The sequence below is a fragment of the Colossoma macropomum genome, unplaced genomic scaffold (genome assembly GCF_904425465.1).
Source record: "Colossoma macropomum unplaced genomic scaffold, Colossoma_macropomum, whole genome shotgun sequence".
Taxonomy (NCBI): Eukaryota; Metazoa; Chordata; class Actinopteri; order Characiformes; family Serrasalmidae; genus Colossoma; species Colossoma macropomum.
In genome coordinates, this window is record NW_023494805.1 from 43,098,870 (window position 1) to 43,243,048 (window position 144,179).

The window sequence follows — 144,179 nt, forward strand, 5'->3', positions numbered from 1 at the left end:
GTTCATGCTGGCCTTCTTCTCTGGAAGTCACTTCAAGGTTTTCATCCAGTGACAAGGCAAAATAAAACCAAAACAAAAAGCAAAGTTTAATCTCGACTTTCTACAACCTTATAAACAACTGAATATTGTACATTTCAGTAGTTATTTATTTAAATAAGCTAACACGATGTGACATAGACCTCTGAAGTTGTGCGTCAGACTGTATTTGGTGTCATGCCCATATTAGGAATTCCAGCTCTAAGCAGGTTTGTTCTATGGGAAAAATGAATTGTGTTTTTGAAAATCGCTGCCATCACATCCTGTAGTGAACAAAAATGCTCCAAAGCTGATAAGTTTTGCTGCACAGACACTTTTCCACTAAATGTCACTGAATCTTCTGAATTACAAGGTCGTTAAGTAGTTAACGTAACGGAGACGAGTTTTGGATCAACCCGGCCGATTTCACCACACTGGAAAAAAGTGATACGTTTCCAACTAAATATAAAATAAATCAACTGAACGTTGTCTTTTACTGACTTTTAGCTATAGTTGTGTTCATGTTAGATATATGAAAATTATCCCAGTTGGCCCACATTCTTGGCCTTGTTCTGGCCCAGGATACGGCTGGGTCCTCAGCCCAGATCCGAGCCACACACTGTAAAGTGAGTACATCTAATGGATGTGGCCCAAATCTGGCCCAACTACACTGCACTCATGCTAGAATTGGCCCACAAATAAAGAAACAAGGCTAAACCATACGAAGCTGTACAGCATCTGGCTCCATTTATGCTACATGTAAGCTGGCCACGTTTACATGCAGCCTGATAATCGGCTATTAATCCGACTAATAGTTCAATAGAAATAGAATACGTCCATGTAGTCACCTCAATAGGTGTAGATTAGCAGTCAGCCCTTCTGTTATGTTGTGGGTCAAATTGACTTGTTTCAGAGTTTAAAAATACAGGAAAATATTTTTGATATTTTTTGGAACATGAAACCATTTCTATTGGACTTATGGGTCATTTACTGTTGACCCGCAAGAGAAGAGAAGTTTTGTTTGTACTAATCAGCATGCCCCATGACAGAAGATGTGAAAATGGTTGAAAAGGTCTAAAAAAAATAAATAAAACAATACATTGAATGTCTATGTACAGAAAAAAAGGCTGAAAATGATTTATTAATGAAAAACAAGTGAATTATTAAAAGTAATCTGCAATGGGTGAAAAATGAAATAACTCTAAATTGTGATTAAATTGATGTTAATTGAGCTAAAGATAATGTTTATGAAGAAAAATATATCATTTATTTACTTTAGCATGCTTAAATATGCATCGAGTCAGTTTGAACCAGGAACATTATTGCTGTTCTTTACAACTGAACATAACAGGAGAGTTAAATAGAAGAATAATATCCGTGTAAACGCCTGTATCTGATTACATTCCCTATCGGAAAGTTTAAGTCCGTTCTGATCATGTTCGTCGCGTCATAGTGAAAGTTTATACCGTTCAACATGGCGGAGAAGAAACTGGTCTGCAGAGGAGACGAAGTTTCTGCTCTGATCTTTAAAAGATGGCGGTGGGACGGACGTCCAGCTTATGTGTCTCAGAACACGACGTCTTCCTCTCGGCCTTCTTTAATAAGGACATGTGAAGGACGTTTTCCTGAGTCTGATATCATTTTAAAGTCATTAAGAACACAAGCACTGCTCACTGCTGCTCATCTCACTCTGACTGGGCTCACGTGATGCTGGTTGTCATGGTAACAGCTACACTAAGCGGTTCTCTACACATGCGTGTAATTTTGGATCTGATTACTTGTAGTGAGCATGTAAACGTAGATTTTCATCAGAGTGTTGAGCAGAGTGAGAATAAACACCTCAGTCTTAATCTGTAATCAGAATGTATTTAATCAGATTGGAAAAAATCTCTGCATGTAAACACAGACAGTGCTGGAGTTTAACCCCGTAAAATCTCAGGCTTATTATTCACTAACCACTGGGACTTCGTTGCAAACTGGTTGAGCTATTCTTAGGCTATAGAATGATGTATTAAAACTTCGGGTCTGTCGGTGGGCCCTGGCCAATTAAGGGGTTTATGGTAGACTTACTTTCATATGACATCATTTCAATGTACTTGCTTGTAGCATATATGCAACATTATTCACATTTGGCTGCTAAACGACCCCATAACTCAGAATCCAGTGACACACTGTTAGAAATAAAGGCTCTGTTCAGGTACATTTTTTGTTCATCAAGGTACAAACAGTGTAAATGTTCCCTCAAAGCTCCAACAGTGGTTTTAAGGTCTGATTGTGAACCTTAAATAGGTTTTTCCAGGTGAAAAGTTCGTATTTGTTCCTTTTCATAACCGAATGTTTTAATCAGAACAGTAAAATAAAAGCCTGGAGACGAGACGGGGTGTGTGGAGTCAGTACAGCTTAGAACATATCATTTCAGTGGATTATGGATTATGATGCTAAAGGTACTGAGATGAACCCTTGAAGGTTTCACCCCAGTGACAAGAGGAGCACTGACCCAGAGACAGTGTAGTACCTTTATTTCTGAGAGTGCAGTGTTGTTAACCACAGGGCAGTGATTTTTTGACCATTTTTGACCGTTCATTTTTCTCATAGAGAAAGTTCCTATAGGATCCTAACATATATAATGTTAGGCTATATTTTGGTGAGCGCCCAACAATGTGGATTTTATTTACCCTTTGCATGCTGCCTTGGTCCTGCAGTCGATATTTTGGATGCGCGCTTTCCAGTGACCCCAACGCTGTCCCTGTGCTGTTCTTTATGTTTTGATTACAGCACTGTTTGAAGTATCTGAGTTTTTCAGCCCCAGAGCCATTCGCTCTCGACCTCCGCGCTCAGTCTTCCTGCCATTAGAGTCCAAAGCTGTGCCCTCAAAGAGCCGAGCCATAAAAGCCAGGCCGTCAGCTTTGATGTAGGAACGTCCAGCGAACGTGTAGAGCACAGGGTTAGCACTGCTGCTGATGAAGGCGAAGGCAGAGGTCACCGGACGGATGGACTTGGAAATTTTTTCCAGCCTACATGGAATGTGAGAAAAGAATAGAGATTAGTTGCTGGCTGTACCAGAGCCAAGCCCCTCAGTGCTGAATTAAAGGGGACCTACTTTGCTCATTTTCAATGTTGATGATGTTGTTTTTGCTCTACTATAATAGATTTACAGCTTCAATGTTCCAAAAACACATTATTTTCCTCATCCTGTTCATCTCTATTCACCCTCTGTCTGAAACGCCCTGTTAGAGCTGCTGTGTCTTTAAGCTCCATCTCCCGATGAGCCCAGTGTGCTCTGACTGGTCAGCTCACCCACACTAGCCAACACTGTTCTGATTGATCAACTGCCAGAGCAGCTCTCCTCCCCACGTTCCGCCCCTGTCCTGCAGTCTGCAGACAGACCCTTCTCTCCTGAGCAGCTGTAAACTCCGCTGCGGCTGTTTCTCCAGCGGCGTCGGTTCAGCCGTATCAGTTTGATCCAGAGTGGATCTTGAAAGTCCGGTCAGCGTCTCTCCACACGCTACAGCACTGAACACACTCTTCCTCCTCCAGTAGCCGCTGTGCGCTGTGTGAGGGTGTGTCGAGCTCGCCTGGCAGCAGGCAGTAAGGACTGTGTTATGAGACTGCGTCATCTCAATGGGCAGGGCTAAACTGCTGTAGCTGAATGGTGGGGCTAAACTGCTGTAGGCTGAATGGGTGGGGCTAAACTGCTGTAGACTGAATGGTGGGGCTAAACTGCTGTAGACTGAATGGGTGGGGCTAAACTGCTGTAGACTGAATGGTGGGGCTAAACTGCTGTAGGCTGAATGGGTGGGGCTAAACTGCTGTAGCTGAATGGTGGAGCTAAACTGCTGTAGACTGAATGGTGGGGCTAAACTGCTGTAGACTGAATGGTGGAGCTAAACTGCTGTAGCTGAATGGTGGAGCTAAACTGCTGTAGACTGAATGGTGGAGCTAAACTGCTGTAGACTGAATGGTGGGGCTAAACTGCTGTAGCTGAATGGTGGAGCTAAACTGCTGTAGGCTAATGGGTGGGGCTAAACTGCTGTAGGCTGAATGGGAGGGGCTAAACTGCTGTAGGCAAATGGGCGGGGCTAAACTGCTGTAGGCTGAATGGGAGGGGCTAAACTGCTGTAGGCTAATGGGCGGGGCTAAACTGCTGTAGGCTAATGGGTGGGGCTAAACTGCTGTAGGCTGAATGGTGGGGCTAAACTACTGTAGGCTGAATGGTGGAGCTAAACTGCTGTAGACTGAATGGTGGAGCTAAACTGCTGTAGCTGAATGGTGGAGCTAAACTGCTGTAGCTGAATGGTGGAGCTAAACTGCTGTAGACTGAATGGTGGGGCTAAACTGCTGTAGACTGAATGGTGGAGCTAAACTGCTGTAGCTGAATGGTGGAGCTAAACTGCTGTAGACTGAATGGTGGGGCTAAACTGCTGTAGACTGAATGGTGGAGCTAAACTGCTGTAGGCTGAATGGTGGGGCTAAACTGCTGTAGGCTGAATGGGAGGGGCTAAACTGCTGTAAGCTAATGGGTGGGGCTAAACTGCTGTAGGCTGAATGGGAGGGGCTAAACTGCTGTAGGCTAATGGGCGGGGCTAAACTGCTGTAGGCTGAATGGGAGGGGCTAAACTACCGTAGGCTAATGGGTGGGGCTAAACTACCGTAGGCTGAATGGTGGAGCTAAACTACTGTAGCTGAATGGTGGAGCTAAACTGCTGTAGCTGAATGGTGGAGCTAAACTGCTGTAGCTGAATGGGAGGGGCTAAACTGCTGTAGGCTGAATGGGAGGGGCTAAACTGCTGTAGACTGAATGGGCGGGGCTAAACACTATCTAATATTTTACTCTTCCACTGTTTTGTGGTAGAAATCATGAGTTCAGTATATGTGTAGAGATTACAGAAAGCCATTACTTACGTGTTCTTGAGCTCAGACTCCTTTGGTGCACACGCAGCCACCACCTAACCAAGACAAACAGAGAAGCGTTATTTTCTTTAAAACTTGAGATTTAGTTATGTAAAAGGTACAGAATGTATTTAAATACATTTGATTTGTCCTGTTTGAGTGAAGCTCCTCACCTGTATAACGTTAACAACGTGGTAGGGCAGCCAGAACACAGCGAAGGTGACCACGATGGCCAGGATCAGTTTCTCACTGCGGACTCTCCTCCTGAACTTGGTCTGTCTGAGGCGTCGGAGGATACAGATGTAGCTGCCCAGAATTACTCCATACGGAAGCAGGAAGCTCATCACCGTCTCGGTGGTAAAGTGGAACACCACCTGCTCAAAACACAGTAAACACAGTCCAGCGTTGATGAAGGTAAAATAGTGGAAAATCGAAAAGAAAGACGTTTTCTTAGAGGACTATTTTGCCTCACAGCGCCCTGCATGTATCCCTCCACCATGAACGAAGCCCATAATCTTCTCAAAACTATCATAAAACAGTGTCTCAGTCATCAGGCAGTGAATTCATAACCATTTCATGTAGGAACTTTCTGTGAGGGAGCTTTTAGAGGTGGACGTCTGGTTCCTATCACCACCACTGAGAACAACTGACTTGGTAAGTTTCTCTAGAACAGAGTGTTTCACACCAAACCACTCTGAACGACATCTTAACCATTTCATTATGCAGAAAATGCCAAAAACAATTGGTATTTTCCTTTAAAAGGAATAGAAACTAAAAGAATTACGTACATATTCGGAAACCGCATGGTTGTAATCACAGACCAAGCGCTGTGTAATGTTATTTTGTTCACTCCTGAAGATTAAAGCCGGCAGAGCCAGAATGAAGACCAGCAGCCACATTGCCGCAAGGACGGCCAGGACGATCCTCCGGCGGGTGAGGGAGTGGACGCGGTGAGGCCACCGCACGGCCACCAACCTGTTCAGGCTCATCAGCATGATCAGCATGATGGAGGCGTACATGTTGGTGTTGCAAAGGTAGAAGAGCAGCTTGCACATCACTTGGCCGAACACCCACGACTGCTGGGCCAGGTAGACCAAGAAGAACACGTTGAGGCACATGATGGTGCCATCAGCGCAGGCCAGGTTCAGGATCAGCAGGGTGGTGACCGAGCGCTTACGGGCGCGGGCCAGGATGCTCCAGATGATGAAGAGGTTCCCCGGGACTCCCAGGAGGAAGACGATGACCAGGATGAAGGTGCCGATGATGAAGGAGATGCTCTGGAGGTTCCCAGAGTTATCAGAGCCGGTGGCATTTCCTGACATTATTGGGAAAGCCTATGAAGAGAAAGAAGCAGAAAAAAGCAGAAATGATCAAAATCCAGCCATCAAGATGAAAGATTGTTCATGTTTATGGGCAACAGTGTGTCAGAAACCACAGAATCAAGTCTATTAGCTTAGAACCTGAAGCCTGCATATTGCAGAACGTTCATAGCTGCCTTTTAGCCTTAATAACTTCAGAATGGTTTAAGCTACAGACATGATACACATATCAGAACACTCAGCAGAACCTGCCCTCACTAGCCTGCATGCTCTGATCAAACATCAGCCAGCAATTCAGCTCCAAAAATCACCCAAAATCCACTCGCTACTGTTATATCAGCTCTCTGCTTTAGCCTTCACATTGTAAAAAGGCTTAAAAGAGTGACATGATTCACACATCAGAACACTCATGACAGTAAACTCAATCTGAAATTTAAAATTAAGCCTGTTTTGCTTTCTATCAGAGTTTTAGTGCTCAGCATGAATCCACGAGGACGGAAAATCAATCAAAAACACGGCAGCCTATGCTAATCACTTATTTTTACTCACTAATAAGCAACAGATTGAGCCAACATTAAAATTCTCGCATTACCAGCTCACACACCTTCTAGACTAACAATTTCCTAGAGCGGGTGGTGTTGTATAATTCGGGAGGTCCTAACTAGTAGGTTGAATTGAATTTGACTAACGTGGGGAGAAAGATTGGGAAAGAAAAAGAAAAATACAGTCAAATTCATAAAGATATCAAATTTCTGTTAGCATTTACATGTCAAATAATGGCATATGTGAGTAGCCCAGGGTCTCCTGGACATAACAACACATGGCATGTGTGACCGTCTCATGTAAATACTTGTAAATGTAATTGACCAAAATTCCAAAACAATCACGCTACATTGTCATCAGCTCCTCAGAGATAGAGACAGAGAAGAACTTGATTTAAAACAGCTGTGACAACATTTGTGGTAACTGTGCAGATCTGATCTTTAGCTAGAGCCATTTCTGAACATCTGGGGCCCCTAAGTGCCCCCGCAAATCCCCAGTCATATTCTTTTGTAAACAAAAATAAAAAAGAATTAGCATTTAATTTTAGCAGGGGCCTGGATACAGTTTTAGGTGGCCAGTTTGTAAGCATTAAAGAGGAAATCCTCTGATTTTTTAAAATTTTCTGCATAACTTAGTGGTTAAGATGTAAACGTAGTGGTTCAGAGTGGTTTGGTGTGAAACGCTCTGTTCTAGAGAAACTTCCTGAGTCAGAACTGTTCTCAGTGGTGGTGATAGGAACCAGACGTCCACCTCTAAAAGCTCCCTCACAGAAAGTTCCTACATGAAATGGTTATGAATTCACTGCCTGATGACTGAGACACTGTTTTATGATAGTTTAGAGAACTTAAACTCCATTCATGGTGGAGGGATACATGCAGGGCGCTGTGAGGCAAAATAGTCCCCAAAGAAAACTTATTATTTCAGATTTTCCACTATTTTCCATCATCAACATTCCATATAAACTCAGAAGACTCGTGTAGGTTCACTGGTGGTTCTGGATAGTAAATAAAATGTCTATATTTGTGTTGTAGTCATGGCGACCCCTGGTTCCTATCACCACCACTGTAAAGACATCTGAACCATTTCACACCAAACCACTCTGAATCACTCTGTTTACATCTCAACCACTGAGTTATGAAATACTGGTGGAATTCTTCTTTACCCCTGTTTTTCTGTGGTGTTTTTCAGTGGAAATATTTGTGAGATACAAAAGCAGAATCTCATATATCTCATATCGCAGTATACCTGCCTCGCCCCAACACCACGAGTACGTCAGTACAGCAAGTGAAAACAAATCTGAGTTTATGGGGAACCTGTATTAGACTAGGTTTCCTGGCCATCTGCCTCCATTACTGAGACAAAACAGTATTTTATATGGGAAAACCGGACGCCTTCGTTTATCTGGAAAAAGGAAAAGAGAAAAGGCTGTAAAATGTTGTTCCTGTTATTTCTCTCTATATTCTTTAATACACAGATTGATCTGAAACAGTCCTGTTTGTCACCCATGTTTTCCTTTACAGCAGTCTTTCTTAATCCGGCTCATGCTGACCCACAGCACTGCTGACCCAACTGTGCAGATCATCTGCTGATTATTGATCCCTTCCTGATCTGGATCAGGAAGCTGTGGGCCTCCACTAGCAGGATTAAGAAACACTGCTTTAACCCTCTGGGGTTCACAAACTCGCCTGTGCATCAAAGTCTCTGTTTCTGAATCTGTAGAGTCGCCCTTTCCATTCCATCTTATCTCGAGATCATACGAGACTCACATCCGGAGTTATGAGCCTATGAAGAGGGGCTGAGATACACGTCATCTGCCTCTCACCGTGTGGAACTGGTGGATTGGTGTGTCCATCTACATTCTGTGTGAAACTGACCAATGGACACTCAGGAAATCACTAAGGACTGACCATCATGCCGGAAACCCTTCATTCTTCATTCAGTCCACATCGGAGACTCATGTGAAACGGCGTGCAGAGAGTTTACAGCTGCTGAAGCTGCTGCAGCGGTTTTGGAAAGTAGTGATGAAGATAACGGAGCATTTAGATATGAAACATATGAGGATCATGATATATGAAGAGCCTTTAAAGGAAAGTTTAAGGAGAGATGAACAGATCCAGAGACCACAGAGGGTTAATGAATGTCTGTTCTTCATGCCATATGAAGTTCTGCAGGTTGTGACAGAGGCGCTGAGATGTTTGTTCTCTTATGCTCTCTTAACATGCTGTACTCTAGACATACAGCATGTTAGAACACGTCAGGTAGAACGTTAGTGTTTTGGGGATTACTCATATCCTCTGATGTAACGGAGCATATCTGCCCATCCTTAAACACACACACTGAGCCTGATAGATGCCTGACCCCAGGCAAGATTATTAAAGCGATAGTTCAGTTACTGCTTAACCGTAGCTGATCAGCCACGTTTTGCCCTGGAGCTCTGAGGCCAGTGTAGCCTACAAGCAGGAACATCCTGATCCGGAAGTGTCAGCTTTTACCGATCTTTGTGTTTTTATAGGTAATACAGAAATACACAGAGCTCAAAAGTAGCACTGGGACACTTTTATCATCTTTTTTTAGAATTAATAGAAGCAATAGGTAACACTATTGTTTTCCGATTTATATTCTTCTTCTTCGTCTTCGTCTTGTTCTTATTTTTCTGCCGGGTTTTTATCCACTAACTCGTCCCACAGTTTTCGAGATATCAACACCATTCCACTTCCGGAATGTTCAGTCAGATCGGGAATGGTGTGCTTGTATACAGCTTTTAGTACAATTATTGAAAAAAAAATTTCCCCATAGGACACGAATGGGAGAACTGTGTGTGCAAAAGTTTGTGCACTCCACTTACTGAATGATAATACACTAGGAACATACAAACGTCTACATGGGATACCATAGTAACTGCCTAGTAACACCCTAGCAACCACCTGGGATATCATAGCAACCACTTATCAACATCTTCGCAACCACCTAAGATACATTAGTAATCATTTGACAACACTGCTAAAGCCACGCTGTCGCTCTGCATTCTCCTCAGGAAGTTCACTCTTCTTGTTTACTTTCTTAATCAGTCCATTTTTGTCGATTTTTTACTTTTTTGCATGATTTAAAACCTCTAGTTACTCTTTGCATCATGTAAAAACTTTACTTTGATAAAAATCTTGTTCCATTGACTTCAATTACAAGTTAATAATGTTTTTTCCTTCTCCTGAAAAGTTACTGTTTTGGAGATACAAGATTTATTCTGACAGCATTGTGTTGTATTATGGAAATATTGCATTACTTTATTCAAAAGTTTTTCATTTCAGCTATTTTACAACTTATACAGCAATGCTTTGGGTCCAACTGCACAACAAGAAGCTAGAAAACTTTCACCTAACACCTAATCTTGTTTCCAAATGCACAACCTGCTACCAACCGGTGCTCCTCTAAAACCACCAACCAAACACACCTGACTTGATTTCATTAACATTCTGGATGATGCTGCTTTAGAAAACTTGAATATAGAGTTGAATTAACTTGTCAAAGAATATTGTCTCTTTGTAAAAACAGGTGTGTGAGAAAAACTTTAAAAATTACATAGAAAATTCTAAAATCAAGTGAAAAATGTGCTGAAGTGGAACCTGCCACACTCCGACCATCCAAAAGGGAACGTCCGACAAGCCAGCTGTGCAAACTGCCCTCCATGCCTAGAAGACTAAAGGGCAGTCATCCAAAAGAAGAGATACGCAACAAAATACTGACCACAGTAAAATACCAGATACTGACCTATATAAAGGACGGGGAATCCAATGTACTTTTACTTCAGTCTTCAATTAATTGCAGGAATCATTTTGATCGTCTCACTTAATAAACCTGATCAGTATTTCTGATTATTATGATAATGTTGATGTTTACAAATGAATAAATTATAGATTTAGTTTGGAAAGTAAAAATAAACAAGACGTAAACTGTATTCAGAGTCCCAAGACTTTGTTTGAGTGCTGTGATGTAGGTTAGCTATCCCTGCTGAAAAAAAAAAACAGCCCAGAACAGCAAGCATTTCATACTGGTCTATGTTGGTCTGTACTGGTTTATGCCAGTCTAGTGCTGGTCTAGTTTAGCTGCTCACCCCAGCATGGTCATGCTGGTTGGCCGGCATACCAGCACTAAAACACAACATATCACTGCTGTCAGAAACAAAACCTTGTATCTCCAACATGGTAACTTTACAGGAGAAACAAAAAACACACTTTACTTTCAATGTAAGTCAATGGAACCAGACGTTTTCCAGGTCATTTTGGTCGTTTCTTTTGGTCCAAACTTCTTCAAGTTTACACACAATGTAAAGAACAACAGGCATTTTCAAATTATGTCAAAAACTCAAAAACGACAAAAATGGAGATAAGAAGTTTTGTTCAGACAGCAGCGATGTGCTGGTTTTGCTGGTGGTAAACCATGCTGGACTTTCTAGCGGGGATGCTAGGCTGCAGATCTATAAAAAAGATAGAGATTTAGTCGCAAAGCTGTTGTAAAACACTCAATATAAGCATTCCTATAATCTGAATTCTGTATTAATGCGCTAACTCACTAAAACCCTGCTAGAAAATCCAGCACTGGCCAGCACAGCTGATCACCAACGTGTTTTGGGTGCTGGTGTGCTGGGTGACCAGCTAAACCAGCACCAGGGCAGCTTGACCAGCTAAGACCATATAAATATGTATTTAATTTGTCCATTTTATCAGCTCCACTTACCACTCCAGCAGCACTGCTGTGTCTGATCCACTCGTATCAGCACAACACACACTAACACACCACTACCACGTCAGTGTTACTGCTTAAGGCTGTATATGACAAAAAGAGAAAAAAGTGCGTGAGTATGCCAGGATTCAGACTTTCAAATAGCGAAAATAGTGAAAATGCTCATCGATGGTAATAAAACTTGCTGCTTGCACAGGTCTCTGTATGTGTCATCTTGAGTGTGTTGTTTCCTCACTTTGCTCTCTTTCGTTTCTCTCTACTGTCTGACCAGCGTGCTCAATCAGCCAAAACTGGGCTGACAAGAAAAGACAAGAGTCAACGGTGCAGGACACGCCGCACACACCGTGGCTGAAACCACTAAAACTTCAGACACCAAACACGTTCTGATTGCCTCAGGACGTTTGGAGTAAGTTTAGGGGGGCCAATCTATCTTTATGCAGGAGAGCAATCAGAGATGCAAACAGAGCATGTGAGGATCAGGAGATGCTGATAAAATCACAGACAGAATAAACATCCAAGAAAACCTGGAGCTCAGTGAGAAAAAAAACAAACTCTCTTGTGTTTCATGACAAATGGGACGATAGATTAAAAAAATATATATGGTTACCTTAACAGATATTAAGAACACTGTTCCTCTTATATAATGTCAAAAGAGGGATAAGTTTGAAGGACTGATGTGGAAGAGTTAGTTTGGAGGATGGATGTGGAAGGTTAGTCTGGATGAAGGGTCAGTTTGGAGGATTGATGTGGAAGGTTAGTCTGGATGAAGGGTCAGTTTGGAGGATTGATGTGGAAGGTTAGTCTGGATGAAGGGTTAGTTTGGGGGATTGATGTGGAAGGGTCAGTTTGGAGGATGGATGTGGAAGGTTAGTCTGGATGAAGGGTCAGTTTGGAGGATGGATGTGGAAGGGTTAGTTTGGAGGATTGATGTGGAAGGGTTAGTCTGGATGAAGGGTCAGTTTGGAGGATGGATATGGAAGGGTTAGTTTGGGGGATTGATGTGGAAGGTTAGTCTGGATGAAGGGTCAGTTTGGAGGATGGATGTGGAAGGGTCAGTTTGGAGGATTGATGTGGAAGGGTCAGTTTGGAGGATTGATGTGGAAGGTTAGTCTGGATGAAGGGTTAGTTTGGAGGATTGATGTGGAAGGGTCAGTTTGGAGGATTGATGTGGAAGGGTCAGTTTGGAGGATTGATGTGGAAGGGTCAGTTTGGAGGATGGATATGGAAGGGTTAGTTTGGGGGATTGATGTGGAAGGTTAGTCTGGATGAAGGGTTAGTTCAGAGGATTGATGTGGAAGGGTCAGTTTGGAGGACTGATGATGAAGGGTCAGTTTGGGGGTTTGATGTGGAAGGGTTAGTTTGGGGGTTTGATGTGGAAGAGTTAGTCTGGAGGATTGATGTGGAAGGTTAGTCTGGATGAAGGGTTAGTTTGGAGGATTGATGTGGAAGGTTAGTCTGGATGAAGGGTTAGTTTAGAGGACTGATGATGAAGGGTCAGTTTGGAGGATTGATGTGGAAGGGTCAGTTTGGAGGATTGATGTGGAAGGGTTAGTTTGGAGGATGGATGTGGAAGGTTAGTCTGGATGAAGGGTTAGTTTAGAGGACTGATGATGAAGGGTTAGTTCAGAGGATTGATGTGGAAGCACAGGAGCAGCAGAAATGAGGGATGGACAGAGAAGTGAAATAAAAGGAATGCTAAAGAACAGTTACTCACCACTGTGATCCAGATGGCCTTCTGAAGGAAATGTGAAGGAAATTAAACCAGGTAAATTCAAAAGGCCACAGCCAGACAGTGTAGGATCTTTTTCTTTTTCTCCTTCTCTCTCTCTTCCTCTGTCTTTGCACACTCTGTCTTCTGTTTCTCCCTCTATCAGTTTCTCCCAACTGTGGCTTTGCCTAAGAGATCACTGTATCTTAGTAAATCAGGTTGCCATTCTCTCCCTCTCTCTCTCTCTCTTTCTCTCTCTCTCTCTCTCTCCCTCCTATAAATAAACTGGTGTTCTCTCTGTCAGTCTGTTCTGTTCCCCTTGGTTTCAGCATAGTGCATGTCCAACTTTGCCCGCTTCTTATAAAGGGAAAATCTTGACTTTACACAGGCTGCGGCTTGCCGAGAGAGAGGGAGAGTGAGCAAGAGAGAGTGAAATGCGTCAGCGTTTTTTCCTCCTCCTCCACTCCTCCTCCACTCCTCCTCCACTCCTCTCCTGTCTTCAACTTTTCTCTAACAACTGACTCCAGACCTCTCCATGTTTACTCATCATATTTATATTTAAGGCTCGTTTGAATGTTGACAAAAATAAAGAAAAAAGATGCAAATATCTTTTTTTTAATTCAGGTGAATTGATCTTTTCACACTCCACCCACAAATGTGCACTTTTTAGCCAGGGGTGGAAAATGCTTGAGTAATTGACCATTTGCAAAATTATGATTGACACTCCTCTTAGCCAATCACAATCGTCTCTAATTCCTTCGTCAAGCCAAAGAAAAACTTCAGCAGAACTCCTGAAAACAAGCCTGCAGTGAGAATGTCAGCGGCAGTAAATTAATATTGAATATATGGAGTAATAAATGATCAAAAGGTGTTATTGAGGAATGTATAATGCCTGACTTATGCTATTCCGATCATCTGGAGGGTGGGTTTGTTTTTATTTCCTTCCTGAAGCTGAAAAGGTTTTGTATTAGAATCTGTAGAAGACGAAACTCAGAGATACCCAGTCTAGATAATGTGGGTTACTGCACTTTAAAATTTTTTAGTTTGCGTTTTTTTAGTTTCTTGTTCACTCAACTTTTGTAAATTCTTAGTTATATGAACAAAATTACAAAAAGAAATATTTAGTTAAGCTAACATGACATTTGTTTTACTAAAAATCATGCTTACACAACAAAAAAAAACTTGCTACAGAATTTCCCTGAATTTTTCTTGCTCACTTAAGTTTTGTAAATTATTATTTATACTGACTGACATTTTTTATGTCAACGCTAAAAGAAATGCTCAGAACATTTATTGTACTAAGATGTACAGCTAGTCTTGAGCAAAGCTCAGCTGAGTTAATAACTTTTAACTTTGTTTAACAAACAAAGAAAGTTTAGTTTATGTAACCATCACATTCTCACTCACCAAACAAAACTTTCTGAAGCTAAAAATATTCATTGGAAATCAGTACCAGGGAACATGGGTTGTGTCATGAAACTTAAAGGACACGGTTAGTGTCCAGCCCTATAGAAAAACTGTGAGTGTGTAAAGAAATAGAAGAGGGGGTACAACACAGGTGATCACAGCTGAGCAGTCAATAATCTGCCACAGGTCTAAGAAAATAATGCAGTACAATAAGCCACTATGTATGTATATGTGCTCACCTGTGTTCACCAGTTTATGGGCATGAACTGATACCAGAAAGCATTTTGAAGCAACTGCTTTAATTGTCTAAACCAGGGTTCGGCAACATGCAGCTCTCTTACTGCCCTGTTGCTCCACAGCTGAATCAGATTAGTAGGTAAAAATAAAATAATCCTCCTTTACAGTAAAATAAAGCTCTGCTGATCGTTCAACACAGTTTAACAATAAATGGTCTTAAACTCTGGAGTTAATGTAGAACTGCTGATTCACCCTTTAACCCTGAAGATCAGCGCAGACTGCTGGTCACCATAGCAACACACACAATAATCTCGCCTAGTTAGTAGCTAACGAAACGGCAAAGAGAGAGATTTAAGACGAACATCGATAATTTGGAGATGAATGGACTGATTAGTGTTTATAATCACTCCAGCTGGATTCCTGATACGTTTAATCTGCAACGAGAAACTGAAACACTAAAAAGTCGTGAAGCTGAAGTCGCTTCTCCTTCAAATTTTCCCGTTCCACCTTACATGATGCCGCAGTTACATTCTGCCACCTCAGGCACCATTTAAGGTGGAACGGGAAAATTCGAACAAGAAGCTGGAGAATGAGAAGCTGAAAGTCAAATGTTGAGAGACATTTTGCAAGAAATTATTCTGCTTTTCCTGCTGGAGATGCAAGAAATGCGACTATAGCTGAGCTGAAGCTTAAAGCAGAGCAACATTTAGTTTCGTTTATATTTTTTAGCCTATACTAGCAATTTAGGACATACTGAGACACATTTACAGCCAAGATGGTAAAATGGACATAAAATGCTGTGGCTCCCAGGGTTTGTGTTTTGTTGAATGGACAAAATGGCCCTTGTTAACGTTTTGGGTTGCAACCCCTGGTCTAGACAACATATACACAACTTACAATTCAGACAAAATGAGTGGAATAACAATCACATAAGTAAAGAAACAGTTACAGTGGTATTTACCTAAAATTACAAACTAAACCAGTGGAGCAGTACACCGCTGTACTCGACCATATGAGTACACTCACTTAATTATGCACAGCTACCTTGTATCTATGCTCATTTTCCATTTAAACAGGTCCATTTAACGTATGCGTGCACTCTGAAGTTGTGCAATTTCAGATTGTAGTTGTAGTAGCATAATCCGTTAACCCTTTCACCTCGTTCATCAATGATCAGGACCCCAACCAGGACCACCACAGAGCAGGTATTATTATTATTTGGTCCTCAGCACTGCAGTGACACGGGCATGGTAGCATGTGTGGTACTGTTTCTAGTGTATCAGATACAGCGATGCTTTACATACCTCAGCATCACTGTTGGAGTGAGAACACCAAAAAAAAAACCAACAGCGTCCTGTGGGCAGCGTCCTGTGACCACCGATGAAGGACTAGAGGATGACCAGCACAAACTGTGCAGCAGCAGATGAGCTATCGTCTCTGACTTTACATCTACAAGGTGGACTGACGAGGTAAGAGTGTCTAATAGAGTGGACAGTGAGTGGACACAGTGCACCACCCAAATAATACCTGCTCTGCGGTGGTCCTGCCAGGGTTCTGACCACTGAAGAACAGGGTGAATGGGGGTTAAAAGGCATGCAGAGAAACAGATAAACTGTAATCTGTAAGTTAGGAGTACCTTAAAATGGCCAGTGATTGTTTACGTATGTGTGTGAGAGAGAGACAGCAAGAGAATGGTCATCTAAAGCCCACCTCACTCGTCCCTTAACAGGTACGGAGGTCTCTGTTCAATTTCTTTGCCACCTGCAGCTTGTGAAGGTGGATTCTTCATGGCTGCATGAAAAATGAAGAAATATTAAGAAAGATCAGTAATAAACACTCACCAGACGAAACACAAAGATGAAGATAATCCAAAAGTAGACAGTCTAAAAAGTAAATATACAAAACAACAATAAGAAAAAGAAAAAGATAAATGCAATAAAACCAAGAAGGAGAACGTTGATGTGAGTAACGATGTATCACAACAGCACACAATCTTGAAGGCTCCTGCTTTCACGCAACAGTTTTGCAAAGTAAAGAAAAATATTCCAACATCCATCCATCCATCATCTAAACCGCTTATCCTTCTGGGTCGCGGTGGGGTGCTGGAGCCTATCCCAGCTGTCATTGGGCGGAAGGCAGGATACACCCTGGACAGGTCGCCAGTCCATCGCAGGGCAGACAGACAGACATACACAGTCACACACACTCACACCTAGGGGCAATTCAGCACGTCCAATCAGCCTGACTGCATGTCTTTGGACTGTAGGAGGAAACCGGAGTACCCGGAGGAAACCCACGCAGACACGGGGAGAACAGGCAAACTCCACACAGAAACGACCCTGGTCACCCAGCCGGGGATCAAACCAAGGCCCTTCTTGCTGTGAGGCGACAGCGCTACCCACTGCGCCACCGTGCCGCCCATATTCCAACATTTAGTGCTAAAAATAAAACATATAATGAAACATGTACTCATAACATTAAGAGCAATACTATAAACAATACTGTAAGTAAAAGCACCTGGGACAAGCTGTAAGTCCTGATCAGTCGAGAACCAGACGGACGGCTGTGGGAAGAGAGAACATTAGGCAAAAGTTTAAAATGATAACTTCAACAACAAAACAGATGCAGGCAGGTTGTTGAAACTTGTACAAGCATTCAAGCCTCTTAAATCCAGTAAAGACGCTGCTTCCATCACTGAAAAATACAAATACTTTTTTGTTCCTGACCTCCTCTGGGCTTAGATGGTCAGCGAGGAGCAGGTGGACAAAGTACACAACCTGTTAACTGTTGTGTAAGACAAGTGTTAAAAGCAGAAATTGACTTGTATTGAGAGACGATGAGTCTCAGGATTAAATCAGCCACAACTTCCTTATTACGCTTTTACTACTTTAATAACTGATCATGCTAATTAGCCGTCCAGACCAGCAGGAGAGTATTCAGTCTGTACCTGGCGTTAAAAACCGAGTTTAGCACGAGAAACACAATCAGACACATCAGCAAATCCATCAACGTGTGAATCACTTCTAATATTAATCCACATGAAAATAAAAAAAACCCCTATTGTTCTGATTCGCCAGCTTCTTCTTCGAGTTTCCCCATTCCACCTTAAATGGTGTTGCAGTCACTTTCCGATGCCTGAAGCTGCACCATTTAAGGTGGAACAGGAAAATTCAACAGACAAAAAGAACAGACTCAGTTTATATCACAATACCTACATTTAGAGTCGGTTATTCATTCAGCCTAATGAGAAACTGTAGAACAGACTCAGTTTATATCACAATACCTACATTTAGAGTCGGTTATTCATTCAGCCTAATGAGAAACTGTAGAACAGACTCAGTTTATATCACAATACCTACATTTAGAGTCGGTTATTCATTCAGCCTAATGAGAAACTGTAGAACAGACTCGGTTTATATCACAATACCTACATTTAGAGTCGGTTATTCATTCAGCCTAATGAGAAACTGTAGAACAGACTCAGTTTATATCACAATACCTACATTTAGAGTCAGTTATTCATTTAATCTAATCATTTAACGCAAAGTTACTTGTTACTCCATAATTCCAGTAAATGGAATTACACAAGAATTCCCCATGCCTTACTGTACGAGTACACGCTTGCAGAGCTGTAACATTGCTCTGGAATGTTGCTTATAGGAAGCAGAGATGGAGTACATAAAAATATAATGGAAAATTCCACAGATTTTTCAAAATTTCTGGATGACTCATGTCACAGAAAACAAAACATTCCTTGCTGTTTTAAAAAAATATATATTTTAATATGATATGTAAACATGGTTAAAGTTTTTAATATATAGTGTTCACATTGTTATGAATATGCTGCCCGATGTCTGAGAGATTGTTTTATGATAGTTTTGAAATAAAAGTATTTATTTTTAATCCATTCATAGTGGAGGGATACATGCAGGGCGATACTTGTTTCAGAGTTATCAATATTTTACCATCATCAATATAAAAACCGTATGCGCAGCTGCTCAAGAGCGTCCCATTCTATTGGTCAGTGCTTTTCTATGGAGATGACAAGGTTGGGGGTGTCTAGATACTTTTGGAGACATTGTGTACATAGATTGCCATGTTAAAGGGCCAACAAACAGCCTAACTGTTTAGCAAAATAACAGTAAAAGCTTTAGACCTGCGTAGGGATAAAGCTGACTGTGATTGGTTGGTTCCTATTTTATTAATAGCAGTTGATCTACTGTGTAAGGCCTTCGGTCCAGCTCCTGAAGTCCTAACCAAAGGGAGAGCAGCTCAGCTGTATCTACTCAGAGCCGTATAGAGAGAGAGTTGCGTCAACTCCGTTCACTCCAAAGGACCATTTTTTTACAGCTATGGCAGATCGTGGAGCCTCTCAATAGTTCCCGGAAGTTAGCAGCAAATACCAGCAGCGCGGCCGAGCTGCAGCAGAACAGCCCGGCTGTGATTCACTTTAAAAGGGTAAAACTATTAAAGAATCAGTTTGTACATAATAAGCACATCTGAATCAAATGAACATGTATATTAAAGTATGTCAGTGGATTATCCGCGACTAAATTAGTAGATTTAAGGAACATTAACAGATAACAGATCAGGCTATATTGAGTAAAGTTAGGAACCCATAATGTGAACCATAAACAGCCTAGTAACTGTAAAATCCCTGCTCTTAATGTCGTTTCATCCACCGTTGTTGAATCTTAAAGGCTTCTAAACGTGATTTTTCACAGGGTGGGTGAGTTAAATATTAGTTAAATCTAACACTGGGGCAGAGCTTGTAGAGTGGAGGAGGTGGAGGAGGTAAAATGAGAATATCGTTATCCATTTTGGAGTTCGAGCTAATTTAAGTTACACAATAAAAAGAAAGCTATTTTCGTGATACGTCACTACTGATATGGATTTAGAGCATATTGGAGACTTCAAAGAGTAAACAAATATAAGACGTATGGGTTGAGTGTTTGCAGGCTTTGTGATTCTGTTGACTGTTATCTGTGCATTATGTTGCAGTTTAGTTGATTTTGGATTGATGGCAAGAACCACGGGAGGATTCAACTCAGCCTAGAGACTCCCTACAGTAAGACAGCGCCCCCACCCTGCACCCTGAGTCTCAACACCCTGGGTTTTGCAGTTCTTTACCTGTTCCTTATTCTTAATAAATAAAACATTAAGCTTCCCAGTGGTGTAGCCTTTGTTTGTGAAGCATATGCAGTGTCACGTTGTTGTTGTAATCTTTAGTGATGGTAAGTAATTTAGTAATCCATCACAGTAAATATGTGCATAGTAAAAAGACGAGATATATAAAATATGTTTATATGTGTACAAACAAATATAAATAGATGTGTTTATTATGCCCTGCCCTGTCTTTTAATGTACGCTTTTTAATACAGATTTTTTTTCATGTGCAAGCCAAACAAATTTCTTTGGCTCCTTTTCCTTCTGTCCTTTCGGAAATTCATAGAGTTTACAGTGGTCATCAAGTCATTAAAATTATCTAGGCCTTGGGATTACTGAAACAACCATTAATTAAAGATGCATTTAAGTTAATTATATTTATGTATGTTGAAAATTAATCTGATCTCAATTTTGAAACATTCCTTCCCTCCCCCTCCCTCTAAATATATCAATAAACATTAGGATATGACTGATCTTAACAACCATACAAGTTTAAGAACATAATATCTGTAATACTGAAAAGTCAAAGCAATGAAACAACGAAAACACACTCTGACACCATGTTCACATTAACCTAACATGTCAGAAAGGCAGGTAATGACAGCTGTTTAATCCTCACATAGAAGCGAATTTGACTTTTATATCAGATTGTTGTAACTACACACACACTCACACACACACACACACACACACACACACACGTTGGTTTTCTATATAAATATTGTAAATAGGAGCATTTACTTGGCTTTAAAGTACCGAAAGACGCAGTTCTATCTCTGAGTGTTTATGGGTTTAAATTGCCCGCAAACAACTTCCTGGAACTATCTGAGGTCTACGTGAATCACGTGACCATCAAGCATTTTGGACTTCCGTTGACGCGACTCTCTCTATACAGCTCTGTATCTACCTAGATACTACAGAGAAAACAATCCTGATTGGATGATTTTCTGTTGGGCAACGAATTAAAAGTATTACTGCAATACTTGCAGAGCTTAAACACAACAAGGATGACAGTTATGTTGAATAAAAATAAACACAAAATTACAAGCACATGTTTTCCCTTCCCAGGAATCATTCGGCCCTTTCTGAGCCCTAGGAGGCCCTGAGGGTCCCCCCTGGTATCTACACATGTTTCTGACGTTTGTGAAGCACTGCTCCGCGTTCAGCTCTGTTGACACTGCAGAGGTTTCTCATCATTAGCATTTCTTCTTTTGTCATTTCCTGTTCGTGCCTGTCCATCAGCGCTAATGACGACGACTCTCCAGCTCCAGCCATTTGGCTCTGATGGGAATTGTCCACTTCCTCACTCCTGACCTTTAGGTCGTCATACATGTGAATTTTTCCCAGGAATAGCATCAACTTCTGGAAATGTTCTCCTTTCACACCGACATTCACAGTTATTACAGAGTAATGGATCATTTAGGTCAAACGTTTGGGGTGTTTTTCATAATTTTTGAGCTCTAAAGCTTGAAATTGGTTTCTCAGACAAATATAAAATCCATACATTTCCAAAGTCAAAAGAAAAAAAAAGACTTTTAATGTTTCGGCTGACCAACCTGACTATATTTTGTGAATACAAAAGAAAAATTTAAATTTGATGCCAACAACACACTGAAAAAAGTTGAGACAGGAGCAAAATAAGAGTGAAAAGTTCCACAATAAGCAGGTAACAGGTGAGGGTATCATGACTGTGTATAAAAGGAGCACCTACCAAAAGCTCAGTCTTTACAGGCACAGATGGGTCCTGGCTCAACACTTTGTGCCAAACTTTGTGAGAGAACTGTCAAACAGTTTTAAAAAAACATTTTTAAACACAAAATTGCAAAGTATTTAGGTCTTTCACCATCTACCGTACATAATAGAGTGTAAAGACTCAGGGAATCTGGGAATCTCAGTCCATGTAGGTCAAGGCTGGAAACCACTGTTGAATGTGTGTGACCTTCGAGTTCTCAGACAGCATTACATGAGAAACTGTCATGCTGCTGTCTTAACTATAGCCACATGGGCTCGGGAGCACTTCAAAAAAAAAGTCACTTAACACAGTTGCTGCATCAAGAAATGCAACATGAAACTCTGTTACACAAGGAAAAAGCCATACATCAATTCTATGCAGAAACGCTGCCGAGTTCTCTGGGCCCAAGCTCATCTCAGGTCTGTAAGAAGTGTGTGCTGTGATCAGATCAGTCCATGGTTCAGCTTGTTTGTGGGGAAAAATGCATGTAGAGTTCTTCATGCTGGCAGGGACCAGCAGACTTTTATTAGTGAGGTTGTAAAAGCCAACATCTGTCATGGTGTGAGGGAGCATTAGTGTCCACTACATGGGTGAGTTGCATATGTGAGAAGCTACCATTGATGCAGAGGTGTATATTAGGATTTTAGAGAGACAAATGCTGCCATAAAGACAACATCTTTTCCCGGGAGGCCCATAGTTATTTCAGCAAAACAATGCCAGGCCTCGTTCTGCACATGCTACGACAGTGTGGTTTCGTAGACACAGAGTGCGTGAGCCTGATTGGCCTGCCTGCAGTCCAGATCTGACTCCTATTGAAAATGTATGGCACGTGAAGTATCATGAAGAGAATGATGACTGTTGAGCAGTTGAGGTCCTCTGTCAAACAAGAATGGGCAAAAATTCCACTTGCAAAACTGCAACAATTAGTATCCTCAGTTCCCCAATGATTAAAAAGTGCATTTATAAGGAAAGGTGATGTAACACAGAGGTAAACATGCCTCTGTCTCAATTTTTTTTGCGTGTGTCGCGGGAATCAGGTTCTAAATTTGTTTATATTTACAAAACACAATTAAGTTAAAACTTTAGAAAACCTTTCCTTGTAATTTTGTCTGTTAAATAAAGATTCAAGAGAATTGCAAATCATAGGTTCTTGTTTCAAAAGTGCCCCAACTTTTCCAGAAAAGGGGTCTGAATATCCAAAAACCCACAAATTTGAAACTGTCTTAATTTAGAGCTTTAGTGAAATTCAAAGTGTGAGAATATTGAGGCCCAACCATTATATCACACTAATGACTATGTGTTCCTCAATAAATGTTAATTAGTGGAATGTGAGTCCTCATTAATGTGTCTGAGCCAGTCAGGTGTGCTGTTGGTGGGGGGGGAGAAGGCCTGTATTTCTGATTGGGTTAAAGGCTCAGTCACACTTTCAGTGTTTGCCAGATCAGTTTTGCAAGCAAAATGACATTTTTACTGTTACTGTTTGTGACATCAGGAGACTCCACAGCTCCGTCTGTCGGCCACACGATGGCAGCATTCAGCCAAAAATTGAGTTTGCCAAAATTCTTTCAGTCAGTCATGATCTCAGAATGAAAACTCTGCCTTACAGACTGTCATCTCTTCTATATATTGCTCCAAAATCAAGACTAATAATGATTAGGGAGCACAGCTATTCCCTCTAATGTTGTTCTTTATAGTGCTCTAATGGAGAGAATAGTGATTAGGGAATCATTTCTGTTCTGTATAATAGTGCTTTGTATAGTGCTCCACTGTAGGGAATAGTGATGTGGTGGTTATAGCACAGTAGTAATGTGGTAGTAAACTGGATTGTGAATAGGGCATAGTTTTGGGCATGGAAGAAAACATAGTGCATTGTGCTCAACATAGTGCTCCAACGTAGAGAATAGTGATTAGGGGACCTTTTCTGTTCTTGATAATAGTGTTCTACATAGTGCTCCAATGTAGGGAATAGTGATTAGGGGACCTTTTCTGTTCTTGATAATAGTGTTCTACATAGTGCTCCAATGTAGGGAATAGTGATTAGAGTAGAAGTGCTCTTCACAGCATTCCAGTGTAGAAAATTGTAATTAGGGGACTATTTCTGTTGCCTATAATAGTGTTCTATGTTGTGCTCCCACAGTAGTGTATAGGGACACATTTCCAGACATAGAACAAAAAATAGTGCACTATATAGTGTATAAGGGAATAGTTTTGGACATAGAAAGAATAGTGTACTTTATTGTGTATAAGACATAAAGCAAAATATAGTGCGCTATGTAGTGTATAAGGGACGGTTTGGGAACGAAACAAAATATAGTGCGCTATGTAGCGTATAAGGGACGGTTTGGGAACAAAACAAAATATAGTGCGCTATGTAGCGTATAAGGGACGGTTTTGGGAACAAAACAAAATATAGTGCGCTATGTAGCGTATAAGGGACGGTTTGGGAACAAAACAAAATATAGTGCGCTATGTAGCGTATAAGGGACGGTTTGGGGAATGAAACAAAATATAGTGCGCTATGTAGCGTATAAGGGACGGTTTGGGAACAAAACAAAATATAGTGCGCTATGTAGTGTATAAGGGACGGTTTTGGGAATGAAACAAAATATAGTGCGCTATGTAGTGTATAAGGGACGGTTTTGGGAATGAAACAAAATATAGTGCGCTATGTAGCGTATAAGGGACGGTTTGGGAACAAAACAAAATATAGTGCGCTATGTAGTGTATAAGGGACGGTTTTGGGAATGAAACAAAATATAGTGCGCTATGTAGCGTATAAGGGACGGTTTTGGGAATGAAACAAAATATAGTGCGCTATGTAGCGTATAAGGGACGGTTTTGGGAATGAAACAAAATATAGTGCGCTATGTAGCGTATAAGGGACGGTTTTGGGAATGAAACAAAATATAGTGCGCTATGTAGCGTATAAGGGACGGTTTGGGAACAAAACAAAATATAGTGCGCTATGTAGCGTATAAGGGACGGTTTGGGAACAAAACAAAATATAGTGCGCTATGTAGCGTATAAGGGACGGTTTGGGAACAAAACAAAATATAGTGCGCTATGTAGCGTATAAGGGACGGTTTGGGAACAAAACAAAATATAGTGCGCTATGTAGCGTATAAGGGACGGTTTGGGAACAAAACAAAATATAGTGCGCTATGTAGCGTATAAGGGACGGTTTGGGAACAAAACAAAATATAGTGCGCTATGTAGCGTATAAGGGACGGTTTGGGAACAAAACAAAATATAGTGCGCTATGTAGCGTATAAGGGACGGTTTGGGAACAAAACAAAATATAGTGCGCTATGTAGTGTATAAGGGACGGTTTGGGAACAAAACAAAATATAGTGCGCTATGTAGCGTATAAGGGACGTTTTTGGGAACGAAACAAAATATAGTGCGCTATGTAGTGTATAAGGTCATAGCTTCGGACATAGTACAAATAATGGTGCGCTATGTAGTGTATAGAGACATAGCCCAAAAATAGGGTTCACTATGTAGTGTATAGGGACATAATTCAAGACATAACCAAAAAATAGAGTTCACTATTTAGTGTATTGGGACATAATTCAAGACATTGCTCAAAAAAGAGTGCACTATGTAGTGTATAGGGACATAATTCAAGACATAACCAAAAAATAGAGTTCACTATTTAGTGTATTGGGACATAATTCAAGACATTGCTCAAAAAAGAGTGCACTATGTAGTGTATAGGGACGTAATTCCAGACATAGCCGAAATAAGAGGACACTATGTAGTGTATAGGGACATAGCCCAAAATAGAGTGCACTATGAAGTGTACAAGTACATAGTTTTGGACATATAATAAAAAATTAGTGCACTATGTAGTGTATAAGGGCATACTTTCAGACACGGAATAAAAAGTGTGCACTATGTGGTGTATAAGGGGATCATTTTGAACACAGCGCATTCTGTTTGTCTGTAATTACGCTTCCTGGCTTGCTAAACAAATGAAGCCCCACGCGGAAGACCACACAAGGCCTTACATCATAATATTCCTCATGTCAGCACCCTCTTCCCTGATAACGGCCTCAAATCGGCCTCTCCGTCCCAGCGGAACTGGGCTCTAAACAACAAACTGAGCCGAAAATGAATACATCGCATAGTTTTGATGCTACAAATCTGTACAGCAGCAGCAGCCAGGGGGGGATCAGCCGCTCGGAGTGTGAGTGAAAAGCCAGTGATAGTTTTAGTAGATGTCGAGGAGACACGCTTGAAGACATAGGCAGTAAGATAACGTGAGAAAGGGGAAGGAGGGAGAGAGAGAGAGAGAGAGAGAGAGGGAGAGAGGGAGAGAGAGAGAGAGAGAGAGAGGGAGAGAGGGAGAGAGATGTTTATTTAAGTTTTTGGTCTCCGTCTCAGACAGAGTGCAGACTACAGAGGATAATGAGAAACAGATCTTTGGGGGTGGGTGGGGGGGAGGAGTGAAGGAGAGGAATGGGGGATAGAAAATGGAGAAAATGGAGGGGGGAGGGGCAGAGAGCGCAAAGTATGGAGGGAAGAGAGAAGATGACAGGAGGGCGGCCTGTCATCGCCATCAGAGTTCAGTCTTGTTCCTGTCAACAGGACGCATCAGAGTGTCCGCAGCGTTTTTATACGACACGCTGTAAACGTTGCCCAGGCTGTGTCCCAAATCAAGCACTCCCATAGTGTACTAGCCAACTACACAGTAGTGGAATATGCATGCTCCTCTTTGTCCACTTTATCAGCTCCGCTGACCGTATAGTTTCACTTTGTAGTTCTACAGTTACAGACTGTAGTCCATCTGTTTCTCTGATACTTTGTTACCCTGTTCTTCAGTGGTCTGGACCCCCATGGACCCCCACAGAGCAGGTACTGTTTGGGTGGTGGATCATTCTCAGCACTGCAGTGACGCTGACGTGGTGGTGGTGTGTTAATGTGTGTTGCGCTGGTCTGAGTGGATCAGACACAGCAGTGCTGCTGGAGTTTTTAAACACCTCAGTGTCGCTGCTGGACTGAGAATAGTTCACCAACCAAAAATATCCAGCCAACAGCGTCCTGTGACCACTGATGAAGGACTAGAGGATGACCAACACAAACTGTGCAGCAGCAGATGAGCTATCGTCTCTGACTTTACATCTACAAGGTGGACTGACAAGGTAGGAGTGTCTAATAGAGTGGACAGTGAGTGGACACAGTGTTTAAAAACTCCAGCAGCACTGCTGTGTCTGATATACAAATGCACATAATATATATATATATATGTGTGTGTGTGTGTGTGTGTGTGTGTGTGTGTGTGTGTGTGTGTGTGTGTGTGTATATATGCCTATAAGTGATCCGTCAACACAAATAAGAAACAAACAGCAGTTGGCGATTGTTTTTATAGACGTTGTTGGCACATGTGAAACAGCTGCCACGTCACAATTTGTCATTTCCGTAGAGCACAAACAAAAAACCCTTTGAGACGGCACTATTTATTGTTGATCTTAGTATTTTTGTTTATTGTTGGATGCCTGGTGACAGAGCCTGTCTACTCTCTACAGTCTGGCTTAATGTTATAACCATTTATGAACATTTTGATATAGACATTGTTATTGATCTGTGCACCACTAACTCAGGGCATACTGTTTCCCAGCTTGCTCAGCTCAGAACGCACTGGCTGGTGATACGTGTGTTACTTGTAAACTTGAGGAACGTGGACCTTGAACGACTCATGAACTGCTCATGAATCCGTGTTTACCATTTCCTTCACATGTTTATGACTTTACGAGGACCGCCTGAGCGCGCCATGCACTACAAAAACCCAGTCACCCGATAGCAATGTGTGTAATGTATAGAATTTAAGAGTTTAGTGTAAGAATATAATGTATAGTACTTAGTGTAAGAATACAGGGTATAGACTAAAAATATAGAGTATAGAGTAATAATATAGTGTATAGTGTTTAGTGTAAGAATATAGTGTATAGTGTTTAGTTTAAGAATATAGTGTATAGTGTTTAGTGTAATAATATTGTGTATAGTATAGTGTAATAATATAGTGTAGTGTTTAATGTAATAATATAGTGTATAGTGTTTAGTGTAAGAATATAGTGTATAGTGTTTAGTATAAGAATATAGTGTATAGTGTTTAGTGTAATAATATTGTGTATAGTATAGTGTAATAATATAGTGTATAGTGTTTAGTGTGAGAATATAGTGTATATTGTTTAGTGTAGCAGTATAGTGTAAAGTGTATAGTATAAGAATATAGTGTATAGTGTTTAGTGTGAGAATATAGTGTATAGTGTTTAGTGTAAGAATATAGTGTATAGTGTTTAGTGTGAGAATATAGTGTATAGTGTTTAGTATAAGAATATAGTGTATAGTGTTTAGTATAAGAATATAGTGTATAGTGTTTAGTGTAGCAGCATAGTGTATAGTGTTTAGTATAAGAATATAGTGTATAGTGTTTAGTATAAGAATATAGTGTATAGTGTTTAGTGTGAGAATATAGTGTATAGTGTTTAGTGTAGCAGCATAGTGTATAGTGTTTAGTATAAGAATATAGTGTATAGTGTTTAGTATAAGAATATAGTGTATAGTGTTTAGTGTGAGAATATAGTGTATAGTGTTTAGTATAAGAATATAGTGTATAGTGTTTAGTGTGAGAATATAGTGTATAGTGTTTAGTATAAGAATATAGTGTATAGTGTTTAGTGTGAGAATATAGTGTATAGTGTTTAGTATAAGAATATAGTGTATAGTGTTTAGTGTGAGAATATAGTGTATAGTGTTTAGTATAAGAATATAGTGTATAGTGTTTAGTGTGAGAATATAGTGTATAGTGTTTAGTGTGAGAATATAGTGTATAGTGTTTAGTGTAGCAGTATAGTGTACAGTGTTTAGTGTAGCAGTATAGTGTAAAGTGTATAGTGTAAGAATATAGTGCAGAATGTATAGTGTTAGACTATTGTGCATAGTGAAAGAATATAGTGTATAGTATATAGTGTAAGAATGTAGTGTGAAAATGTAACGTGTAGCATACGACAACAGTACACAGGGAAAAGTGTAAGAACGTAGTGCGCGGCGGAATCGATACACAGGGCCACGCTCGGGGCGGGACGGGTTACTCTTTCCAGGCCGAAGCTTCTCTCGCTGGTCCCCGTCCAGGGAATTCTCCGTCGGACGGGGGGAGGAACGTGCTTCTGCCTTGATGAATGTACGCTGGAGAGCTTCTCGCGGTTATCATGAAGTTATAACTCACCCACATAAGATGTGGTTTCACTGAAAGCCAATGAAAGCCCTGAGCAGAGTGGGCAAAGGAAACTGGGAAAGGAAGGAGGGGTTGGGGGGATAGGGGTGGAGTTTTTGGGAGTCTGTTGATTGACAGATGAAGTGACCAATAGGGGATGGAGTGAAGGAGCCGAGAGGGAGCTGGAGGAATCCACCCAAAGGCAATTAAGGGTAAAGAACGAGAGGAGGGGGCAGAAAGAAGTTTGATAAAAGTTTTTTTGCAGCCAGTGAGTGTGAGAGTGAGCATGATATTAGTGCAGGAGTGTGCGAGTGAGCGAGTGAGCGAGCGAGTGAGTGAGTGAGGAGTCCCACACTGGAGCTGGAGCTACACGAGCCCTTTTGGAGCGATGGTAGCTCGCGAGGACAAGTTTTGAGAGCGCGAGGAAGGAGAGAAAGACGCTGAACGGATGATAAAGGATGAAGAGATGAGAGTCGTGGGAATGTGAGAGTGGACACACGGAGTCGTGGAGGGAGGAGAAGCTGGACCTTCGCGTGTTTTTTTTTTCTTCCTCCAAAAAGTTTTCTCTCTCTCTCTCTCTCTCTCTCTCTCTCTCGCTCTCTCTCTCTCTGTGCTGAGGATGGGGGCAGCCCCGGGCTCCGGCTGGGAGGAGGGAGAGTTTGAGTTTAAGCTGGTGTTCGAGGAGGATCCGCAGGAGGCCGCGGGCGCAGGTGAGCGGGTGGCCGGGGGTCAGTGCGCTCTGAGCGGCTGAGGACAGCGGGCACAGCCGCGGCGCTGGAGCTCCACAGAACTGATGCTGATAAACTGTGTGTATGAGTTAGCTTAGCTGAATCTTCATGTGCTCTTAGCTGGAAGTGTGTGTGTGTGTGTGTGTGTGAGAGAGAGAGAGAGAGAGAGAGAGAGAGACAGTGTGAGAGAATGCTTGTGTGTGTATTTTAGGTCTTTGTGGGGACCAACTGTTTCCAAGATGTTCATTTTGGGGACATGTGTCAGGTCCCCATGAGGGAAAATGGTCATTTATTTACACATCAGGCTATACATTTACATTTTTCTGATTCCTCACGTGTGTGTGCTGAGTGTGTGTGTGTGTGTGTGGGGCATCAATTTAGGTCAAAATATGTATTTAGCTACTTGTGGGGACCCAGCCCTCCCAGGACGGTTCATTTTGGGGACATCTGACTGATCCCCATTATTCACTTTTTGAATAATTTGTATTTACGAATTACATTATTTTTTGTAGTCATTAGTTTTTTTGCCAGCACCAAATCCAAATGTCCATAAAACTGTACATTTTGGAATGACTGGCGGGTCATTGTGAGGAATGTATTTCACATTTTAATAATCTGAGGCCCAGATTTGACTTAATTTCCAACATTTTATGTTTTATGACCATGTCTTGTTTCTGCGAGCTCTGATTATATTTTACACTGATTGGTGTGGCTCAGAAAAATACAAATTTAATTTAAAAACTAAAGATTGCGAAGCAGCATCCATGAAAGACGGTAAACGGGAGACCCTGGGAGGAGAGTGAGGGACGTATTGGCTGTATACTTTCACGTTTTGCCTACTTTTTTAAACTTTTCACTAATCTTACACATATATAGCTTATTTAAATTGCTACAGCCTTAAAAATATTCAGACAAAAGCAGTTTCTTGAAGGTATATGTGCAAGATTATTCTAATAGAAAGCTACCACTCAACAGCTTCACATAAAAATGTATATTTAAATTAGTGTAAAGAAAGAAGTTTTAATGAAATTAATATCCAGAATATTATTTGAAAAGTGGTGATTAAATCTCAATCCAGAAATTACTATAGATAAACAATCATTACAATGCTTTATTTATCATGTAATAACTTTGTTTAATAGTATAAAAGTGAAATACTATATTATAGTATTAAAATAGGACATCTTTAAATACCTTACAGGTGAATTGGTTATAGTATTTAATATATATATATTAGTATGCTAGTGTAGTACAACTACACTGTTATTAAGCTATAATTGAATAAAAGAACAGAAATTATTAATATGACAAACATTTCCAAACTTTTGAACTGTAGTATGTATATACAGTTCATATACAATTTATATACTGTTTAGTTTATATATTTTAGCTTAGTTTGTATAGTTTATATATAGTTTTGTGGGGGGACAGGACGTGAAGTAAAGCCCGGGAGCTGATCTTTGGGTCGCTGAGGTGAAGGTCAGGGTTTGTGATAGTGCTAGCAGGATGTAGCTACAGTAATACAGTAATGGACGGAAATGCCCCGTAAAGAGAGGAATACACGCTGGTGAGTGTGTGAGAGAGGAGGGTAGAGCACAATGTGGTTTTAATCAGCTGTGCGTGTGAGTAGCGTTAACAGTTGCCATCTGGACTGAACCCTCAGACTCTGTTTACCGAGCATGCACACATACACCTCCCTCCGTTCCCCTCGTTCTCTGCCCTCTTTCCTCTCTGCATGGCACACGCCCATCCTCTCCTCTCCTCTCCTCTCCGCACTGGCACACTCCAGCTTTCCATCCAAACACACTCGGTTACACACAGCATCCCTCCGCCGCATCCCAACACACATACCTCCACCTCACGTCCGAATAGTCTGTTTGCTATAGAGGCGACTGACACAGAATGTCTGGGCAAATAACAAAAAACTGTGAATAATATGTTGTTGTGCTGATTTTTTTTCATTTAAAACAGTGTTTAAAGGTTAAAACAAGTATAGCAGCATATATTGGTCCGCTGGCTTGGTCAGGTGGCACCCCGCTGAGTGTTTGCCACTGCTGGTCCCCCCTCGGACCACCCAGATTACTGTCCTGCACACAAGGACACACAACTAGTTTTTAATCTCCTCAAACAGATTTTAAATGCACACAGAGAAAAAAAAAATTAGAGAAAAAAATAATGACTAGGCCTGATATAATAAAATAAATTTATAGAAAATGTTGCTGACTCTGTGCTGGATTAAAATTATTTACTAAACTAATTTATAAAGTATAACTAAAGAAAAGAAAGAAGGAAAAATCAGTAAATTGGACTGTGAGTGGAAAATGAGCAATTAGAAGTGGAATTTTGTCTAATACTCTGCTTAAACACTGATGGGCCGCCCGGAAAACGCTGAGCAAAAGGCCAGTGGACCAACAGCTTTGCTATCAGCAGGCCAAAAGTGGCCCACTATCCTCTTGCTATCAGGGAATAATGTATATAATAATTATAAGGGGTTGAATTTAGATTTCGGAGGTGGGGTGACTGTATATATATGAAAATATATATATAAATATGTTGTGCTGATTTCTTTTATTTGAAACAGTTTTGAAAGGTTAAAAATAAGTATAAAACACTAATATTTGTATATAATATAATAAGAGGTTAAATTTTGTTCAACAATGTGGGAACAATATTATTCATTTTAATTGGTAAGTGGTATTATATGGAGTATTCAGCTCTGACACCATGAAAAAGTTTCTGTCTTAACGACTGTTTTGGCATCAAGTTTAAACATTATATCTTCTGATTATTTTTTGACAAAGATGAAAGTCAGATTTACTAATGTTTTACTCCATTTTAGCGTTAAAAAGTGGCTGTCCCAATTTACTAAATGGCCACAGTCGTCCTTTAACGCCCGTTATAGGATCAGAGGGGTGGTCACTGCTCTCTCGCTCTTTTGCCTCATCACATATGCGTTATGTCAAACCGCAAAAACACAACAAATCACTAAATAAGTGGAATAAAAGCCCCTCAGCTTGCACCCTGCCACTGCATTCAAAGGGCGTTCTCCGTACAGGATGTGTTAACATGGAATTTGAAAACACTTTTGTACACAACTGACCGTACATGTCACACACCCTTCATTTCTTTTGTCATTTATTTTTTTTATGTACTTATTTATGACTTTAATAAAGATGACCTTCTTTACCGTCCAGCCCCTGACACACACCTGAGCTCCACACACACCAGCCAGATGATAGGTATCTCCTCCCCCTCTCCGTCAGCTGGACAGCGGGCAGGGATGCACTCTCCTCCACCCAGACGGGCGCTGGTGAGGGAGTTCAGCGGGACGTACGAGAGCCTGCCGGCGCGCTCCGTTCAGGTGAGATCAAACATGGTTACCGGTTTGCACCTCATACAGCTCATCAGGTGGTTATTAAACTGGAATTCCACTGGTTTTTCACATTTTTTATGTAATTTCATCTTTGCAGTGTAATCAGAGAGATTCAGAGTGGTTTGGTGTGAGATGGTTCAGATGTCTTTACAGTGGTGCTGATAGGAACCAGGGGTCGCCATGACTACAACACAAATATAGACATTTTATTTACTATCCAGAACCACCAGTGAACCTACACGAGTCTTCTGAGTTTATATGGAATGTTGATGATGGAAAATAGTGGAAAATCTGGAATAATAAGTTTTCTTTGGGGACTATTTTGCCTCACAGCGCCCTGCATGTATCCCTCCACCATGAATGGAGTTTAAGTTCTCCAAACTATCATAAAACAGTGTCTCAGTCATCAGGCAGTGAATTCATAACCATTTCATGTAATAAATTCTTTGAGGGAGCTTTTAGAGGTGGACGTCTGGTTCCTATCACCACCATGGAGAATGTAGCGTTTCACACCAAACCACTCTGAATTTCTCCGTTTACGTCTTATTTAATTATGTGGAACTTTGACAAATTGGTGGAGTTCCCCTTTAAGCTCTTCAGGAGTTTGGTCAGTTGTGTTAGAGCAGTGGTTCATTGTCCTGGAGTCCACCTGTCCTGCATGTTCTAGTGCCTGTTCTGCTCAACCTGATGCAGCTAATCAGCTCATTAAATGAGGAGCCCAGTGAGTCCTTATCATAAATGTAATCAATCAGTCGAGACGTGTTTGATGTCTGACGTTTCACTTCTTTAGTTTTAGCACTGGTGCAATGAGGCTAATAATAATAAGTAATGGAATCTTATACCCCGACAATTAGCATGGTGCTAACTGCATGTGTAAATCATCTGATACTCACCTCAAACCATGAGGAGCTGTTCAGAATCTCTAATAGTCTTGATTATGCAGTTTCTGACACTGTGTGACTCGCTGTTATCTATAAACATGGACTAAAATATGTTGCTTATTATCATAGACAGAACAAAATCAGTTCTGAATGAAGGAGCGTTTCTCTTGGTCCTGTCATCCTGAAATTTTGACACAGATTAAATGACAGCTGGTATTTTCAGATTATGTAAAAAAATTTAAAAATGGCAAAAATGGAGATTCAGCGTTTGGCAATATCTAAAAACAGCAGCAGCCAATTTGAAGCCTGAATTTTGTCTGTACTTTTACCATAACCCTTTAATGTCCTCATCAAGAAAAAAAGCAATGGATATTTTTGTATTTTTTAATTTGTTTGGGGCAATAACAATAAACAATTTTTTTTTCTTTTTTTTTTGACTCCACAGTTTTTAAAATATTCACGTCTACCAAACGGTCGAGATGGCACTTGGTGGCATATATAATGACTCAAAATGGTTAAGCAGAACATTAAAAGATTAAACACATATTTTGTCTAAATTATTATTACATGATAATAAAAGCATGTTATCTGTAATGTACATGCAGACGTTTGTGGTCAAATTCCATGTTGTTGTTGATTTTCTGAGTGTAAATAAGTCACATATCCTTCATAGCAACACACTTCTGCACACTTTAATACACAATCACTGTTTATTTACTGAATTTGACATATTGGGGAAAAATAAAACATAAAACGAGGCCTGTGCAAAAATGTTATTTATCCTAATATGTTTAACTCAGTATGTTCTGTTTATTGAGCAAATAAACAGAAATTGAATTTGCTTATATTTAAACTTAGATTTAACTACACGGTACACTCCTGTGTCTCTAGTCTGTTCTGTATTTATTGTCTATTGTCTGTTTACTGTTCACTTATTTTGTCCGTCATCCTTCCAGTACATGAGCACTAGTATTAGTGTTTATGCACCAGATTAAAATGCCATATTTAGGTGTGTCCCTGTAGAGGATGAGTTAACTTAGTTACACTTACAACTACTAGTACATCGTATTATTCACAGTATTGTGAAAACTCTCAGGCTGTCTGAGAAAAAGAAGCTGTTTATCCATTGTGATTGTTCTGAATGTCTGTTAGAGCTTCTAAATGTCCTGGAGGAAATCCAGTATTTACAGTTACCATCCAATACCTGCTTTATCTAATCAGTCCTTCATTACGTTAAATCAGGAGCTGCTGAGGGAACTGAACAAATCTACGTGAAGGCTGGAGAGCAGCGAGAGTCAGAAACCAAACCTATTCTAACCTAAATATTCATAACATAACTATATGCAACTGCATATACATATATATATATATATGTATATATATATATATATATATATATATATCTCAATATAGGAAGGGACACCAGGACGAAATGTCACTTCACTTCCAGCAGTGGCAAATTTCACATCTAGGTCAGCTCTTTTCCTGTCCTGTTGCTCCACAGCTGAATCAGATTAGTAGGTAAAAATAAAATAATCCTCCTTTACAGTAAAATAAAGCTCTGCTGATCGTTCAACACAGTTTAACAATAAATGGTCTTAAACTCTGGAGTTAATGTAGAACTGCTGATTCACCCTTTAACCCTGAAGATCAGCGCAGACTGCTGGTCACCATAGCAACACAGACAACAATCTCGCCTAGCTAGTAGCTAACGAAACGGCAAAGAGAGAGATTTAAGATGAACATCGATAATTTAGAGACAAATTGACCTAATTGCGTTTATAATCACTCCAGCTGGTTTCCTGATACGTTTAATCTGCAATGAAAAACTGACAAACACTAAAAAGTCGTGAAGCTGAAGTCGCTTCTCATTCGCCAGCTTCTTGTTTGAATCTTCCCGTTCCACCTTAAATGGTGCAGCAGTTACATTCTGGCACCTCAGGCACCATTTAAGGTGGAACGGGAAAATTCAAACAAGAAGCTGGGGAATGAGAAGCGACTTCAGCCTCGTAAAAAGTCGAACATTGAGAGACATTTTACAAGAAACTGATCTACTTTTGTGGAAAAGTTTCCTGCTGGAGATGCGAGAAAAGCAGCTATAGCTGAGCTAAAGATTAAAGCAGAGCAAAGTGAGTCTGAGTTTTCATTTATATTATATTTTTAGTCTATTCTAGTTCATCAGCACACACTGAGACATATTTACAGCCAAGATGGTACAATGGACATAAAATGTTGTGGCTCCCAAAGTGGATTGATGTTTATTTGCTCTTCTTAACATCGACCAGTTCCCACCAAAACCACCACAGTGTACCTCGTATTTCGACTGTATATACATTAAATTATAAGCTAGTGTTATTGATGCTCCAGTCTGCTCTCACTCAGGCTTCTCCCTCTTTCTGTCTCTCTCAGGTGTCCGAGTCTAGAGTACTGGAGTGTCCGAGCATTCAGATCACCACTATTTCCCCGGAGGATGACTCCGGCCCCCCGGGGGGCAGTTATTGGGACACTGGTGGGGGCTGGGACCGTGAGCGTCTCTATCTGCCCCTGCTCGACCCTTTCTGCTATCGGGACGGTGGGATGGGTGCGGGGTCACTCAGCCCAAGCCCCGCCTCTAGCCCCTCCTCCCGTGGCTGGTTGAGCCCTGCATCCAGCTGTGATTCGCTGCTGGTGGAGGAGGAGGAGCTTAATGAAGCCACCGCCCACTTCTGCCTCTCGCCCTCCTCCCGGCCCACCTCCCCCGGGGGCAAAAAGAGGAGGAACTCTCCCCTGGCCTCCCCCAGCACCTCCCGCAGGGGCAGTTACTCAGAGGAAAACCCCACCCTCCTGGAGGTGGGGGAGAACGCCGGTCAGTCTCAGGGTCCGGCCGGCAGCTGTGAGCTCAGCATCCCCCAGAAGGCCAGGAAGACGTCTCTAGAGCAGGTGAGCTGGGGGTGTAATGCATCGATCTAAAGGTTGTAAGAAGTTTTAATCAACTGTGATAGGATTTAATAAAGTACGCCCTCATTTTTGGCCACAGGAAACATTTTGGGCTACTTTTAAGTGAAAAAATCGAATATTCGTATTCCGCTTCTGTATACAGTTTCCAGTTCAGAACTGTCCCAAATCAGATTGATCGATTTCACTAACCCTATAAGGCTGATTCAGGCTATTTCTGTCACTTTTATCTGCGATAATAATTAGGGGTTTGACCTAAACTGCGATAAAAACATCCTTCGTCTCGTGCCAGGATTTCCGAACAGCAGCTTGTTGAGCTCTCATAACACATATAAATCACAAAACTATTACTCTACATAAAGTTAGGCCGAGCTGTAGACCATGATCTTTATTGTTTTTCTCTATAGTGTTTTAAATGGTTGGTGATTCAATAAAACACAGAAAGTTTCCCCCATTTTTTTCTTATTTACCCCCCAAAATAATAACCAAGGTTTGAATCGAACCGTGGATCTGGAGAATCATTACATTTGATATGTACAGAATGTGACGTAACAAAGCTGTGTCACAGAATGTAGTTATGTTATAATTGAAGTTTGGGGGGAGGAGCATGGCTGAAACCCCTCCTTCTTCCAATCTAACGCCCTATAAATTAACATCCTCTCCTTCTGGTCCCGTGACGAAGTGTTCAATCCCCACCGCCACCCCATCTCATCCCTGTTCCTCAGTCCTACATCAGTCCTACTACAGCTATGAGGGGGTCCAGCCTTCTAGCTACAGAAAGAAACCGCCCAGAACTCCAGCCCAAGTTCTCAGAGTTCTCCCCCTCCCTCAATCAGTCTTCCCTCATACTACCACCACCATGTTGAAGCCTTTCTGAACGAGAAAACAAAGGTAACAGACTGGAACCAGGCGCTTTATTGTTAAACCAGGGGTGTCAAACTCAACCACTGAAGGGGCCGTATTGAAAAATCTCGTCAGATCTGTGGCCAGAGAAAAAATGTTTTTATTTCATTTTTAATTAACGTTGTGCTGTAACCCAAACTGGCCGTTGTTTGTTCAAAATGTGCAAAAACTTCAGCAGTAAAATACACTTGACCTTGAAGTATTACATGAATACTTGAAATTCTCAAATTATGTCCCCAGGAGCTCAGTCTGTTAAACCTACCTGCCATCCTTTCTTTGCTGTACGTTCATTAAGACTCGGGCTCAGTTTCTGAGCTGCTGAGCTGACATTGAGTGTTTATGTTGTTTGATCTGCAGCTGAAATGCAGTTAGTAGGTTTCGTGAAAAGACTGGTGTGGAATTGTGTGGAACTGTGTAGAATTGAGGTGTAACCGCTGTCCCAGTTGTTGGGGTAGGAGAAATAGAGCGCACATTACATTGCAGTGCATGCTGGGGACTGTAGTGCAGCGCACTGTGAAACTAAATATTAACAGAAAATTAAAATACTGTTGCGGGCCGGGTGGGGTTGTGTCAGGCCCGCGGGCCTAGTGCTTGACACATGGTCTCTAAACCAAACAGAACTTACTAATTCTATCACTTAAATGTCTGCCGTGTGCGTATTTTATACAGTGATAGGAAACACAGTGGCTCACAAAAAGCTCCGCTTCTTCATGCTGAAATTGCTAAAACGATGTTGCTGCTGCAAACGGGGACATGCATGAAGTTTAAATTCTGGCACCATCTACTGCGTGCTTTTTGCTCTGACACATCTGAAGCAACTAATCAAGTAATCACTGCGGATGTGCCGATACAGAAACTGTGGAATCTGATATTTTTCATCAGATAAATTTTGTGCATCTTTTACCCAGATTTTTGTGGATTCCACCCACTGGCAGGTCTCCTCCTATTATATAATGCTATCAAACTGGGGGGTGAAGACTGTCTCATGCTTCTTATAAGACACATACATCTCTACTATATCTTTTCAAACTGCTGATGACGTAACGTCATTGGAGCTCAACACGCTTGGAGGAGAACTTGAACTGCTAATTCTGTTGCATTGGCTAACAGATGCATCAACATGATGGGGAGAGGGAGGACAATTCCACCCACCCATAGAGAGAAGACAGTTATTGGACTCCCACTTACGGATGGCTAGGGCAACACTGGGCATGGAACACACAATCAGAGCCAACACATAGGCTGCTGAACCGCTAAGGATCCCACATAAACTTTCCTAAACTGTACAAATTGGGAGTTAAGAGAAATATAACTTTCGTAGAGGGTTACAAAGAGTGCAGTGGGGTAAGATAGCCTTATACTCATCTTCATAGCTTTATAGATTAGTAGCTTAATATAACGGTCCATTAAAATAAAAATAGGTTTCTGGGACTGCTGGAAATTCAAATTCTGATTCTTTCCAAGCTAAAACTGTAGAGCCTTTGAAGAGCAAGGATAAAGATGTTACCTATGATGTTGAGCTCTTGTGTGATTGGTCATTTTTGGGCATGTTGATTAGTATAAATGAACTTTCTTATATTGGTGTTGACGCAGGTTTCCTCCAGGGATGTGGATTCGGAGCAGTCTACAGGGCCCCTCTCAGAGCCGGTGCAGCTGAGGCGGGACCCCCCATCTGTGGGCATGGACTACCTGTCGGTACCCCCTGCCCTGGGCTGGGGCAGAACCCGAGCCAGTGCACACAGCCCCATCTTCAGGTCAGAAACACACCGTACATCCTTACTGTCTTATTATTTTACATTTACATGTATTGATTTAGCAGATGCTCTTATTCAGAATGTGGAATTTAAAAGGGGTGTAACGATACAATCAGTCCACGATTCGATTTTATTCCTGATACAGGGTTCATAAATTGGTATTCTCACAGAAAACATGTCACAGTTATTACACAATTGCCAGATGGCAGTTATTTGAGCTGACTGCAGTTATAGAGATGAGCGATATTATGATATTTTATTGTTATCACGATACATTTTATTATCGTCATACACAATAAGTGTTTATGAGCAAAGTGACTGAGTGTGTTGTGTGCTGGACGATACTGCGAAAATGAAATATCATGAAATCTTTAAGAGGTTTTCACTGTACACGACACTATGTCACAATATTTATTTTTTCTGACATCTGATAAGTTGGAACACACAAAGTAGTGCAACATTAAAAGATTCTATCAAAAACTATGAGTTGAACATTTTACATGCAATGCTACACTACATCCAATTAAACACAGCTACTGATGCTCTCTTTTTAATCAAATCAGCAGTTGGGAGGTGTTTTGTACTGACGACATCTATGATACACCCAGAGGAGCATTTTTTCATGTTACGTTTTGTGATGCAATTTATCGCGATAAAGATAAATATCGTCATGTTGCACGGCTCTTCGTGCAAATTTGTTTTTGACCTGCAACTGTCAAGTTGCATGGAAATTTTGTTGCAGGCAGCTCACAACATGCAAGTTGCATGACAGTTTCACTGTGTAAATCCAGCCTGTGTCTTGAACAGGAAGTTGAGCCGTGTCTGACGTAAGGCAGGGCCATGTTTTTAGTGAGGTGATGTAGAAGTCTGCTGGATCTGATGGTGGAAGTGCTGTGATGGGAGAATTTAAGTCAAGGATCACTTTGCTTCAGTGCTTCAAAGCCCTGGAGGACAGACAGACAGCAAGAAGGTCTAAGGCTGGTCCAACACTACACGATTTTTTGCCCAGTTTTAACCTCGATTTGCCCCTCGTGACAAGTTTTCACAATCGGGAGTGATTCTCCAGGTCGGGAGCTCGATCAGAAGCGACTGACGGTGCGGATGATCTGTAGTGTGAGAGGAGAAATGAGTAAATCTTTAGCCCCCCGATCAGATCGAAATCTGGAGGGATCAGAGACCCTCAGATATGATCAAACATGTAATATTTACGACTCAAAACGTTCACGAGTCCTGCAGTGAGAGACGGTCGGAGATGAGCTCATTTAGGGATTCAAACAGCCAATCAGAGAGCTGGAAGAGCGGAGAAACAGTTGAAGAGCCATGCATGAACACTGCCTGAACAGTGGAGCACACGGGCAAATAAAGCTACGTTCACATTACAAGCCTCGTTGCTCAAATCTGATTCTTTGCTCTAATCCGATCTCTCTGACTCGATGGTTCACACTCGTTCAGGTAAGTGATTCAAATCTGTCATTAATGTGATGAACCGGCGTCCTGAAATGACCCTCATGAGCTCATCCTACTCAGTAACGTCACGTGAATGAATCACGTTCATCATCAGCACAAACTAACGAGCAGAACGAGCTTCGCTGAGAAGATCATTAACTCTGATCAGCTCTCAGCTTCATTATTAGAGTGAGACGAAGGAGAAAAAGGTGAGATGAGCTGCTTTTCCACCGTTTACAGGCTTTAACTTCTGTTTGGCGCTGCTGCCATGGTAACGCTGAATGATGGCGCAGCGCAGTGGAGAAAAAGCACATGAATTCTGATCTGAGCGCCACATTAAGGTCGTATGATCACGAATCGGATACGTATCCGATCTAGGACCACATATGAAAGTGGCTCAGGTTGGATTTGAAAAGATCTGATTTGTTTGTCCTCACAGCTCTGAAAACATCAAACCACGTCACGTTAGGTCACGTAAAAGTCACGTAAAAAAATCTTTGTGCCACCTCAGCCTGGTAATGTGAACGTAGCCTAAGAGCCGATATCATGTTTATGATGGTGATCCAGACGTCACGTCTCTCTCTTTATAGCTTAGATCTGGGAGTTTGAGTTCTTATTCGCAGCACAAACTCATTGTGTGTGTTATTCTCTCTCAAGACAAGAAACTCTGTGACAAACTAAGTTTGTGCTGCTCTCCGTTTTAGAAATCTGTTAAGATTTTAAAAGATGTGTAGTGAAGGCTCAGTCCAAGCTGATGGAGAGGTCCAGAGCTGGAGAGTGCGCTACAGGCAGGTAAACTCTGCCCTGTTTCAGGTCACGGTAGCCCTCCGGAAAGAGCAATCAGAGAGGCAGAGCGATGTTTTCTGTAAGATCTGGGACGTGACTGGATGAGTCAAGTACAGCTGGGTGTCATCTGTGCAGCGGTGGAAAGGATACCCACGTAAAGTTTTGTATAAAGGGAGAACAGTATTGGACCAAGAAGTGACCCCTGAGGAACTCCGGTAGCGAGGTTCCGGGGCGCTGAAGAACAGCCTTTCCAGAGCAGAGCTGCAGATGCTCGAGTGTTGAAATAAGCATCTGGTGGTTCGCAGTGTTGAAAGGCATCCGCGGGTCACGGAGGATAAGGACTGTGATCATAGAGTTCTCCCTGTCTTTGTGGAGAGCGTCTCTGACTGACAGGAAGGCGTTCTCTGTTGCGCGTCCAGGCCTGTATCCGGACTGGTTTGCGTCCAGTAGGAGGTTGTTCCCCTCGAGATGAGAAGATAGTTGTGCCAGTGCAGCCTGTGGTTTAGAGCGGAAATCAAAGGAGTGATACAGGCCTGGTCTGTAGTTTGTTGGATCAAAGTTATTCTGATACTGATTTTAGGGGGCTTAAATTTCTGATAGCCCATAATATCGACTAACGTTATATACGGCTGTATATAGTCGTGGTTCCATCTGCACCAAAAATTGTTAAAACACTCTTTAAAAAGATGGCTTTTCAGGGGTTCTTCAGCTTGATGGTTCTATATAGCACCAAAAAGCATTCTTCTGTTGTTAAAATGCGCTTTAAAAAGATGGTTCTTCAGCGGTTCTTTAGATTGATGGTTCTATATAGCACCAAAAAGGGCTACAATGCTCTTTAAAAAGAGGATTCCTTAAGGGTAAAGAAAATAGTTCTACTTAGAACCATGAATACCCAAAGAACCCTTTGCATGATTCAAGGGTTCTTTGCATCCTGAAATGGTTCTTCAGATTGATGGAGAATGTGGCGTAGATGGTTCTATAAAGAACCTTTATAAAAAGGGTTCTATATAGCACCAAAAAGTCTTCCCTTCTTGTCACAAGCCAAAAAACCCTATATAGAACCCTTTTTGCTAAGAGTGAAGCTTGACATCGTAACCCTTTTTGTGCTATAAAGAACCCTTTTCAAAAAGGGTCCATATATGAAACATCCTCCATCAATCTGAAGGACAATTTCACCATGCAGAGAACCACTTAAACATGCAAATGGTTTTGTGAGTGTTCCTGGTTCTGTATAGAACCATTGTCTTTATGAAAGAACTCTTGAACAGCTGTATTTTTTAAGAGTAGTTGTGGTTCTGCTGAAGACTTGTTCTATCAGTTCTTCACAAAATATCTAAACTGAACTAGGGTTAGTTCCTCGTCAGGATCGGTCAGGTGTGCTAGTTGGAGAAGACAACTGTAGGAGGCCAAAATGATCCTGTCTGTGTTTCACCCACTAAGGCTCCATTCACACCTGGTCTCTTCCTGTGTCCACTATCTGGATTGTATCCTGATAAGATTTTAGCCACATGCATACTGTATATATAATACACATAATACACACTGTGCAATATATCATAACTGCTACTGTAATGACTCTCACTGCACACTTTACACTGTAATATTGATGCAACTCAGAGTCAGTTATGTCTATAATCATTGTGCTTTTAGACCTCATACCACTCAGTGCCTGCTGCCATGTAAATACAACAAAGTCTGTCTTATATGTCATGTAAATTTGCAAATAGATATACTTTTATTTTATTTCTCTTGTACTTTAACTTCTGTCTAGATTTATTTCTATTTTCTATTTTTCTGCATAGTTTATGTAAGTTTGTGTGCAATTGTATGTGTTGCTACTAAAACACTGCAATTTCCCTTCGGGATCAATAAAGTTTCTGGTTAGTCAGACTGAAATCCGATTGCTGTGTGGGACAGAATATGCAAATCAGCTCGTTACACAGCAACCAATTACTAATTGTTTATTAAGTCGTCTGCAGTGTGTTTTGTACAGTTGTGTCTGTCCATTTTGATATTAAGCATTTTGTTTTGTCCCCAACCAAGAGTGTCCTTCATGATCATCTTCCTCACAGCCCGGATCACAAGCCCAGTGACGCACTGCATTGGGAGGAGTTTCAGTTGTACTGGGAGGGGTTGTGGTTGTACTGGGAGGGGTTTTGGTTGTACTGAGAGGGGTTTTGGTTGTACTGGGAGGGGTTGTGGTTGTACTGGGAGGGGTTTTGGTTGTACTGAAAGGGGTTTTGGTTGTACTGGGAGGAGTTTTGGTTCTACTGGGAGGAGTTTTGGTTGTGTGGGAAGGACTTTTGGTTGTACTGGGAGTGGTTTTGGTTGTACTGGGAGGGGTTTTGGTTGTATGGGAAGGACTTTTGGTTGTACTGGGAGGGGTTTTGGTTGTATGGGAAGGACTTTTGGTTGTACTGGGAGGGGTTTTGGTTGTACTGGTAGGAGTTTTGGTTGTACTGGCAGGGGTTGTGCTTGTACTAGGAGGAGTTTAGGTTGTACTAGGAGGGGTTTCGGTTGTACTGAGAGGGGTTTAGGTTGTACTGGGAGGGGTTTCGCTTGTACTAGGAAGGGTTTTGGTTGCATTGGGCTCTCGAGTGGCGCAACCATCATTGCTCCTATCCTCAGGTAGACCATGAGTTCAGTCCCCAGTGATGCTATGGTCATCCATGGCCAGGAGTCCAAATAAGCACAAAAATAATAAATTGCAGTTTTTGAAAATTGCGCTCTTTAAATTGTGATTTCAGTGTAAAGATGATCAATTGTTCAGCTCTTATGCAAACATACAAACACAAACAGTATGCAGCTGAAACATGTGTCAGCCATTGTAAGTGGGGCTGTTAACCCCTGCGCTCCTGCGCTCCTGTGTTATTCTGTCTCAGGTCTAATGCGCTGCCACCACTGGACTGGCCCCTGCCGTGCCAGTTTGACCAGTATGAGCTGCGGATCGAGGTGCAGCCACGGCCTCATCACCGCGCCCACTACGAAACGGAGGGAAGTCGAGGGGCCGTGAAGGCATCGCCGGGAGGACATCCTGTAGTGAAGGTCAGACTGCTCAGCTCTATCTTAGATACATAGATGAATAAATGAAAACTGTATTAATCCAGATGGAAACTGTGGAGTTAATAGCAACAATGGAACTGTACAAATCATACACATACAGCTGTATGCAAACGTTTAAGCACACTGACCGGAAAAAAGTAAACACGTTAACACGTTAGGCCTTAATTGACTCGTTATGGCTGGTGAGGCACATCAAAAATTGTCAATAGGAGTAATCAGCTGATGATAATTCCAGAGTCAGAGAATAAATTCTCTGACTCTTCGAATCCCTGTGCCAACACTCAACAACCAGGGGCTCCTCTAAGCAACTGGCTGAGGTTCTTGATGCTAATTTGTACTTACATTATAAGGGAAGGCTGTAAAAAGATATCAGAACAATTTCCATTGTAATTTTCATGTAATTAAGACATGGCAGGTGAGGGGAAGTGTGGAACTGACAGCAAGATCTGGAAATCTTTCAGATAGAGCTGCTCATTTTCTTTCGTTTTCATATCAGTGAGCTAAAACGTTTCGAGCAGGGCTGAGATACAGAACCAAATCTTACTGGTTAGGTTTAACATTTCCATTCTTGCATTTCCATTCTAGCATTTCTATTGGTCCAATCATCATGAAGTTGTCACAAGTTGTGACTTTTATTTTTGGACAGCGACATTATACACACACACACACACACACACCGATCAGGCATAACATTAGTTCTGTTCTTCAGTGGTCAGGACCCCCATGGACCCTCACAGAGCAGGTACTATTTGGGTGGTGGATCATTCTCAGCACTGCAGTAACACTGACGTGGTGGTGGTGTGTTAGTGTGTGTTGTGCTGGTATGAGTGGATCAGACACAGCAGTGCTGCTGGAGGTCCTGCTCTGTGAGGGTCCTGTTAATAGCTGATTCTTGCTGTTTTCTCCTGCAGCTGGTGGGATACACAGAGCGGCAGCCCCTCTCTTTACAGGTGTTTGTGGGAACGGCTGACGACAGATCAATTCGGCCTCATCCGTTCTATCAGATACACAGGTACCACCATCATCTCCTCTCTGAACTCATCTGTTCAAATTCTCAAAATACTGCTTAGTGCAAGATTAATAAAATTATACTTTGTGTGGAAATTTTCTTTTTGTCAGCGTAAGTTTTTATTTATTGGTTGAATTTGAAAGCGAGACAAGTAGAAACAGAAGGAGCTGACTGTCGTCTGAAAGTGTAGAAAAGTGTTCAGAAAGTGTGTCTGTGTTCTTGAGTTTCTTTCACCAATGCGACTCGTACTACAATCAAAATATTATAAGCGATATCAGCAACAACAGACTTGACATAAAAGGATGTTGTAAGTGGGATGATGAGTGATGAACTGCAGTGTGTAATGTGTCCGTTTCTCAGGGTGACGGGGAAGATGGTGGGCACGGCGAGTCAGGAGAGCATGCAGGCCGGCACCAAACTGCTGGACATCCCCTTAAACCCGGAGAACAACATGACTGCACTGTGAGGAACATCCAGACGCTCAATTGAAGACGTTTCTGAAAAAATCACATTTTTCTCTTTATCCCAAACAAGAGGGGATCAACCATTCTGACATACTGTTAGATAGATAGACAGACAGACAGACAGACAGACAGATAGACAGACAGATAGACAGATAGATAGATAGACAAATAGACAGATAGATAGACAAATAGACAGACAGACAGACAGATAGATAGATAGATAGATAGATAGATAGATAAACAGAGACAGACAGACAGATAGGAAGATAGATAGATAGACAGGCAGACAGATAGATAGATAGATAGACAGACAGATTGATAGATAGATAGATAGACAGACAGACAGACAAGCAGGCAGACAGAAAGATAGATAGATAGACAGATAGATAGATAGATAGATAGACAGACAGGCAGGCAGACAGAAAGATAGACAGACAGACAGATTGATAGATAGATAGACAGACAGACAGACAGGCAGGTAGACAGAAAGATAGACAGATAGATAGACAGACAGACAGATTGATAGATAGATAGATAGACAGACAGACAGACAGACAGATTGATAGATAGATAGACAGACAGGCAGGTAGACAGAAAGATAGACAGACAGACAGGCAGATTGATAGATAGATAGATAGATAGACAGACAGGCAGACAGAAAGATAAACAGACAGACAGATTGATAGATAGATAGACAGACAGGCAGGCAGGCAGGCAGACAGAAAGATAGACAGATAGATAGACAGACAGGCAGGTACATAGGACTTGCATTGCAGTGTTACAGTAGCAGTGTTACAGTATTACTCAAGAGCATGTAAACGCGTTGATCAGATTACTGACAAAATCTGATTTTCTGCAGTTATCGGTTATCAGTTATTATTATGGAGGTATGCACACCAGCGCCGACACAGCATGCTAACGCGCAGCGGCGCTCCGCGACTCCGAGCACTGTTCAGTTTCTCAGATAAATACTTTTTCATTTTTACCTTTATTTTCAATGTGTTTGATTTTAAACTGAAGAAAAGCATTAAAAAATGCTGTCCCACGTTTTTATGTCACTACCGAAACAGAGTTTTAGTCTGTAGGCAGGGCCTTATTTTAGCCACGCCCCTGCATTTTAGAGCAGGAAGTGAGGCTGCATCCCTGTCCCTCATGGCCACATGGTGAGCAGTTAGATCCCATTGTTTTGAAGTAAATGAGTCCCAAAGTCTGAAAATCAGTGTGGAACATTAAGAATCGTCTTATTTTCTGCAGTTCAGCACTTTTTAGTGTTTTAATGTAGAATATGATGATTTTCTGTGTGAACAGCTGTTCAAAGCTGTGTTTGCTGAGTTTCTGAGCTCAAAATGAGCTAAAATTGTCACTGAAACAGTCACTACTGACACATTTAGTAAAGTTTGGTAGAGTTATGATTGTTTTGGTAGTGAGAAAATGGAATGTTTAATCATTAGTTTTAATAAAATAAACATAATCAAGGTTTAGAGTCACTCAGAGCAAAAGGGTTTTAGTCTAAAGTCTAAGATCAGTTAAAAGTCCTAAATGTGAACCAGTGATCTGTTTCAGTCACAGCCTCAGTTTTCATGCGGTCGGGAGGCTGAAGTGCAGAGAGTACCGGATGCATGTGGAAGTGTGTGTAATTATCTCCTGTGTGTGTGTGTGTGTGTGTGTGTGTGTGTGTGTGTGTGTGTGTGTGTAATTATCTCTCTCCTCTCAGTATTGACTGTGCAGGGATCCTGAAGCTGAGGAACTCTGACATTGAGCTCAGGAAAGGAGAGACGGACGTCGGGAGGAAGAACACGCGCGTGCGTTTGGTTTTCCGCACGCATCTCCCTCTGGCCCCGCCCATCGCCCCTCCTGGGCGGGTTTTAGCGCTGCAGGTGGCCTCTCTGCCCATAGAGTGCTGTGAGTACAGCCAATCAGCACACTTCACCTTGCTGTAGTTGTACATTCCCTGGCCACTTTATCTGAAACCCATCCACCTTGCTGGTGTACAGTGAGACTTTAGATGTGTTGATGCGAATCCTCTAGTCCAGTGGTTCCCAAACTGTGGTACAATTTGGGGGTACGTCAAAATGACTTTAATCTCCATTTAATTTCATTCAATCAGCTGGACACACAATTATACAGTTAGATATGTACTTCCCTGATACGGCAACACAAGCAGCATCCAGCAGATGGCAGACTCGCTCTGATAGTGTTTTGTTGTTTTATTAAAAAAGGTTGTGTTGGAGAAGAAAGTGTTTCACTCCGGCACATTTGGAGCGTCGCATGATTTAGAAGAAGCTAATAACAGTAACGTTAATTCAGTGTATCATGAATGAAGTCCTTTACTGACCGTTCTTATGTCCTGTATGATCCTTGATAGTCGTGTACTCGAGTTAGTTTTACTGAGTCATTAGTTTGTAGCTGCTGTGGTCAGCGTATATATATAAATGTATATATAAGGAAAAGTTGTGTAAAGTGCCGCCACTGGACTCTGCAGCAGTGGAAACGTGTTCTGTGTAGTGATGAATCAGCTTCTCTATCCGTCAGTCTGATGGACGAGTCTGGGTTTGGCGAATGCCAGGAGAACGTTACCTGCCTGACTGCACTGTGTCAGCTGTAGAGTTTGGTGGAGGAGGGATGATGATATGGGGCTGTTTTTCAGGGGTTGGTCTAGAACCCTTAGTTCCAGTGAAGGGAAATCTTAAAGCTTCAGCACCAAGACATTCTGGACAATTGTAGCTTCCAACTTTGTGTGAACAGTTTGGGGAAGAACCTTTCCTGTTCCAGCATGACTGAGCCCCAGTGACCAAAGCAGCTCCATAAAGGCCTGGCTGGGTGAGTTTGGTCTGGAAGAACTTGACTGACCCTCACAGAGCCCTGACCTCAACCCCATCCAACACCTTTGGGATGAACTAGAATGGAGATTGTGAGTCAGACCCTCTCGTCTAGCATCAGTGTCTGACCTCACAAATGGTCTTCTGGATGAATGGACAGAAATTCCCACAGACTCTCCAACATCTTGTAGAAGCTTCCCAGAAGAGTGGAAGCTGTTAGAGCTGCAAAGGGGGAACAACTCCATATTAATGCCTATGGATTTAGAATGGGAGTCATAAAAGCTCCTGTAGGTGTCCCAATACTTTTATCCATATAGTGTGTGTATATATATATATATATATCTCACTAGATCATATTTGACTCACATCTGGAGTTATGAGCCTATGAAGAGGGGCTGAGATACACGTCATCGTGTGGAACTGGTGGATTGGTGTGTCCGTCTACATTCTGTGTGAAACTGACCAATGGACACTCAGGAAATCACTAAGGACTGACCATCACGCCGGAAACCCTTCATTCTTCATTCAGTCCACATCGGAGACTCATGTGAAACGGCGTGCAGAGAGTTTACAGCTGCTGAAGCTGCTGCAGCGGTTTTGGAAAGTAGTGATGAAGATAACGGAGCATTTAGATATGAAACATATGAGGATCATGATATATGAAGAGACTTTAGTTTAAGCAGAGATGGACAAATGGAGACAGAATGACCTCAAAACACAGGGGTCTGAGGGGGTACAGGACTGTAAAAAGTTTGGGAACCACTGAGTCCTTCATCAGTGGTCAGTTTCTTCTCTATATATATTTATGGAGGTCCACTCTCAACCTAGCAGTGACTTTGACTATGAATCAGAAACACAGCTGTGACTAATACACTCGGACCAGCACCACACACACTACCATCTCAGTGACACTGCTGTGCCGAGAATGGACCACCACCCAAATAACATCTGGACAACAGTGGCCCTGTGGTCAGAAACTGACCAGTGACAAGCAGAGTAGAGGGAGACTGACCTACAGCAACAGATGGGCTACAGAAATTGCTCTCTGTGTGCCAGTGGTATAACCAGAATGTCATTTTAGGAGGGTCTTAGACAAGGTTGGGGGGTAAATCGGCTAAACAATCTGGCGAGTCTGTTCTACAGTTTCTCATTAGGCTGAATGAATAACCGACTCTAAATGTAGGTATTGTGATATAAACTGAGTCTGTTCTACAGTTTCTCATTAGGCTGAATGAATAACCGACTCTAAATGTAGGTATTGTGATATAAACTGAGTCTGTTCTACAGTTTCTCATTAGGCTGAATGAATAACTGACTCTAAATGTAGGTATTGTGATATAAACTGAGTCTGTTCTACAGTTTCTCATTAGGCTGAATGAATAACCGACTCTAAATGTAGGTATTGTGATATAAACTGAGTCTGTTCTACAGTTTCTCATTAGGCTGAATGAATAACTGACTCTAAATGTAGGTATTGTGATATAAACTGTGTCTGTTCTACAGTTTCTCATTAGGCTGAATGAATAACTGACTCTAAATGTAGGTATTGTGATATAAACTGAGTCTGTTCTACAGTTTCTCATTAGGCTGAATGAATAACCGACTCTAAATGTAGGTGTTGTGTTACTGCAGTACTTTAGGCTCAGTTTCAAGTTGGTGAAGTTATTTTTTGTCGTATTGTGTTTTCCCGATGCCCTTCCTACGCCCAGCCCAGCGTTCTGCTCAGGAGCTGCCCGTGGTCGAGTCCATCAGTCTGTCGTCCTGCTCTGTGGAGGGTGGGGAGGAGCTTCTCGTGCGTGGGACCAACTTCCTGCCTGCCTCTAAAGTGGTGTTTATGGAGAGAGGCTCTGGTCAGTGCCATTTACGTGTTTACGGCAGTGTGATGGGTCTCATTAGGTCTCTCTAATGTGCCAATGTCTAATGTGTGTATGTTAATTATGTAAATGAGTGTTTGCTTAAATAATGTGTTTATAAATCATTAGTAAGCTGTGCACAGTATGTCTTTTGTAAAAGTGTTATTTGCAGATAATTGGGAAAATGAAAGTATTATTATTGGTATTACATTGAAATTACAGCTAATAATTACAGGACCGTTTGTAATCACTTCCCATATTAACCAGTTTGTAATATATATAGTATTGACTAACGCAGTGTGGAATTATTGGAATTATTTAATTATTACAAACTATATCTATTTCAGATATTTGTTTTTAGATTTTAGATGCAATTTATTTTAGGTGTATTATTCAATATTTCAACAATTCTGTAAACACTTTATTACATGATTATTAATAGACAGTTATCTATTTGCTAGTATAATGGTTGTTACTGACGGTTCTGGCTGGTCAGAGTCCAGATTTAAACCCTGTAGAGAATATTTGGTCTCACATTAAACTCAAACTAGCTCAGCAGTGTTTTCAGCTGTGTGTGCGTGTGTGTGTGTGTGCGTGTGTGTGTGTGTGTGTGTGTGTGTGTGTGTGTGTGTGTGTGAAGAAATCTTGATATTGGTTTAATTGTAATTAGCTTTCACAGTCGTTTTAGACTCTTCTACAGATCATCACTCATCACTCTGAACCCATCTAACACATTTTTATTTACAGCTACTGATTATTTTAAAGGGTTGACTTATAGAATTTATTTCATACGTTTATCTGAAAACAAATTTTCTAAAACTCGTTCACTGCTCTGATGAAGCTGCTTTGTTGTGTAGATGGTAAACTGCAGTGGGAGGAAGAGGCTCACGTGGACCGAGACAAAAGCACTGAGGTACACAAACCACACTTACGCAGTGTGGGTTTCTCATGCGTTTGCCTGTCTGTCTGTGTGTGTGTGGTCTGTCTGTGTGTACAGCATGTGCGTAAATAGTGTGTATTTCTCAAACGCATGTATGTATACAGTATATCATCGCTGTCCAAACAAACCTTTCATCTTTACAGGACAAAGAAAAATTTCGTAATTTTTAATTATTAAAAAAAATAATTTCAACCATTGTTTGTTGATTTTTAGAGGTATCAAAATACAGACTATCAGATGTCAATATGGAAATCAATTGTAAATTGAATCAATAAAACACAAACAAAGCAAAGCAAACCAGGTGTGACATCTTAATACATTATTTAAGTATAATAATCACTAATAATGATGATGTTAATATAATACCAAAAAAGCGTTCTTAGATTTTAATGGAAATAAAAAGAGAAATAATTTATTCCAAGTAATTTCCGACCATTTCTGTTGGTGCTTTCATCATGAAATTTTGAAACAAGTTAAAGGGCAGCTGGCGACTTCAAATAATGTCCAAAAAATGAAAGAAAATTTTGTCCTGACAGTGACGATAGTGTCTCACGTGTGTTTTACGTGTTTTAATGTATACAGTATGTATATGAATAACATGCTAAGAGTTAGACCTACCTTACTGATCCACTCAGACCAGCGCAACACACACTAACACACCACCACCACCTCCTGACCACTGAAGAACAGGGTAACAAAGTATGCAGAGAAACAGATGGACTACAGTCTGTAACTGTAGAACTACAGAGTGAAACTATGTGGTCAGTGGAGCTGATAAAGTGGACAGTGAGTGTAGAAACAAGGAGGTGGACTTAATGAAGTGGATAAATGACGTGTGTTTTGTGTGTTAGTGTGGGCTGTGTGTGCGAGTGCCAGCCTACAGTGACCTCTCAGTGAATCAGCCCGTTTCTGTCTGTCTGTACGTCTCCAACGGGAAGCGCAAGAGGAGCAGCACACACTGCTTCAAATACCTGCCCAGTGAGTGACACACACACACACACACACACGCACACACACACACACACACACACACACATAGAGTTACACACACACACAGAGTTTTCAGTTTATGGTCAATTTTAAGCAAATATGACTAATATAATTAATTATTTCAACTCACATCCCCAACACAGTCATATGCAGAAGTTTGACTACCCTATATATATATATATATATATATATACATATATATGAATGAAATGGTTAGTTCCAGTCCTAGAATCTGATTGGTTGAGCCACATTTGAAGCTGTTGTAAAATCCACGATATACGCACACCTGTATCACTGCGCCACGGCACAAAAAACCCTTGTGCTGTCAACAGAATAATCTTGCTGCTCGCATGGAGCACTGAGTATATTAATGAATCAAGAACCTGGTTTAAACTGAGGGGCTGACAACTTATGTTCTTATCTAGAACTAGGCTTGTCAGCTAGCTAACAGGCTAAAAGACAGCTAACATGCTAAACAGCTCCATCATTGATATCACAGGCTTGAATTAAAACTCTTACAGCATGATTAACTGTAAAATGGCAGCATAAAAGACTAAAGAATGTTACTTGAACGTCTTACACACTTCAAACGTCTGTTTCAGTCAGAAGCAGCATCAAACGCAGACTGAACCCCAAATGGCTCTGAACCCTAAACAGAGTCCTAAATGATAGTCATTTAGGGTTAAACTCCTTTGTAGTGCACTATGTAGGGAGCAGGGAGCCGTTTGAGATTCAGCCCGGTGTGAGAGGAGGGCGCCACTGGATTGGTGCTAAATAAGACTCATGGTGGTAATTTGGTGACCAAAAAGTACTTGAACAGTGGCGCCAACAGTGCTGTGTTATCATATGATCATTGTTATACAACAATAAGTAAAAAAAAAAATAATGAAATGGCCGCAGTGTACAGTGATGGGCGACCGAGCGTTCTCCTCATTTAGCAGTCCATGGTTGCTTGACAATGGGACTGTGGAATACTTGTTTATGTCAATTATTATTAATAATAACTTGAATTATTTTCTGAAAAATTGTGTATTTTGTCATATTTTATGTTGGCTGGTGTTTTATAAAAGCAATAAGCCACCTGAGGCCGTGCATTACAGTGATTTTATCACGGGGAAGGAGGAGAACACCCTTCCCCTGATAAAATCACAGTAGCACGGCCTCTCAAGTGTGTATATTACAAAAGTAGTCAATGATGTGCTGTTCGTCAGTAAAGTTATAAATGTAGAGGTTAGTAAAATACAGTTAGTGAGAAGAATCCAGGTTTGGATCCTGAATTCTCGCTGCTCTCCAGCCATCGCATGGATTTGTTCGATTCCCTCAGCAGCTCCTGATTTAATTTAACGAAGGATTGATTATAAACTTGGCATTGGGTGACAGCAGTAAATACTGGACTGTATTGATTATTTGTTTTATTATAAAAACAACTGTAGATATAAAATATACATTAGTAGGACGTTATTATTTCCCATCATTTATTTCTCCTCTCCTTTTCTCTCAGTCATGTTCAAAGAGGAGGACCCCCTGTTGCCCCGCCCCTCTCTCTTACCCTTAGAGGGGGTGACTCACTGCCCTGTGAGGGACCGTTCTCTGGCCGATGACAGACTTGCCTCGTTCCAGCTGCCCCCGTATCCCAGCGAGTTCTCCTACGCCCCCCAGGGGTACCAGGACGATTACTGCCCCAAACCCGAAGGTCCGGAGGACGGCTCCAGAAGCCACGGGGCTCTAAACGAGCGGAACCCCAGCTTCGAAAGCCTGGAGCTGGGCTTCACTGAGCTTTTACCCCCTCTATACCCCCCGCGGGGGGTCCAGCGATCCTCCTCGCCCGCCCCACCCTCCCCCTCCCCCTGGCTGGACTCCCCGTACCTGTCCTCCTCCCCCTCCCCCTCTCACTCCTCCTCTCTGAGCCCCTTCCCTGCCAGCAGCCCCATCTCCACCTCCCCCCTGCCCCCTCTCCCACACTCCCCCTACCCACACTGCCCCCCTTACCCTCAGGAAATGTGCCCCTACCCTCCGTACGAGGGCTGGGAGCACCAAGCTCCCCTCCCAGAGGACACGGAGGGGCAGGAGGGGCAGCTGGGCTTCAGTGGAGCTCCGCCAATGCACAACATCACACTAGAAGAAGGTGGGTCGCACTCAGCACTCTGTTCAGACTGCACTGCATTGATATTGTGGGTGTAAAAATGCACTGATGCACTGAGATGCATCAGTCTGAAGGTGGAGAATCAGCTGCGTCCAGTTTGAATGTTAGGATCTATTATAAGTGATTATAACAATAAATTATTATCTGTTGGGCTGGGTTTTGTTCTCAATACCAGTAATGACTACCCTGATCACAGGACCAGTTTCTGTATGATACTTTTTTCAGTACCTTCTTTTAAAGGGGAATTCCAGCAATTTTTAAATATTTTTGCATAATTCTTTTGTTGCGGTGGTTTGGTGTGAAATGGTTCAGATGTCTTTACAGTGGTGGTGATAGGAACCAGGGGTCGCCATGACTACAACACAGATATAGACATTTTATTTACTATCCAGAACCACCAGTGAACCTACACGAGTCTTCTGAGTCTATATGGAATGTTGATGATGGAAAATAGTGGAAAATCTGAAATTATAAGTTTTCTTTGGGGACTATTTTGCCTCACAGCGCCCTGCATGTATCCCTCCACCATGAATGGAGTTTAAGTTCTCTAAACTACCATAAAACAGTGTCTCAGTCATCAGGCAGTGAATTCATAACCATTTCATGTAGGAACTTTCTGTGAGGGAGCTTTTAGAGGTGGACGTCTGGTTCCTATCACCACCACTGTGAACAGTTCTGACTCTGTAAGTTTATCTAGAACAGAGCGTTTTACACCAAACCACTCTGAATGACTCTGTTTACATCTTAACCGTTTATGTAGAAATTTAGAAAAATTAATGGAGTTCTCCTTAAACAAAGTCATTTTGAAATTTTGAGATGTGGTGATTTATAAAATTTCCATGTCTACTGTTCCCCCACTTTAGTGGTGCATATTTTAGTCTGATCTTGTTATGAGATCAGTATTACGAAGCACAACAGATGTTATTTTAGCAGCGGTTTTCCAGTAGCCTAATCACCAAATCTGATCTAGTTCACAGAACATCTGTAAATACTTGGCAAAGTACAATCCAGAATAGAATAAAACAGCAGCAATACAGCTGAACAGATCAGACATGATAGGCTGTGGCTTACAGAACTAATAAGACTGAGATTAACCCCTTAAAATCCCAGGTTTATGATGTACTAGATGACAGTGCAAACTGCCTGAGTTATTCTTCGGTTATATAAGTGTGTAGTGAAACTCTGGCCATTTAAAGGGTTTAATAACTTAGAACCCCCATTGGTTTATCAGTCTACTCAGGCTTTAGTAGGAACTGATTTTAACACGCTGTGCACTGATTTTAAAGTAGCTAATTAACAAGCATTGATGGTGTTTCTTTTAAAGATGGTATGCATGTTTTAAATTTAGTGAGTAAATATTCTGAAAGGATTCTCCTAAACTTGTAAAAAGTAACTGTGTTCTGAAAACGGCCTTTAGAAAATGTAACTTGTGACTGAATACAGATACTTCATTTCTGTATTCTGAATATATAGTCCCAATACTGGTATTCCGATACATCCCAACCCTGTTAACGAAGCTGTTGTAAGTGTTTCTTAAACCAGTATTGAGTGTTAGATGCTGGACCTGGATGTATTTACTGACCATAGACTTTTTAAAAACAGCTGACGTTAAAAACATGCATACAGACTGTAATTTAGGCTGCGTTCACATTACCAGGCTGAAGTGGCTCAAATCTGATATTTTCAAATCCGATCTGAGCCACTTTCATATGTGGTCCTAGATCGGATACGTATCTGATTCGTGGCCATGTGACCTTAATGTGGCGCTCAGATCTGAATTCATGTGCTTTTTCCCCACTGCGCCATCATTCAGCGTTACCATGGCAGCAGCGCCAAACAGAAGTTAAAGCCTGTAAACGGTGGAAAAGCAGCTCATCTCACCTTTTTCTCCTTCGTCTCGCTCTAATAATGAAGCTGAGAGCTGATCAGAGTTAATGATCTTCTCAGCGAAGCTCGTTCTGCTCGTTAGTTTGTGCTGATGATGATCGTGATTCATTCACGTGACGTTACTGAGTAGGATGAGCTCATGAGGGTCATTTCAGGACGCCGGTTCGTCACATTAATGACAGATTTGAGTCACTTACCTAAACGAGTGTGAAGCATCGAGTCAGAGAGATCGGATTTGAGCAAAAAATCAGATTTGAGCAGCGAGGCTTGTAATGTAAACGTAGCTTTAGACAGCCAACCAGCAGTCTAGATTTTGAAACAGCTGCTTAATACTTCAGTATTGAAATTTGCTATTGTGTCCCATGATCAGTAGCTGATTTATCAAATCAGTATTGATTACTGAATTAATTTTAGCATTCTCCTTCCCCTGCAGTAAATGAGTTCATCGGTGAGGACATCAGGGCTTTTCAGACGGGCCCTCACACGGACAGCAGACCCGGATGACCACGTCCTGCCGTCTCATACACCTGCCATAACAAGTGCATTATTAATGTCATATCACTCCCTTTATGTACGAGTTTATATTTGTTCATGGTATGTTGCTCAGATAAGGCAATATGAGGAGCTACAGTATTGGCTGTGTTGAAATTCAGAACGCAAGGCTGTAAGTATGTTTATAGATTACTTCATCATGACCGCGTCTTTGAGCGGAACTAATGTTTTTAATCTGCCAAAATAAATTATCATTGCAGTATCTGTGCTCCTACGTGCATTTATGTGTAGCCCTTCTGCTGAGTGAATTCAGCTACTGTGAGGTCACCCATCCATAGAAAAGCACCAACCAATAGAATGGCTGCACATGAGTCTAAGGTCACAATGACCAGTGCCCAGCGTGGGCTAGAGGGGTATAAAGCCCCCCAGCACTGGGCTGTGGAGCAGTGGAGCTGTGTTCTCTGGAGTGATGGAGCTCCATCAATACCTTTACAGATCTGATCATCCAACATCAGTACCTGACCTCACTAATGCTCAATCAAATCCTCACAGCAATGCGAAAAACATCTAGATTAAAGCCTTCTCAGTAGAGTAGAGGCTGTTAATGCCAGATAAACTGGTGTCCACACACTTTTGGATACACAGAGGCGGATTTCCTAAAAGAGGCGCCAACTGCAGACGGTCTACTGAAGCATTGTGCTGATTGGAGAAGCCAGATCAGGTGTGCTTTCTATAACTACTATGCAAATGAGCACAGGTGCAATGTCATGATTACCATATGATCAGCGCAATATAACCACGTGTTTGGTTCACATGCTTTTGGACAACCGATATAAGAAAGAAACCTTTTAATACTTCAGTTTGGGTTTAAACTGTGACTCATTTGGTTGAAATTATTAATTGTTTTCTCACAATTTTTACCTACTAAGTCAAAAAATGAGTTATTACTCATTTAGGAAGTGCAATTATTTCAACAATTCACAAGTCATTATTTAGAACATAACAACATTATTCTGACATCAGAAATTGGAGAAAATAAGCAGCTATTTTTGACTTTGTTTTTTTTTTCCAAAATGTCTGCATAACTCAGTGGTTGAGATGTAATCAGAGAGGTTCAGAGTGGTTTGGTGTGAAATGGTTCAGATGTCTTTACAGTGGTGCTGATAGGAACCAGGGGTCGCCATGACTACAACACAAATATAGACATTTTATTTACTATCCAGAACCACCAGTGAACCTACACGAGTCTTCTGAGTTTATATGGAATGTTGATGATGGAAAATAGTGGAAAATCTGAAATAATAAGTTTTCTTTGGGGACTATTTTGCCTCACAGTACCCTGCATATTATGTATCCCTCCACCATGAATGGATTTTTACGTATCGTAAAACAGTGTCTCAGACATCAGACAGCGTATTCATAAGTGTTAATGCTATATTTTAGAACTTTAACCATGTTTACATACCACATCAAACTGTTTCATATTAAAGGAGCAAATAAAGTGCCGAGCCCATTAAATTATGCAGAAACTTTGAAAAAAAAATGGCATGAATGTAGAATAAATGTGTAGTTCAATTCACATGAATTATACTGCAAAAAATGGGATCTTGGCAAGTGAATTAAATATAGTCAAGCTTATTCTAAAGAGTATCTGACTATTTTAAAACACTTTTTACATATTTTAAGTGATTTTACTAAGTGAAATTATCTCACTGTACTGGCAGATATGTTTGCTTGTATCATTCATATTGCTTACAACACGCTAAATCATCTGCCAGTATAGTGAGATTTTAGATTATAGTGAGAACTTCGCTTAAATAAAATCAGTTAAAATACGTTAAAAACAGTCTAGACACAAGTTAAATAATCTTAAAACAGCATGGGAAACATTACATATATCAACTAGACTTAAGACAATTTCACTTGCCTAGAAACCATTTTTTTGCAGTGTATGAAGTAACTAGTAATGTCCTGTTCTATGTTGGGGACTATTTTGCCTCACAACACCCTGCATGTATCCCTCCACCATGAATGGAGTTTAATAACATATATATCATAAAACAGTATCTCAGACATAGTCATAATCATTACAGTGCAAAGCATTAGTAAGCGTTAATTAGGGTGATGGACAGCGCCCCCTGATGGAAAAACTGCTAGAAAATTATAATTTAGTGTCTATCCTCCTTCAAAGCGTTCAAATAATCTCACAGCAAATATAATTTGAAGCTTAAATCTCAACTCTTAACTCCTCGGCTCAGGAGGACCAAGAGATCTCCACGGCACTGACTGTGGATAGACATTTTGGAGATAGACTAAGTGCTCAGCTATGACCTCATCACATGTAAAATGATCTATTTGGAAAAGCACATTAAGGCATTGACGCAAATTTATGCGGTTTACTACCAAAAAAACTATTTTTGGATCTTTGACTCTGCATGACTGTATGGTTAGATTGCTTCACACAGTGGCTCCACCAACAGACACGAGCCAAAAATCACGGAGCCGCCTTTGACACCGAGTAACCTTTCAGAATCTGGATCTAATAAGACAGAATGGTTGATTTGGTCTCGAATGCTTCCCTCAGCTGCAAATCACGGTAATTAATCTGAATCCCTCCAGCGCTTGTGTGAAAGTCTGTCATGCGGGAATGTTGTTCCGTTTCCAAAACAAGCCGAAAGACACCTTGGTGACCTTCCAGCGAAGGCGGCGTGTTTTCCAGAGCTGTTTACCCGTGTTATGGTAATGTTATTTAGGGGGGTTGGATGACGTCACCCGCACATATTCGGTTCCTCATCAGTCTTTCTGAGCTCTTTCGCTCCAGCTGCTGCAGACGAGCTCCAGTCAGATGTTCTGATGAAGGTGAGGTCCTGGAGGCCTGCGAACTGAGAGGGATCGCTTTTTTTGTATGGCACGAATTTGAACTGAGTAAAGAATTCGCTCTTCTCTTTCTATTAGATTCTGAGTCAGAGTGAAGCAAGTTGTGATTGATTCAGCGTTGAAATATGGTCAAAAGATGTTGATTGATGGTCAGAAATAAACACTAAACCAATATTGGAACATGCTTAGTTTTTCAATATTGAAATGATATTGATTAATCCACAATGGACACCTTTTACATTGATCTTCATAGATATACAAATCCACACTCTTACTGGCACCCCTATATACTCACACACTAGCAACTCCTTGGTATACCATAGCAACGGCCTAGCAATACCTTAGCAACCACCTGGGATACCACAGCAATGGCCTAGCAGCACCTAAGCAACCATCTGGGATAACAGCAAGAACTTAGCAATACCTTAGGAACCACCTGGGATAGCATAGCAATGACCTAGCAGCATCTTAGCAACCATCTGAGGTAGCATAGCAATGGCTTAGCAACACCTTAGCAACCACCTGGTATAACAAAGCAACAGCTTAGGAATGCCTTAGCAACCACTTGAAATAGCATAGCAATGGCCTAGCAACACCTGAACAACCACCTGGGATAACGTAGCAACAGCTTAGCAATGCCTTAGCAACCACCTGAGGTAGCATAGCAATAGCCTAGCAACACCTTAGCAACCATCTGAGGTAGCATAGCAACAGCTTAGCAATGCTTTAGCAACCACCTGTGGTAGCATAGCAATGGCCTAGCAACACCTTAGCAACCAACTGGTATAACAAAGCAACAGCTTAGCAATGCCTTAGCAACCACTTGAAATAGCATAGCAGTGGCCTAGCAGCACCTTAGCAATCATCTGAGGTAGCATAGCAATGGCCTAGCAACACTTGAGCAACCATCAAAGGTAGCATAGCAATGGCCTAGCAACACTTTAGCAACCACCTGGGATGACTTAGTAATGGGCTTGCTAACACCTTATCAACCTTCTGAGATAGCATAACAATGGCCTAGCAACAGCTTAGCAATGCCTTCGCAACCACCTGGGATAACATAGCAATGGCCTAGCAACACCTTAGCAACCAACTGGGTTAGCATAGCCATGGGCTGGCAACACTTTAGCAACCACCTGGGATAACATGGCAACAGCTTAGCAATGCCTTATCAGCCACCTGAAATAGCATAGCAATGGCCTAGCAGCACCTTAACAACCACCTCAACAACCACCTCGCATAACGTAGCAACAGCTTAGCAATGCCTTAGCAACCACCTGGTGTAACAAAGCAACAGCTCAGCAATACCTAAGCAACCACCTGGGATTGTATACCAATGGCCTAACAACACCTTAGCAACTACCTGAGGTTGCATAGCAATAGTCTAGCAACACCTTAGCAACCATCTGAGGTAGCATAGCAACAGCTTAGCAATGCCTTAGCAACCACCTGTGGAAGTATAGCAATGACCTAGCAACACCTTAGCAACCATCTGAGGTAGCATAGCAATCTCCCAGCAACACTTTAGCAACCACCTGGGGTAACAAAGCAACAGCTCAGCCATACCTTAGCAACCACCTGGGATTGCATAACAACGGCCTAGCAACACCATATCACAACCTAGAACATTGCTATGGTATTCCAGGTGGTTGCTAAAGTGTTGCTAAGCTGTTGCTATGCCATCTCAGGTGGTCACCAATTCAAATCAACATCACAATAAGCTACCTGGGACATGTTTATTAGGGGTGGGAATCACTGCAGGACCCTCGATACCGTATTATCACCATAACAGCCACAGTATGACTTTATTGCAGTGTTTGTGTGTATTTATGATCTGCTAAGTATTGCAAAGTGACATATTGTGATACGGCTGGATTTCTTATGTTTGACTGCAAATTATTCCTCCAAAAGAAACTGCTTTAATTAACTCAGTTCAACTTTGTTCATCTCACTTTAGCCTTTCGTCGGCTGTACATCACTATTTAGAACGGTTTCCTGCTCCATATTTACTGTCGCATGCAAAAGCTTGTATCTGTTTATTAGTGTAAATAAGTGAACACATCCGCTACAAAGAACACACCTCTGTGTTTTAATGCACCAGTGCTGTTAAAATTAAATGTGCAAAAGTTTATTTTATGTTTTATTTGTTTCCAATAAGTTGAACTCAAAGAAATGGAAATTGTGCACTGAAGCTGGGTGAAAACTGCTATTTGTAAGTTTGTTATCATGTGTTTTCACTTAGAAAATCAACAAAGTGATGATGATTTATTGGTTAATTTTATTTGTCCCTGCATGCTGGTTCATGGTGCCACAATCAAAGTCATGGAAAACAAGAATCTTCTCTTTTAAATAACATTATATGATAAATTTCTCCTGGGTCATGATCTAAGAAGGTGAAGCAATGTCAGTTTTGATTTCAGGTTCACATTAAAATATCATATATGGTCATTAATGTGTCCATAAATGGTCAAACTCCTTGTTACTGATGTATGCGGTTGACCAGTGTTCTAGAAATCCAGATGCCGTCGGTGATATTTTGAGGAAACTGCATTGTGGTGTGATGTATTGCGATAATAACATCACCCGCCTCTAAGCTCCACGCTCTGTGGTTTGCGCCCCCTGCCTGACCCTCAGAGGATTTCTGTCTGAGTAATCGCTGATATTTCTTCACTGGCTGTTTTCAGCAGCTCACCTCCAAACCACATCCTGGCACACCGGCAGGGTGTTTCTTATCAGCTGCGTATGGTGGCGTTCTATCGATAACAAGATCTGACCGCATCTCTAACCCAACTCACTAGAATCCCTCTAGAACAAAGAACCACAAACAGTCCACCGTGGCAGTGCTGCTAATGCGCTCACACCTCTTTAAACACCACTATCTGATATTAACCCTTCATTTCTACAGTCTAAATGATCCTAATAGTCAGATTACTTTAGTCTTCATGAGCTCCGCCTACCATATACACCCCATCCTACTGGATGAGTTCAAACTGAGCTCCAACAGCAAAAAAACTGTATTCAGATCTTAGATATTTACAAGGATTATGTTCTGATCTATTTACACCCAAGACATTATTAGAGATAGTAATGAGCCACATATGCACAAAATCATCATTTATAGGGTACTTTCTATTGGGAGGAGTCTGTCCCAAACCCCAATCCCCAAATTTACACTTCTGAAAATTACTTTTTTTTTTACATTTTTAAAAATTTTTTAAAAGATTGTTTTCATTTCCTTTAAAGTGAAGTTGAAAGATTTAGATTTATCATGAGTTTAATGTTTAAATAAAAAATGCTGTCCCACGTTTTCATGTCACTACTGAGTTTTAGTCTTTAGGCAGAGCCTTATTTTAGCCACACCCCTGCATTTTGGAGCAGGAAGTGAGGCTGCATCCCTGTCCCTCATGGCCACATGAGCTGTGTCCCAATTCAGGCGCTGCGTCCTTCGGAGGCTGCATTTGAAGGCCGTGACTAGACCGTCCCATTTCAAAGGTTCCTTCATATGCGGCCGAGAAATGTGTCCTTCTTTTCCATGGCAACCAATGATCCAACAAGCCAACATATCCTGAGGTTCACTGCGTGCCGGCGAGGATTCGAGAACATGGTCAGCAGAGGAGCGAACGGCGGCTGAGGAGACACTTTAAATGTAAGAGGGTTTAAACTGAGTCGAACAGCGAATGATACAAATGTTAAAAAACCGATGTGGCCTGAAGCAAAACTCACACTGACGTTTCAGTTTGTTTTATGGAGCAAAGAGCCGACAGAGAGAAGCAGCTCCAGCTCTAATAAATTAAAAAAATAAAACACTAAAATCAAAGTTTCTGGCTCCATCTTTAAAGAACTTCAAAAGAATGTCTGGGTCCAGCATCTTTCAGCATAGAAACTACGAGGCTAAACTGGCTTCTCATTGGTGTGAAATTTCCATTCCACCTTAAAAGGGGAAGCTCTTCCACCTTAAATGGGGCACCTGTTTCCGTTCCACCTTAAATGGGGCAGCTGATCCTGCATCTATCAGCATAGGAATTATGAGGCTAAACTGGATTCTCATTTGAAATTTCCATTCCACCTTAAATTTAAGGTGGAACGGGACATCTGAATACAAAGCTGGTGAATAAGAAGCCCATTTTTCTCTTTTTGGATCCAACAATATAACTGTACTTTTTACTTTTTTACTATTGTTTTTAGTGTATTTCTACTTATTCAGTGTATTTATATATATATATATATATATATATATATATATATATATATATATATATATATACATATACATATATATATATATATATATATATATATATGAACTGCCTGTTTCTGCTGTGCATATGACAGTAAAACTCTTGAATCTTGAATCAGTATGAAATTAAACCCAAATAAAAGAATTAGAGACTCCAGTGATCTATAATAACATTACAATATTGATTACATTCTGCAGTGTAATTAGTGGTCACTGTCAGATCTGTCCACCACTACACAGGTGCACAGTGACCATCTGTGGACTGAGCTGTTTCTTTACTCTCAGAATCTAACTTGTATTATTTTGTGTTTACCACCAGGGGGCGCAGTGTCCTTTCTGTTGGGGTCAGACCAGCTGATTCAGTCCTGTCAGGAGAGTTAAGAGGGATTATGCACACTCAAAAAAGATGGGCTCTTTAGTAAAGATAAGGGTTCTGTGTAGAACCATGAACACTCAGAGAACCGTTTGTATGCTTATATGGTTCTCTGCATGCTAAAATAGCTCTACAGATAGATGGAGAATGTGCTGTATGTGGTTCTATATAGCACCAAAAAAGAGTTCTTCTATTGGTGTGATGTCAAACTTGTAACAATAGCAGAACCCTTTTGGTGCTATGTAGAACTCCTTTCAAAAAGGTTCTACATAGAACAATACACAGCACATTCTCCATCAGTCTGAAGAACTATTTCACCATGCAAAGAACCATTTAGGCATGCAAAGGGTTCTTTGAGTGTTTATGGTTCTATGTAGGCCTTGTTCTCCAACCATTCTTAAGAAAAAAATTCCTTCTTATGCAGTTTTGATGAAGACTCTGTCATTCACGTTCTCTTATGTGGGGTTTGTTCTTAGGGAAGAACAGAACCTACGCACACTCAAGAGCACAAAGGGGAGAACAGTTCTGCGCTTTAAGAACACGACATGAATCTGACGGAGACTTTTTCTTAGAACCTTTCTCAAGAACACACTTAAGAACAGACTGAGGTCCAATGATTCTATACAGAACCATTCTCTTAATGAAGAACCATCTGTTTGAGAGTGTAGAGTGTATGCAGGTGAGATGGCCAGTTAGTGGGCGTAAAGGTAGGTGTTTCTAATACAGTGGCCAGTTAGTGGACATAAAGGTAGGTGTTTCTAATACAGTGGCCAGTTAGTGGACGTAAAGGTAGGTGTTTCTAATACAGTGGCCAGTTAGTGGACATAAAGATAGGTGTTTCTAATACAGTGGCCAGTTAGTGGGCGTAAAGGTAGGTGTTTCTAATACAGTGGCCAGTTAGTGGACGTTAAGGTAGGTGTTTCTGATAAACTGGCCAGTTAGTAGAAGTTAAGGTAGGTGTTTCTAATAAAGTCGCCAGTTAGTGGAAGTTAAGGTAGGTGTTTCTAATAAAGTGGCCAGTTAGTGGAAGTTAAGGTAGGTGTTTCCAATAAAGTGGCCAGTTAATTGAAGCACAAGGCAGGTGTTTCTAATAAAGTGGCCAGTACAAATCAGTGGGCAGTACAAATCAGATGAGATTTTTTTTTAGATTGTATGGCTCATTACTTCTTTATTAACCAATAACTGGGGTGAATTCTCTATTTTTATAATACAGAATTTTTATTTATCATAATTTTATGCACTGGGTTCACCTTATTTTAAGGAACACATATTAAGGCTTTGCTGTTCATTAAAGCCCAAATTAGACTCTTCTGAATGTTTTATTAAGCTTTATTCATTATAATCTGTATTAGTGCATAATCAGAGGCCTTTTATGAATATCACTAATAATTGCAAGGAGAAGTCCGTCCATTTTTTCAAATTTTCAGTCTAATTCAGTAGTAAACAAAGTGGTTTGATGTGAAAAGCTCCAGTAAAGAATCCAGATTTTCTCAGTGTAAATAAGTTAGTATATCCTCTACAGGGAACACACTCAGCTACGCCATTTGTCTGGAAATTTTAATGCACCATTTCTATTTGTGCTGGAATAAATAAAGCATAAAATATACGTTTTGCACACATCTTGTGTTGTATCTTTATTTTTTTATGTTGAATTTAGCAAATAAACAGTAAGTGCTCATTAAAAATGTTAGCTGTGCAGATACAGCTCTACTTGGAAGGAGACGGGGAAAAAACTCTAAGATTGAAGGTTCTGTAGAGTCTCCTGTAGTATAGTATTACACAGATTAAGTAGACCCAAAATCACATAGCACATGAATAATATTAATAATAACAATGGTATGATACGAATGCAGCTCAACATGCTTTATGTAATATTTAAAAGAAAAACAACTTACTAACTATTTAGTTTTTAGGGGAGAATGAGTGATATTTGTAATATTAAACAACAGTGACATTATTACACTATTATTACTACTACTAATAATAATAATAAAATATTATAGTTAAATAATCAATACAAGTTAAAACATCATGAATAGGTGATAAACATGATTACAAATAGTTCTTATTCAGCTGAAGTGAACGGTACTGTGTGCAGTCTGGTCTTCATCTTGTAGGTTGAAATGAAAGCTTGAGTAAGAAAAATAGAAGAGAACAGCTGCTGATGATGAAGCACAAGGTGGGTGTTTCTAATATAGTGGCCAGTTAGTGGAAGCACAAGGTGGGTGTTTCTAATATAGTGGCCAGTTTGTGGAAGCACAAGGTGGGTGTTTGTAATAAAGTGGCCAGTTAGTGGAAGTGCAAAGTAGGTATTTCTAATAAAGTGGCCAGTTAGTGGAAGCACAAGGTGGGTGTTTCTAATAAAGTGGACAGTCAGTGGAAGCACAAGGTGGGTGTTTCTAATAAATTGGCCAGTTAGTGGAAGTTAAGGTAGGTGTTTCTGATGAAGTGGCCAGGTAGTGGAAGTACAAGGGAGGTGTTTCTAAGAATTTTGCTTTTTTATATTTACCACCAGGGGGCATAATGTCCTTTCTGTTGTGGTCAAACTGGCTATGTCAGTACTGTCAACAGCATTTAGTAGGATGATGTACATGACAGGTATATAAATGTTGTCAAAACTGAATATTAAATTTTGATATTTTACTTCTTGTCCACACTACATGTATTTAAAACTGAATTTAATCTAGTTGACCACTTAAGTCAGCTTAAGGTAGGTGTTTCTAATAAAGTGGCCACAAATTGTGAGCCCTACTCCATCTGACATAATGTAACAAATACTCCGTAACATGTGAACTCAAAGCCGGGGTAGAGGGGCTGGGTGAATGTGGTGTGAACTTTGTGGAGGAGCCTTATGTTCTCAGAGACGCTGTAGAAGGCCAACGTGCCGGCACTGTGGTCCAGGTAAACCCCTATCCTGGATGAGCTTGGCCCCGGGATCCTGGTCACTGTGTTATTGTGCCAGAAAGCATAAGCTTTCCTAGAGCAGAACAAACTCCACGAATTAGCATTGCGCCCAAAGTGAGCATCACTGCCATCCCCTTTCCTGGCCAGGTCCTTGTAGGCCACAGCCACGGTGATGCCCATCCCGCTCCACTCGGCCTCCCAGTAGCAGCAGCCCCGCAGGCCCTCGGAGCCCAGCACCTGGCACCAGTAATCAAAGCGCTCGGGCTGGTCAGGACAGGAATGCTCTCGCGCCCGCACCGACACCGTCCTGCAGTTGGGAGACACGCTCAGCTCCCTGTGGGCCGAGCGAGGGTCCAGCGTGAGCTGGCGGGAGTCTGGAGAAGAGGGTGGGCGGGGGAGAAACAGAGAAGAGCAAAAAGGAAGGAGGTTACATCACACAGTGTGGCTCAACTCAACAGCTCAATTATGCAAACTCTGCCAATACAAACTGTTGAACTTGACTTTTATACACATTCATTTCAACCACAAAGCAAATTACACAACCGTGTGATGGACACTTTACTATGATCCCTCAGCGCTTTATTTACATAGGCACTGTGTATTTAAGGCCTGCAGTACTCACAGTAAAGGAACTCCGGTCTGATTTTGGGAAGTGGACTCTGGAGGATCTTCACCGTGCTGGCTGAGAATAAAACAACAAAAACTCATCTGACACTTTTACCCAACTACACACAAATGATAATACTGCACAATGACTACAAACCCAGAGAGCAGCATATATCGGTCCGCTGGCTTAACAAGGTCGGCACCCCGCCTACTGTGCGCCACTGCTGGTCCCCCCACAGACCACCCAGATAAAAAAAAATTAACGACCAGGCCTGATATAAAAATATCTTATAGAAAATGTTGCTGACACTGAGCTGGATTAAAATTACTTACTAAACTACTAATTTATAAAGTATAACTAAAGAAAAGAACGTAGGAAAAATCAGTAAATTGGACTGTGAGTGGAAAATGAGTGATGACCAGACGGTGGACCGCCCAGAAAACGCTGAGCAAAACGCCAGTGGACACGCCAGCTTTGCCGACAGTGGTCCACTATCCTCTTCCTATCAGGGAAGATACACAAAGATATCCAAAAGTATCCAGACACCATGTCCAGTGAGTGGATTAGTCTGTTTATTGCTGACACAGATGTTCAACTGCAAAACATGCACCTGGGTATTCTCAGTAGAAAAGCACTGACAGTAGAATGAAGCTCTGGAAAATCTGCAAGCAAGCCCAGGATCACTAGGCCCAATGCCAGGTATGTTGCATAGGGCTGTAAAACTCCCTCTATTGGCATGGAGAGTCGTGGAATCATGTTCTCTGAGGTGGTGAAGCTCCACTGAACACATAAGGGACGAGTTGGAGAAATGAAGCTCCACAGAATACATTTAGGATGAACTGGGTTGGTGAAGCTCCATTCATGTCCTTTGGGAAGTACTGAAGAAGTAGAGCTCATCATTTAGGGAAGAGATGGAATGAGATAACTTGGAATGATGAACATCATTGGAATGAGCTGGTGTGATGAAGCTCCACTGAACATCTCTGGGTGATGAGGCTAAGGTGAACACCTTTTAGTTGAGTTTGGGTGATGAAGCTCCATGGGCGTTGCTAGGCCAATTTTAGGGTGGCTTTAGTCCTGAAATGTTATTTACCACCACTCCTTCATGAGTAAATGTACATTACTAGCCAAATCATCTATAGGTTATTCCCATTCTCAATATACTGTAATAGCAGGGTGCGACCTGGGGGAGGCGCTGCTGCTGAAAAAAAAACCAAACAAAAACAACCAAACAAAAAAAAAACATCCAGCAAATTATCTAACCATAATTTGCCACAAAGCCATACTGTAGGTGGATATATTCACTCTGTTTAACTCTGTATGTTATAGATTTTGAATCTGCCTCTGCTGTTCTACCAGAGATTGACTGTCGTAACGTTTGGCCAATCATATCAGACCTCATACCTTGTTAGCCAATCATATCAGCCCTAAGGAAGGGGCTCTATTTATGCACTGCACAGAGCTGAAGACAGGATTTTGGGCTAAAAGCTCGCTAAAATAAACATCAGACCTTATTCAAAATCTATAATATTCAGAGTTAAACAGAGCGAATATCCAACTACAGTATGGATGTGTGGCAGTTTATGGTCAGTATAGCTGGACATCTGTTTTTACTTGGAGTCTGGCCACTTCCTATTTCCCTCATTATATGAAAAACAGGAGTGCTAAACAGCAGAGGGCGCCCACGAGCCAGCCCTCAATGAATGGGAGTAAATGGAGCTCAGTGGCTAAAAACGAATAGTTAAAATAGTTTCTAATCACTGAATCAGAACTTTCCTTTAGTTTTAGACAGTAGAAGAATTAATTTCACTAAAAAAACAAAGAAAACTCACCTGTATGTTTCATTTATTCTACAGTAAACGGGTTTCGGGCAGCAGGACGCTAACATTACTGATACTGAGTGCTGATTGGTTAGCATTACTGCTACTGAGTGCTGATTGGTTAGCATTACTGCTACTGAGTGCTGATTGGTTAGCATTACTGCTACTGAGTGCTGATTGGTTAACATTACTGCTACTGTGTGCTGATTGGTTAGCATTACTGCTACCGAGTACTGATTGGTTAGCATTACTGTTACTGAGCACTGATTGGTTAGCATTACTGCTACTGAGCGCTGATTGGTTAGCATCACTTATACTGATTGCTGATTGGTTAGCATTACTGCCACTGACAGCTGATTGGTTAGCATTACTGATACTGAGTGCTGACTGGTTAGCATTACTGATACTGAGTGCTGATTGGTTAGCATTACTGCCACTGAGAGCTGATTGGTTAGCATTACTGATACTGAGTGCTGATTGGTTAGCATTACTGTTACTGAGCGCTGATTAGTTAGCATTACTGATACTGAGTGCTGATTAGTTAGCGTTACTGATACTGAGTGCTGATTGGTTAGCGTTACTGTTACTGAGTGCTGATTGGTTAGCGTTACTGCTACTGAGTGCTGATTGGTTAGCGTTACTGTTACTGAGTGCTGATTGGTTAGCGTTACTGCTACTGAGTGCTGATTGGTTAGCGTTACTGCTACTGAGTGCTGATTGGTTAGCGTTACTGCTACTGAGAGCTGATTGGTTAGCGTTACTGCTGCTGAGAGCTGATTGGTTAGCGTTACTACTGCTGAGAGCTGATTGGTTAGCGTTACTGCTACTGAGTGCTGATTGGTTGGTGAGCGGAGCTCCTGCCAAACAAAAAAACTTTAGGATCAGCTGGTCTCATTATTGCTCTTGTGGCTAATTCCCAGCAGCGTTCCAACATGTTTCGGAAAGCCTTTGCTGAAGGGTGGGGGGGGGCAAACTCCCTGTGAAGACGCTTTTTGAAGAAATGCTAGATGAGCAGCTCCCTGGACACTTTTGGGTCTTGGATGTAAACGGTAATACTTTTTCCCCTCACCTGCTCTGATGATCTTGGGCCACTCTGCTTTGAAAACCCCCTCTAGCCTTGTCCTGAGAGCAGTGATGGCACTGGTCACGTTCCCGAGATCAGAGAATGGAGCTATGGAGATACTGGGCACGTCTGGGGGTCCGGGAGTGGCAGAGAACAACCTGTAGGTCTACAGATAGAAAGAGAGAAACACAAACACCCAAAATACAGACACACCAATAACTTTACTAACTTGTAGGACCACCAGTCATCAGTGAGTGACTGAGTGAGTATTAGCAGTCGGGATGAGCTGAGTTGTGTTTCTGTCCTTCTCTCTGAACCTCTGGCTACCTGAAGGAGATGGATGTGGTCATCCGTGTGCAGGAGCAGCTCCAGCTTGTGGTCCTGCTCCTTGAGTTCGAGGATCTCCTGCTCCAGTTTCTCCAGCAGGCTCATAGCCATCCTCTCCTGATCTTGGATCAGCTCTCTCACCTCCTGGCACCTCCTCTGCACAGACTGAACAAGCTCCCCAAAGATCTGCTTGCTGCCCTCCGCCGATGAGTGAACCGAGATCTGTGAGAGGAGACAGTGGCTCTCCAATCCACCCGGTACTGCACTGAGAAATGGGTTCTACAGAAGCACCTTCACTCCAAATAGAGGAGATAAACTGCCTGCTTCTGTCCCGTTTCTGTTTCTAGCATCAGTATGTCAAAACATTGAAAAAGTGACTGAATAATGACTTGTTCTCCCAAAATATTGACTTAGCATCTTAAAAAATACTTATTCTCCTAAAATATTAAATTAGCATTTTGAAATAATGACTTATTTTTGAAAAATATTGACTTAGCATCTTGAAATAAGGACTTACTCTCTCAAAATATTGACTTACTTTCTTGAAATAATGACATATTCTGTCAAAATATTGACTTAGCATTTTTAAATAATGACATTTTCTCCAAAGTCTTAAAAGAATGACTTTTCTCCAAAATTTTAAAATCGTGACATATTTTCTCAAATATTAAACGTTTTTTCAAAATTCCTTTCACATCTTGGAATAATAACTTAGTATTTTGTAGTTATGACTTATCATCCCAAAACAATTACTTATCCTTTTGAAATGTCACCAAACTCTTTATTTCAACGTAGTATCTCAAAATCTTGAGAAAATAAGTAATTATTTTGAGAAATTAAGTCAATATTTTTGCCATCTTTATTCTATAAATTATTTTTCACCTCCATCTGGCTGGAGTGAACTTCCATCTGGAACTAAACAAAGGAACTGAGGCGTGTAAAAGCCCTAATGTGTTTAACACAAGGGCTAAAGTCTCACTTTAAGAGTTTCCACCGCCTGTCTCAGCTCCGTCAGTTCCTTTTCCTTCGCGTGGATTCTCAGCCTGAACCTCCGCCTCGTCACCCCCAGCTGCTTCTGTGGAGGAAAATCCAGGCATGATGTAATGGAGAAGTTCCAAAAGATGTGAACAGAGTGGTTCAGAGTGGTTCCTACATGAAATGGTTATGAATTCACTGCCTGATGACTGAGACACTGTTTTATGATAGTTTAGAGAACTTAAACTCCATTCATGGTGGAGGGATACATGCAGGGCGCTGTGAGGCAAAATAGTCCCCAAAGAAAACTTATTATTTCAGATTTTCCACTATTTTCCATCATCAACATTCCATATAAACTCAGAAGACTCGTGTAGGTTCACTGGTGGTTCTGGATAGTAAATAAAATGTCTATATTAGTGTTGTAGTCATGGCGACCCCTGGTTCCTATCACCACCACTGTAAAGACATCTGAACCATTTCACACCAAACTGCTCTGAGTCACTCTGTTTACATCTCACACACTGAGTTATGCAGAGATTTAGAACAATAAGAGGAGTTTCTCTTTAATAACTGATACAGATGATGCTATATTGGGATATGTTCATAATAAGGAACATGGATATGCGGATATCCTGCATATACCGTATTCAAAACAGTAGAGCAGGTTGCCAAAGGCATCAGGCCAACCCAGCCTCTGATTGGATAAGAGCTGAAGATACCTATCTCAGCTAATAACAATAGAGGAAGCAGTGGAGAGAGGAGGGAGGGTGAGACTGCTGAGATTTGAATGTGAGACAGTGTGCTCTTTCACGTCGTCCCGTTAGCCACCGCTCAGTGTTTGATAACAATCAGGCCGTCTGAGGTTCTGCTTGAAACCTGGATCAAAGGAGGATCAGCAACCTGAGCTCCTGACCCTCAGTGAAATTTTATTTTAATATCAAGGAATAAAAAGTATCAAAACTTTATTTTAGCTGTTTGGCCGTATTAATACAGAAAGTCACTAAATGTAATAACTTTACCTTCTAATAGTCTTAACCTTCAAACAACTTGTGTTCGGTTTTGGTGCCGTTTACATTCCTGGGCAAAAATTAGGGAAACGGCCAAAATATAATGGTGTTTCTGATGGTTCTGGCTGGTCAGAGTCCAGATTTAAACACTATAGAGAATATTTGGTCTCACATTAAACACAAACTAGCTCTGCAATGTTTTTCAGCTGTTTACGATCCTGAATTAATGACTTATTATCTTAAAATATTCTCTCAGCATCTTCCAATAATCAAAATTCAAAAATCTCGAAATGACTCATTCTCTCAAAATATTGACTTAGTATCTTTTAAGAATGACTTATTTTCTCAGAAATCTTGCAATAATGACTTATTCTCTCAAAATATTGAACTAGCGTCTTGAAATAATGACTTGTTTTCTCAAAATATTGACTTAGCATCTTGAAATAATGACTTATTTTCTCAAAAATCTTGAAATAATGACCTATTGTCTCAAAATATTAATTTAGCATCTTGAAATAATGACTTAGTATTTTGTAGTTATGATTTATTATCCCAAATCAATAACTTACCTTCTGGAAATTTCATGAACCTCTTTATTTCAACATAGTATCTCAAAATTTTGAGAAAATCAGTAATTGTTTTGAGATATTAAGCCAATATTTTTGGCCAGTATATATACTGCTGCCTGAAACATTTTTTTTTTCCTTAAGGAACTAAACAGTAATCTGCAGTCCTGGGCAAAAAAATGGAAAACACCCGAAATATAATGGTGTTTTTGCTGGTTTTGGCTGGTCAGAGTCCAGATTTAAACCCTATTGTGAATATTTGGCCTCACATTAAACTCAAACTAGCTGGTCAGTGTTTTCAGCTGTTTGAAGCCGTCAGTGCTGAGTGGATCAATACTGACTCTTCTTTCTGTAAAAGACTGTCTGCAGGTTTACACACTAAACTCCAACATTTACAGAAATCAAGGTGAAAAACTCTCCCACACTGACTGACTGCATCTGTTTGTTTAATGATTTGTTGTTAAGACCATTAAACGCTTGTTATTTTGCCATTTTGGGCTCGGCCCATTTTTTTGACCAGGAGTGTATTTATTAGCCTCTAGATTAGACTCAGCAGTCAGGATTAGGTGACACCACAGTGTGTCCCAACAGTTGCGTTTTGCACAATGCCAGCTGGACAATAATGTGAAAATGATACACAACGGTGAATCCTGAAAAACCAGCTAGGCTAAGGGTGCAAAGTTTTCAATGCATCCATAAAAATTCCATTTTAGTTTCTTTTTGCCTCCAGAAGTCTAAAAATGGTGGTGCAAAAGTTCAACCATATATGTTGATTAAGTAAACAATTCAAAAAGGTAATTTAGTTAAATAAAAAAATGTAATAAAATAGTTTGGAATGATTTTATGTTTGAAAACTTCAAAATAAAAATCATGTTGCAAAATAAGGCAACTTTAAAAGCGCTCAACTCACAGAAAAACTCTTGTCAAGTTTTTACCTCCTCAAAAGTCAGACGGCACAATGAAAAACAAAGGACTTTTATTTTGAAATGTTTCATGAAAGCGGGGCCAGGGTACTGCATCCTAATCAGGACCCCAAGTGACCATCACTTTCTGTCACGTTTCGCCTCTTTACCTGTTGCTTTGCGCTCTCCGAAGTGGCCGAGCTCGTGTCGTGACCCTTGTGTCCGTCGATCACGCACAGCAGACAGATGCACTGCTGGTCCGTCTGGCAGTAGATCTCCAGAAGCTTGTTGTGCTGAGGGCAGATCTTCTCCTGAAGGTGACTGGACGCCTCCACCAGCTGGTGTTTCTTCAGCGCTGGAGACTGGTAGTGCGGCTGGAGGTGAGCTTTACAGTAAGACGCCAGGCATACCAAGCAGGACTTCACGGCTTTGCCTCCCGTCTCAGTGCACAAATCACACTCGACCTCACTGGCCACCGAACGGACGGACGGCTGCACCGCAACCTTCAGCTTCTCCACCATTTCGGCCAGGATGGTGTTCCTGTTGAGGATGGGCTTGGGGTTGAAGCTCTGCCTGCACTGGGGGCAGCTAACGCCCTTACACGTGTCATTGTTTGTCCAGTAGACGTTAATGCAGCTCATGCAGTAGCTGTGCCCGCATGGAATGGCCACAGGGTCTCGGAGCAAGTCCAGGCAAATGGGGCAGGTGAACTGCTCTCGGTCCAGAAGCCGCTCCACCTGGGCCATTGTCCTTCAGAGAGCTGAGGGAAGTGGGAGAGCTGAGCGCTAAAGCAGGTGTTATCAGTGCAGCTAGCGGACTGAGCCACGCCCTAGCGTATCTGTGTTGGTGGGTGTGTGGGTGCATGTTCAGTGTGGCAGTGCAAGCCTGGGTGATTTAATGGAGAATTCCATAAATTTAGATGTTTCTGCATAATTAAAAACACAGTAACAGATAAAAAGACAATGCTTTTCTCAAGTTAACTCACCTTGAGGACACCAGAGTTCACCTGGCTTAAACTCCAGAGTTCATCTGGCTTAAACACCACAGATCACCTGGCTTAAACACCAGAGTTCACCTGGCTTAAACACCAGAGTTCACCTGGCTTAAACACCAGAGTTCATCTGGCTTAAACACCAGAGTTCATCTGGCTTAAACACCACAGATCACCTGGCTTAAACACCAGAGTTCACCTGGCTTAAACACCACAGATCATCTGGCTTAAACACCAGAGTTCACCTGGCTTAAACACCAGAGTTCACCTGGCTTAAACTTCTTTAAGTTTAAGCCAGATAAAGCCAGATAAAGCAAATACTCTCAAATGCTATGTATGTTACGCTCAAACTAAACTAAACCATCCTCAAAAACAGTTTTTCACTGCAAAGTTTGCACCTTCTGCATAGAACAGGGGTCGTAACACAAATGTGAAGGGACCAATTTTGTCCTTTCAACAAAATTCAAACTATCTGGGGAGCCACAACATTTTATGTCCATTTTACCATCTTGGCTGTAAATGTGTCTCAGTGTGTGCTGATGTGCTAGTATAGACTAACAAATACAGTATAAACAAAAATGCAGACTTGCTTTGCTCTGCTTTAATCTTTAGCTCAGCTGTAGCTGCTTTTCTCGCATCTCCAGCAGGAAACTTTTCCTCAAAAGTAGAACAGTTTCTTGTAAAATGTGTCTCAATGTTTGATTTTTTATGAGACTGAAGTCGCGCCAGATTGTAACTGCTGTACCATTTAAGGTGGAACAGGAGAATTTGAACAAGTAGCTGGCGAATGAGAAACTTTAGTGTTTCAGTTTCTCGTTGCAGATTAAACGTATCAGGAAACCAGCTGGAGTGATTATAAACACTAATAAGTCCATTCATCTCCAAATGATCGATGTTTGTCCTAAATCTCTCTCTTTGCCGTTTCGTTAGCTACTAGCTAGGCGAGACGGTAGTCTGTGTTGCTATGGTGACCAGCAGTCTGCGCTGATCTTCAGGGTTAAAGGGTGAATCAGCAGTTCTACATTAACTCCAGAGTTTAAGACCATTTACTGTTAAACTGTGTTGAACGATCAGCAGAGCTTTATTTTACTGTAAAGGAGGATTATTTTATTTTTACCTACTAATCTGATTCTGCTGTGGAGCCACAACAGGACAGGAAAAGAGCTGCATGTGTCTCCGGAGCCGGATTTGCCGAACCCTGGCATAGAGTGATAACTTGTGTAACACAGCTGGTGGGTCGAATTGAGCAATGTCAAGTTTAAAAAAGGGCCTAAAGGAAGTGAAAGTGTTCAAATGTCATTGGAAGTTCATAGGATTTTGAAAGTGCAAGTCCATCAGACGGAACCACAAAGCTGCAAAAAGCTAATTACTTCGTACCATAGATGTCTTGAAGCTGTAATTGCCAACAACAGTTTTGCAAACTACTAATGTTAATGTTTTATTCTTATTTTTAAAACTTACCTTTATTTCAACATAATGAATACATACTGTTTTGATCGTAGGTATAAGTAAGAAGTCAAAAGATATTGTGCATGTAAATCTGAAGGGGATATCTGCACAGGAAGTATATTAAATAACAAAAACTGAAGTGAGAACTCGTTTGCCCTCAGGACTAAAAAATGAAACTGCGTATCATAGTGAGATTTCTGCATTTGCATTATTGAAAGTAAACCACCTAGACCTGATTACGACAGGAAACACCACCAAGCTTCTGTGTGTGTCCTGTGAGATTAACATCTGTTGACTGTGATCTGAACACTCATACAAACCCAGTTCCAAAAAGAGTGGGAACAGTATGTAGAACCCAAGTCAAAACAGAAAACAGGGATTTGTTAATCAACTTTGACCTGCTTTTTAATTAAAAACATGTTTTATCTTTTGAACTTCATTCTTTTTTGTAAATATATGCTCATTGTCCTGCAACATGTGCCAGAAAATTTGGGACAGGAGCAATTTAAGACCAGGAACATTGTGAAATCTTTCAAAAAACATCTCAAACAGCTGATCCAACTCTAAAGGTTCTGTTCAGGTACATTTTTCCTTCATCAAAGTACAAACAGTGTAAATGTTCCCTCAAAGCTCCAACAGTGGTTTAAGGTCTGATTGTGAACCTTAAATAAGTTTCTCCAGGTGAAAAGTTCGTATTTGTACCTTTTCATAACCGAATGTTTTAAACAGAACAGTAAAATAAAAGCCTGGAGACGAGACGGGGTGTGTGGAGTCAGTACAGCTTAGAACATATCATTTCAGTGGATTATGGTTCAGTTATGTTCCCTGACTAAAGGGACTGAGATGGACCCTTGAGGGTTCCACCCCAGTGACAGAAGGAGTACTGCCCCAGTGATGGTTTAGTGCCTTTATTTCTGAGAGTGAATAATGCTTGGGTATAAAAGGAGCATCTAGGAAAGGCAGAGTCCTTTATGAGCGTTCCTTACCAAGCATTTGCAAGGATTTTTACATGACCTACGATCCCTCACTGCATTAAAAACAGGCATGCTTCTCTAATGAATATCACCACATGGGCTGAGGAGTACTTCAGAAAACCTTTGTGAATAAACATCATCAGCTGCTGCATCCACAAAGCAGAAGCCATAGACCAACAACATCTAGAAACGCCGCCGACTTCTCTGGGCTGAAGTTCATCTGAAATGGACTGATGCTCAGTGGAAACACGTATTGTGGTCTGACGAGTCAACCTTCACATTTTTCACAGAGATTATGGATGTGATGTTCTCCAGGCCAAAGAAGAAAAGGACCATTTAGATTGTTACTGTCATGGTGTGGGGAGGGGGGGGTATTAGTAAGTAACCCGCACATCTGTGAAGGAACCATTAGTGCTGAGGGGTACATCCTCATTTTAGAGTAACTTATGCTGCCATCTAGATGACATCTTTTTCAGCGACGTCCATGCTTGTTTCAGCAAGACAATGCCAAGCCACATTCTGCATTTTACAGCTTCATAGTAAGAGAGTGCAGGTGCTAGACTGGCCTAATTATAATTCTGTTGTTGTGATGTAAACAAAGTCATCAAGAGTGATTTGATACAAAATTGTTCATTGCAGAGTAAATTACAGGCTCAGATGTCTTTACAGTGGTGGTGATAGGAACCAGGGGTCGCCATGACTACAACACAAATATAGACATTTTATTTACTATCCAGAACCACCAGTGAACCTACACGAGTCTTCTGAGTTTATATGGAATGTTGATGATGAGAAAATAGTGGAACATCTGAAATAATACGTTTTCTTTGGGGACTATTTTGCCTCACAGCGCCCTGCATGTATCCCTCCACCATGAATGGAGTTTAAGTTCTCTAAACTATCATAAAACAGTGTCTCAGTCATCAGGCAGTGAATTCATAACCATTTCATGTAGGAACTTTCTGTGAGGGAGCTTTTAGAGGTGGACGTCTGGTTCCTATCACCACCACTGTGAACAGTTCTGACTCGGTAAGTTTATCTGGAACAGAGCGTTTCACACCAAACCACTCTGCATGACTCTGAACCTCTCTGAACCAGTCTGTTTACATCTCAATCTTTTAATTATGTAGAAATGTTGAAAAATGGGTGCAGGTCTGATGGAATTCGTGATAAGCTAAACTGGGATTTTGATTTTGGTCGATGTTAAAAAAGGAATTTTGAATATCATCAGCAAGGTAATTTTCACTTTTCTCTTTTTTTTGTTAATTCATTCATAAGATTTTAATACTGAAAGTAACAGTCACTGGGTGGGCCAGTGATAAAAGTAGGTGGGCCTAGACCTGCTGGGCCCAGTCACACCATCACCACTGGCCCCTGCATGTCTGTGTGAGTGTGTTTGACATTTCTTTGTTTATGTTTGATACAGAATGGAGCTGTGAGTGTGGAGAGAGCAGCAGCTGCTCTGGATCTCTCTTAACAAACACTCACTCAGAGCTGGACCATGACTGTCACAGCTCGGCCTTTCAGTTCAGGCCATAAATGTTAAAACCGTGTTAAAACTGAGGAGAAGCACTTCTGTCTGCTAGCACCTCTATGGGATTCTATTTGTATGTTAGCACTAAGCTAACAGCGATTCTGAATATTTTGTAGCCGCTCTAGATTAAACATAGACATTTGTAGCTTGTAAAAGATATTGCATATGCTTTCTTTGAATCTTGAGCAGATATTAACGTATTTTTGACTCTGTAGCAGTTTTACAGTGGCTGCGTTCCAAAGTCTGGGTTGCAGCCGAGTTAGGCTGCATTTCTCGGCCGCTACGTCATAGGAGGCCATTCCAAAGTGAAGGACCTTTGTATACAGGCTTGAAATGCAGCCTACGTTCTGAGTGAGTTCAAGGATGCATCAGATGTATACTTCCAGGCCTTCGGTTACCCACAGCACCATGAAAATGACAGAAAACGAGGCCATTGGAGCAGAGCTTGTTTTAAAATGTCAGCTAGTGACCCCCCTGCTGAAAAAAGTCATAGAAACCATTACAAGTTTCTGTTGGCTCCTGCTGTTTTCCTGAGGGGTTGAAATCACAGTGTAAGGACTCTAAAGGTCTAACAGGTTTTCTGGGACAGATTCCAGATGCATTTGATGGTTCTCTAATGGTATCTACAGGTGTCCTACAGTGGTCTCTAATGGTAGCTATTAAGCAAATTCTTTTAAGAAAGCAAAATGACCAGACCTTATTGTCTATTTCATCAGGGTCCTTCAGGAAAGAGTCCTGCAGCCACTGTTTTCCATTCCTAACAACTAACCCAGGGGTCGGAAACCTAAATGGTAAGAAGAAGTCATTTGGTTCTTTCTACAAAAATCAGACCCCCTTGGGAGCCACAACATTTTATGTCCATTTTAACATCATTACTGTAAATATGACTCAGCGTGTGTTAATGTAGTAGTGTAGGATAAAAAATATAACTGAAAATGCAACCTTACTTTGCTCTGCTTTAAGCTTCAGCTCAGCTATAGCTGCTTTTCTCGCATCTCCAGCAGGAAACTTTTCCTCAAAAGTAGAACAGTTTATTGTAAAATGTCTCTCAACATTCGACTTTTTACGAGACTCAAGTCTCATTTGCCTGCTTCTTGTTCAGATTCTCCCGTTCCACCTTAAATGGTGCAGCCGTTGCATTCTGGCACTAAGGCACCATTTAAGGTGGAACGGGAGAATCTGTAATGTAAAGTTTGAACTAGAATCTGGCGAATGAGAAACTTCAGCTTCATGACTTTTTAGCATTTCAGTTTCTCATTGCAGATTAAACGTATCAGGAAACCAGCTGGAGTGATTATAAACACAAATGAGTCCATTTGTCTCCAAATTATCGATGTTCATCTTAAATCTCTCTCTTTGCCGTTTCGTTAGCTACTAACTAGGCGAGACTGTTGTCTGCGTTGCTATGGTGACCAGCAGTCTGCGCTGATCTTCAGGGTTAAAGGGTGAATCAGCAGTTCTACATTAACTCCAGAGTTTAAGACCATTTATTGTTAAACTGTGTTGAACGATCAGCAGAGCTTTATTTTACTGTAAAGGAGGATTATTTTATTATTACCTACTAATCAGATTCAGCTGTGGAGCAACAGGGCAGTAACAGAGCCACATGTTGCCGTCCCCCAGGCTAACCAGAACCAGTTGATTCCTCTGTCACTTCTTAATTATGTTAGGTAGGTAATCTAACGTGTAAGGCCTTCAGTTCTGCTCCTGAAGCCCTAACCAATGGGAGAGCAGCTTAGCTGAATCTGTGTAGATACCACAGAGAGAACAATGCTGACTGGACTATTTTCTGTTGGCTGTTTCAAGATTTTAACCCTTTTGTTTGTAAGAAAAATACAGCAATACTTAGAGAGTTTGATATTTATGTTGAATGGAAATGAGCTAAAAGTTACAGACACATATATTTCTTTTATTTATTTCACAGAAATAGGCCTTTTCTGGAGGCCCTGAGGGTTCCCGACTGCACAGAACCATCCAGAAAGGACATGAGGCTGGGACTAGCATGACACAAGAACACACACACACAGAGAGAGAGAGGGAGATCTGTCATTTCCTTTGGACGACTTTTATTCAGAGCTGGAGTTCCACAGTAACAGAGGGAGCAGAGAGAGGAGAACAACACCATGCCACACAGCCTCCTTCATCACACAGTGAATCACTCCAACACCGTAACAGTCAGAGACAGCCCCCCCTCCCTCCCCGGACCCCAGCACAACAAACACAGAGGGACGTTTCATTGTTCTGCTGCTGTGAGGTGAGAGTGTAACTGATACAGCTCAGTGGACACACAGAGTTACACACAGCACACACTCACAGCAGCGTCCACACAGCGGCACACGTCCGTCTAACACTGACGCCACTGCACCCAGAATAACTGCTGAACCATTTCACTGCAAAAAATCACCGCCGGGCAAAAGAAATCATCTCACATGTATTCACTGCACAGTCCTGTGCAAAAGTTTGGGCGCCTCTGCTTCAATTATATGTTTTTCAGGATTTCGGAAGTGTAAATAAGCTGTACATCCAATACAGAGACACACTTCCACGCATTTCAGTACACAATTACTGCTATTTGCTGATTTTAACGCATCAGAGAAAAATAAAGCCAAAGATGTGGCCTTCGATAAAGTAAGCGCACTTTTTACATTTTGTGTTTTATTTTTTTCACTCAATATGTTGAACTCAGCAAAAAAACAAAAAAAAAACAGAAATTGTGCAGTGAAATTTGCAGAAAAATGCCATATTTAAGTATTAAGTGTGTTCCATGTAGAAGATGTGTTAACTTATTCTCTACAAAACACCTAAATTCACCAGGGACGTACACGCTTTGGCATATATATATATGTATATATATATATATGCCAAAGCTGCGTATTTTCATATTCCGACATATTTGTGAGTGAAACATGAGACAAAATGAGAATTTAGCCTTTTAAATGAGATGATATAACGAATTGTGCTGACCTGAAACATGAACTAACAAGATTTAAAAAGGTCAGTTTTGAGTTCAGATTGATTTTCCACAACCTGTGTAAAATTCAAATACAGCTGAACACAGGGATAAACTTGGTATGCATACAAAGTGTTGACATGTTTGGTGTAGAAACTAATGATCCTTTCACAAATAGCAGTTCAATTTTACATGGATAAGTATTAGATTGGATTAATTAAATGGAATTTGACTCATCTGAAAAATAATTATTTAATTATTATATATTTATTAAAAATGCTTATCTTGGCCTTTGAGATTTGTAATGAGTACAAAGTATGTTTGTTCTCTTGGAAATGTAAATAAAAACATATGTACTCATGTATATGTATATGTACAAATTTTCCAAAATACTACTAATTATAGTAAGACAGTACAATTACACGAGCACCATAGACAACACTGACTAGATTTAAGATGATTCCTCTCGTCAAAACATCATTTCCTGCAGTATTGAACAGCAAAATATACTCAGAATACCACCAACAGGTTTAACACTGCTTTATATTTAATAATGCATGATGCGATATGTCAGAATATACACTTAATTCTCCATCGTAATTCAATTTCAAGAGTGGAGATGAGATAACTGAGCCGCTAAGTAAAAAAGGAAGTACTAGTCCCAAAGTGTTACATGTTGCATTGTATCAAGTATCGTAGTGCAGATTCGGTCTGATCGTCAATGTATGTGAACCAACCTGAATGCTATGGGGGGATGAGCGTTAGGAAATCTGACACTGATAAACGTCCTACACTCCTGCGATTAATACTGAGCCTGTCTTAGCCGACGTGAGACGAGTTCCACATGCAGAGGCAGCAACACCCTGTGTCTGCAAAACACCGACAGCTCATGAATGGATAAGAGCAGACGTTACGCAAAAAAGGTTCTACCTGAATTTTAAAGTACATTATCTGAAAGCCTCTTTGGTATAATATGATAGCTGAAAAGTGACAAAACGACATTTAACACTTAAACATAAAACAATATATCTGTAAAAAACATGAACGCTCAAAAAATACTTCATAACAAACCCATTTTTGAACAGGCCTTTCCACCGGCTTGAGTTACGGCTGATGCTTTAGGCGTCTGCAGTGTTCGTGGTGAGGCCTAACGCTGCGTTCGTGACCAGCTGGGAACTCACAAGTAGGAAAAATCCATTTGAACGTCCCTCAAACTCGTAAATCCAACTCAGAGATTTCGAGGTTAAGTTCTCAAGAGCTCAGTGACGTCATTTCAAGACGGTGGCGCCGATAGAAGAAGTAATAGCTTGTTTTCAGCGTTTTAAACAGATTTTTGAGCTTCTGTTCGTGTCCGATATGCTGTTTGTTTATAATGTGGATAAATACAGGAGGATACTGGGGTAATTGTGAGGAAAATAAATGAAGCACTCGCCAAACAGCTCTTTAATTCAATATTTATAGCAGACAGCAGCCAAATAAGCGCTGGCGGACTGAGAGCATCCATTTCTGACCACAAACAGCTTTGAGTTGTATGAAAGCTTTTAGGTGGGACGCATAAGATTCCTTGTTGGAAAATTCCAAGTTCCCAGTTGTGACTGACACAGCATTAGTGCTGGCAATATGTGAGAGGACATGAAATTTGGAACGACTGATCATTCTGTGGGTTAAGTGGTGGCCTGCAAGCGCTGATATATATATTTAAAAAATGTATTCATTTAATTTTATAAAAATCAACAAAAATATTTTTTATCTTTAAGTGTGGGCTCTTTTTTTGAGAGTCCCAGATTAACCTGGCTGGATCTGGGTGGATAGGATGGCCCTCCATCACCTCCCTACCATTTACAAACATTAGCGATGAAGGATGAAAAAATGCTTTGTTAATGGCTAAAACTGCCTGATAAATGCTAAAATCAGAGCACTGCAGACGTACAAAATGCAATGTTAGATAGATCTAATTGGTTTTAGGCTGTTAAAGACAAAATCAACTAATGATAAAAGCCCTTAAGGACGACTTTGAGGATTGTGGGCCACCAAGCTTGAAGATAAAGTGAGCTTCATGTTTATGACAGTAACACTACAGACGCCTCGCTGACCATAAGCCAGGCTTCTCTCCTGCAACATCTACTTCCACCTCTCTCCTCCTCTCCACACCCCGTCCACCCTTAATCCCTTTTCTGTTCGGGGTCCTGGAGACCCCAGCACCTCAAAAACCACACCTAACACTGATTTGTCAGCTTAATACTGATAACTTTTCTTAATTGCATGCTCACAAACTTTTCAGAAGACTTCTACTAAAAATTACACGTAATGGCAAACATTTATTTATGTGTATACATATATTTGTTCATAGCCAATGTAGCATATAAACATACTTTGGGGTCTCTAGGAGCCCAAATAACAAGGAAATAAAGGCAATCTCAGCAAAAGCATGAGGGTTAAACAGAGACGAACACCAGCCTGGCTGAGTAGATGAGGTCAGCCAGATAGAGGATGAAGTTCAGACCGGTCAGCACGGCGATGGCCAGCATCTTGTCCCACGGGCACAGTCCTACCATGGAGCCGCAGGAGTTGGGCCTGTGGCTTTTGCCGCCGTGCTTGTCGTCGAACTTGTAGAGGGGCCAGATGATGGTGGCCGACAGGTACATGGCCACGGCCAGCAGGGCGTAGGTGGACAGGAAGCGGGCGAAGGGGAACGGAAGGCATCCCGTCCACTCGGCTACACAGAGCACGATTATCCCCGCCGACAGGATGAAGCAGATGCAGTAGACGGCCAGGCACCACTTGGTGGCGGCGTTCTGGTCGTAGGAAATCGGTTCGCTGATGAAGACGAAGATGACGCAGGCGACGAAGGTCTCGCACACCTTGAGCAAGCCGGGCGCAGTCGCCATGTATCCGGACACCTCTCCTGGCCGAGCCTTGCTCAGGCTGACCTCGCTCAGGTATGCCACGGTGGCCAGGCAGGAGAAGACGGTGGAGACAATGCGGCAGTTGATCATCTCGTCACGGCCGCTGTAGCCCTTCAGGAAGTAAAGGGGGAAGATGATGGAGGCTGAGAGGCACAGGAGCGAGGCGTAGCAGGCAAACGTGATGGGGAAGTTCTTCCAGGAGACGGGGACACGGGCCTGCAGGCCGCAGAGCTCCACCAGAACCACCAGGAGCGTCCCCGCGAAGCTGAAGCTCCAGCAGAAGATGCACCAGTCGCCCGTGCCATGGGTGAGCTGGGCGCCGTACAGGGCCACGCTGAACGCCACGCAGGAGAAAATCATGGCCGCCACGCGAGTCCACAGCAGCGGAGAGGAGTGAAAAACTATCGCCATGATGGGATGCACACGCTAACCACAGAGGGTAGAGGAAGACTGGGGAACGTCTTTAAAGTCTTCTGTGTCTTTGGGATGCCTAGAAACACAAGATATATATACATACAATATATTATTTCCCTTTTTTTCATTGTTTTGATGTGAATTCTCTCCTTATCAGATCTTATCAGAAACCCCTCTCTTGTGGCTCCACCTTGCTGGTATACAGTTAGACACTGTAGCTCACCTGGAGATGCACCACAGTTTGTGTAAGCCATCCTATAATCCTCTAGTGAGTTTCTGACTACAGAGCCGCTCTTGGCTGGATATTTTTGGGTGGTGGACCACTGTAAACCCAGTAGTGGTCAAAGGTCAGTGTTTCCAATAAAGTGGCCAGTGAGTGAAAGTAGAAGGTAGGTGTTTCTAATAAAGTGGCCAGTTAGTGTAAGTACAAGGTGGGTGTTTCTAATAAAGTGGCCAGTTAGTGGAAGCACAAGGTAGGTGTTTCTGATAAAGTGGCCAGTTAGTGGAAGAACAAAGTAAGTGTTTCTAATAAAGTGGCCAGTTTGTGGAGATACAAGGTAGGTGTTTCTAATAAAGTGGCCAGTGAGTGAAAGTAGAAGGTTGGTGTTTCTAATAAAGTGGCCAGTGAGCGGAAGCACAAGGTAGGTGTTTCTAATAAAGTGGCCAGTTAGTGGAAACACAAGGTAGGTGTTTCTGATAAAGTGGCCAGTTAGTGGAAGAACAAAGTAAGTGTTTCTAATAAAGTGGCCAGTTAGTGGAAGCACAACATAGGTGTTTCTAATAAAGTGGCCAGTGCAAGGTAGGTTCTAATAAAAGTGGACGTTTGTTTGAAAATTATTTTGATAAACAAAAACAAAAGTTGCATTATAGCTACACTGGCTATAATATTCATACACAGCTATATATTCATATTCATGCGACTGTGCTGCTTATGCAGAAACGAGTGAAATGTTAACAAATTCTTCTCCTCCTGTTTAATGTCATCAGCACTCAGACAAAAAGGTCTCAGAGCAGCAGTTGAAAAATCCCTGCCTGTCGGCCAGCGGCCCTGTAAGAGCCTGTGAGTAATGTATTCCGGCTATTTAGACCGGCACGGCACAACCGAGACCTTTACTCAACCCCACAATCCATCTGTCATCAGCGCGTGTGGGAGGAGCCAGATAGCAGAACAATGGCAGCATTCAGACCCCCCCGTTAACTCTCCTACACTTCACTCCAACACGACGGAATCCCTCGCACACACAAACACGCGCTGGAGGCTGGTATAAACAGAGCGGACACGCCTTTCACTAACACATCTATCTTTCACACCAGGCTGATGGGGCAGGGGGGTGGGGGGGGCATGGAGAGTAAGTGGAGTGAGGGAGAAAAGTGGAGTGAGGGAAGAGTAACCTTAAAAGGAGAGAGAGACATAATGTAAACAGCTGTCATGCTCTCAGAGAGAGGAATGAAATGAGCTAATCTGTGGATTTATCTGTGTAAATATAACACCCCACTGTTCCTAATAACTAATAACCAGGAACTCGTATCACTGTTATTAAATCACAGTTAACTGTAGGCAGACCCACACACGAATTCCTCTTACACACAGAACTGACAAATCAGTTTGATAGCAGGTACTGAATAATCCATAGTAGATATTGAATAATCCATAGTAGATACTGAATAATCCATAGTAGTTACTGAATAATTCATGGTAGATACTGAATAATGCATAGTAGATACTGAATAATCCATAGTAGATACTGAATAATCCATAGTAGATACTGAATAATCCATAGTAGTTACTGAATAATTCATGGTAGATACTGAATAATGCATAGTAGATACTGAATAATCCATAGTAGTTACTGAATAATTCATGGTAGATACTGAATAATCCATAGTAGATACTGAATAATCCATAGTAGTTACTGAATAATTCATGGTAGATACTGAATAATGCATAGTAGATACTGAATAATCCATAGTAGTTACTGAATAATTCATGGTAGATACTGAATAATCCATAGTAGGTACTGAATAATCCATAGTAGTTACTGAATAATTCATGGTAGATACTGAATAATGCATAGTAGATACTGAATAATCCATAGTAGTTACTGAATAATTCATGGTAGATACTGAATAATCCATAGTAGATACTGAATAATCCATAGTAGTTACTGAATAATTCATGGTAGATACTGAATAATGCATAGTAGTTACTCAATAATTCATAGTAGATACTGAATAATCCATAGTAGATACTGAATAATTCATGGTAGATACTGAATAATCCATAGTAGATACTGAATAATCCATAGTAGATACTGAATAATCCATAGTAGATACTGAGTAATTCATGTTAGATACTGAATAATTCATAGTAGATACTGAATAATCCATAGTAGATACTGAATAATTCATGGTAGATACTGAATAATCCATAGTAGATACTGAATAATCCATAGTAGATACTGAATAATTCATAGTAGTTACTCAATAATTCATAGTAGTTACTCAATAATTCATAGTAGATATTGAATAATTCATAGTAGATACTGAATAATTCATAGTAGCTACTGAATAATTCATAGTAGATACTCAATAATTCATAGTAGATACTGAATAATTTATACAATATACTGAATAATATATAATAGTTCTGGAAAAATTCATAGTAGTCACTGAATAATTTCTTGTAGATACTGAATAATGTAAGTAGTTAATGACATTCATAGTCAATAATGTATAACAGTTACTTTTCTCATAGTAACTTTTTTTTCATTGCTTTGGCAACGGTTGCTAATTACAACTAGCGCAGTCTGTTTGAATCTGAATCAGCGAGAGAGAAAACCCCCAGGCCAGTGAAAGATGAGCCAGATAGAGAGAGAGAGAGAGAGAGAGAGAGAGAGAGAGAGAGATAGAGAATTGGGTGTCCTTTCTCCTCAGAGAGAGTCAAGTTTTAAACACAGGCTGGAATAGCACAGGCATGACTCACTCCTCCCTCACTTTTCCCTCTTCCCCTCCCTCCATCCCTCCATCCCTATTTCTCTCTCTCTCTCTGGGCGGTGTGTCAGAGTTTCCAGCTCCATGCTGATGTGTACCAGATGTTTAGGATCCCTCCAAACAGCAAAGCGAGAGAGAGAGAGAGAGAGAGAGAAAGAAAGATGCCTAATGTTTTCCATCATCCTCTACTCCACTCCCTCCAACCCTCCTACTCCTCCTCCACAGTTCTGCCCGTGAGCCGCTCTCTCACACGTCCTCACTCCCTCAGAGGGGCCTTAAAGAGAGACCTCAGCCGAATCAGTCAGTGATTTGCCCTTTACAGATGTAGTCGATCACCTGACTCATGTTTGGTGTCTGAAAGTTTGCTTCTTTAGTTTTAGTGCAGGAGCTACGAGGCTAATGGAGCTAACAAGTAATGGAAGCTGATACCCCTTAAACACACCAGGAGGAGGTGTTCAGTGTCTCTAATAGTCTTGATTCTGTGGTTTCTGACACTGTATGACTCACTGTTACCTATAACTGTGGACTAAAGAACATTAGTAAAGCTAAAGTCCGTAGCAGCGGCTAAAACAACTGATTTTTGTCCAAACCTTTGCATTTCCACAGATATGAGCACATCACGATGCTGACTGGTGTGCTAACCTCATTAGCTACATTGGACTCCATATTTATCCATGATAAGGCTTTAAATATCCTCTAGAGGGCGCTCTACTGAAGCCACTGCTCTAGTACTCCTAGAAATGTTGAAACGAAGGAGACGGTCACCAGCTGAAATGCGAACAGGAAAGCTTGTAATGCTCAACATGGCATCTGAGAAAGTCCCACCCTTCAAGACAAACAGCCAATCAGCTTGCTGTTTAAGCTGTGACGTAGAAACGTCATTGTGTGTCGTTGAACCAAATGCTACGAACTATTTACGAGGTTTTGGTAAGACTGACCACTGATTTCAAGTATGTTTTTAAAATGGCTATTTGGCCTTCAGTTTGGAGTATTTTGGTCTTGCCTCTTACAAAGACAGAGGAGTCTGGCCTTGTATGGCAGGAAATAACTGCCCAGGAGCGTTACAAAGGTGGCCTCTAAGGACTCTGATTCTTCCCAGAAATAGATTCTTATTGATTTATGATCTTTTGTTTAAGTTACATGATGGAATGGAACGTATTATTGCTTTCAGATGAAGTTTTGTTTTCCAGTGAGGAAAACAATGGAGGCATTTTTTCTATTGAAAAGTTACCACAACAGCTAACATATCGAGGACTTTCCTTATATAAGTGCCAAGCTAATGGTGATGTACATTTCACTAACTGGGTTTAATTCTACTTTTAGCAGCTCTAGCTTTAATACAGACATTTAAAATGTGTAAAATATGCATGTAACATTTCATAACTGTTAGAACAAAACCTCCAGCTATCTCCAAAATGGCAACTATACCCTGCTGAACAAACCAGCACAGACCAGCAAGCACTGCTGGTTTAAGCTGGTCTATGCTGGTCTAGTGCTTTTTTAGCTGGTCACCCCACCATGATCTTGCTAGTTGACCAGCATACCAGCATCAAAACACAACATTTACCGGTCTAGGTGGTGATGAGCCATGCTGGTCTAAGCTGGTCTATGCTGGTCTAGTGCTGGTTTAAGCTGGCCTATACTGGTCTAGTGCTGGTTTAGTTGGTTACCCCAGCATGGTCTTGCTAGTTGATCAGCATACCAGTATCAAGACACAACATATGCTGGTCTTGGTGGGGATGAGCCATGTTGGACCATGCTGTTTTTTCTAGCAGGGAACGGGAAGGAAAAATTATTCTTAATTTTTAATGGAAGTTAATGCAAAAAAATGTTTCCAAGTCATTTTTGTCAAATTTGTCAAAACAAGCAAGGTGGTGATTAGGACCAATTACAGTCAGAGGGAGGTCTCAGAACAAACAGTGTAGTGAGTAGGGCCAATCACAGTCAGGGGGAGGTCTCATAGCCAAACCCTGAATATTATTGGAGGAGCCTGTTAGCCTGCTGAGCTGAATGTTTTACATAGAGCATGTTTGGTATGGATTCAGGTCCAGGAATATGTTGACATTACATCCATAGGCGATCATTAATGCAGCACAGAGAGGGAGCCTAGCCTAGTGGCTGCATATACAGTGACATCATCAGCTATCTAGGCGTCTAATGCGTACTTCTGTGGTCTTGACTGATCCACCACATTTGGGGTACGGGGGAAATTTGGTAAATTAGATTTTTCTCTGAACTGTCGCCTGAACTCTTTGCCTTTACCGCCGCACGTTAGTTGCTGATTGATGACAGGAAACCGGGCAAATCGAATCCACTCTGCACTGAACGAATTTATCTGTACTCAAGCAATCCATCCGGAAAGCAATAGGAGCTCCCTCTGCTACAGTAAAACTGCCTTTTGACTTTGACCTTTAAGCGGATCTTAGCCTATTACTGCCCACAGAAGGGCCTCTTACGCCGGTTTTCATTGGAGAAAACAAAACAGAGGCAGACAGCTGGACCAGACGATCAGAGACACTTCTTGCTATGTGGTGTGAGCTGTTGTTTAAGGCTCCCAAGTCAGCAGGGGCCCAATGAGTATGCGGTAATATAATACATATAAAAGGGTCTTTGTTTATTTGAATAGTGATTTTTTTTGCACTTTGTAAAAAGTTAATCGTATACTATTTGCTCTATTTGTGTTTGTCAGGTGTTTTGTACTGTCATTTATTCAATATTCAGTGCTGATCTCAGAAGGAATGAGGAGGCTATTAGGGCCAATCACAGTCAGGGGGAGGTCTCAAAACTAATTAGGTGGCGATTAGTGCCAATCACAGTCAGGGGGAGGTCTCAGAACTAATTAGGTGGTGATTAGGGCCAATCACAGTCAGGTGGTGGTCTCAGAATGAATGAGGCGGTGATTAGGGCCAATCACAGTCAGGGGGAGGTCTCAGAATGAATGAGGCGGTGATTAGGGCCAATCACAGTCAGGGGGAGGCCTCAGAACTAATGAGGTGGCGATTAGGGCCAATCACAGTCAGGGGGAGGTCTCAGAACTAATGAGGCAGGGATTATGGCCAATCACAGTCAGGGGGAGGCCTCAGAATGAATGAGGCGGTGATTAGGGCCAATCACAGTCAGGGGGAGGTCTGAGAAGTAATAAGGTGGCGATTAGGGCCAATCACAGTCAGGGGGAGGTCTGAGAAGTAATAAGGTGGCGATTAGGGCCAATCACAGTCAGGGGGAGGTCTCAGAACTAATGAGGAGGTAATTAGGACCAATGTTTTGGTCAAAACGATGTAGTTCTGCTTCTAACCCTGTAACTTCAACCCAAACCCTAAACCTAAACTGGTCCAAATCCTAATTGTGTTTAGAATCAAATGATTTTCACTAGATATTGTGAACATCTGTAGATGATCTACAGGAGGCTGTCCGAACACAGTGGGACTGAAGACCCCAATGAGCATAAACAGCGCTGACCATGGCTCTCCAGCACTAACTCGATTTCACCTTTAATCCTGTGGAGCCTCCCAAAGAACAGAGCAGCCACTGAGCTCAACCATGCAGTTACATAATCATCATTAGAGACCCGTACAGTGAGTCACCCGCTGTAACGCACACACACACACACACTTGCACACACACACACACACATGCACTACTGTCTAAACAGAGCTACACACTCCACACCCCTCGTAATCACTTCAGTTCTGCAGCTGAGCGGTGGGAGTCGTGTCCAGACTGAAACTCTCAACCTGCAGCTGTTATTCATTTATTCAATCATTCAATTATAAATACTTCATTAAGCAGCTACTGTCAATTATTCACCACCCACTATGAATTATTCATTACTACTATAGATTTATTAACTTAGTGTAAATAGTGTGATTGTTGTAAATAGTCTAATTGTTCACTAAATACTGTTCGTTATTCATTAACCACTATGAAATATTCATCAACTACTATGACTGATTCAGTATCTGCTATGAATTATTCAGTAGCTACTGAGAATTAGTCACTAAATACTATTTGGTATTCATTAACCACTGTGAATTATGTAGTAATTACTATGGGTTATTCATTTTACATTATGAGTCATTATCTATTGACTTTTAATTATTCAGTATTGACTATAAGTTGTTCAGTACCCACTATGAATAACTAAGAAACGTCTATAAATTATTTAGGATCTACTAATAATTATTTGATATCTACTTTGAATTATTCAGTATGTACTATAAATTATTCAGTATCTACTATGAATTATTCATTACTACTATAGATTTATTAACTTAGTGTAAATAGTGTGATTGTTGTAAATAGTCTAATTGTTCACTAAATACTGTTCGTTATTCATTAACCACTATAAAATATTCATCAACTACTATGACTGATTCAGTATCTGCTATGAATTATTCAGTAGCTACTGAGAATTAGTCACTAAATACTATTCGTCACAACTGTGGGTTATTCATTTTACATTATGAGTCATTATGTATTGACTTTCAATTATTCAGTATTGACTACTGTAACTGCAATAAATTATTCAGTATTTACTTTGTCATTCAGTATCCACTATGAATAACTAAGAAACGTCTATGAATTATTCAGTATGTATGAAAAATTATTCAGTACCTACTATCAAACTCATGTGTGAATTATGTATGTAAGAGGAATTCATGTGAAGGCCTGCACACAGTTAACTGTGATTTAAGTAGTGATTTAGTAGTAAGAGTTTCTAGTTATCAGTTATTAGTAACAATAACCTTTTATATTTACACTCTCAGAAATAAAGGTTCTAAACTGTCTCTGGGGTGGTTCCCCTCTCGTCACTGGGGTGGAACCCTCAAGGGTCCATCTCAGTTCCTTTAGTCAGGGAACATAACTGAACCATAATCCACTGAAATGATATGTTCTAAGCTGTACTGACTCCACACACCCCGTCTCGTCTCCAGGCTTTTATTTTACTGTTCTGTTTAAAACATTCGGTTATGAAAAGGTACAAATATGAACTTTTCACCTGGAAAAACTTATTTAAGGTTCACAATCAGACCTTTAAACCACTGTTGGAGCTTTGAGGGAACATTTACACTGTTTGTACCTCGAAGAATGAAAAATGTACCTTTGTTCCTCACAGTGTTCATAGATTGAACTAGCTAATCTCATTCCTCTCTCTGAGGGTGTGACAGCTGTGCACATCATCTCTCTTTCTCCTTCAAAGGTTCTCCTCCCTTTTATTATAATTCAGTGTTTACTATGAACTACTACATAAAGTCTTACAGGACCTTTAGTTTATATTTTCAGGCAACAAACAACATGGAAACCGCAGAAGTGAGAGTCAGTTGCAAAACTGTGGAAATGATCAGACACATCTGTGTGTGTGTGTGTCCTGTGGTGGGTGTGTCCCCCAACACGCCGCACCCAGCGAGCACGACGGGGACTGACACTTCCAGCCCAACTCAAACACACTGGGATATATATGAAATATAAATAGTCTATTTGAACTCATTTACAGTATTGGGAATGGAACTGAGGGGGGCTGAAACACACAAACAGAATTTTTTTACAGTGAAGAAAAACACATTTTGTGTCACTTTCAATAAAATCTTATTTAAGATATTTAGATATTGAGCGCTAACATGTGAGAACGATGCTGTTTTGGAGCTTCAGCATTTAGTTTTAGACCAAAAGGATCCAAAAAACAGAGTCTAACAATGTTCAGTTCTTATGACTTCATTTAAGAATTTTCCACTCTACCTTAAATGGTGCAGCTGTTACATCCTGGCGCCTGGATCCAGAATATAACAACTACATCATTTAAGGTGGACTAGAAAATTCAAGGGATTTAAGGCGGAATGGAAAATTAGACTTGAGAAAGAGATAACACAAATAATTCACTGCTGTCAGAGCAAAACCTCGTATCTCCATTTTTTAGTTTTTGACATACTTTAAAAATGCCTGTTGTTCTTTACATTGTGTGTAAATTTCATGATGAATGGACCAAAAGAAACCACCTAAAATGACTTGGAAAGACATCTGGTTCCATTGACTTACATTAAAAGCAAAGCAGGTTTTTTACTTCTCCTGTGAAGTTGTCATTTTGGAGATACGAGGTTTTGTTCCGACAGCAGCGACATAGAAAACACAAACTTAATTACTAATGAATTAATTAACGCACGGTTTCTGATGTAAAGTGGGCTTCACTGAGCACGAGCCCACTGATGACTCCAACAGCAGCTCCACTTCACAGAAAAGCAAAGCAGATAGAAAGCAGGAGGGATTTTCTGGAGTTTGTTCTTACCTGCTGGTCAGTTCTGCTCTCCTCTCTCGGGGCTTTGTCCAGACAGAGTGGGAGCTGCAGGAAAAACCCCTCACTCACTCGCTCACTCGCTCACTCTCTCACTCACTCACTTACTTGCTCGTTGATTTATTCTCTGTCTCTGTTAGTCACTCCCTCTGTCTCTCTCTCTCTCTCTCTCTCTCTCTCTCTCTCTCTCTCTCTCTCTCTCTCCCTCTGTATTGGTCAGTCCCACCCCCCCCAACCTCTCTCTCTGTCTGTCTCTCTCTTTCTCTGTATGTCTCTCTCTCTCTGTCTATCTCTCTCATTCTTTCTCTCTTTTACTGTCTCTCTATCTTTATCTCTCTCTCGTTTCTGTTTTTCTCTCTCCCGCCCTTTTTCTTTCTCGTTTTTTTTCGCTCTCTCTATTTCTCTCTCTCTGTCGCTCTGTTTTTTCTCTCTCTCTTTCCCTCCTTCTCCCTCTCTTTTTCTCGATCTCCCTCTCTCTCTATTTCTCTCTCTCTTTCTTTCTGTTTTCTCTCTCTCTCTCTCTCTATTTCTCTTTCTCCCTCTCTCTATTTATCTCTCTCTGTCTCTGTTTTCTCTCTCTCTCCTTCTTTCTCTATTTCTCTCTGTCTCTCTCTTTTTTTTTTTTGTCTCTCTCTCTCTCCCTCCCTCTCTCTCTCCATCACACTCTCTCTATGTCCCTTTGCCAATTTTCCACCTAAAGCAGATTTTAGGTGGAAATTCTTACAGCCAGAAAAAGTAAATGGAGGGAAAATAAGTTTATTTTTAACTCCTGTTTTACGTGAATCTGTTCGCTGTGTGGAATTCAGGATTAACCCCTTCAAATCCTGGCCTTGTTACATCCTACAGCCATTTAAGGAGTTAAGGGAGACCCTTATAACACGTCCGCTGGAGTGTATTAGAGAGAGTGATCTACTTTCCCCACAGATCCACTTCAGTCAGTAACACTGAGCTCCCGATTCTCTCTCTGGGTCACTCTTCACTCTGCTGTGCTGTCCTGCTGGTCACTCCTCCCACTGGAGCTTCAGGCATTTTTCTTTTAGACCAAACAGAGAAGAATAAAGTACAAACTTCGGTTTCTATGCGGCTTCTTATCTGCCAGTTTCGTATTCAAATTCTCTGGTCCACCTTAAATAGGGCTGCGGTTTCTTTCAGGTGCCTCAGGCTCCAGAATGTAACAGCTGCATCATTTAAGGTGGAACGAAAAATTCAAACATACAGCCAGTTTCATCCTCGTAGTTCCCGTGCTGATGATGCTGCATGGACTAAGACGTTCCACTGCAGTTCTATGCGTTACTCAGTACTTAAGTAGCTTGTGGGTGGTTGCTAAGGTGTTGCTAAGCCATTGCTCTGATATTGGTGTTGCTAAGCCATTATTATGCTATCACAGGTGGTTACTAAACTGTTGCTAAGCTGTTGCTATGATAATCTAGGTGGTTGCTAAGGTGTTCCTAGACCATTCCTTTCTTATTCTATGTGGTTGCTAAGGTGTTGCTAGGCCACTGCTATGCTATCGCAGGTGGTTACTAAGATGTTGCTAGACTGTTCCTTTTTTAATCCTATGTGGTTGCTAAGGTGTTGATATGGTATCCTAGGTGGTTGTTATGGCGTTGCTAGGCTATTCCTGTGTTATCCTACACAGTTGCTATGGTGTTGCTAGGCCATTGGTATGGTATTCCAGGTGGTTGCTAAGGTGTTGCTAAGCTGTTCCTATGTTATCCCACATGATTGCTAAGGTGTTTCCAAGCTGTTGTTATGGTATTCCATGTGGTTGCTAAGGTGTTGCTAGGTGGTTGCTCCTGGTTTAGTTTTTCCCAGAGACACATTTCAATGCAATGTACTGTATAGACCAGATTTCGCCCAAAACAAGCAGAAACAGATATTTTCCCGTTCCTTTCTTTATTTGCTTTCTCTGGAACGAAAGGCGAGAGTGGTAAACATTGTGCTCAATGATGACGAAGCAGAGTCAAAACAGTTACAGACCATTTTGTCACTGATAGCTTATCCATGACAGAAGATAGAGGTGAACAATTTCTGAGTAAAGTGTTGAGTCCACACACAGGCTGAAGGCAGATCTGACTACGAGGGGCTTTTTTATAAGCTGTCACTACACATTTCCTTTGTTGTACACAGTTACACCACGAATGCTTGTTTTGTCTGTGTTTACGTTAGTGAGTATATGTTAACACATTTTGTCACTGTCCAAAGAAAAATGCATATAAAGTAAAAATGCATAAAAAACATGCATATGTGCCCTGATTGTTTTGTCCAAAGTACACATGACAGTTCAGTTCAGAGTGGTATCTATGCCCAGCCCATCTGCTGGGCCACTCTGACTCAGTCTTTTAACTGTATGTAAATAAAGAAAAAAGCGTAAAAATGCTTTCTAAATATTTTGGCTGATATCTTTTTTGTTTGCTTGGTTTGGGGTTTTGCAGCATGTTGAGCTGAAACGTATCTCTGGTAAAAAAAAAATATATACACAGGAGAAAAGACTAGATTCTCCTGTGTGGTATTTTTAGCCTGGCCTTTCACAGTGAAACTTTCATGCAACTATTTGCAACTTTGCAACAATTTCTGTGCAGCTTGACAGAAGCACAGAGCAGCTCAGCTGTGCACAGCAAATTGGATTACTCCACCAGTTCGGCAGAGTTAGCAGCTCACATTATACACAGTGTTGTTCTCGAGACATAAAGTCACCCGTGAGGTGTAATTTACAGATTTGCAGCATTTTCCCAGCTGTCAAAGCCCGTTTTTATTCCCTTCAGCATGATCACATGATGTATTGTCTGCATTTTGATTAATTTCATAAAACTCCACAAAGTTGAAACAAGAGTTTCAAACAAGTTACAGGGTGCTTAACATTATGCGATTCAAGTGCAGCTTAGTTTCATGTAGGTTTCAAGCAACTAAAGTTGCATGAAAGTTTCATCGTGTAAATTCAATCTTACATTTTACATTACTCTGTAAAAAAGATGGTTCTATATTAAGCTATGGGTTCTATATAGAAAAATGTTTTGCTTAAATGGTTCTCTGCATGCTGAAATGGTTCTCCAGATTGATGGAGAGTGTTGTATATGGTTCTGTATAGAATCTTTGAAAAATTGTTCGATATAGTACCAAAAAGGGTCCTGCTACTCTTATGATGCCAAGCCTGTAACCCTTTTTGGTGCTATACAGCTTTCATGATGCAAGGAACCATTTCTTTGCATGAAACGGTTCTATATAGAACTCATGGCTCTAAATAAAACCATTCCCTTTGCTAAGGAACCTTTCAGTGCTGATACTCTATAAAGAATTTGCTCTCCTGATTGTCCGTGTCTAACAGAAACGTTTGCTTTAGTGTCCTGAATATGGCTTCTGAGTGGAAATATGTTTTCAAGCAACTGAGAAAAAATGTAATACCTTTAAATAATAAAAGGTACTACAGTGACATTTTCAGAGTGGATTATATATATAAGATGAAAAAACGGGAGTTTCCAACATGAGACTCCTAACAACCACCTGGAAGAGCTGGTCGACCCCAAAACTGCCCCCATCAGATAAACAGCACTTAAAGCTTTCATCTCTGAGAGAGAGGAGAAAATCAAGCTGCTTCAGATCTGAAAACATCCACAGGTGTTTCTGTCCATCCTTCCACTGTGAGAAGACGACTCAGCGCTGTGGGTCTGAAAGGATGTGTAGCTGATCAAGAAGAACCTCACTGAGAAAAGGAGACGGACACATTAAACAAAGAAGCTGAACGATGGACTGACCACCCCAGAGTCCAGACCTCAACACCACTGAATGTGTTTGATTACTTCAGAAAATGATCAACCAGCTTCTAAGACTGAACTTTGGAGGTGTGTCTGCAGATTCTTTGAGGAGCTGAAAGTGAGTCTCCTGAAGAGAATGGAAGCTGGAATAAAGGTGAAGAGTGACTCACTGACCATCAGAGCTGAGAGTAGAGTTAGTTTAGTATATTAATAATTATATATTTGTGTCTGTGTAGTAAAAGTTTTTTGCTTTTTTCTGCTGTTTTTACTGGAAATTGAGTACGTTTTGTGCTGTGACTGCTGGACAGTGTTAATATATATATATATATATTACTATTAGTATTAATAATACTACACTCTTAAAACGATGGTCAACATTAAAGGGCTCTTTAATAAAGACAGTGGTTCTATATAGAACCATGAACACCCAAAATGGTTCTCTTCATGGTGAAATGTCTTCGGGTTGATGGAAATTGTGCTGTATATGTTTCTATATAGCACCAAAAAGGGTTCTGCTTTTGTGACAAGCTGACATCGTAACAGCAGCAGAACCATTTTTTGGTTCAGAAAGGTCCTATATAGAACCATATACAACACATTCTCCATCAAGTGTAAGAACCATCTCACCATGCAGAGAACCCTTTAATCATACAAATGTTTCTTTGACTGTTCGTGGTTCTTTGTAGAACCATTGTTTTTACTAAAGAACCCTTGAAGAACCATCTTTTTTAGAGTGGACTAATGATAATAATAACAATGTAAACATTTATTAATGTACAATTTGTCATTGGATGGAATGCAGTTCTGCTTCACTGCACTAAAACATTAACATAGACAGTAAATCTGTAATATTTTTGTATTATTTTAATATATTTGACTATTTATATGTAAAGTAACCTTCATGCTGCAGTTCAGATGCAGCTGAAGAATCTCAGTAGCGTTTTCTATTAATAACGAGCTCAACATTAATGCTGTTTATGATGCAGCAGATCCTGCTAACGCATCACATCCTCCGTTTGTTTACGCTGCCTGCCATGGAAACCAGATGCCTGTTTGTGTAGTATTTATAAAATGTGGTTAAAGTGATGTGTAACTCAAGAGTTCGTTTCCGGCAGAAATGCAGCGTTTCCCCTCACACCCCCCCCACACACACACCCACACACACATGCCTGTGCATGTGAGCAAGCGGGGGTGGGGTCAGCCTAACACATTTTGCTTTTTGCTAAATGATTTTAATTTCAGCAAGAGTAGAATAGAGCCTGATAAACTTCAGTCTCTTGAATTTTCTAGTCCACCTTAAATGGCGCAGCTGTTACATTCAGGATCCCTTAAATTTTCCAGTCTACCTTAAATGGCGCAGCTGTTACATTCTGGATCCCTTGAAATTTCTAGTCCACCTTAAATGGCACAGCTGTTACATTCAAGATCCATTAAATGTTCTAGTCCACCTTAAATGGTGCAGCTGTTACATTCTAGATCCCTTAAATTTTCCAGTCCACCTTAAATGGCGCAGCTGTTACATTCTGGATCTCTTAAATTTTCAGTTCCACTTAAATGGCACAGTTGTTATACTCTGGATCCCTTGAATTTTCCAGTATACCTTAAATGGTGCAGCAGGTACCTTCTGGATCCCTTAAATTTTCTAGTCCACCTTAAATGGTGGACCGTTTTCTTTACTACAGAACCCTTGGAGAACCATCTTTTTAAGAATGTAGATTAACTCCTTAAACTGTGTGCATATTATTCAGTTATTAATCTTAAATGTCCACTTTTAAAAAAGATGGTTCTTCAAGGGGTCTTTAGTAAAGACAGCGCTTCTATATAGACCCATGAACACTCAAAGAACCATTTGCATGATTACATGGTTCTCTGCATGGTGAAATGTTTCTTTAGATTGATGGAGAATGTGCTATATGTGGTTCTACCTTCTTTAAAGGCTAGCAGGGTTACAAGCTTCACATTGTAACAATGGAAGAATCCTTTTTGGTTCTATATAAAACCATATACAACACATTATCTATCAATCTGAAGAACCATTTCACTATGCAGAGAACCATTTAAGCATGCAATGGTTCTTTTAGTGTTCATTCTTTATACAACCACTGTCTTTACTAAAGAACCTTGAAGAACCATCTTTCTCAGGGTGTACTATTATAATATACTGCAATGTTAACATACATGATTCAGTGGCTTCTATGGCATTACAGTCACTGTACAGGGCTTGTGGAATCTGATTAGTTATTAAATCTGATTAGTTATTAAAACGTAATTTCGTTAGCTGCACTGTTAAACACAGTGAGAGTATCTGACGGTATATTTGGGTGAATCTTTCCTGCGGATGATCGTGGAGTCAGTGGAATTTGCCTTTATAAATAAGTTAATAAAGCGTAACTGTATCCCTCCCTGCTGTCTCACTGAGGTCACGGACGACAGCTGCAGCAATTTCAGGCTTAATGTTAAAATTCCTCGGTCAAAACTTCAGTGAAATCAGTCGTCACGTTCCATCATCACCAGACACAGCGCAGGGCTCCCCTCAGCGTGGAGAGGAAGCAGAGAGGGCTTTACCTCAGGGTCAGTTCACAGCCGAGCCAACAGGGGGCAGCCTTGTCTCATCATCATCCACAGGACAACAGGCGCCACAGCTCCAGCACTGTTACATTCTAACCCTCATTACTGTTCAGGGACCGTCCTCATTCACACACTGCAGGTCTGCAGCTCCGCTGACTGTATTAGTGCTGTTCGTCAGTGTCAGTGTGGCTGTCATTTATCCTCATTTTGTCCCCATCACTTTTTAATACGTCCTCATTTTGTCCAACATTCAAATTTCTCCCCTTACTTTTTTAAGAAAGGTCCATTTTGTCCCCACTTTGTAAAATATCCCCATTTTGTCCCCACCATGTTTTTAAACTCTCAATTTGTCTCCTCACTTTATAAAAACCTTCCTATTTCACCCACTTTTCAAAATGTCCCCATTTTGCCCCACCACTTTTTAAAACACTCAATTTTGTTCCCACCACTTTTTAAAAATGTCTCCATTTTGTCCCCATTACTTTTTAAAACACATAATTTTGTCCCCACTTTGTAAAATATCCCTATTTTGTCCCCACCACTTTTAAAATGCTGTATTTTGTCCCTGACCATTTTTAAAATGTCCCCTTTTTGTCCCCACCACTTTTTATACCTTTTTGGTCCCCACCACTTTTTAAAATCGTCTCCATTTTGTCCCTGCCACTTTTTAAATGCTTCATTTTGTCCACTTTGTATAACATCTCTATTTTGTTCCCACCACTATTAAAATGCTCTATTTTGTGCCTGACACTTTTTAGAAGTTTCCATTTTGTCTCTGCCACATTTTAAAACACTCAATTTTGTCCCCACCACTTTTAATATGCTCTATTTTGTCCCTGACACTTTTTAAAACACTCAATCTTGTCTCCACTGCTTTTTAACACATTCCCATTCCATTCCCATGCGTTTCTACAATGTCCCCATTTTGTCCCCATTATTTTTTAAAACAATACTTATATTTAGCCCACAAGAACACTGGATTTTCCTAACTACAGTCAGCAGAACCAGAGAAAGATGTTAGTAATTATTATCACATTTTAAAGAGCACATGTTATGGAGCCCCTTACAAAACACAGTGATTAAAGTATTATAATAACTATATAGAACCAGTTTGTGCTTAAATGGTTCTCTGCATGGTGAAATGGTTCTTCAGATATATGGTTCTATATAGAACCTTTTTGAAAAGGGTTCTATATAGCACCAAAAAAGGTTCTGCAATTGCTTAAACAGAAGGTTGTATTTTATTAATGTAAATTTTATTGATGTAAATGGTGTTTTAACTGTAAATTGAGTATTTTGTGGCTGATGAAAAGTGAGGTTGAAGAGGGCACCATTCCCCACTTTTAATTTTACAGTCAGAACAGTTCAAAATGATGTAATCTTGTATAACCACAGAGCCTAAAACACTCTAAATAACGTATTTCTACAATAATATACTGCATTCAAGCCAGTATGATACTTTAACTATGTTTTACAGCTTTATATACCATCCTGTGGTGCATTCTGGGAAAACATTTACAGTACAGGCAGATAATACTGTATCAAGGACTTTGTGCTTTTCTGAAGGCTAGTTTATTTATACAGAACATTTCATACACAGGGGCAATTCAATGAGCTTTACGTACATAAAAGCAGAAAGAACATCAAAAGAAAATAAAGGCAAAGGGCTTAAGAGTGAAAACCATTAAAAAAAACAGTAAAATAAATGCAATAGTATAAAGAAACGGCAACAGTTTAAAGAAATAAAACTAATAATTAAAAGTAAAAGTAGATCAAATCAAAATACAAAAAATTAAAAGGTAAATTAAAGACAAAGCTCTTAATTAATATTAGCTTAAGGTTAAGCTAAAAGTGCAGTAAGAATAAAGTGCAAGTGTTTTAGCTCAATTATAGCATAAAAAAGAGACATGTTTTTAACCTGGATGTAAAAATCACTCAGTCTGGAGCTCAGCTAAGGCCTTCTGGGAGTTAAACGCTGCTTCACCATCATTTTAATCTTAAAGAACAGCTGAGCTGCATTAATATCTGTTAATCAGAGTCAACACAACACGTTTATACTGAACTAGTGGTAAAGTTAGTTAACATAGTTAGCCTAGCTAATAGCTATTCAATGCTATTTGACGCTAATTAGCTGTCTAATAGCACAGTATAGCTTACCTGGTACAACAACATAAAACAAAGTGGGTTATTCGAGTGAATATATGGACTATATTTTTACTCGTTTATGTCATTATACAGTACAGTAATGCATGCATGCTTCATACTGCATCTAAAAATAGTGCAATGTGTAATTACTGTAAACATTATCCATCCATCCATCATCTAAACCGCTTATCCTTCTGGGTCGCGGTGGGGTGCTGGAGCCTATCCCAGCTGTCATTGGGCGGAAGGCAGGATACACCCTGGACAGGTCGCCAGTCCATCGCAGGGCAGACAGACAGACATACACACTCACACACTCACTCACACCTAGGGGCAATTTTAGCATGTCCAATCAGCCTGACTGCATGTTTTTGGACTGTGGGAGGAAACCGGAGTACCCGGAGGAAACCCACGCAGACACAGGGAGAACAGGCAAACTCCTGTAAACATTATGAACACCATAAAAATTGATTGTAATAACTAACTGGTAACTCTCTTCTTGAATTTCATGCAAGATAATTGTGGGGGTCATGGGATAGTGGTGGAAATGAGTACATAGCTGAGCTGCAAAAAGAGCTGTAAGATATCAATTACAGTTTAAAAGTCCAATTAAAACTAAAATAGACTTTTTTGTTCAGTTATAGTCACTAACAAGAAAAAGAAAGAAGCACTGTGATGGAATCATACTATATTGTGATTGTTTGTTGCATTATGCCATAACAGTTATTAATAATCCTTAATTTTTCTTCTTAATTATCACCATATTTATTAATATTGGAGTTTTTTGCAAAAATATTGACAACAGCACGCAAATCAGACAGAGTTTTATCCATCCATCCATCCATCATCTAAACCGCTTATCCTTCTGGGTCGCGGTGGGGTGCTGGAGCCTATCCCAGCTGTCATTGGGCGGAAGGCAGGATACACCCTGGACAGGTCGCCAGTCCATCGCAGGGCAGACAGACAGACATACACAGTCACACACACTCACACCTAGGGGCAATTTAGCACGTCCAATCAGCCTGACTGCATGTCTTTGGACTGTGGGAGGAAACCCACGCAGACACGGGGAGAACAGGCAAACTCCACACAGAAACGACCCTGGTCACCCGGCCGCGAATCAAACCCAGGCCCTTCTTGCTGTGAGGCGACAGCGCTACCCACTGCGCCACCGTGCCACCCATACAGAGTTTTATTGACACAATAAAATCTCTACTCTGTATATGTATGATAGAATCATTTCTGTTTAGTTTTTGTGGTTTAATAAAGAGATATAAAGCAAGAGATACAGTCATGCAGGTTTGAACAGTTTGGGTTGAACAGTTCAACATCTTAAATCTAATCTCTGCTGAAATATTTCCTGAAAAATGAATAACTTGTGCCTTTAATTGGCGTCTCTGTCTTTAGCTCAGTGCTGTGTTAATCAGTGAAGCTCGTTTAAGTTCTATATTACGTGACGTAAATTAAACGCTCTAGTATATCAGCTTCGCGGAGCCCTACTTCAGTGACAGATGCACTGATGGGTTTCTAATGTCTGCTTCTACCGACATTGCTTGCAGCAGTAGTCCCATTTGCCGTCAGTGGTGTAGCACCACAGGTAACTCTTCTTGTAGTAGCCACACGGGTGGTCAGGCTTGCAGGTTTTGCCATCTACAGCTGAGAGGCAGTGGTCATGGGTGCAGCAGTAGTTCCAGTTGTTGTTGAAATCAGTGTAGCACCAGTAATACTTTTCACCGTATTTGGCGCAGGCGTGGTTGGGACGGCAGTAGTGCCCATTTATAGCTTTGCTCCTCCAAAGCGGAGGGCTGCAGTAGTCCCAAGACGTCAAGAGGCCTGGCACTTTACACCAGTAGTAGTCTTCGTCGTACTTGCCGCACGGGTGGTCTTCCTTGCAGTTGTTCCCTTTAACCGTGATGGCAGAGTACTGGGGTGAGCACTGGATCTGAGCTTGGCCTGAGGAACACCAGTAGCCCTTGAGTTTCTCCTGATATAAGCAAGGCGTGGTGCAGCAGGGCTTGAAGCCGTTCTCCGTTTTGCAGTAGCGCTCACCACTCAGACAACGCGTGCCATCTGCCGCAGTCATCGCCGCAGCGTCAGATTTCTCTAGGACCTGCTGACACTTAACACCATCGGACCCCTCGTCCATGTCCCTCTTTCTGAGGTCGTCGGGCTCAGTCCACTTTCCTTTGATCTCTTTTACAACACAAGCTGTCTTAATTCCTGCCTTCATTATCTCTGTTTGCCAGAAATATGTGGACATATCTTTATAACTGGTCTGGTCACCTTCGGTTATTTTGAGTTTCAACGGCTCTCGAATTGCTTTCACCTTTTCTTGAACCTCTTCGGATTTCCTGCTCTCAGAGAAACAATCGTCAGTGAAAATCTTAACAGACGAAGGGTTTTTATAAAGATTTGTCAGCATAACATTCATTTGTGGAACAGTCATCAACTCAATTTTACCGTCCGGCTCATTTGGTCCCATGTAGCCAAAAGAAAATGACTCCTCTTCAACAAAGGGGTGCTTAAAACAGACCGCCGTCCAAACGTGCGAGGGCACAGTCACCCTCTGAAAGTCACGGCTCATGGAATACTCTCTCTGAGGTATGCGGAAGTCTGGACGAGGGACGGTGCCGGTGACGAGGTAGGCAGTTGAAGGCATAATATTGAGAAGATTCTTCAGCATTCTCTCCCACTGAGACCAGCGGACGCGGTTAAAACACGGATCCATGGGCGCAGCGTTGGTCAGGGTGAACGTTGCTACGCGGCCTTCGTCACGCTGGAAGCTCTGGGGGTTTAGATGCCCGCGGTCGTATCCTGTGTAACTGTAGTCACTGTTGAGGGCCTGGTTCCTTTTTATTGCATCACTGTTGAATTTTGACTCCGGGCTCATTTTTTCTTCATTGAATCCTGAAACCTATAATGAAAAAGCAAAAGACCAGAAACCCCAGTTAATTCACTGTAGTCTCTTTCTGCATTCAAGGCGTGGGGGGTACCACTAAACGAAAGTGAAAGATATTGTCGATAACCTCCTTCCCAAGAAAAAAAGAGGTGGCACTGATGAAAAACTTTGCACTGTGCTTCCCAGCTGACCGTCTCTCTGAAAACATTCACGGAGGAACTAAAAGTAATTTTTCTATGTTTTTGTTTAACATTTAAAGTCATGTGCAAACGTTTAAATGTCTGGCCGTATAGAAGCATATACAGCACATTCTTCATCAATCTGAAGAACGATTTCACCCTGCAGAGAACCATATAAGCATGCAAACAGCTCTTAGTATGTTAAAAATGTACAAGACATTTTTTTTCTGCACAATTTCCATTTCACTGAATTTGTTTGTTTCCATTTGTTTGAGTTTATATTGAAAAAAAAAACATTTTGTAGAGGATGCATTATTTTCACTCAGACCAACATTTGCATATAAACTGTTAACATTTATGACAGTTTAAATGACATCTCCAAGGCCCGCATCTTCCTAGGTTAAAAAATGTGTGCTCAAAAATGTATTCTGTTCAAAATCAAGATAAAATTAGCCTTTCTGGTGAAAAGATCTTAGAAAAGAATTTCACATGAGCGACGAAGCTGATAAAAACTAAATGTACTGTGGTGTTGAGCAAAAGAAGAGTCAAGTAAGGCCATAATTTCTGCTGTTTATTTAGAACAAGGCAGAAATGCCATTCGAAAAAACAGTTACCAACACAAACCCACGGTAACTAAGCCCAGGTTCAACGCAAAACATTACACACACATTTTAAACCAAAGACCAGCAACACAAACAACATTAAACAACACTGATAACAGTCTAGCAGGGGGAGCAGAGGGAGCAGGGCTGCGGCGCAGACCATACAAACCACACCCTAAAATTCGTCACAATACATATATATGTTATAGATTGTATTATATATTTTACCTGTGGCTCAATAAACCATAGTGATTGCCCTGTACTCCCGCCTCCAGGGTTAAATGTGTACGCGCTGTACAGAGGAATTCGGTGGTGCGTCGAGTAGAGAGTGGCGTAGTGTGATGATGAGCTCCCTCCATATTTCTGACAGATTTTAACAGCGTTCTGATCCATTCCTTGTGGTTCTACTCCTTTGTAAAAAAATCTCCTGCACTCATTAAACGTTGAGATCACTTTGGCCTGAGCACTGAGTGCTCCCAGCAGAACACAGGCGAGCAGAGGAAGAAGAGTCATGATCTGCAGCTGAGCCTCGCATCAGGCAGCATGGGCTCCAGTGTCCTGTCTGCTTTAAATACTCCAGAAGCTCTGGGTTCCTCCTTTGGGTGTGTCTGATATATTACGCAAAAATAATGGGAATATGATGTGACTCAAGGGTCCAGAGAAGTGGACAAAACACTTTGTTTTACTATATATTGAGTATTGGAAGTGGAGGAACTCCAGTCACCCTGGCTCTGTAGACAGAAATCGGTGCTAAATGCCGCCCTCTAGTGGACACTCAATAGAACAGCAAAAAGGTTTGTTCTTGAAGCATGCATATTTATGCTTTTCTTTATTAGTCTTGAAAATAAAGTCTTCTGAAGTGTTTATATTTGTCTGGACATATTAACCATTTGCGCTTGATTGTTCACTATTACAGATTATTTGATGGCCTCTCTGTTAACAAAGGGAGCTGGTGTTTTACAGCAATACCATTATGAGGTTTAATCTTCAGGTTAATCCTGTATTTTGCTTAATATCATATCTATCTGTGTATCTGAGTACTGTTAGGTCAGACAGGCAGGGATGGAGAGTTAGGTTGAAGGTCTCTGATGGAGCTGTGTGTTCTGAACATCTAAGTGAGTGGAAAGAGGACTTCTAATGTTGTGAAGATGGCCTTCGGGAAGAATCTAGCTTGGAGCATCTGCATGCAGTGGCGCAAGATGTTGGAAGTTAAGGGCAGCTGCTGAGGTTGAAGACAAGGTTTGTTTCTTTGGATCCCTTTAAGAAGAATTGAGAACTGAGGGTGGTTAGCAGTAGCATGCAGAGATCCACTGATGTGTTTGTTGAAGAAGTTGATCCCAGCTAAGTAGACTCACAAGGTGGAAGAGTGAATGGCCAGGTGTAAACTGGGAAAGGTAAAGAATGGAGCTGTTGCTGAAAGGTTGTCTGAAGAGAAAGGAATGCTGCAAGATGCATGAAAGTGCTGGAAGGATCTTCATCCTGACTAGTATGTTGACAGGGTGTGAGGGGTAACTGCACTTAATTTGTTTCCAGGGCTTGAAGAATGAGTGCCAAGTGAGACGACGGAGAAATGGCATAAGTGTTAGGGACTCGGAATGCATTTTATTGATGATGTGAACAATTATGGATTTGTCAGAGTGGATAAGGATGACTTGTTTCGCCCATTTGTAATCCCAAAAGAGTGCAACAATGACAACAGGGTAAAGTAGAGGGGCAAAGGAATCGCTAGACTCAAGGGAAAGCAGAGCAAATACAGGACGCCAAGGAGAGGCAAACCAACAGTTACAACAGAAGCTCCCAAAGAGAATAGAAGAGGCAGCATCTGTGAAAACTTGCAGATCCTCAGGGATGGATATGGTGTCCTGACAGAAAAAGGAGACGGCATCACAGTGTTGGAGAAGAAGTAGCCAGAAATGGAGCTCCATCATTCAGGCATTGTCCAGGGAAAGAAGGTGGTGGAGCTAAGCAACTGAGGAGAGGATGCTGAGGAGGAGTGAGATGAAAGAGTGTCCTTGTGGTATGATGCAAATGTTGTCCAAGGAAGGAGGAGTTGAAGCTTGGTCAAGCAGTATGCCAAGGAACTCGAGTGAAGCAGACGGGCCCTCCATCTTTTCTGGGGAGGGAGAGATGCCGAGACATTGGAAGGTGGAAGACAGGGTCAAGAGGTGGCAAGTAGGTGGGGAGGAAGAGGTGTCAATGAAGAGGAAGTCATCGAGGAGGTGGAACACATAGGGCAGTCTGCGAACATTCAGCAGGATCCAACACATGGCTTTGGCTAGGGTATCAAAGATTTTGGAGCTAGTCTTGCAGCCAAAGGTGAGGCAGATCAGATTATCTGGCCCTTGAGGTAGACCACAGGCTGCCTGCAGCTGTTGTGGGAATTGGATGTGGCAAGAACAGGTGTGGGCATGGCGGCAGGGATGAGTGCACAGGTGGAAGATGGAGAAGCAATGAGAGTACAAGAGGAGGCAGAGTGGGATGGGTAACCACACAGGTTGTAGGAGAGAGCAGTGCAACCTGCAAAAATGTGACAGTACCAGCTCCAGGTCCATGTGGCCCCAGTGGAAGCGGCCAGCCGTGTGGGCTAAGAACAGACAGTGATAGTCAAAGAAGCCTGATACAGCGAATGAGACTGAGGTTGATATCCTCACCTTGAAGGATCTGCAAAGGATCTTGTAAGAAGAAGGAAGGGTTGGGATGAAGAAGGAAGAAGCTAAAAAAGAGAAGGAAGGAGCTGAGATGGAGAAGGAGGAGCAGAGATGAAGGTGGAACAGAAAAATCACAGGGAGGAGGAGAAAGGTGAGAGAAAACAGGCGACAGTCCAGGTGGAGGTAGAAGGAGGTTGGGATTTGGAGGTAGACAGGCACGAAAACATAGAAAGCGTAGCAAGCTTGGGGTATGCAGTGTCCATGCTGAGCACATGGTGTCCAGGCTGGAGGAGCCATAGAAGTCAGAAAGACCTGGACAAGATGGAGGTGGCTTGGGAACTGTCATGACAGACTTGAGCCTTGGCATGGGACGTGCAGAGTTCGGGGAGGATGGACGTTGGCTTCCAGTGAAGAGGTCATCATCAGAGGCAATAATGTCGAGGCCCATGTCAAGCCAGCATTAGCAGGTGAGTAGTGCGAAGCTCAATCAGTGATAAATTTCATTATGAGATGCACGCACACACACACACATCATCTAAACCGCTTATCCTTCTGGGTCGCGGTGGTGTGCCGGAGCCTATCCTAGCTATCATCAGGCGGAAGGCAGGAAACACCCTGGACAGGTCGCCAGTCCATCGCAGGGCATCATGAGATGCAGAGAAAGGTATATTTGGATGTAGGAAGGGGAGTGACAGAAGTTCCATACGTGGTCTTTCCTCAAATTCCCCAAATGGTAAAATCTTTAAAAATACGCTTTTGGGGACTATCTTGCCTCACAACACCCTGCATGTATGTAAGAAGTAAGTTTTAGGCCAAACTAAGCCAGCAAACAGTCATTGAAGACAAGTTGAACTGTCATCGTAAACATCACTGAATCAACTTTCTAATCTGCTGTTTATTCTTAATCACTTTTCTACCCTGAATCAATTGAAACATTGAAAGAACAAAAATTGAACACAGCATCAATGCTACTTTAATTATTTTCAACCATTAGAAATGCTATTTACCTCACCGCAGCAGAACTCCAGACGACATAGTTTACGTTTACTTCACTACATCTTATACCTCTGGAGCTCTGAAAGATAAAAATGTGAAGTCAAGCTGTGCTTTTAGCCAACAAGCTCAGAAGTGTGAATATTTCTCTTTTATTACAAAAGCAGACAGTCACATTTCTCCTCTTAGTAAAGACCGTTATAAAACGCATAGATTCCGTCCTAAAATCTGTTTGTAAAATACGTGATCTCTGCACTGCTATGACCGCCTCACAACGACTGAACTGCACCCCCGAAAAATCCTTGTGCTGTTAATGCAATGATCTTTGACTCTAATCCTGCTTGCATGGAGCGCCGAGTGCAGTGACGGAGTAACTGGTTCTGTTTTAACTGACAACTTATTTTCTTAAGTAGAACTAGGCTGGTCAGCTAACAGGCTAAAAGATATTAAAGACACTAAACAAATCACAGGCTTGAATTAAAGTACTTATGATATGATTCACTGTAAAACTGCAATATAAGAGTTTAAAAAATGTCACTTGAATGTCTTACAAGCTTCAAATATTCGTGTTTCAGTCAGAAGTCGCATCAAACCCAGGCTGAGTCTCAAACAGCTCTGTACTCCCTTAAAAGAGCGCTATAGAAGTTTTAAAATTCTAGCTTCTATAGCTAAATAGTGCCCTATTTGTCAGGTGTGATTATTTGTTAGCTATATTAAGCACTGTTTGATTGCAGGAACCAGTATTTAAACTCCTACGTAGTGCACTATGTAGGGAGCAGGGAGCAGTTTGAGATTCAGCCCCAGCGTGAGGAGAGGGCGCTGCTGGATTGACGCTAAATAAGACTCACAGTGGTGACTGAAAACGGTAGGTTCTTGAATTAAACAGTGCTGTGTTATCATTTGTTCGTTATTATGAGAAAAGTTTGTGAAATGTCTCAATTTTTGAGCAAAATAACAAATGCATCAGAAAAAGTTTGCATGAGTCATTTATTGTTGGTGTTGTTTCTCCAGGGCAATTTACATAATCAGTGATAACAATTAAAAATCTAAAACCTGGATTAACATTACTGGTGGTGTAACTGTACACTAGTCATGCTGATGGAGAGCAGGCAGGCGCCGTACTTTCTCATCTACCCTCTTTAAGGAGAGTTTTGTTATTGTTGAAATCGCTTTGCTCCTTTTATTTATTCTTATTGAATGCTGATTAAAACGTAACCGGCCTGTCCAAACACTGAGTGCCTGTTAAGAACCACAATGATGCTCAGACCTGATAGCAAGAGGATAGTGGGCCACTGTTGGCCCGCTAATGGCAAAGCTGGCGGTCCACTGGCATTTTGTTCAGGGTTTTCTGGGTGGCCCACTGGTGGTTAAGCAGAGTATTAGACAAAATTCCAATTATAATCACTCATTTTTCACTCACAGTCCAATTTACTTATTTTTCTTTAGTTATACTATTCTTTAGTTATACTATACTATATTAGGCCTATTTTTTCAAACTATTTTTTTTAAATAAAAGTCTCTGTGCATTTAAAATTTGTTTGGGGAGATTAAAAACTAGTTAGAGCTTTTATGCAGGACAGTAACCTGGGTGGTCCGAGGGGGGACCGGCAGTGGCAAACAGTCAGTGGGGTGCTGACCTTATCAAGCCTATTAAACTTTGGCGCTACTGACGAGACATCACAGTTGAAAGAACTTGGTGTCATTGGTAAGATGGCGGATGTAGTGTGTCCAAGGATGTGTGGACACTGCGCACTCGCACACTGAAAGAATATACTTATTTAACAGTCGAGTACTATGTACCTCTTCAGTATGCCATTTCGGACGCAGTGGAATCATGGGATAGATGGGAGAGGGCAGTGTGCTGTGGTCACATACTTCAAAATTTCTCCCGATGTAGCGCACCGTCCAGGGAATATTTGTGTACTGTCCAATGAACACTGCGTATTCGGACACACTAACTATTCTCTTGTACCGCTTTGGTGCACTATGTAGTATGGAAGTCTGCCATTTTGGACACAGCCGTACTGTCCACTCTTATATACAGTCTATGGTTGTACACTGCTTCGCATCGTGGCCTAATAACACCCTCTTACCGTGGTACAATCTCAGTAGCGCACGGCCTCCTGTGCTTATTGCTTTATTAAATATCCTTAGCTGATTTTCTCTAGTTAGCATGTAGCTAATATGAGCAGTCGTGAGCGATTTTTCCACCGAAAATTAAATCAGTAATGTTTAAAAGGATCAACATTCAGTTTAAGACGAGTGTCTAGAATTCACTTATCCTTCCTCTCTCTTTTCATTCTTTCCTCCTTCCTTATATTTTTTCCTTTTTCTTTTCATTCTTTCCTCCTTCCTTTCATTCTTTACTCCGTCCTTTCATTCTTTACTCCGTCCTTTCATTCTTTCCTTTTAATTTTTCACTCTCTTCTTTCTTTCTTTCCTCTTTTAATTTTTTTCTCTTTCCTTTCATTCTTTCCTTTCTCTTTTCATTTTTATGCTGTCCTTTCATTATTTCCTTTCCTTGATTTCAGTCTTTTCTGTTTTATTGGTTGCTTATTAAAATTTTTTATTATTATTAATTTTTTAATCTATGATTTAACCAGACAGGCCAAACAATAGTGGCCTGAAAAAAACACTTACTTAAAAAGGGCAACAAGCACAATAATAAAAATAAGACACACACATATAATAATAATAATAATAATAATGATAATAATAATAATAATAATAATAATAATAATAATTCACACTGCTGGTGACTCATTTATCTGTATAAACATCCAGAAGTGAATATATCTGTATTTGTGCTGTTATTCTTGTATTTTTAATGAGACTCTAATTAGTCAGCTGTGTTACAGTAATAACATCAACATGAACTTCTGCTGTTCCACTGTTCATATTTCATCTTCTGATTGGTTCATTTCCTCTGTTTGAGCTCCTGAAGCTTCTTTTCTAAATGAGACAAGCTCAGCCAATCAGATCACGGTGATGTCACAATGCACCGGAAAACACCTGACGTGTAAGAAAGACATGCCCTCAATGACATCACAGCAGCCGCTGTGACGTCACAATCGCCGACGTCTATAACACTCCGAACTCGGAGGTTTTGTTTCATTTCAAGTTCGACGCTTCAGCTGTTCATTTACATCAACTGACCGAGTGACATGACTGAACAGAGGAAGAAGGAGAAGAAGGAGAAGAAGGAGAGGGAGAAGAAGGAGAAGGGCCGAGTGGTGGTCCACCTCCTGTGCATGGCTCTCGTCCTGAGCTGCTACAGAGGTGGTGCTTCGGAACGTGAGGAGGACTACAGTAGAACCCTGCACAACCGGAACCGGACTTCACAAATGCTGAGACAGAAAAAGGAACCGAATAAATCATTCTTCAGGAGAGCCTTCGGACTGTTCGGCAAATCAGGAGCTGGAAAAAACTGAGAAAGGAAAGGACGCTACTGGACAAAATGACCACTCAGGTGTGAAAACTCAGGTGTGGACTGAGAAAGGAAACGACATTACTGGACGAAATGACCACACAGGTGTGAAAACTCAGGATACTGAACTCACTTCCTCTCCACGCAGCCAGCCGTCCACTAATGACCACAAGGGGGCGCCCATCAGCTCTGTTAAAAAGGAACAATGCAGTGACTTTCACAGCTGACCTGCCCCCAATTCCCGGACCGTCCACCCACAGCGACCTTCACGGCAGGGCCAGTTTGCTGGAACCATATAGAAGCCTTGTGGAGAAGCTGGACTGGACAGAACAGAGCTGGAACAAAGGCAAGAACCCAGCCGGCACTCCTGACCTGCATGAACCGACACCTGGACCGTCCCACCTCAGAGACCTGCAGGCCAGAACCATCACGCTTCCTACAGAGACAGAAGCCTCTGGCAGCGAGAAGCTGACCAAAGAGCGTGAGGACTCCAGCCCTGGCAGGAGGACGACCACTGACCACACTGACCACCTCCCAACTCCATCAAACGGGCATCTTCTGATCTTCAGTCTGTGTGTTTTACTTTTTTCTCAGTTCATTTCGTCCTTTCTGACCTGAGTCTTAAATAAACTAGAACACATGCACAAACAACTTACTGATTCTAGAACACAGGTATGTACAATGTAGTCTAGAACCAGTACAAACTGCTTAGCCTTTCTATAAAACAAGCACAAAAACATCCTCGGACACAAATTTGTATAATTTAGCTGTTCTAGAACACAAGTATGTATCACTGTATGTATGTATGAGGACTTCAGGAGGAAGAGAACCACGATCAGTCCCATTACCATGACGGGTCAGAACGTCCGGCTGGTAGACACCTACACATATCTGGGTGTCCTGCTTGACAACACACTGGACTGGAGGGCCGACACAGAGGCTGTATCCAGGAAGGGGGTGAGCAGACTCTACTTTCTGAGGAGGCTCAGGTCCTTTAATGTGTGAAGATGTTGGAGATCTTCTACCAGCCTGTTGGGGGCGCTGTGGTCTGTGCAGCGTCTGCTGGGGGGACAGCATCAGAGGGGGAGATGCAAAGAGGCTCAACAAACTGTCTTGGGATGATCGCTGGATGGTTTTGAGGTGGTGGTTGAAAGGAGGTCACTCAATAAACTCACTGCTATCCTGGACAACACATCACAACCCCTCCATGACCTGCTGGTCAGACAGTGGAGCCCCTTCAGCAACAGACTCATTCAGCTCTGCTGTAGTGAGGAACGGTCAGCGATCGCACTGTACAGAACCTCTTCACTGTGGACATCACTGTATACTGAGCCACTGACAGAACAGACTCACTGACCACCAACTGGACACTACATTACATCTCTCCACTCATATTACTATGCACTGCCACTCTGATTATACATTTATTCATATTCCATATTGCACTGTCACTTTGTTTATGCATCTATAAAGGTCATATTACACAACTGTTAACATTGTTTATCGTTTACAGTCAGTAGTCAGTAGTTCATTCACTGGAGGGGACGTGCAGCACTGCATTGTCCACTGCACAGTATTTATGCAATATACTTCTTATTTTTGTACTGCATAGTATTTTTATTGTTTTAGTATATTTTTTTATTTTATTTTATTCTATTATTTATCTTTACTTTCTATTTATTCATCTGTAAATACTGTAAGTCAAAACTTTGTACTGCGGCAATAGAAGAATTTCCCTCTGGGATCAATAAAGTGATTTATCTGTCTATCTGCCTATCTGTCTATCTATCTAGGCATGTCAGAACACAAGCACAAACAACTGATCTATTCTAGAACCCAAATTTGTGCAACTGAGTCTTGGGTTCACTACATGACATTTAAAGTCTCACAGTGGTGTTTGTAGATGTTTTTTGGGCGACTGAAATATTGAGGATCCACACTACTCAACCTTGAAGCTGCTGTTGAACCGAACGGAACTGAGCTCTCGCGTTCTCCTGTTAATAGGAGACGCAAGTAAACAAACGTGGAGCTGCTGCTGCTGTTTTCTCTGCGCTGAGACAGTAAAGAAGCAGATAAACATGTTTAAGTGGATTTAAAAATGTGATGAGTTTGGTATTTTAGAGAGCTGAGCAGCCGAGAGAGACTGGAGCTGGAGTGACAGACGGAATCAAATGTGTTTGTGGTGGGTGGCGGGTGTGTTGCTATTAGCCTGTTAGCAGTTAGCCACTCGTTTATGTAGTTTTACAACAGATGAAAACAGAAACCATAACCGGTCTCACGAGTCCGGACCAGTGCGGAACGGCCCAGTACGGCCCTGAGAACCATTTGGCTCGACAGTAGAAAAGCAGCCTGTTTCCTTTTTTCTGCAGCAAACGGGTTTTGGACAGCAGGACGCTAACATTACTGATACTGAGTGCTGATTGGTTGGCATTACTGATACTGGGTGCTGATTGGTTGGCATTACTGATACTGAGCGCTGATTGGTTGGCATTACTGATACTGAGTGCTGATTTGTTGGCATTACTGATATTGAGTGCTGATTGGTTGGCATTACTGATACTGAGCGCTGATTGGTTGGCATTACTGATTCTGGGCGCTGATTGGTTGGCATTACTGATACTGAGTGCTGATTGGTTGGCATTACTGATACTTAGTGCTGATTGGTTGGCATTACTGATACTAAGTGCTGATTGGTTAACAAATACTGCTACTGAGTGCTGATTGGTTAGCATTACTGCTACTGAGTGCTGATTGGTTGGTGAGCAGAGCAGCTCATTGGCTGTTCGCACTCATTGACGTCATAACTCGAGTTTAAAAACTCTTTTGTATTAAAAATGTTAAAGCATTTATAAACTATGATTTTGCTCAAATGAACCATATTAACCTATTGAGAAATCTGGGAAACACAGCAGTAATTCTCTTCTCTCTGACAATAGCTTGGTAACTGCTCATACAGCAGCGCCCCCGTGTGGTCAATCACAGACCTGCACATAATGCAACAACAGAGGGAAACACACAAAATGGCCGCAGAGACACACAGAAAAGCTATGATGACCAGCGTTTATAACACTTAGCAGTTCTAGAACACAAGTATGTACAAAACACACACATACAGGTTTGTAATTTCATAATCAGTATTATTTTATGTGAATTATTTATTTTGGTTGCTACTTTTTAGAATTGTCCATTTTCTTTCTCCTTCTTCATTTCAAAGCACGTTGAGTTTTAAATATATTAAAGATGCTGCAGGTGAGCACAGGTAACAACCTAACACAGGACACAGTTTAACATTGTTATAAAGGGTCAAGCAGCGTGAGCCTCTGACCACATCACCACATCTCCAAGCCGCTGCCTCCCACCAAAATCCAGAGTGATTGGTCAGCGATTTAAAGAGATCTGAGCCAAAGAGGGTTTTCAGAGCAGGTAAGTCATTTTTTTAACACAAGTGTTTTTCGATTACTGAGCTGTTTGTATGAATCACAAAACCCAACCTTATATCACTTTAATCTCCATCTTGGTTTCTACAGTGCAGCAGCGTTTAGAAGCAGCTGACAAGCTCACAACTGGTGCAGCTGGGCTTCAGTCCGGCCTCCACACTGCAGGGTTAGTTCTTACACAGCGTTACAGCTCAGACACCTTCAGTACACAAAGATGAATAAAGGACATTCAGTCTTTTAGTTCCACTTTACACAGATTTTAAGATGAAAAAGAGAAACAGAGACTTTTGCTTTATTAGAGTTTTAAATAAGTATATTAGTGAAATTGACATTATCAGCTGGTAAAGCTGCAGTTATTCAGAAACAATGTTCATATTTTACTGATTTTTTTATTTACTAGACTAAAATAAATCTGTCATTGTTTGACTCACAGTCTCACTTAGTGTTCATATATAATCAGATGTCTGTGTGTCTGTCAGTTGATCTGTCTGTCTGTCTTATTGATGATAATATATAATGCAGCATGGCTGGAAAATATATTTCTTACAACATAAAATCATATTGAATTAACTGTTTGCACTGATTGATCAGACTTTTCTAGCAGGTGTTAAACTGACCCTCTGTCTGTTACAGTGAACCCACCCATGGGCTAAACTGGAACACTGCACTTCCCTCATTTTGGGTGGAATTGTACTGAACGGTAGGCGCCGGAAACAAAGTTCAAGTGTTTGTAAAACGTGTGAGGTTGTGCCCCTCACTCCCATAATTCAGTGGTTGAGATGTAATCAGAGTGATTCAGAGTGGTTTGGTGTGAAATGGTTCAGATGTCTTTACAGTGGTGGTGATGGGAACCAGGGGTCGCCATGACTACAACACAGATATAGACATTTTATTTACTATCCAGAACCACCAGTGAACCTACACGAGTCTTCTGAGTTTATATGGAATGTTGATGATGGAAAATAGTGGAAAATCTGAAATAATAAGTTTTCTTTGGGGACTATTTTGCCTCACAGCGCCCTGCATGTATCCCTCCACCATGAATGGAGTTTAAGTTCTCTAAACTATCATAAAACAGTGTCTCAGTCATCAGGCAGTAAATTCATAACCATTTCATGTAGGAACTTTCTGTGAGGGAGCTTTTAGAGGTGGACGTCTGGTTCCTATCACCACCACTGTGAACAGTTCTGACTCTGTAAGTTTCTCTAGAACAGAACGTTTCACACCAAACCACTCTGTTTACATCTTAACCAGTTAATTATGCAGAAATTTTTAAAAATTGGTGGAGTTGCCCTTTAAGTTCATCATTATTATTAACTTTCGTTCTAAAACACGAGCCAATCAGTTGGAACACTTGTAGCCAATCCGAGCGCAGGAGGGCGGGGCCTGTCTGAATACGGGTGTGGAATGAAATGGGGTGTGGAGACAGGCGTCAGCGTTCTGGAGGCCGCGCTGAGCGAGGAAGTGACTCCGCGGCTGGAGAGCAGAGCTCAGAGCTGTAGACGCGCCGTCAGGACACGGTCGTGATTTCTCATCATTAGTGTGTTTTTTAGCTCTCACCTGTGGAGTGGACATCAGTGCCAGCGCGCGCTGGGTTAATCTGGGTCACAGGTGAGCGGCTTCTGCTGGTCAGGAGGAGCTTTTTGACGCACTTTGGTCGAGCAGGCTGGACGTGGCTGCTGAGAAGGTGTTGTTTTCTCTTTCCTGGTTGGATTGGGTGTCGAGCTGTGATGGAATGACAACGGATTGAAACAGGTGAGCCTGTTCACACAGCACTTACTGGTGGGGCTTGGCTCGTTTTTCACTCTTTTGTGAAGTTTTAAGGGTCAGTCTTGTGATTGGCAGCACCAAGGAAAGTCCCAGGGTGGACAGTTGGACAGGTGCAGGAAGTACACCTGAGTACAGGTGGGCTTTTCTATTCTCTACTAGTGGAAGCTGTGCTGTGCTGATTTGATTCAGTTGTATTCCAAGGAAAACAGTCCTGGTCTAGCCAGTAAAGGGGAAGTTTGGAGTTTTTTTAAAATATCTGCATAATTAAGTGGATGTGGTTCAGAGTCATTCAGAGTGGTTTGGTGTGAAACGCTCCGTTCTAGAGAAACTTACGGAGTCAGAACTGTTCACAGTGGTGGTGATAGGAACCAGACGTCCACCTCTAAAAGCTCCCTCACAGAAAGTTCCTACATAAAATGGTTATGAATTCACTGCCTGATGACTGAGACACTGTTTTATGATAGTTTAGAGATCTTAAACTCCATTCATGGTGGAGGGATACATGCAGGGCGCTGTGAGGCAAAATAGTCCCCAAAGAAAACTTATTATTTCAGATTTTCCACTATTTTCCATCATCAACATTCCATATAAACTCAGAAGACTCGTGTAGGTTCACTGGTGGTTCTGGATAGTAAATAAAATGTCTATATTTGTGTTGTAGTCATGGCGACCCCTGGTTCCTATCACCACCACTGTAAAGACATCTGAACCATTTCACACCAAACCACTCTGAGTCACTCTGTTTACACTCTCACACACTGAGTTATGCAGAAAAAGTTTGAGAAGTTGGCAGAATTCCCCTTCAATGCTGTGAATGCTGTGCTCAGGGGAGTTGGTGGGTGCAGCTTGGGAGTTCCTAGCGTTCCCGTTCGGACAAGCATGAACATGCAGCAGTTTTTCCTTCTCCTTCACTCTCTCCCTCCCTCTCTCCTCTGTCTAGGTGATCTGTGATGCCGTGTGTGGAGGCGAAGCTGCTGTGTGCCTGCAAGTGTTACAATGAGCTTCCCAGAAAGCAGAAAATTGGCCTACCTGGACGAGGCCACCTACGCTCTCCAGATATACCCGAGACTGTCCCTCAAAACGGCCCAGTGCTGCACCCTCAGGGTCCACAAGGAGGCCACTGCGGCCAGTGTCCTCCAGAATGCTGGGGTCACACTGGGCCTGGACATGTCCAAGACTTACCAGCTGGTGGAGGTCAGGGAGACTGGAGGGGAGGAGTGGGTCCTTCAAGCTAGCGACCGTCCGGTCGAGAGGGTGCTGCTTTGGCCGAGGAAGGTCCAAGACCAGCATCTGCAAATCCACGGGTATTATTTCGCCCTCCAGTCGGGCGTTCCCGATGGTCCGAGCCAGCCCGAGCACGCGCCGGCCGTCCGCAGCTTTCTGAAGCCCCAGTCTGAGGACTGTAACGATCTTTGCAGCCTGCCCGTGCTGACCGAGAAGAACATCCTGGAGACCCTTCAGCGCCGCTTCCTCAAGAACAAGATCTACACCTACGCCAATAACATCCTCATAGCCGTCAACCCCTTCAAATTCCTGCCCATCTACAACCCCAAGTACGTGGAGATGTACGAGAACCACACGCTGGGCAGGTTGGACCCGCACATCTTCGCCATTGCCGACGCCGCCTTCCGCGCCATGCTGAACAAGCGCCTCAACCAGTGCATCGTCATCTCCGGAGAAAGCGGCTCAGGGAAGACGCAGAGCACCAACTTCCTGATCCACTGCCTGACCGCCTTCAGCCGCAAGGGCTGCACCAGCGGCGTGGAGAGGACCATCCTGGGAGCCGGGCCGGTGCTGGAGGTAAAGACGCTGTTTATTCAGCACTTAAAGGGCCCATATCATGTTTACCCTAACCTTAGTGAAATTGGAGTTTGACCGCTCATTTGCTGGTATGTACGGTCCATAAGGAGCCCAGTTTAAGTTCATTGTTTTTGTGGTTTCACAAGGACTCATTTACATATATCTGCTAATTCAGCCAACGGTACACCCCCGTCCACTCACACTGAAGTTATAAGCAGTGTTTTAGCCTGGACTGCTTTTTTTAATGAGGCACAGCCAATCAGAACAGAGCTCATTTACATATATCAGTCTTAAATGCACAGTAACAAAAACAGGCTGTTTTTCTAAGGGATAAAGAGAGTCATGAAAATTAATTATGACCATTTCTGATGCCCAAAACGTTATAAGTGGAACAAAATAAACTATTTCCTGATGATAACCATTTCATGTAGTAACTTTCTGTGAGGGAGCTTTTAGAGGTGGACGTCTAGTTCCTATCACCACCACTGTGAACAGCTCTGACTCGGTAAGTTTCTCTAGAAGTTTCACACCAAACCACTCTGAGCGCCTCTGTTTACATCTTAACCACTTCATTATGCATAAATTAAAAAAAAAAGTTTCCATTTAATTTTTTCTTTTGGCTGTATCTGACTCAGGCAGTGCATCATGGGGCATTTAGTATCCCCTACTGGGAAATGGTGAACAAACAAAAAAGGGACTGGCTTGGGGTTTCTTGGGAACTGGTGGAAATTGAATTTTGGATTCTTGGGTGATTCAGTGAGGAAGTAAAATACCAACCTTGTAGTACCTTGGGTAGTACCTTAGGCCTCGGGTTATCACAGTACCAGAATTTATATTTTATTACTGAAGTGCAGTACCATAGTGTTTGATACCAAACAATACAATGGCAAAAAAATCAGAAAGGTATTAAAATTCTCCCTAAAATTCAGTCTCTTTTTTATCAATACAAGCCCCCCCAGTTTTAAAGACCCTGTATCCTATATTTTTCTTGCATTTATTTTAATTTTTTACTTTACCATTTTCCATTTGTTGCATTGATCCCTTGGAATTAAACAAGACATTTTCTGTTACTGTGCCTTTAAATGTATTGCTCTTCATTCAAAAACTAGCCCTGGCTTAAATGCTCCTTATAACTTCAGTGTGAATAAGGGGTGCTAAACTGCTTGTAGGCTGACTATATATATGTAAATGTGTTATTTTTTTAATGAAAAAACAAAAACCAAGCTGGTTTATTGATAGCAGTTACAGTATTGTGTAAGCTGCATGTCTGAATCATTGCATTAAAACTGTTATCTTTGAAAAATGAAACTACATAAGTTGGTCTTTTTTAAGCGACTGAATGGTTTGAGGCGACCGTGTGGTGATTTTATCGTGGTTTTTAACACGTCCTTGTCCACTTGGCCTCATTTCTCCTCGATGGTCAGCAGTGGCAGGCCCACTGGTTTCAGCAGCAACCTGACAAAGCTGTTTATTAACCACAGCAGAAAAATATGTTGAAATGCTTAACATTTCAAAACTATAACATTTGATTTGCTGGGCTTTAGGTTGCAAAACTGCTGTATCTGTTGTTTACGACTGCTTCATCACTTTCCTCTGCTAGCTGGCTAGTTAGCATGCTAATGGCTACATGGCTCACAACAACAACAGAGGCTCTCCGCCGGGGGGGAATTTCACAAAGCAGGATTTCTCAGTTTAGCCAGATAACTTGAGTCTAAAATCAGGCCTGTCCCATAGCAAAAGAGCAGAGGGGCATTCCTATTGGACAGTCCTCATCTTTGGGCTTAAGTTATCTGGCTAACTCCTGCTCTATGAAATACCCCCCAAGTTTACAGCCAGACAACCCTGCTGAAAAATAGAAATAGAAACCATTAAATGTTTCTGTTAGTTTTAAAAAATATCTTCTGGCTTTTTTAATGGGTTGATATCACAGTGTAAAGGATCCTAATGCTTCAACAGGTGACCATTGGCTGGTTCTAAGTGGATTAGATGGTTTCCTAATGGGATCTAAAGGTGATCCACAGGAATCCAGTCATCTCTTCTGGAAACCATTTAGCCAATTCCCACTACAAGGCAAAACTATAGGTTTTAATCCCAATGGTTTCAAATGGTCCTTTTTCAGCAGGGAAAGCTACTCACAGATGTGTTTTATGCTCAAAGTCCTCAGAAAATGTTTTACACTGAAAAGTTTACACGACTAGCCGATTAGTTTATCAATGTAGTTTATCACAACGATAAAAAATCGTCGTATTGTCCACCCCTAGGTGTGGCTCAAGTCCGAGTGGTGAGTCAAAGTGGACGAGAACACGCTAAAAGAATTGAACCAGGCTAGTCTTTTAGCTGGACAGACAGGTGCTAATGCTATGCTATCTCAGCTAATGTCACTAGCCTGGTCTATTTTTTACCTCATATCTTTTAGCTCAGTAGCAGCGACCTTGTGAAGGGGTGGTGAACTGACACCAAATGTGGTAAATGATGTATTAATTTAATGAGACTGAACTTTTAACAAGTAGAGTGTGAAAATGAACGTGGTGTTTATCGGCGCTCTCACACATTCGGTGTAGTTTAGCAGCATTTTGTACCACATCTGCTACATGCAGTGATCTTTAGCCATGCAGTTAGCACCATGCTAATTGTTGGGGTACAAGTATTCATTATGTGTTAGCTGCGTTAGCCTCGTAGCTTCAGTGCTAAAACTACAGAAGCAAACTTCAGACACCAAAAATATCTTGACTGATTTGGTTGCTTTAAGAAATTAGCTTTCTGTACACTGATAGAAATAAAGGTTCTGTTCAGGTACATTTTCATTTGTCAACGTACAAACAGTGTAAATGTTCCCTCAAAGCTCCAAAAGTGGTTTTAAGGTCTGATTGTGAACCTTAAATAAGTGTTTCCAGGTGAAAAGTTCGTATTTGTACCTTTTCATAACCGAATGTTTTAAACAGAACAGTAAAATAAAAGCCTGGAGACGAGATGGGGTGTGTGGAGTCAGTACAGCTTAGAACATATCATTTCAGTGGATTATGGTTCAGTTATGTTCCCTGACTAAAGGTACTGAGATGGATCCTTGAGGGTTCCACCCCAGTGACGAGAGGGGAACCACCCCAGAGACAGTTTAGTAGGTTACTTTTCTTTCTGAGTGTAAGCGTAGAGCTTTCTGTAGTAGAGCGGGTGAATGTTGTGTGTTTTGATGCAGTAAAGCGAACTGAAGCCAAAACTGTGCTGGAAAATGGTGTGAAAAACAAATATGGACTTGCTTAGAGTTCTTTGGGGACCACTTTTATTAAACTCGGCTGTTGAGGTTTGGTGTGCACAGCAAAAAATGGTGTCTTATCAAGTGAAATGATCTAAAATCTAGTCAATATGTCTAATATTTATCATTTTGACGTGGTTGTAGGGAATATTATAAGATTATTTAACTTTTTGTAGACATTTTATGAAGTAAAATGATCTCACAGTACAGATAAGTTTACTTGTTAGCCTGTTTCCTAAAACAAGCAAAATCATCTGTAAACATGGTGAGATCATTTCACTTGATGATAAAATGACTTAAAACTAGTCAAAAATGGCTAGAAATAGGTTAAATAAGCTTACAACACTCTCAACCAGAGAAATAGTAGCCATGTAGACTAGATTTAAGACAGTTTCACATGCCAAGATGTCATTTTTTGCTGTGCATGAATGCAGAACTCTGTGGTTTCAGGTTTGAACCTCTAGAAACAGATGCTGGTGGAAAAGTCTGAGCTTTAAATGGCGTTTTGTTCCATTTGACTGGGTTTCAATGTTCATGGAGTGCTTTGTTATCCAAGCCAGGCCTTCATGATTGTTCTGAACTTGAGGGCATTTTGATATTTTCTCAGTTTCTGATGATTCACTGATCTGAGGTTTGTTGTTTTCATTTCTGCATCACGATTTCCTGATGGGCTTTTGCAAAGTGGAAATAATGACTGCTGAACAGGAAGCAGAGCTGAAGTACAGCTTCTCGCGGTCGTTTCACACACTCTACGTTTGTGTCACTTTCGCACTAGGCTCGATAACATCACCACAGACGATACGCTTCCTACCTTGGTCACTTCCGTACGTACAGTATGCACATAAACGATTGAACACGCATGGCTGGTTGTGTGTTCTTTACCGTCCTAAAGGCGTTTTATTCTAAAGGCCTGAATGTTTATGTGCTTGAAATCAGTTTCTGAGGTCAGTAAACACAGATCAGCCCTAAGATCACAGCCAAATCCTTGTTTTTACACTCACTGTCCACTTGATCAGCTCCACTGACCACATAGTTTCACTCTGTAATTCTAAAGTTACAGACTGTAGTCCATCTGTTTCTCTGCTACCCTGTTCTTCAGTGGTCAGGACCCCCATGGACCCTTACAGAGCAGGTACTATTTGGGTGGTGGATCATTCTCAGCACTGCAGTAACACTGACTGGTGGTGGTGTGTTAGTGTGTGTTGTGCTGGTACGAGTGGATCAGACACAGCAGTGCTGCTGGAGTTTTTAAACACTGTGTCCACTCACTGTCCACTCTATTAGACACTCCTACCTTGTCAGTCCACCTTGTAGATGTAAAGTCAGAGACGATAGCTCATCTGCTGCTGCACAGTTTGTGTTGGTCATCCTCTAGTCCTTCATCAGGACGCTGCCCACAGGACGCTGTTGGCTGGACGTTCTTTGGTTCTCAGTCCAGCAGCGACACTGAGGTGTTTGAAGAGTCCAGCAGCACTGCTGTGTCTGATCCACTCATTATGAGGTTACGAGGAAAACATGCCTGGTTTATTCCTCATGCGAGCTAATTAGCTGAGTTTAGTCAATGTCATTAATTAGCCACTGTTAGCCTGTGTTAACCACAGTTTGCTAATTAGCCTGTTGTAACAAATGTAATTAATAAGCCAACATCCGCTAATCAGCTAGCATTAGCCAAATAGCCAATGTTAGCCAATGAAGTCTGTTAGCTGATATCAGCCGATTGTTTGCTAATTAGCTGATGGTAGCCACTCTTAACCAGTTAGCTGACTTTTTTGCTGATGCTAGCCGATACAGTTAAGAGCCAGTGTTAACATGTTAGCTAATTAGCTGATTTTAGCCACTGCAGTTAATTAGCTGATTTTAGCCGATGCTAGCTAATTAGCCGATGGTAGCCATGGCAATGCGGTGCGGTTGAGTAGTCCGTGTTGGCTAATTAATATAATATATAATCAATATAAGTGTTAGCCAAATTAGCTGATTTCAGCCAGTGTAAGTTGATTAGTCAGTATTAACCAGTGTTAGTTAGTTAGCTGATTTAGGCCAATGTTAGCTATAACTGATATTTGCAAATATTAGCTAATTAGCTCATGTTAGCCAGTGTTAGCCAATTAGCCAGTGTTAGCTTATTTTAGCCAAATGCAACTGTGTGTCAGGTGACATGGACAGAATTTGGAAATTGGCGTTTTTGCTCCAAGATAATTCTGCTGCCATATGATTAAAATAATAATAATAAGATGAAGAAACAGAGTAAGAAGAAGACAAAGTGGTAATAATAATAATAATAATAATAATAATAATAACCACACTTCTGCGTAGGCTTGGTAATGATCTGATTTGTTGGATCAGGTATGTTAAAGCAGAAAGAGCGCTAAAGTGGTCAGTACAGCAGTGCTCCAGGATATGAGCTGGGAACCAGTTCAGCCTCCATTAGTGTTGCATGTTGGTCATGCTCCCTTAAGCATTGTTAATGTTGGGTCCAGAAACCAGGGGAGGTCCCCGCTCCACTTCCTCTCCCAGGAAAGTGAGGGGCTCCACTGAGAAAGCCTTCTCTATAAATAGAGTCTGTGCCGGTCAGACGGGTGGTGGAACGGGCCGAGCTGTGGAGATGATGGTGGAAGCTCTTGCATGTTTCTCTGATGAAGTAATCCATTGTGGTGATTAACAGACGGAGAATGGACTGCTGGGGGAGATTCATGCGCCACTGAGCCAGCAGCTGTGTGTAGTTCTGCATATCAGAAAGCATCAGAAATTCTGGGTTTAGGGTCAGTCGGTGTTGTGTTCCTCTTTTTGGGCAGAAAATTACAGCTATTAATAAATAACTGCAGCTGTGAGCTTTTCTCAGCGCAGCTCTCTGGTGAAATCATTTAATGCTCTTTTGAATCAGGTTTTAATTAGCTCAGTTTATTACGACCCGTCTTGCCCTGACGAGTCATTCTTCCATACGGTCTGATGAATAAGTGCCAGGTGTGCTTGTGGATGGTTCAGTCGGCCCGGTGGTCTTCTGTGATTGGATGCTTTCGGTTTGGTCTGAGGGTGGTGCGCTGTAACAGCCCTCAGGCCAAGTTTGGTTTATAATGAGGCTGCACTGATATCAGTACAGTAAAACACTATCCTGTGCTCCTGAGTGTGGAGGGGGCGGGGCTTATGCTATGGACTAGACCTGCCAAAATTTGACATTTAAATACTCATCAAATTAATTTTAAAAATCACATTTCAATGTGGAACATATCCATTCCAATTACAGCTTGACATATCTGACATAATTAGTCAGAGTAGTTAATAAGCCAACATTAGCTAATTGTTAGTTAATTAGCTATTTTTCCCTAATGGTTAATGAGCCAAGCCTGTCCAGGCTGTGTCCTGCCTTCCGCCCAATGACTGCTGGGATAAACTCCGGCTCCCCCTGCGACCCAGAAGGATAAGCGGTTTCAGAAAGTGTGTGTGTGTGTGTGTGTGTGTGTGTGTGTGTGTGTGTGTGTGTGGTTAATAAGCCAGTGTTTGTTAACTGGTAGATAATTAACAAATGTTAGCTAATTAGCTGATTTTAGTCAATCTAGTTAGTACTCCAGTGTTAGCTAATTAACCAGTGTTGGGTAATTGTCAGCTGATTGTCCAGTGTTAGCTAGTGCTAGCTAATTAGGTGATTTTAGCCAACGCCGATATTAACCAATGTTAGCTAACTAACTGATATAACACTGGCTAACTGGTTCATATGTTTGTTGATTGAAGTCCAAAAGTACCAAAAAGGTTTAAAGTGGCATAAAGTTGATGTAAGTAATGAAAAATGAATTATTTGAGTTTAAGGTACACACTTAGAAAAGATGGTTCTTCAAGAACCTATATAGAATCATGAGTTTTATGTAGAACCATTTCATGCTTAAAGGGTTCTTTGCTTGGTGAAATGGTTCTTTTTAAAAATGGTTCTGTACAGCACCAAATTAGGTTACAAGCTTTATATCATAACAATAGCAGAACCCTTTTTGGTGCGATTTTCAAAAACACTCTCCATAGAACCATATACAACACGTTTTCCATCAGTCGGAGGAACGATTTCACCATGCAGAGAACCGTTAAGCATGAACTGGTTCTATATAAAACTAGGATTCTAAATAGAAATGTGTTAGTGTGTGTTGTGCTGGTCTGAGTGGATCAGACACAGCAGTGCTGCTGGAGTTAAACACTGCTGGGAGTGTCACTGCTGGACTGAGAATAGTCCACCAACCAAAAATATCCAGCCAACAGCGTCCTGTGGGCAGCGTCCTGTGACCACTGATGAAGGACACAAACTGTGCAGCAGCAGATGAGCTATCCTCTCTGACTTTACATCTACAAGGTGGACTGACGAGTGTCTAATAGAGTGGACAGTGAGTGGACACAGTGTTTAAAACTCCAGCAGTACTGCTGTGTCTGATCCACTCAGACCAGCACAACACACATTAACACACCACCACCACGTCAGTGTTACTGCAGTGCTGAGAATGATCCACCACCCAAATAGTACCTGCTCTGTGGGGGTCCATGGGGGTCCTGACCACTGAAGAACAGGGTAACAGAGTATGCAGAGAAACAGATGGACTACAGTCTGTCACTGTAGAACTACAGAGTGAAACTATACGGTCAGTGGAGCTGATAAACTGGACACTGAGTGTAAAATTAACGTAGGTGGTTTTAATGTTGTGACTGATTGATGTATATCCAAATTAAATATACCAAAACAATACAGAGTCTAACCTCCATGGTCACACCCGAGTCTCTCTCCCCGTCTCTGAATCAACAGAATCACATCAGACAGAATCAAATCTCAACCTCGGACTCAAAAGTCAAACCAAACCTGGACCTGCGTGTTGTTACAGCTCTTGTTTATAAACCGCAGGAGGTGGGACTTCAGCGCTGTGACTCTTTCCTGCCGCCTGTGAGTTCTCAGGTAGAAATGTGCCAGCAGTCTTTATCTGGAACAGGTCAAACGGGTTCTCAGGATTCCCCAACGGCCTTCTGTTTCATCTGCCGTGCCCCAGAACCTCTCAGACCTGCTGCGCTGCCTTCGAAAACAGAAAATGGCCCCAGAGTAAAGGAAAGTTTAGTAACTGTGCTCTGAAATTAGATTGGTAAATGGTTTGGTGAGTCAGTGAAGAGCTAAATGTAGCCGCCTTGCAGCATCACATAAGCTTATGATTGCATTACTAGGGCTGGAATTCAGGGAAGAGACAGATTTACATAGTTTTCCTCTTAGCCGTTAGCGTTGAGCAAACAGTGATGCACTAAATCTATAAAAAGGTTTTTATCAAGAGCAGCACGTCACATGGTGTCAGAAACCACAGAATCGAGTCTGTTAGAGGTACTGAACAAGGCGACCAAGGAAACCTCAGACACCAAACATTCTGATTTGATCGATTATATTGGTGGGGGGGGGGGTTGTACATTGGATAATATTATAATTATTATTATTATTGGGTCATCCTACAGAAACGTCCACTTCTCTATCTCTCCATAAGAGTCACTGGTGTTACTGATCCTCACTGGTGTTCCACATAATAAAGGAACACCAGAGACATTTTTAATGAACAATGCATTTTACTAAATAACTGCTACGGAGTATCAAACCTCATGTTGTCAATCATGGAATATCCACTAAAATATGGAATTTAATCCATTTGTGTTCTATTTTTTCACAACTACCTCAGAATAAAGTCGGTCACACCAGTGACTTCAGCTAAAAGCTTCATATGAAATCATGAGCTAAATGAGAAAATCTCTGATAACTGAAAGACACAGTGGACTCACCATGAGCTTTTCTTCATAGATCCTCAGAAAACAGGTAAGAGGAAGTCGAGTGATGTCATCAGTGAGACTTTTATTTCAAAATAAGAGATTTTTTGTTACGCGGTAACACCAGTGACACGACTCCTGGGGACGACAACTTTCATTATATATTTTATAATATTTATTTGGCATTTAATTCATATATTCCATAGTCATTTATAGATTATTGCAGTCAAAATTGCAGAAAAACTGGTTTTTACCTCAAAATCTGGCCTCAGCCTTTACACACGACTGTGGGGACGAGCTCTTCTGTGGTGTTTGGAATTCTATATGATTGATTTAAAAACCAATATTGCTAAATTGAGGCTTAAGAAGGTGTAACTGTTAAAATCACTTACTGTTTTATTTTAAAATATAAATAAATTGTAACCCTAACATGTTTTTCAAGTGTAATATATCTGTAAACGCTACGGACACAAAAATGGACGTTTCTGTAGAATGACCCTATTATTATCACTATTTTGTGAACTATTACTGTAAGAAATTAGCCCCTCAAATTATTTTCTTAAAGGCCGACATGTTAAAACATGGCTCTCTGCCTTTTAATGCACTGTTCTCCAATAATACTGTGATTTCTCAGTGCTGTAGTTGTGTTTATTTGATGCATAGAAAATGTGATCTAGGAAAACTGGAAATTCAGCGAAACATTATTTTTTGGCCAATTCTTAACCAATTCAAGTCTTCATTTCCTTTTTATTGCTGCTGTTTTACTTTTCTGCAGTTAGCCGTAAATCCGTTCTTGAACTCTTATGGATACGTAATCAGAATTAGTTGGAATGCACATGTCTGGTACATAGATATACATACCTAGATGCCACGTTGGGTCCAGCCCGGCATGTCAACCGCGCCGGCGTTTTAGGGCAGTCAACATCACTGCTGGACTGCATTCAGTACCATTACAGAGCGGCAGTTTAAGAAAGATACTGTCCGAAATTACACTATTCCACGAATATCACACTCAGAAAGTGGGACAGGATTATATAACGGAGGGAATGCAGTGATCCACACTCATGTCTGTGTGGTGTTTGTGTAGATATGGCCGTGTGGTTAATGAGGCACAGAGAACCTGTTGATGTGATTGTTTTTTCTCTGGTTTTATATGAAGCTTATTTCATTTAATAGTCTATTCAGGATCTTAACTTTATGTAGTAGTTATTTATTTACAGTGATGGTTAAAGCTTTGTAGCTACATAAGTTATAGCATTCCTTAATCCGTGTAGATATTCATAATAAATTAACATTAGAAACTTTTTACAAGAAGTCAGCTTTTTATTTGCCAGCACCTTGTTCGAATCTTCCCGTTCCACCTTAAATGGTGCAGCTTCAGGCACCAGAAAGTGACTGCAGCACTTAAGCATTTAAGGTGGAACAGGAAAAGTCAAACAAGACGCTGCCGATTAGGAAACTTCAGCTCCGTCCTTCTTACTGTGTTTTGGGGTTTATTTTATTTTTATGTATTAAGATTAGAAGTGATTCACACATTGATGGATTTGCTGATGGTGTGTGATTCTGTTTCTCGCGCTAAACCCAGTTATTAAAGAAATAAAGCTACCGAGAGCAGATCCGTGCAGCCTGGATTAATCTGTGTCTGAGGATTATAACAGAACAGATTCGGTGAAAATCGGTTGAGTAATAAGGAAGTCGAGGCTGATTTAATCCTGAGACTCTTCGTCTCTCAATACAAGTCAATTTGTTCACAAGCGGATCTCGACCTCTCCAACATGGCGGACGCGCAGATGTATCACCTCACATAGAGAACAACAGACAACGTGGCGTCTAGGGTTAGGTATATATATCTGTGGTCTAATTGCAGCCCCTCCCAAAAAATGCTAATAATGCTAATGCTAATAATGCTACATACATGCTACTAGCATGCTAACACTCCTGCTCACTGAGATGACGTTGCATGAAAGCAAGTCTGCTATTAAATCAATATTATATTCAGGGATGCGGGAAGGTTGAGGGTGCTGAAACTGTAAGCAGCGTCTGCGTGACGTGAACTGTTGACGTTTTTCTCCATCTGAATTGTTTTGATAATTTACATCAAACAGACTGTGTCTTACTGCACTCTGAGGCGAGGCAGGACAATATATAAATATAACTGACATATCAGGCCACTGACACACTTCCTCTCTCTGCTCTCTCATTCTGGACGAACTGTATGCAAATTAACTGAGTGTTGACCAATCAGACCGCTCATATGTGACATGGTAACAGATTGTGTCGCACTTACAGCCCACAGATTTAACACAGGAAAGCGCACTGAGCGCGAGAAACAACGGCTGATATTATTAGTTATTATTAGTTTAAGAACATTATTAAAAGCTGCTCTGGGGTTCAGAACTGGCCTCTTATCTCTATACATTCCATCTTTAATCCTCAAACTGCGTGTGTTTTAGCGTTGCGCCCCCATGTGGCCTGCTGTTGGCGAGGGAAGCGATTCGGCTAATGAAAATACAGCATTAATTTAAATGCTTTATATAGAAAAATACAAACTCTGATCTAAGACCAGCACACACGAGTCTTTGCTGCGCTCAAGGTCAGATTTCTGTATTATTATTATTATTATTATTATTATTGTTCTTAGCAGTTGTAGTCCTGAAATGTGGGGGTGCTGCAGCCCCCTCAGCCCACCTGCTTACCGCATCCCTAAATACATCAATCAGGCATAATATTATGACCACCTCCTTGTTTCTGCGCTCATTGTCCATTTTATCAGCTCCACTTACTATATAGGTGCACTTTGTAGTTCTACAGTTACAGACTGTAGTCCGTCTGTTTCTCTGATACTTTGTTAGCCCCCTTTTACCCTGTTCTTCAGTGGTCAGGACCCCCATGGACCCTCACAGAGCAGGTACTATTTGGGTGGTGGATCATTCTCAGCACTGCAGTAACACTGACGTGGTGGTGGCGTGTTAGTGTGTGTTGTGCTGGTACGAGTGGAACATTGTGTCCACTCACTGTCCACTCTATTAGACACTCCTACCTTGTCAGTCCACCTTGTAGATGTAAAGTCAGAGACGATAGCTCATCTGCTGCTGCACAGTTTGTGTTGGTCATCCTCTAGTCCTTCATCAGTGGTCACAGGACGCTGCCCACAGGACGCTGTTGGCTGGATATTTTTGGTTGGTGGACCGTTCTCAGTCTGTTCTCAGATGTTTAAAAACTCCAGCAGCACAGCTGCGTCTGATCCACTCAGACCAGCACAACACACACTAACACACCACCACCACGTCAGTGTTACTGCAGTGCTGAGAATGATCCACCACCCAAATAGTACCTGCTCTGTGAGGGTCCGTGAGGGTCCTGACCACTGAGGAACAGGGTAACAGAGAAACAGATGGACTACAGTCTGTAACTGTAGAACTACAGAGTGAAACTATACGGTCAGTGGAGCTGATAAAATGGACAGTGAGTGTGGTCATAATGTTATGCCTGATCGGTGTGTATACAAACAGCAGCCTAAAGCACGTCAAATCCTCTGAAATACCATATTTGGTGATGTCTGCTGGTTTGAGTGCGCTGTTCTGTTGATGATGTCCGTCCAATGTGCAACACTGTTGGCATGAATTTAGCATGTATATGTAGCAATATTAGCATTCTGACTGCTGAGCATGCTTGCAATTCAAATCATGCAGTGAAATATAGGGAGAAAATGTACTCTGGGATTTGCTGGTTCACCACAGAGATTGAGCTAATTGTTTTTTTTTCATATCCATTGAGAAAACTGGCTCAGACAGGGCTCTTCCCTGAAATCGACAACGCAGAGTCGGCTTATCGTAACCCTGCTTGGGTAACGAAACTGATTCCATGGCTGGATGTCACCAGTTCGCTTAGAAGCCAGTTGAGCTTTGGCTTTTTGGCCAAGGGAAACCCCACAGTGCCCTTCGCTGCCTTCTGTGGAAGAAGAGGGGAAGTGTGCGCCTGCTGAAGCTTGCATTGTGTTACTGCATTATGTAGCAGGAAGTTTCTTTCATCGGAGGCACATTCTGAGCATTGTGCTCCCATCTGCACTGCATTTTTTGCTTTTTTGGGGACTGTCGAGCCTCTGGGCTCAAACTGAAAACACTTGTTCCTTCTTGCCTGGTTTTAAAGTGAAAATCTAACCCATGTAATTTCCCCCCTTCTCCTGAATGTAGACATGCCAAGCACTGCAGTTTTGAGGCTCATGTAGGTTATTAGCATCCTTACTAATTAGCATGGTGCTAACTGCGGGCCCAAATCATCCCACGCTCACCTCAAACCGTGTGGAGGTGTTCAGTATCTCTAATAGACTTGACTGTGTGGTTTCTGACACTGTGTGACTCGCTGTTATCGGTAAACATGAGCGAAAGTACAGAAAAAAATTTAGGCTGCTGTTGTTTTTAGCTATGCAAATGTATTTTTTCCCCCGTTTTTATGTCTATTTTTGGTCTATTTTGTAGACGAAAGTAACAATTTAATGTCAAACAGATTGAGGCAAATCTATTATGTGGTTTCTGACACTGTGTGACTCACTGAAATCAGTAAACATGAGCAAATATACGGACAAAAATTAGGCCGCAAGACGGCTGCAGGTTTTATCTATGCTGATGTACTTTTGTCCATTTTTGTGTCTATTTTTGGTCCATTTTTGAAGACAGAAGTAACAATTCGGTGCCATACGGATTGAATTATGTGATGATTTTGGCATGCAGTTACCAGCCCTACAGAAAATAAATGTTATATTTCCCTGTAACACTAATCCAGGTAGATCTAGTCCCAGTTTCTGTACTTTATAAATATTTATATATTAGCATTGGCAGATATGTAAATGAAGAATATTGGCATCAGGCCAAAATTCCCATATCAGTACATCGTTACTAGCAAACAGTGGACGCTTCTGTCTCACCAGTTACCATGGTGATAGAGGCGGGCGATTATGGCAATAAATGTAATATCAGAAGACTACAAGACGTTTTCATGTTACACAATATTTATTTTTCCTGACTTTTAATAAGCTGGAACAGACAAAGTAGTGACACATTTAAAAAAGAAAAAACTGTCAAAAACCGAATGCATTCTTCTTACACACGACGCTGCACTAAGTCTAATCAAACAGGACTAATCTTGATCTCTTTTGCGTGTTTTTAAGTACTGACAAGATCCTCTATATAGTCAGAAACGTAATTTATCTGAATGATGATAAATATTATCATACTGCCCAGCTGTATCTCTTGTAGACTTGCCTATGTGGGAGTATTTCGAGTACATTTGGGGGGAAAGGTGAAAAATTCCTTCCTTTTCTGGGTTGCCAGATATTTTGACCTGTTATCTGATTCTGCGTCTGAAGGAGAATGCGAGTGGGTGGTTACAGTTTGTGGATGTGTTGTTTTTTTTTTTTTGGCTAGTGCGCTTACGGGCTCGGCCGTCTCAGGAAGCTTTAATTTCTCGGTTAGCGGGACAGTTAAAGCCCCGAAAGTGAGGATTGTTCAGAAGGAATGTTCCTCCGAGTGGCCTGTCTTTATATGAAACACCTGAGTTTTTTCTTCTAAGAAACGAAAGTGATTTCTGAATGAGGTGACGCACACCTGCCTACCTGAGCCCTCCATTAGCAGAAACGTGCTGTTACCTGGTGAATTGGCTCACGTTCTGAGCTCAGAGGTTTATTTTCGGATGGCGATGGAGTTCTGCGCGGTGGATGGGCCTGGTTTGTGTTTAAAGGTGCAGGTGACGGGTCCTCTGGGTTTACGTGAAGGGTGTTGGCTGCTTCTGAATACCACAGCAAGCACAAACACGCTGCAGCCTGCTTACTCACGCCACGCTCGCTGATATGAACGTGCACAGTGTGCAGCTGCCATGGCTGAAACATTTCTCTTATTCAGTATCTCATACCATCTACCATCCAGCCTGACTCTGCTTTACCAAACCTTCAGCTGCTGAAACAATCTCGGTTAGAATCTGAAAGGTCTGCCGAAAAATGTTGCCACAGAGACTGAGAGGCTGTGAAGTTATTTCCTTGATCTGTTTATGCCTTTAGCCTCAGAGTCCTGCATGAATGCAATACTGGCTGTCAAATACAGAAATAATGTTGGCTCTTTCATTTGAGAGATTTTTTGCATTTTTCTGTTTCCTCTGTGGGATTTAAGTTGGGCAGGACTGAGTTGGAAGAGGATGTAGGCCTGTGATGGTGCTAGAAGCCTCTTATCCAGGTAGAATTGGATAAAATAACTGCAACTTTACTGGCAACTCATATATTTAACACATGAAGTGTCTAAAAAATGTGAATCACGCTGATCACATGTGACGCCATATATGATCACACGTTTTTCCACTCGTGGTTGCATGTTTTTTCAAGTGTTATTGCACAATTTTCACGTGATAAAACATTTTCCAACATATGACCACCTGCTTTTTCCACATATGCTCACGTACCCCCCCTCCCCCACCACCCCACATATGATCACATGTTTTTTCCCCACAAAACCACACATAGAGAAGCCATACTGATTAAACGAAAGCTGGAACCTTTGTGGCCAAAGAGATATTTGGGGGGAAAAAAGGAGCAGCATCTGATGAGAGGAACTCCGTGCTAGGTGTTAAGCATGGGGTGGATCTGTTATGCTTTGGGGTTGTGTGGCATCTAGTGGCACAGGAAATGTCCTGAAATCCTGGAAGCAAACGTCCCACAGTCAGTAAAGAAACTGAAACTGAAAAGAGGTTAGATGCTATGACATTAGCCACGTTTACATTCAGCCTGATAATCCGTTAATAATCCAACTAATAGCTCAATCTGAATATAATACGTCCATGGATACATTCGGAATACAATTGAACGAGGTGGGTGATCCTGTAAATAATCCGTTAAATAGAAGAATAATATCCGCGTAAACGCCTGTATCTGATTACATTCCCTATCAGAAAGTTTAAGTCCGTTCTGATCATGTTCGTCGCGTCATAGTGAAAGTTTATACCGTTCAACATGGCGGAGCAGAAACTGGTCTGCAGAGGAGACGAAGTTTATGCTCTGATCTTTAAAAGACGACGGTGGGACGGACGTCCAGCTTATGTGTCTCAGAACACGACGTCTTCCTCTCGGCCTTCTTTAATAAGGACATGTGAAGGACGTTTTCCTGAGTCTGACATCATTTTAAAGCAGTTAAAAACACAAGCGCTGCTCACTGCTGCTCATCTCACTCTGACTGGACTCACGTGATGCTGGTTGTCATGGTAACATCTACACTAAGCGGTTCTCTATGCGTCATTTTGGATCTGATTACTTGTAGTGAACATGTAAACGGAGATTTTCTTCAGGTTGTTGAGTAGAGCAAGAATAAACACCTCAGTCTTCATCTAGAATCAGAATGACTTCAGTCGGATTGGCAAAAATCTTTGCATGTAAACACAGACAACGATCCAAAACAGACATCAAAATCAGCCTTGAGCTGCTTCTAGAAATGAACGATGAAGGTTTTGGAGTAGGTTTTCACTGTAGCCAGATGTTGATAGTTACATCCAGACTTCGTGTATAACGTTGTGTTTAATGTTGGTTAGTATGTTAACCTGTTAACTGTGGCCCCGTTTTTGCCTGAAACGGTGTACCCAAACTAAAGGGGGTGCTGTTCCCACAAACTCTGGGCTACAGTCATGACGTTGGTCTCAGTTGAAAGGAAACACTCAAGTTTTTCCCCAGCTGTCAGAATAACTGTCTGAATGATTGACACAGAGTGTCAGAGTCTAGAATGGAGGAGTTTATTTCCTCCTGACTCACCGATCTTTAAACTGAGGTCTGACTCTTGCCGTGTTATCAGACCACACATTCTGGATGATGGTGTCTCTGTGGAGGTGGCGAGGCTCTAAAGGTGAGGAGACACAGGTTTGCTGGCGTTTGATCATTCAGTGCTGATGTTGCAAATGAGCACTCAAAGAACCCTTTGCATGATTAAAAGGTTCTTTGCGCTGTGAAGTGGTTCTTCAGATCGATGGAGAATGTGCTGTAGAGGGTTGTATGTAGCATCAAGAAGGGTTCTTCTATTGTTACGATGTCAAGCTTGTAACGACAGAAGAACCCTTTTTGGTGCTATATAGAACCCTTTTCGAAAAGGTTCTACAGCACACTCTTCGATCTGAAGAACGCTTTCACCATGCAAAGAACCATTTAATCATGCAAAGGGTTCTTTGAGTGTTCCTGGTTCTATATAGAACCATCTTTAAGTGTGTAGAAAATTTACATTTGGGGACCGGGGTGCCTAAACTTACACACACACCTGTATCAGTGAGGCTGTGGGCCAGAGACCGTCTCAGCTGAGGGCATAAAGGCTCCAGTGCTCTATCGGCCTGATAAGAGGCTGTTTCTGCCGAGGTGGAGGTGGAGGTGGGTTCTGTGGTCTGATTAGAAATGCCTTTAGAACCTGGAGGAGTTCAGGAGCCTGTCAGAACAGGAGCCGAGTAACGTCACCGCTCTTCCACGGCCACATTCCTCTGACTGGGGATGTCCCATCAGGCATTTTTACCCCCATCCTGCTCAGAGTCCTTTAACCCGTTCATCTCCAACAGGTAGATATGAAACAGAACGTGTTCTAGTTGGACTGAAGACATGAAGTGTTGTGCTGTTATACCTCAGATGAATCTCTGTCTCTTGTAAGAGTCTTTTATCTGAAATTAGATTTGAATGTAATAATAAATGAAGTAATTAAAATTCTTTTTTAGCCGTATGATTTGATTGATTAATGAGATGGAGGGGAATTCCACTCATATTCCTAAATTCCTGCAATATCAACCGGTTAAGATGTAAACAGAGCTGTTCAGAGTGGTTTGGTGTGAAATGACTCCACACCCCATTTCATTTCACACCTGTATTCAGACAGGCTCCGCCCTCCTGCGCTCGGACTGGCTAAAAGTGTTCCAACTCATTGGCTGGTGTTCTAGAATGAAAGTTAATACTAATGATGAACTTTACTTAAAGGGAAACTCCACCGATTTTTCAAAATTTCTGCATATTAACTGGTTGAGATGTAATCAGAGTGGTTCAGAGCGGTTTGGTGTGAAACACTCAGTTCTAGAGAAACTTACCGAGTCAGAACTGTTCACAGTGGTGGTGATAGGAACCAGACGTCCACCTCTAAAAGCTCCCTCACAGGAAGTTCCTACATGAAATGGTTATGAATTCACTGCCTGATGACTGAGACAGTAGTTTTGAGAAGATTTTGGCCTTAAAATATACATTTTTTTTAAAACTCTTCATAGTAGGGCTGAAATATTAATCATGTTATATCGAAATTGCAAATTGAGTGCAATTTTCGAATACTGAGCGGTGCAGTTTTGTAAAGTTCCCATATTATCAAAGCCATTGTCTTCAATTTTAAGTGGGTAACGCTGAACTTGTGAACTTCCTGTAGATGAGTTGGATCAATCAGATGTAGCCAAGCCTTCATGTGTTGTGACATCACAACCACAACTTACTGGCAGTCTGGCTCACTACATTCAGGGTTCGAGCCTCAAGCCGGAGAAGGTATTTTTGGCCAAAAAAAGCCTGAACCTTAATTTGTGGAAAATAATCGCAATTTAAAGTCACAATAATAGCAAGAAAAATTGCAATTACATATATTTAGTCCTCTGCTTCATAGTAAATGTCTCTACAATGAACCATTTCGCATGAGACCACATTAAATGACAATTTAAATAGGTAGAAATGTGAAATTAAATTTATGAAATTCCGTTTTAAGTTATTGCAAACCAATAAAGCAGCATGTCCCCAAACTTTTGGCAGGCAGCGCTCTGGAGTTTCCATCTCTGGCAGAAGTGGTTGTGCATTGTGAGAAACCCACAAGTGGCAGATGCGCTTTGGTGGGGTTTCGATTACCCACCGCAGTCGCTCGATTTGCGCTGTGCCGTGTTGTTTTTAGGCTCAGCAGAGAGAGCCCACTCACCAGTCACTGATGTGGGTTAGTAGCATATAAATATCACCTAACTCTCGTACCGTGTGGCCCAATAACAGCGCGAGTGGGCAGAGTTATTTCAGTCAGTTTCATTTTCACTCACGGGATTTGATCTTCCTCAAAACTGCACATCCGTCTGTCAGCCTCCTACTGATGTTCAGCTGTGTTTCTTGGAAAATGTCGTGCTTTCAATCAGTGGCCCACAATGATGAGCCTTCTGTTCACCTGTGGGTGGTTTATATTATAAATAAATATTGACACAAACAATTACATCTGTGAAACGGTGGTCCTCGAAATAAACCTGCTTAGGCTTTAATATGTTAAAGGGGAATTCCTCATATTCACATTCTGCATAATTAAGTGGTTAAGATGTAAACGGAGTGGTTTGGTGTGAAACGTTCTTGAGAAACTTAAAGTCAGAACTGTTCACAGTGGTGGTGATAGGAACCAGACGTCCACCTCTAAAAGCTCCCTCACAGAAAGTTCCTACATGAAATGGTTATGAATTCACTGCCTGATGACTGAGACACTGTTTTATGATAGTTTAGAGAACTTAAACTCCATTCATGGTGGAGGGATACATGCAGGACGCTGTGAGGCAAAATAGTCCCCAAAGAAAACTTATTATTTCAGGTTTTCCACTATTTTCCATCATCAACATTCCATATAGACTCAGAAGACTCGTGTAGGTTCACTGGTGGTTCTGGATAGTAAATAAAATGTCTATATCTGTGTTGTAGTCATGGCGACCCCTGGTTCCTATCACCACCACTGTAAAGACATCTGAACCATTTCACACCAAACCACTCTGAGTGACTTGGAATCTCAGTGATTGAATTATACAGACGTGTAAACATGTAAAGGGGAATTCCAGTGTTTTTGTTCCTATATTTCTGCATGTTTAACCTTTTCTAGATCACTTTACCAGCACATTCAGTCAAAGTGTTCACTTGTATTTTATCGTCCAGCATTGTGGAGATGCAGTACACCGTTAGAAAGCTTTAAATCTCAGGATTCGATTCCCTCAAACCATTTTATGATCCGTTATTCACAGCAGTGATGATCGTCTCCTTCACAAAATATGTGAGCATATGTGGAAAAAGCAGATTATCATACGCTGGAAAATGTTTTATCACATGTGGAAAAATGTAATCATATGACATCACATATGATCAGTGTGATTCGGGTCATTCTACAGAAACGTCCACTTCTCTATCTCTCCATAGGAGTCACTGGTGTTACTGATCCTCATTGGTGTTCCACATAATAAAGGAACACCAGAGACATTTTTAATGAACAATGCATTTTACAGAATGGCTGCTACAGAGCATCAAACCACAGGTCGTCAATCATGGAATATCCACTAAAATATGGAATTTAATCCATTTGTATTCTATTTTTTCACAATGACCTCAGAATAAAGTGGGTCACACCAGTGACTTCAGCTAAAAGCTTCATATGAAATCATGAGCTAAATGAGAAAATCTCTGATAACTGAAAGACACAGTGGACTCACCATGTGCTTCTCTTTATAGATCCTCAGAAAACAGGTAAAAGGAAGTCAAGTGATGTCATCAGTGTGACTTTTATTTCAAAATAAGAGATTTTTTGTTACGCAGTAACACCAGTGACACGACTCCTGGGGACAACAACTTTCATTATACATTTTATAATATTTATTTGACTTTTGTTTTCTTTGTCATTTAATTTATATATTTCATAGTCATTTATAGATTATTGTAGTTAAAATTGCAGAAAAACTGGTTTTTACCTCAAAATCTGGCCTCAGCCTTTACACACGACTGTGAGGACGAGCTCTTCTGTGGTGATTGGAATTATATATGATCCATTTAAAAACCAATATTGCTAAATTGAGGCTCAAGAAGGTGTAATTGTTAAAATCACTTACTTAAAAATATAAATAAATTGTAACCCTAACATGTTTTTCAAGTGTAATATATCTGTAAACGCTACGGACACAAAAATGGACGCTACACATGTAAAATATGTGAATTGGCAGTAAAGTTGTGGTTATTTTTTCCGCAGCTTTCTGGATAAGAGGCTTCTAACACCATCACAGGCCAACATCCTCTTCTAGCTCAGTCCTGCCCGACTCCAGTCCCACAGAGGAAACACAGAAGTGCAAAAAATCTCTCAAAACCTCTCAAATCTCTCAAAAATCAAACATTACTTCTTTATTTGACAGGCAGTATTACATTACAGTACATACCCAGAGTGTTTCCTTTCAAATGAGACCAAGATAATGACTTTAGCACATGGTATGTAGGAACTGCACCCCCTTTTACTTTGGGTGCACCATTTCAGGCTCAAATGGGGCCACAATGATCAGGTTAAACGGTTAAGATGCGAACGAAGTCATTGAGAGTGGTTTGGTGAAGGCCTGGGCGATAAGGTGATGTAATCTGACATCATCGATGGTTGATGAGTAACCCCATGACGATGGTTAAAGGGTGTTAATCTGCGTGTTGGCAAACTGACGGAGAACTGGAGAGGCCTGATGTTAGATTTACCGTTATTATTAACACGCTGGGTGATTGTGGAGCGTTTAGAAGGGGAACTCTGTCTCCGCTGCGCATTTCTCACAGTGCGGTTTTCCGTCTCAGAAGAAACTGCAGCACTTTCTGTGTGTTAGAAGTTAAGTGCATACATGGTTGACCAAATTAGCTCAGGTACAGCACCCGTAGCTGCAGAGCGTCAGAGATGAGTTCCTGTTCACACCCGCTATTAATATCAGTCTCATGTGGTCTGATCACTGGTAGACAAATGTCCATTTACTGAGGCCACCTTCATCGAGTCCAAAAAAAGTAAATAAGACAGTGACTATTTAAGTCTACAGAGACCAGAAGTTAATTTAATTTATTTATTTTTATTATTTGCTCTTTTTTATTCACAGTCAAATTTGCATTTTGTGTTTATGTTCAGGGCTCACATCATGGAAATAAAAGAGCTTGATGTACCACATTAACATTGTTAAAGGGGAACTCCACCAACTTTTCACTTAAAATTCCTGCATAATTAAACAGTGAAGATGTAAACAGAGTCGTTCGTGGTTTGGTGTGAAAAGCTCTGTTCTAGAGAAACAAATCAGATTTTTTTCCCTAATGTGACTCAGATCTGATGTTTTCAGGGTTGTGTGGACACACATCTGGTCTTTTCAAATCCAACCTGAGTCACCTTCATATGTGGTCCCAGATCGGATACGTATCCGATTTGTGGTCATACGACCTTAATGTAACGCTCAGATCTGAATTCATGTGCTTTTTTTCCACTGCGCTGCGCCATCATTCAGCGTTACCATGGCAGCAGCGCCAAACAGAAGTTAAAGCCTGTAAACGGTGGAAAAGCAGCTCATCTCACCTTTTTCTCCTTCGTCTCGCTCTAATAATG

At 41.4% G+C, this 144,179-nt stretch overlaps 6 protein-coding genes and 1 long non-coding RNA gene across 11 annotated transcripts in view; 3 read left to right on the forward strand and 4 right to left on the reverse strand.

Moving 5' to 3' along the window:
* Positions 1–2,449: 2,449 nt before the first annotated feature.
* On the reverse strand, positions 2,450–13,675 carry ltb4r2b (leukotriene B4 receptor 2b). 2 transcript variants are annotated; one of them, XM_036597222.1, is made up of 6 exons: positions 13,219–13,671; positions 11,499–11,587; positions 5,694–6,239; positions 5,079–5,279; positions 4,918–4,961; positions 2,450–3,029 (listed from the first exon to the last, which is right to left on the reverse strand). In XM_036597222.1, exons 3-6 carry the CDS (start codon positions 6,225–6,227, stop codon positions 2,774–2,776), a joined length of 1,035 nt encoding a protein of 344 aa, XP_036453115.1. In that variant the 5' UTR covers positions 6,228–6,239; positions 11,499–11,587; positions 13,219–13,671; the 3' UTR covers positions 2,450–2,773. The 2 variants fall into 2 exon arrangements, with proteins under 2 accessions (XP_036453115.1, XP_036453116.1); XM_036597223.1 differs by lacking the exon at positions 11,499–11,587 and having other exon boundaries at positions 13,219–13,675.
* LOC118826295 lies at positions 11,098–13,286 on the forward strand. The gene is made up of 3 exons (XR_005008731.1): positions 11,098–12,214; positions 12,387–12,759; positions 12,884–13,286. It is a non-coding gene; the product is annotated as an uncharacterized LOC118826295 (long non-coding RNA).
* A 15,840-nt stretch (positions 13,676–29,515) lies between the features above and the next one.
* nfatc4 (nuclear factor of activated T cells 4) lies at positions 29,516–57,651 on the forward strand. Its single transcript, XM_036597440.1, has 13 exons — positions 29,516–29,680; positions 32,893–33,059; positions 36,362–36,871; positions 39,383–39,543; positions 44,658–44,820; positions 45,750–45,850; positions 46,208–46,309; positions 48,026–48,213; positions 50,840–50,980; positions 51,841–51,896; positions 52,775–52,901; positions 54,415–55,038; positions 57,377–57,651. Exons 1-13 carry the CDS (start codon positions 29,590–29,592, stop codon positions 57,445–57,447), a joined length of 2,502 nt encoding a protein of 833 aa, XP_036453333.1. The 5' UTR covers positions 29,516–29,589; the 3' UTR covers positions 57,448–57,651.
* Positions 57,652–67,373: 9,722 nt separating this feature from the next.
* On the reverse strand, positions 67,374–76,438 carry ftr66 (finTRIM family, member 66). Its single transcript, XM_036596699.1, has 6 exons — positions 75,267–76,438; positions 72,623–72,718; positions 71,644–71,865; positions 71,323–71,482; positions 68,449–68,508; positions 67,374–68,200 (listed from the first exon to the last, which is right to left on the reverse strand). The coding sequence occupies exons 1-6, from the start codon at positions 75,840–75,842 to the stop codon at positions 67,671–67,673; spliced, it is 1,644 nt and encodes a 547-aa protein (XP_036452592.1). The 5' UTR covers positions 75,843–76,438; the 3' UTR covers positions 67,374–67,670.
* Positions 76,439–84,772: 8,334 nt separating this feature from the next.
* Positions 84,773–95,750, reverse strand: si:dkeyp-66d1.7 (myeloid-associated differentiation marker homolog). The gene is made up of 2 exons (XM_036596700.1): positions 95,586–95,750; positions 84,773–86,390 (listed from the first exon to the last, which is right to left on the reverse strand). The coding sequence occupies exon 2, from the start codon at positions 86,309–86,311 to the stop codon at positions 85,430–85,432; it is 882 nt and encodes a 293-aa protein (XP_036452593.1). The 5' UTR covers positions 86,312–86,390; positions 95,586–95,750; the 3' UTR covers positions 84,773–85,429.
* A 9,560-nt stretch (positions 95,751–105,310) lies between these two features.
* On the reverse strand, positions 105,311–108,440 carry si:ch211-165i18.2 (uncharacterized protein LOC100149646 homolog). The gene is made up of 2 exons (XM_036597754.1): positions 107,962–108,440; positions 105,311–106,967 (listed from the first exon to the last, which is right to left on the reverse strand). The coding sequence occupies exons 1-2, from the start codon at positions 108,244–108,246 to the stop codon at positions 105,594–105,596; spliced, it is 1,659 nt and encodes a 552-aa protein (XP_036453647.1). The 5' UTR covers positions 108,247–108,440; the 3' UTR covers positions 105,311–105,593.
* An 11,202-nt stretch (positions 108,441–119,642) lies between these two features.
* The window catches only part of myo9b (myosin IXb), a 79,364-nt gene continuing 54,827 nt past the window's right edge, over positions 119,643–144,179 (forward strand). For all 4 annotated transcript variants that reach the window (XM_036596148.1, XM_036596149.1, XM_036596150.1 and 1 more), the window contains exons 1-2: positions 119,643–119,993; positions 120,949–121,808. In XM_036596148.1, coding sequence (XP_036452041.1) covers positions 121,005–121,808 — 804 coding nt within the window. In that variant the 5' untranslated portion in view covers positions 119,643–119,993; positions 120,949–121,004. The remainder of the gene's footprint in view (positions 119,994–120,948; positions 121,809–144,179) is intronic.

What these genes read in the sequence shown, in the direction of transcription:
- ltb4r2b (XM_036597223.1), bottom strand. Translation starts at nt 6,227, where the DNA reads ATGTCAGGAAATGCCACCGGCTCTGATAACTCTGGGAACCTCCAGAGC. An exon ending in ACCATGCGGTTTCCGAATAT is followed by an intron (nt 5,280 to 5,693) that starts GTACGTAATTCT and finishes TGTTTTGAGCAG; the next exon opens with GTGGTGTTCCACTTTACCAC. An exon ending in ACGTTGTTAACGTTATACAG is followed by an intron (nt 4,962 to 5,078) that starts GTGAGGAGCTTC and finishes TGTCTTGGTTAG; the next exon opens with GTGGTGGCTGCGTGTGCACC.
- nfatc4 (XM_036597440.1), top strand. Translation starts at nt 29,590, where the DNA reads ATGGGGGCAGCCCCGGGCTCCGGCTGGGAGGAGGGAGAGTTTGAGTTT. An exon ending in TGCCGGCGCGCTCCGTTCAG is followed by an intron (nt 33,060 to 36,361) that starts GTGAGATCAAAC and finishes TGTCTCTCTCAG; the next exon opens with GTGTCCGAGTCTAGAGTACT. An exon ending in CTCTCTGCCCATAGAGTGCT is followed by an intron (nt 48,214 to 50,839) that starts GTGAGTACAGCC and finishes TCCTACGCCCAG; the next exon opens with CCCAGCGTTCTGCTCAGGAG.
- ftr66 (XM_036596699.1), bottom strand. Translation starts at nt 75,842, where the DNA reads ATGGCCCAGGTGGAGCGGCTTCTGGACCGAGAGCAGTTCACCTGCCCC. An exon ending in CGGAGAGCGCAAAGCAACAG is followed by an intron (nt 72,719 to 75,266) that starts GTAAAGAGGCGA and finishes TTTCCTCCACAG; the next exon opens with AAGCAGCTGGGGGTGACGAG. An exon ending in ACCACATCCATCTCCTTCAG is followed by an intron (nt 71,483 to 71,643) that starts GTAGCCAGAGGT and finishes TTCTATCTGTAG; the next exon opens with ACCTACAGGTTGTTCTCTGC.
- si:dkeyp-66d1.7 (XM_036596700.1), bottom strand. Translation starts at nt 86,311, where the DNA reads ATGGCGATAGTTTTTCACTCCTCTCCGCTGCTGTGGACTCGCGTGGCG.
- si:ch211-165i18.2 (XM_036597754.1), bottom strand. Translation starts at nt 108,246, where the DNA reads ATGACTCTTCTTCCTCTGCTCGCCTGTGTTCTGCTGGGAGCACTCAGT. An exon ending in TATGGTTTATTGAGCCACAG is followed by an intron (nt 106,968 to 107,961) that starts GTAAAATATATA and finishes TTTTCATTATAG; the next exon opens with GTTTCAGGATTCAATGAAGA.